The 105,076-nt window shown below is 46.2% G+C and overlaps 1 protein-coding gene across 2 annotated transcripts; it reads right to left on the reverse strand.

The window, feature by feature from the left end:
- Nucleotides 1-4,785: 4,785 nt before the first annotated feature.
- Nucleotides 4,786-70,941, reverse strand: LOC143766938 (uncharacterized). Of its 2 annotated transcripts, none has more exons than XM_077254954.1 (7): nucleotides 70,803-70,941; nucleotides 45,108-45,257; nucleotides 44,799-44,978; nucleotides 44,593-44,716; nucleotides 44,412-44,509; nucleotides 44,123-44,213; nucleotides 4,786-6,572 (listed from the first exon to the last, which is right to left on the reverse strand). In XM_077254954.1, exons 2-7 carry the CDS (start codon nucleotides 45,183-45,185, stop codon nucleotides 4,882-4,884), a joined length of 2,262 nt encoding a protein of 753 aa, XP_077111069.1. In that variant the 5' UTR covers nucleotides 45,186-45,257; nucleotides 70,803-70,941; the 3' UTR covers nucleotides 4,786-4,881. The 2 variants fall into 2 exon arrangements, with proteins under 2 accessions (XP_077111069.1, XP_077111068.1); XM_077254953.1 differs by having other exon boundaries at nucleotides 4,786-6,575.
- Nucleotides 70,942-105,076: the final 34,135 nt, after the last annotated feature.

The raw sequence follows: 105,076 nt of genomic DNA on the forward strand, positions 1-105,076 counted from the left end.
TTTGCAATTCTGACCAGTGTCCCTTTATGAGGTAATAACTCAGGAACGCTTCAACGGATCCTAGCGATTCTCAGATTGTTTTTTCGTGACATATTGGGCTTCATGTTAGTGGTAAATTTAGGTCGATAATTTCTGAGTTTATTTGTGAAAAAAACGGAAATTTGGCAAAAATTTTGAAAATTTCGCAATTTTCACATTTTGAATTTTTATTCGGTTAAACCAGAGAGTTATGTGACACAAAATAGTTAATAAATAACATTTCCCACATGTCTACTTTACATCAGCACAAATTTGGAAACAAATTTTTTTTTTGCTAGGAAGTTATAAGGGTTAAAATTTGACCAGTGATTTCTCATTTTTACAACAAAATTTACAAAACCATTTTTTTTAGGGACCACCTCACATTTGAAGTCAGTTTGAGGGTTCTATATGGCTGAAAATACCCAAAAGTGACACCATTCTAAAAACTGCACCCCTCAAGGTGCTCAAAACCACATTCAAGAAGTTTATTAACCCTTCAGGTGTTTCACAGCAGCAGAAGCAACATGGAAGTAAAAAATGAACATTTAACTTTTTAGTCACAAAAATGATATTTTAGCGAAATTTTTTTTATTTTCCCAAGGGTAAAAGGAGAAACTGGACCACGGACGTTGTTGTCCAATTTGTCCTGAGTACGCTGATACCTCATATGTGGGGGTAAACCACTGTTTGGGCGCACGGCAGGGCTCGGAAGGGAAGGAGCGCCATTTGACTTTTTCAATGAAAAATTGGCTCCAATCTTTAGCGGACACCATGTCGCGTTTGGAGAGCCCCCGTGTGCCTAAACATTGGAGCTCTCCCACAAGTGACCCCATTTTGGAAACTAGACCCCCCAAGGAACTTATCTAGAAGCATAGTGAGCACTTTAAACCCCCAGGTGCTTCACAAATTGATCCGTAAAAATGAAAAAGTACTTTTTTTTCACAAAAAAATTATTTTAGCCTCAATTTTTTCATTTTCACATGGGCAACAGGATAAAATGGATCCTAAATTTTGTTGGGCAATTTCTCCTGAGTACACCAATACCTCACATGTGGGGGTAAACCACTGTTTGGGCACATGGTAAGGCTCGGAAGGGGAGGCGTGCCATTTGACTTTTTGAACGGAAAATTAGCTCCAATCGTTAGCGGACACCATGTCGCGTTTGGAGAGCCCCTGTGTGCCTAAACATTGGAGCTCCCCTACAAGTGACCCCATTTTGGAAACTAGACCCCCCAAGGAACTTATCTAGATGCATAGTGAGCACTTATAACCCCCAGGTGCTTCACAGAAGTTTATAACGCAGAGCCGTGAAAATAAAAAAATAATTTTTCTTTCCTCAAAAATGAATTTTAGCCCAGAATTTTTTATTTTCCCAAGGGTAATAGGAGAAATTGGACCACAAATGTTGTTGTCCAGTTTGTCCTGAGTACGATGATACCCCATATGTGGGGGTAAACCACTGTTTGGGCGCACGGCAGGGCTCGGAAGGGAAGGCACGCCATTTGGCTTTTTGAATGGAAAATTAGCTCCAATCATTAGCGGACACCATGTCGCGTTTGGAGAGCCCCTGTGTGCCTAAACATTGGAGCTCCCGCACAAGTGACCCCATTTTGGAAACTAGACCTCCCAAGGAACTAATCTAGATGTGTGGTGAGCACTTTGAACCCCGAAGTGCTTCACAGAAGTTTATAACGCAGAGCCATGAAAATAAAAAATAATTTTTCTTTTCTCAAAAATGATTTTTTAGCCCACAATTTTTTATTTTCCCAAGGGTAATAGGAGAAATTGGACCCCAAAAGTTGTTTTCCAGTTTCTCCTGAGTACGATGATACCCCATATGTGGGGGTAAACCACTGTTTTGGCACACGTCGGGGTTCGGAAGGGAAGTAGTGACGTTTTGAAATGCAGACTTTGATGGAATGCTCTGCGGGCGTCATGTTGCGTTTGCAGAGCCCCTGATGTGCCTAAACAGTAGGAACTCCCCACAATTGACTCCATTTTGGAAACTAGACCCCCAAGGGAACTTATCTAGATGTGTAGTGAGCACTTTGAACCCCCAAGTGCTTCACATAAGTTTATAACGCAGAGCCGTGAAAATAATAAATGTGTTTCCTTTCCTCAAAAATATTTTTTTAGCCCAGAATTTTTTATTTTTGCAAGAGTAACAGGAGAAATTGGACCCCAAAAGTTGTTGTCCAGTTTCTCCTGAGTACGCTGATACCCCATATGTGGGGGTAAACCACTGTTTGGGTACATGCCGGGGCTCGGAAGGGAAGTAGTGACGTTTTGGAATGCAGACTTTGATGGAATGGTCTGCGGGCATCATGTTACGTTTGCAGAGCCCCTGATATGCCTAAACAGTAGAAACCCCCCACAAGTGACCCCATTTTGGAAACTAGACCCCCCAAGGAACTTATCTAGATGTGTGGTGAGCACGTTCAACCCCCAAGTGCTTCACAGAAGTTTACAACGCAGAGCCGTGAAAATAAAAAATCATTTTTCTTTCCTCAAAAAAGATGTTTTAGCAAGCAATTTTTTATTTTCACAAGGGTAACAGGAGAATTTGAACCCCAATATTTGTTGCCCAGTTTGTTGTGAGTACGCTGATACCCCATATGTGGGGGTAAACCACTGTTTGGGCACACGTCAGGGCTCGGAAGGGAAGTAGTGACATTTGAAATGCAGACTTTGATGGAATGGTCTGCGGGCGTCACATTGCATTTGCAGAGCCCCTGATGTGCCTAAACAGTAGAAACACCCCACAAGTGACCCCATTTTGGAAACTAGACCCCCGAAGGAACTTATCTAGATGTGTGGTGAGCACTTTCAACCCCCAAGTGCTTCACAGAAGTTTATAACGCAGAGCCGTGAAAATAAAAAATAATTGTTCTTTCCTCAAAAATTATGTTTTAGCAAGTAATTTTTTATTTTTTCAAGGGTAACAGGAGAAATTGGACCCCAACAGTTGTTGCCCAGTTTGTCCTGATTACGCTGGTACCCCAAATGTGGGGGTAAACCACTGTTTGGGCGCACGTCGGGGCTTGGAAGGGCGGGAGCACCATTTGACTTTTTGAACGCAAGATTGGCTGGAATCAATGGTGGCGCCATGTTGCGTTTGGAGACCCCTGATGTGCCTAAACAGTGGAAACCCCTCAATTCTAACTTCAACACTAACCCCAACACACCCCTAATCCTAATCCCAACTGTAGCCATAACCCTAATCACAACCCTAACCCCAACACACCCCTAACCACAACCCTAACCGCAACACAACCGTAACCCTAATCCTAACCCTAATCCCAACCGTAACCCTAATCCCAACCCTAACCACAACTGTAACCCCAACACACCCCTAACCCTATCCGTAACCCTAACCACAAGCCTAATCTTAACCCTATTTCAAACCCTAGCCCTAATTCCAACCCTAACTCTAATTCCAACCCTAACCCTAAGGCTATGTGCCCACGTTGCGGATTCGTGTGAGATTTTTCCACACGATTTTTGAAAAATCTGCAGGTAAAAGGCACTGCGTTTTGCCTGCGGATTTACAGCAGATTTCCAGTGTTTTTTTGTGCGGATTTCACCTGCGGATTTCTATTGAGGAACAGGTGTAAAACGCTGCGGAATCCGCACAAAGAATTGACATGCTGCGGAAAATACAATGCAGCGTTTCTGCACGGAATTTTCCGCACCATGGGCACAGCGGATTTGGTTTTCCTTAGGTGTACATGGTACTGTAAACCTGATGGAAAACTGCTTCGAATTCGCAGTGGCCAATCCGCTGCGGATCCGCTGCGGATCCGCGGCCAATCCGCTGCAGATCCGCGGCCAATCCGCTGCGGATCCGCTGCCGATTCGCTGCGGATCCGCGGCCAATCCGCTGCCAATCCGCTGCGGATCCGCGGCCGATCCGCTGCGGATCCGCGGCCGATCCGCTCTGTGTGCACATGCCATAACCCTACCCCTAACCCTACCCGTAACCCTACCCCTAACCCTACCCCTAGTTCTAACCCTAGTTCTAACCCTAACCCTAGTGGAAAAAGAAAAAAAAATATTTTCTTTATTTTATTATTGTCCCTACCTATGGGGGTGATAAAGGGGGGGGTTTATTTATTATTTTTTTATTTTGATCGCTGTGGTAGAACCTACCACAGCGATCAAAATGTACTTGTAACGAATCTGCCAGCCTGCAGATTCGGCGGGCGTACTGAGCATGCGCCCGCCATCTTGGAAGATGGCGGCGCCCAGGGAGAAGACGGACCGACTTCGGGAGGATCGGTAAGTATGAGGGGGTGGTGGGGGGGGGGGGTGGATCGGAGCACAGGGGGGGGGATCGGAGGACGGGGGGAGCGGACAGGAGCACGGGGGAGCGGACAGGAGCACGGGGGAGCGAACAGGGGGACGGAGGGGGGTACCGGACAGAACGGAGGACTGGGGAGGAGATCGGGGGCGGTGGGGGGGGCCAGAACATGATTTCCAGCCATGGCAGATGCTATTGCAGCATCGGCCATGGCTGGATTGCAATATTTCACCATTTTCATAGGTGAAATATTGCAAATTGCTCCGATTGGCTGTTGCACTTTCAACAGCCAATCAGAGCGATCGTAGCCACGTGGGGGCAAAGCCACCCCCCCTAGGCTGAAGTACAACTCCCCCTCTCCCTGCAGATCGGGTAAAATAGGAATTAACCCTTTCACCCGATCTGCAGGGATGCGATCATTCCATGACGCCGCATAGGCGTCATGGGTCGGGAAGGGGTTAAGATTCCATTTCTTGTTAAAACATTTCCCACATTCTGAACAGGAAAAAGGCTTCTCCACTGTTTGGATTCTCTGATGGCGATCAAGATTTATTTTCCATTTAACATGAAAAGGGTTTCTCCCCTGTGTGGGTTCTTTGGTGCCTAACACAATTTGATTTATTGCTAAAACATTTTCCACATTCTGAACATGAAAAAGGCTTCTCCCCTGTGTGAGCCCTCTGGTGCTTAACACAATCTGATTTATTGCTAAAACATTTTCCACATTCTGAACATGAAAAAGGCTTCTCCCCTGTGTGAGCCCTTTGGTGCTTAACACAATCTGATTTATTGCTAAAACATTTTCCACATTCTGAACAGGAAAAGGGTTTTTCCCCTGTGTGCGCCCTCTGGTGCTTAACACAATCTGATTTATTGCTAAAACATTTTCCACATTCTGAACAGGAAAAGGGCTTTTCCCCTGTGTGAGTTCTCTGGTGAGTAACAAGCTCTGATTTCTGTTTAAAACATTTCCCACATTCTGAACAGGAATAAGGCTTCTCCCCTGTGTGAATTTTCTGGTGAGGAATTAAATTTGATTTATGTGCAAAACATTTCCCACATTCTGAACAGGAAAAAGGCTTCTCCTCTGTGTGAGTTCTCTGGTGGCTATGAAAACATGATTTACGTGCAAAACATTTCCCACATTCTGAACAGGAAAAAGGCTTCTTCCCTGTGTGAGTTCTCTGGTGGCTATCAAAATGTGATTTACGTGCAAAACATTTCCCACATTCTGAACAGGAAAAAGGCTTCTCCCCTGTGTGAGTTTTTTGGTGACAAACAAAATTTTTTTTCTGGATAAAACATTTCCCACATTCTGAACATGAAAAAGGCTTCTCCCCTGTGTGAGTTCTCTGGTGAATAACAAGCTCTGATTTCAGGTTAAAACATTTCCCACATTCTGAACAGGAAAAAGGCTTCTCCCCGGTATGTGTTCTCTGGTGCTCAACACAATGTGATTTATTGCTAAAACATTTCCCACATTCTGAACAGGAATAAGGCTTCTCCCCTGTGTGAATTCTCTGGTGAGTAACAAAATTTGATTTGCGTGCAAAACATTTCCCACATTCTGAACATGAAAAAGGCTTTTCCCCTGTGTGAGCTCTCTGGTGAATAACAAGCTCTGATTTCAGGCTAAAACATTTCCCACATTCTGAACAGGAATAAGGTTTCTCCCCTGTGTGAATTCTCTGGTGAGTAACAAAATATGATTCATGTGCAAAACATTTCCCACATTCTGAACAGGAATAAGGCTTCTCCCCTGTGTGAATTCTCTGGTGAGTAACAAAATGTGATTTACGTGCAAAACATTTCCCACATTCTGAACAGGAAAAAGGCTTCTCCCCTGTGTGAGTTATTTGGTGACTAACAACATTTTTTTTCTGGTTAAAACATTTCCCACATTCTGAACAGGAAAAAGGCTTCTCCCCTGTATGGGTTCTTTGGTGTGTAACAAAATGTGATTTCTTGTTAAAACATTTCCCACATTCTGAACATGAAAATGACTTCTTTGCTTTAGGAGCAGTTTGTTTTTTAATGCCTGTTTTGTGACTTTGATTTCCCTTAGTAGTCAGTAATGAATTAGAAGATGGGACCTGTTTCATAGGATCAGATGACAGATTTTTGCTGTGAATGGATGCTGATCTATCTGGAATGACAGCAATCACTTCAGTTGTATATTGTAGGATCTCAAGATCATCAGATTTAAAAATTGAAGACATCAGCTGTCCCTCTGATTTCCTGGTACAGTCATCTGCTAAGATAAAAAAAAATTTTTTTAATAAAATATCCTTTTATATTTTTTGAACATTTCTACTTAAACTGTCAATAAAAATGGCAAGCTATGTAAATAAAACTTTAATTATTTACCAAGAAAGTGACAGTTCACAGTCCAATAGAAAACCTTGTTGGATGAACCAGTAGTGCGTGGTATTCAACTGTTTGTTTATTCTGCCTCCCAAATATTGAATAAAAAGAAACCAATTAATGTTATGTAGGCAAAAATAATACTAATTCTCATCTCACAAAACCAAGTCCCCATTCAGGTCCATCATCTGTCAATGGAAAAACAGAGGTTTCCACACTACTAGTGGCTCAAAGGCTGTTGAAAAGCCACAGAGTTTCTATAAACCAATCCAGCAAAATCCGCTCTCACTTCTGAGTTCTGCAGTGTGCTCAAACAACATTTAGGATCCCTGTATTTAGCAATATTATAGTGAGAAGAATCCACTTAATCTGTGGTGTGTCTCCTGGAGCACAATCTGGGCATTATGTGCTGGGTAATAAAATGGCAAATGTGTAATTTTCACATCCACTTCGTGCTAATTTCCAGAATGTGTCTGTGTAGTCAAAATATTCATTCGTCCTACACACTTGGTCAAAATTGTTGATACCCCTCGTTTAATGACCAAAAAGCCCACAATTATGACAGAAATAACTGACAATAATCTGACAAAAGTACGGTAATAATAAATCAAAAATCTATGAAAATGAACAAATGAAAGTCAGACATTGCTTTTCAACCATGCTTACACAGAATTAATAAAAGAAAACTCATGAAGTAGGCCTGGACAGAAATGATGGAACCCTTAACTTAACCTCTTCATGACCGCCAATGGTAGAAAAGCATCGGCGCTGCACAAAGCCCTGCTAGTGTCTACGTTTATCTACCGTTTTGTCTACAGTCGGCGGTTTTGTGCTCATCAGGACCCCCACATACCTCATAACGAAGGGATTCCAGTGCACAACGCTGTGACCCCCGACCTCATCGAGCCCTGATTGGTTCAGGTCCTGATGACGCCAGCGTTACACCAGCCAATAAGAGAAATCACTAGGAAAGTGTGTTGCAGCAAAAAACTGTCCCAGGCGACCTGCCTTATAAACGCTGTTTCTCCTCAGATCTCCTGTCTGTGAGAGATTAAAGGAGAAACAGTGTTACAGGTGCTGCTGGCAACAGCTGTATCAGTCAGCAATTTTGCTCTAAAGTTAAAAAACAGGTAAGGCAGGTTAGGGTTAGTGCTATAGGTAGGGATAGGGTTGGGGCTAAAGTTAGGGTTACTGTTAGGGTTTGGGTTACTGTTAGGTTAAAGCTAGGGTTAGGGTTTATTCTAAAGTTAGAGTCAGGCTAAAGAATTAGGCTTTTCTCAATTGTCTCGCCAATAATTTGGTCACGTTAGAGTTTTCTATTAGCTTGCTAGAGCATATTGTCCTACAAACAAATGTATATGTGTCTCAATTCATCAGCCAGAATCCATGATCCTATTATGCTAGGTCAAATTTATGAACACCAACTAATGTCCTAGAAAGCATTAAGTTATTTACCGGTAAAGGCATTTTTGGACGCCCATGACAGCACCACGAGAGAGGAGATCCGCCCTTCAGCAACATGAAACCTACAGATACTAAAGGTCGGCACCTCTCCCACGCATCAGTTGGATTACAGAGCTTGAGAGGACCTCCATGGTTAATGGCACAAAAAAATATATATACAACTTTAAAAATTCACTCTATGTGAAAACTTATAAGTGAAAGAAGTTCGCACCCGTACTTCAAGGGAGGGTACTAAGGGTGCTGTCATGGGCCTCTGAAAAATGCCGTTACCGGTAAGCAACTTAATGCTTTATTCGGGCTCCCATGACAGCACCACGAGAGAATTACAGAGATATAAAACTAGTTTAGGGAGGGACTACAGCTTGCAGCACCCTTAACCCGAAGGTGAGCTCAGAGAAAGCACCCATGTTTAGCCTATAGTGGTTAAAAAAGGTGCAAGGGGATGACCACATAGCCGCCTTACATATCTGGTCGATGGAAACTCCAGATCTCTCTGCCCAAGAGGTTACCATGGCTCGGGTAGAATGTGCCTTTAAGTTCTGTGGAGCTGGACCGCCACCTGCTGTGTAAGCTAGAGAGATAGCTTCCCTAATTCATCTTGTTAACGTACATTTTGAGACCCTAAAACCTTTCCTAGAACCCTGGAAAGAGATGAATAAGGCGTTGTCTTTTTTCCAAGGATTAGTGACAGAAAGGTATTCTAAAAGACACCTTCTAACATCTAAAATATGCAATTTTTCCTCTTTTTGGTTAGTGGGGTTTGAGAGAAAGGGAGAACTATCTCTGTGTCCTGAGGCAAGTAGGCCTAGTCTGGGGTAAGTACTACCCTGTCGTACAAAATCTGTGTGTGTAAGGGGGAATTCTAGAGCCGATGTGATAGCCACTAAGGCTGGTTTCACACTAGCATTTATCCGGGCTGCGGAGGGATGAGAACTACCTCCGTGAAGCCCCGCCCACTGCCGCACCTCTTCATTCAGCTCCGCCAACGGTTGCATGCGGCGTTCGCACCCTATCTTTAACATTGGGTACGCAGGCCATGCCGCTGTATGCAGATGCCGCTGCATGCGTCGTTTTGACTGTGCGACAACCTGCGCCGAGCACAACATGTTGCATTTTCGTGCATATGCCGCACCGTCTAAACGATGCATGCGGCGGCATCCGCATACAGCGGCATGGCCTGTGTACCCAATGTAAAGATAGGGTGCGCATGCCGCATACAGCCGTAGGCGGAGCTGAACGAAGAGGCGTGGCAGTGGTTGGGGCTTCACAGAGGAAGCCCGCATCCCTCCGCAGCCCAGATAAACGCTAGTGTGAAGCTAGCCTAAAAAAGCTACCTTGAGGGATAGTATTTTGATTGAGGTAGATACCATAGGTTCAAATGGAGCCGTAAGGACTAAGTTCAAGTCCCATGGGACACATGTAACCCTGTGTTTGGGCCTAGATCTGCCAGCCGCTTTAATAAATCAGGATATCCAGTAATTATTTGCCATGTTATAATTAAATAATGCACTAAGGGCCTGTACTTTCAGGGTACTAGTAGCCAGACCTAATTCAAGGCCTTTCTGCAAAAATTCGAGAATCTGCCCTATAGGTACCCCTTCTTTGGCTTTAAGGTCGTTAATGGCTAGAAATCATCTCCAAGTTTTTGCATAGATTTTGTTTGTGACTGATTTTCTACTTGTTAGAAGTGTATCTATGAGATTGGGGGAGAATCCTTTACACTTTAATAATGTCCTTTCAAACTCCACGCTGTCAGGTGGAGCCCTGCTACCCGTGGGTGATTGACTGGACCCTGGACAAGAAGATCTGGAAGATCGGGAATTACCCAGGGATCGCAGACTGACATTGTCCTCAGCCATGAAAACCAAGCCCTCCAGGGCCAGAATGGGGCAATTAATATAATCCTCGCCCAATCTTCCCTGATCTTTCTTACTACCAAAGGTAACAGGTTTTTTCCCTCGGATTCAGAGAACAGAATTGTTTTACTTTTCTGTTTTTTTCTGGTGGCAAAAAGGTCTATATCTGGTTGACCCCACATGCGGACTATCTGACTGAAGATAGCTCCATTCAGACACCACTCTCCCCTGCCTCAGCGTGTTGCGGCTTAGAAAATCTGCTGTGATGTTGTCTTTTCCTCTTATGTGAAGCACTGTCAAAGATAGAAAATGTCTTTCTGCTGTCTGGAAAAGGCATTCCGCTACTTCCATCAGAGCCTCGGATCGGGTTCCACCTTGGTGGTTGATATAGGCCACTGCCACTTGATTGTCCGAGAGTATTCTGACATGATGACCCTGCAGGTATACAAGGAGTTTTTAAACTGACAGGTCTACCGCCGATAGTTCCTTCAGGTTAGATGAGCTTTCTACGTCGGAATCCCATTGTCCCTGAACCACCATATCTCCCATATGGGCCCCCCATCCCGAGGGACCAGCGTCAGTAGTTACTATACGAGATATATTATTCTCCAAAGGAACCCCTGAAGACAAATTATCCTTGTTAAGCCACCATTTTAAGGAGCTTAAGGAAGATGGACGTAATGTTATTTTCCCTTGTGGGACTCCTGCAGGGCTCTATCATAAAATAAAACATCCTTCTGAAGGCCTCGTGTGAACCTGAGCCCATTTGACGGCCAGAATACAAGATGTAGGGACATGGCCTGCCAGAGGGTTATGGAGGGTCTATTTACTACCTGCAAAACCTGATGACGGATGTAAATAATCTTTTCAGTTGGCAGACGACATTCTTGATTTTCTGAGTCTAAAATGAGGCCGAGAAATTGCTGGACCCTCAAGTGTTGAAACCAGGATTTTTCAGAGTTAATCAACCAACCCAAGTGTTCTAGAGTGGATATAGACCTTTTTAAGTGGGAAAGACAATGATCTGCCGAATTGCCTAAAATTAAGAAGTCGTCTAAATAAGGGATGATTAAGATGTCGGACTATGCCATCTATGGAAACGGCTACGCTCAAGAAATGTTAATAATCTGAATGAAGGAATGGGTACATGGTATTCCTCTTCTTTTAAATCTAAAAACACCGTAAAACAGGTTCGAAACATTTTTATTGCTGAGTAGTGTTGAGCGATACCGTCCGATACTTGAAAGTATCGGTATCGGATAGTATCGGCCGATACCCGAAAAGTATCGGATATCGCCGATACCAATACAAGACACCAAGTATCGGAAGGTATCCTGATGGTTCCCAGGGTCTGAAGGAGAGGAAACTCTCCTTCAGGCCCTGGGATCCATATTACTGTATAAAATAAAGAATTAAAATAAAAAATATTGATATACTCACCTCTCCGGAGGCCCCTGGACATCACCGCTGGTAACCGGCAGCCTTCTTTGCTCAAAATGAGCGCGTTTAGGGCCTTCCATGACGTCACGGCTTCTGATTGGTCGCGTGCCGCTCATGTGACCGCCATGCGACCAATCACAAGCCGCGACGTCATTCTCAGGTCCTAAATTCCTAGAATGAGGAGTTTAGAGTCTGAGAATGACGTCACGGCTTGTGATTGGTCGCGTGGCGGTCACATGAGCGGCACGTGACCAATCAGAAGCCGTGACGTCATGGAAGGCCCTAAACGCGCTCATTTTAAGCAAAGAAGGCTGCCGGTTACCAGCGGTGATGTCCAGGGGCTTCCGGAGAGGTGAGTATATCAATATTTTTTATTTTAATTCTTTATTTTACACAGTAATATGGATCCGATACCAATTCCCGATACCACAAAAGTATCGGATCTCGGTATCGGAATTCTGATACCGCAAGTATCGGCCGATACCCGATACTTGCGGTATCGGAATGCTCAACACTATTGCTGAGCCAACGGTTTCCATTTTAAAAGGTTGAGCGACCAGAAATCCATTGAGGGATCGAAGATTAATGATGGTCCTGTAAGAGTAAAAACCTCTTCCCTCCTCAGAAGCCGGAACCTCAACCAGGACCCTTTTTTGGCACAATTTGACAACCTCAGACTCTAAGGCAGACTGTTCTATCTGGGAGGGATGGACAGGAGTCATCTTGAATTTATCGCCTGGGGCCGAAAGGAACTCAAGTTTAAGTCCTGCGGAAATCACGCCTTGCACCAAACTGCTGTTGGTGATAAGTGACCAGGCTGGATAAAAGGCCGACAATCTAGCTCCCACGGGAGCCACTAGTAATTGCGATTTTTTTTTCCGTTCCTGTGATGAACGACTGTACATGAAGTAAGTACCTCTCTTCCTCTTGTCATCCCATTTTGAGCGGTCCCCTGTCTTTTCTGACTGAATGTTCTCCAGGTGAAAGGATGTCAGAAGGAGGATGATGGGTTGGGAAATCTCTTTTTCTCATCCCCTGCTTTATCCAGTAATTCATCCAGGACTGAACCAAAAAGGTATTCCCCTTCACACGGGAGGGCCCAGAGCTTACACCTTGCTTGCATATCGCCTGGCCAGCATTTTAACCACAGGGCTCTGCAGGCTGCATTGGAAAGACCCGCTGCTCTTGCCACCATCCTGACTGAATCAATTGAGGCATCCGACAGAAAAGCCGCGGTCTCCTAAATTATTGGAAGGGTGTTATGATCCGGTGACCCTGGAGCCGCATGAGACGTTCTCTGGAGTAAGTGGAACCTATACTGACCGCAACCCTAAACTAACACTAAAAGGATAGGACAGAGTACTAAGCGGTCAGCATTAAAACCCTACAAAAATCCACAGCAGAGAATACAAACACCACATCTAACTAAAGACATGGGATGTACATCTGCATCTCCTGAGAATCCAACATGACATAAAATATCCAAACACAGTCAAGCTGGACAAAAACACAATAAATTGAACTGAACTGTAAAGCACACCGCATGTGTGCAGCAGAGACAAAAATCAGAACTTATCTTTAGCTGGATTGGCAACAGAGCAGGAGGAACCAGACAGAGATGTAACACCTCCAAGTACAATGGACAACTGGCAGGGAATCATGGATCCTGCACACCTAAATACCTAACAGAGCTGCAATCAGCAGAAACACCTGCCCTAGATTACAACCCAGAGACAACTGCACTACCACCAACAACCACCGGAGGGAGCCCAAGAGCAGAATTCACAACAGTACCCCCCCCTTGAAGAGGGGTCACCGAACCCTCACCAGAGCCCCCAGGCCGATCAGGACGAGCCAGATGAAAGGCACGGACCAAATCAGCAGCATGGACATCAGAGGCAAAAACCCAAGAATTATCCTCCTGGCCATAACCCTTCCATTTGACCAGATACTGAAGCTTCCGCCTCAAAAAACGAGAATCCAAAATCTTCTCCACCACATACTCCAACTCCCCATCAACCAACACAGGGGCAGGAGGATCAACAGAGGGAACAACGGGCACCACATATTTCCGCAATAAAGATCTATGGAAAACATTATGGATGGCAAAAGAGGCCGGAAGGGCCAAACGAAAAGACACCGGATTGATAATCTCAGAAATCCTATAAGGACCAATAAACCGAGGCTTAAACTTAGGGGAAGAAACCTTCATAGGAACATGACGGGAAGAAAACCAGACCAAATCCCCAACCCGAGGCTGGGAACCAACACGCCGATGACGGTTAGCAAAACGTTGAGCCTCCTCCTGAAACAACACCAAATTGTCCACCACATGAGCCTATATCTGCTGCAACCTGTCAACAACAGAATCCACACCAGGACAATCAGAAGGCTCAACCTGCCCTGAAGAAAAACGAGGATGAAAACCAAAATTACAAAAAAAGGGCGAAACCAAGGTAGCTGAACTAGCCCGATTATTAAGGGCAAACTCGGCCAATGGCAAGAAAGCCACCCAATCATCCTGATCAGCAGACACAAAGCATCTCAAATAAGTTTCCAAAGTCTGATTAGTTCGCTCGGTTTGGCCATTTGTCTGAGGATGAAATGCGGAAGAAAAAGACAAATCAATGCCCAACCTAGCGCAAAAGGCCTGCCAAAACCTAGAAACAAACTGGGAACCTCTATTGGGCACAATATTCTCCGGAATACCATGCAAACGAACCACATTCTGAAAAAACAACGGAACCAAATCAGAAGAGGAAGGCAATTTAGGCAAAGGCACCAAATGAACCATCTTGGAGAACCGGTCACAAACCACCCAGATAACCGACATACTCTGGGAAACTGGAAGATCTGAAATAAAATCCATAGAAATATGCGTCCAGGGCCTCTCAGGGACCGGCAAAGGCAAAAGCAACCCACCAGCACGGGAACAACAAGGCTTGGCCCGCGCACAAGTCCCACAGGACTGCACAAAAGAACGCACATCACGCGACAAAGAAGGCCACCAAAAGGACCTACCAACCAAATCTCTGGTACCAAAAATACCAGGATGGCCAGCCAACACAGAACAATGAACCTCAGAAATCACTCTACTAGTCCATCTATCAGGAACAAACAGTTTCCCCAGTGGACAGCGGTCAGGTTTGTCAGCCTGAAATTCCTGAAGAACCCGTCGTAAATCAGGGGAAATGGCAGAAAGGACCACCCCTTCCTTCAGAACGCCGACCGGTTCAAGGACCTCAGGAGAATCAGGCAAAAAACTCCTAGAGAGGGCATCAGCCTTAACATTCTTAGAACCAGGAAGATACGAGACCACGAAATCAAAACGGGAGAAAAACAGGGACCATCGAGCCTGTCTAGGATTCAGCCGTTTGGCAGACTCAAGGTAAATCAGATTTTTATGATCGGTCAAGACCACAATACGGTGCTTGGCTCCCTCAAGCCAATGTCGCCATTCCTCAAACGCCCACTTCATAGCCAATAACTCCCGATTGCCGACATCATAATTGCGTTCAGCAGGCGAAAACTTACGGGAAAAGAAGGCACAAGGTTTCATCACGGAACCATCAGAATTCCTCTGAGACAAAACGGCCCCTGCCCCAATCTCAGAAGCGTCAACCTCAACCTGAAATGGAAGAGAAACATCCGGCTGGCACAACACCTGGGCAGAAGTAAATCGGCGTTTAAGCTCCTGAAAGGCAGAGACAGCCGCAGAGGACCAATTCGTCACATCAGCGCCCTTCTTCGTCAAATCGGTCAGGGGTTTAACCACACTGGAGAAGTTAGCAATGAAACGGCGATAAAAATTAGCAAAGCCCAAAAATTTCTGAAGGCTCTTCACGGAAGTGGGCTGAATCCAATCATGAATGGCCTGAACCTTAACCGGATCCATCTCTATAGATGAGGGAGAAAAAATAAAGCCCAAAAAAGAAACTTTCTGCACTCCAAAGAGACACTTAGACCCCTTCACAAATAAAGCATTATCACGAAGGATCTGAAATACCATCCTGACCTGTTGCACATGAGACTTGCAATCATCGGAAAAAAATCAAAATGTCATCCAAATATACAATCATGAATTTATCAAGATAACTCCGGAAGATATCATGCATGAACGACTGAAAAACAGATGGAGCATTAGAGAGCCCGAATGGCATCACAAGGTATTCAAAATGGCCTTCAGGCGTATTAAACGCAGTTTTCCATTCATCACCCTGCTTAATACGAACCAGATTATATGCCCCTCGAAGGGCAAACAAATCGGAAAGCAAAGGCAAGGGGTATTGAAACTTGACCGTGATCTTATTCAAGAGGCGATAATCAATACAGGGTCTCAAGGAGCCATCCTTCTTAGCAACAAAAAAAAAATCCCGCTCCCAATGGTGAAGAAGATGGCCGAATATGCCCTTTCTCCAAAGACTCCTTAACATAACTCCGCATGGCGGTATGTTCAGGCACAGACAGGTTGAAAAGTCGGCCCTTAGGAAACTTACAGCCTGGAATCAAGTCAATAGCACAATCACAGTCCCTATGCGGTGGAAGGGAACTGGACTTGGGCTCGTCAAATACATCCTGAAAATCAGACAAAAACTCTGGAACTTCAGAAGAAGAGGAAGAGGAGATTGACATCAAAGGAACGTCATTATGAATCCCCTGACAACCCCAACTAGTCACAGACATAGATTTCCAATCCAACACCGGATTATGTACCTGCAACCATGGAAAACCCAGCACAATAGAATCATGCAAATTATGCAACACCAGAAAACGACAATATTCCTGATGGGCCGGCGCCATGCACATGGTCACCTGTGTCCAAAACTGAGGTTTATTTTTAGCCAAAGGTGTAGCATCAATGCCCCTTAAAGGAATAGGGTTCTGCAAAGACTGCAAGGGGAAACCACAACGCTTGGCAAATTCAAAGTCCATTAAGTTCAAAGCGGCGCCTGAATCCACAAACGCCATGACAGAAAATGACGACAATGAGCAGATCAAGGTCACAGATAACAGAAATTTAGTCTGTACAGTACCGATGGTAACTGAACTAGCGATTCTCTTTGTACGCTTAGGGCAGACTGAAATGACATGAGAAGGATTATTCTGACGTCTGAATCCTTGTTGTTCTGCTCTAGACAAAATCCTATCACACTGCTTAGGTTCAGGTATCTGCTCAGAGGACAACGCCACAGTGCGCACAGTCCTGCGCTCCCGCAAGCGCCGATCAATCTGAATGGCCAGAGACATAGAATCACTAAGACCAACAGGCGTGGGAAACCCCACCATAACATCTTTAACGGATTCAAAAAGACCCTTTCTGAAAATTGCCGCCAAAGCATCCTCATTCCATTTAGTCAGCACAGACCATTTTCTAAATTTCTGACAAAACAATTCTGCCGCTTTTTGACCCTGTGACAGGGCCAACAAGGTATTCTCTGCATGATCCACAGAATTTGGTTCATCATATAATAACCCTAGAGCCTGGAAAAAGGCATCTACATTAAGCAAGGCCGGATTCCCAGCTTCCAGGGAAAATGCCCAATCCTGAGGATCGCCACGCAGCAGGGAGATGACAATTTTAACCTGCTGAATGGAATCACCAGAGGAACGAGGTTTCAGAGCAAAAAACAGTTTACAGTTGTTTTTAAAACTCAAAAATTTGGACCTGTCCCCAAAAAACAAATCAGGCGTAGGAATCCTAGGCTCTAAAACCGGAGTTTGAACAATATAATCTGAAATACCTTGTACCCTAGCAGCAAGCTGATCTACACGAAAAACTAATCCCTGAACATCCATGCTAGCACAGAACTCCTCAGTCACCCAGAGGAAAAGAGGGAAGAAAAGACAAAACAGACTACAGAAAAAAAAATAGCTCCACACCTTTCTTCCCTTCTTCTGAGATGCATTTAACTCATTGTTGGCCAGTTGTACTGTTATGATCCGGTGACCCTGGAGCCACATGAGATGTTCTCTGGAGTAAGTGAAACCTATACTGACCGCAACCCTAGACTAACACCGCAACTAGAAGTAGCCGTGGGGTGTACCTAACACATCCTAGACACCTCGACACAGCCGGAGGACTAAATACCCCTAAAGATGGAAATGGGAATTCTATCTTGCCTCAGAGCAGAAACCCCAAAGGATAGGCAGCCCCCCACAAATATTGACTGTGAATATAAGATTAAAGACACACAGAGGCAGAAGACAGGATTTAGCAAAAGAGGCACCTCTAGCTAAATAGAATAGGATAGGACAGAGTACTAAGCGGTCAGCATTAAAACCCTACAAAAATCCACAGCAGAGAATACAAACACCACATCTAACTAAAGACATGGGATGTACATCTGCATCTCCTGAGAATCCAACATGACAGAAAATATCCAAACACAGTCAAGCTGGACAAAAACACAATAAATTGAACTGAACTGTAAAGCACACCGCATGTGTGCAGCAGAGACAAAAATCAGAACTTATCTTTAGCTGGATTGGCAACAGAGCAGGAGGAACCAGACAGAGATGTAACACCTCCAAGTACAATGGACAACTGGCAGGGAATCATGGATCCTGCACACCTAAGTACCTAACAGAGCTGCAATCAGCAGAAACACCTGCCCTAGATTACAACCCAGAGACAACTGCACTACCACAACAACCACCGGAGGGAGCCCAAGAGCAGAATTCACAACAGAAGGGCTCCCAAAATCATCTCCCGAGGTGTTCCTTCTTTTAGCTGAGACTCAAGTTGGTCCACCCAGACCATCATAGATCTGGCTGCACAAGTGGACGCCACTGCTGGTCTCAGAGATCCGGCCGCCATCTCCCAGGTTTCTTTAAGGAAGATGTCCGCCTTTCTATCTAGGGGGTCTTTAAAGGGAGCCCATATCCTCAAAGGGCAGGGAAGATTTTTTTGATGTCTGAGATTGCTGCATCTAATTTAGGGGCTTTATCCCAGAGATTAACCGCCGGGTCATCAAAGCGGTATCTCCGCTTGAGGGCTAGAGGTAAGGAGCCCCTCTTTTCCAGCCTTTTCCATTCGCAGAGAATCAGACCCTGAATCTTCACATTCAAGGGAAAGGATCTACGTCTCCTTTGATCTAAACCCTTAAACATGACACCCTGTATGGACATTTCAGGTCTGGGTTCTATTATCCCCATTGTTCCCCTGACCGCTTTTACAAGTTTATCCACATGATCTAGGGGCAGACAGGAGTGGCCCGAATCCTCTTCAGATGAAGAGGCCAAAAGGGATGATTCAGGTGAAACTTCATCCCTCCCCCAGTCTACTGATGAGTCTGATTCTGGGAGCTAGAACTTTCTCCATGGGACAGGGGTTTTATAGACTCCCTTACTTCTGTCCTGATAATTTTTTTCTGACTTGAGGTGAAGTTAGGAGTCTCCTCTGCCACCTGATTGGAACATTCATGGGGAATAAGAGCTATCTAGGAGCTACGTTGTCTCCCCCTCTCCCTTCCTGAGCCTCACCATCTGTTGGATATAGGGGGCATAATCTTTTTGGACAAGAGTCCAGTGGGGGCATTCCCTGTGTCTTGCCTTATCAGCGCATTTCTTCCCCTAGGAATAAAAACAATAGGGGGAGGCTACATCACTGTGTGAACATTCCCAAAGATCACTTACCAGTGTCTGTAGAGATAGGTACCGGAATGCGAGGGGGGAATTTCTCAGCTGATGTCGTCGTTTGCCGCCTGAAAGAACTCCTGAGGCTGGATCGGTCACTCAGCTGGCCACCTCCATCCTGACTTTTCCATGGGGCCTGAGGATTGTCTGTAGTCTGCTGAACTGCAGCTTCCACTGGCTGCAAAGGGTGCAGATGCTCATCCTCCATTGTGAGGAAAATGGGCCAGAAGCAGGGATCCCACAGCTTGTTGGCCATATATACCCCCTCTGGTTTCGGGTCGGCAGGTGAAGCCGTGCCTCTCCCTGGCATCCCCCACCCCCACGAATGCTTATTCAGTTCAAATGGAACTGAATCAAGGCTCTGGTCCCTCTGGAAGGCGGACGCCATTTTCCGGCACCAGAAATCCCCCACGCTTGCGCAGAAGGGAGCCTGTGCCGGTGAACCCAGAACACACACCAGCCCCGCCCCCTGACACCACCCGGTGACCTCCGATGGCATTAAGCGTGCCAGAGGCTGCTCCGGGACGCCTGGAGAGAGCCTCCGCACCAAAGCCACCGCCAGACCCAGGTCACATGGAGACACCGCACCACTGGAGCTGCAGGAAGCCTAGGAGGATACTTACCTCGGTGCTGGCTGCTTCTGGAGACAGCAATCCTCCGGACCCTGCTCACTGCCGTCCATCGAGGGCCACCATGGCTCTTCCAGGACCCCCGCAGCGGTCGAGGTAGATGACCCCCCGCTACCCGAGTCGACCAGCCGAGCCTGGGATCCTAAATCCTGTAGGCATCTGTAGGAATGTATAAGCAGGGTTCAGAGAGGGAATATCCATGTGGACATCTCTGAACCCTGCTTATACAGGTACTATACAGATGTTCAGGTTTTTAAATACATCAGATAGGGATTACATACATCAGTTAGGACTGCTCTATATGGGTATACCTTGACGTTTGGTGGAGCAGCTTAGTATACTTTTTTGCAAAAAAAATCAACTTAATACCCTGTTTTTTCCATCTTTTTACTAGCACTTGCTTATTACTGTGATTTTTTTTTACAACAGAGTATTTTTGGCCTCACTGTGCTCTTTTGTTTCCAGGCTGGCTGGACTCCTTCTGTACCTGTTGCTGGTACCCTGGACTGAGGCCTGTTACCATCAGTAAACCAGGTAAAGACTGCAACCCTGTGTCTTCCGTTATTACGGGCAACCCACCATCCTTGCCATACACCTTGGGAACCCTGGGGTCCCCGCTTCACCTGCGGGAAGCGTCACCATCTTGGTGCAACAATATCACCCCAGAGGACCCATTTAAGCAGCGTTGGTCCCTCTGACTGAGAACCACAGGTGGCGTCACAAACAGACTTTGTTACCAATGATCCTTAAACCTTTCCCCTTTTATTGAGTGCCCAGTGCCACGGACCGGGTCGCAGCCACTGTGACATCCCCTTTAAGAGTGACCGAACCCGGTACCGAGTATCCCCATTGCCCTGGTGGGCGACTGATTTCCACTGTTTAGGCACATCAGGGTCTCTCCAAATGCAACATGGTAACCGCTAATTATTCCAACATATTTTACATTAAAAAAATCAAATGGCGCGCCTTCCCTTCCGAGCCCTGCTGTGCGCCCAAACAGTAGACTTCCCCCTCATATGGGCTATCTGCATGTTCAGGACAAATTACAAAACAAAATTTATAGTCCATTTTCTTCTGTTACCCTTGCAAAAGTAAAAAAAATTAGGTCTAAAGGAAATTTTTTGTGAAAGAAAAGTAATTGTTTATTTTTTCCCTTCCACATAAACTTCTTGAATGTGGTTTTGAGCACCTTGAGGGGTGCAGATTTTAGAACGGTGTCACGTTTGGATATTTTTCATATTGACCCCCCCAAACTCACTTCAAATGTGATGTGGTCCCTAAAAAATGGTTTTGTAAATTTTGTAGTAAAATGAGAAATCGCTGGTCAACTTTTAACCCTTATAACTTCCTAGCTAAAAAAAAAATTGTCTAAAATTGTGCTGATTTAAAGTAGACATGTGGGAAATGTTATTTATTAACTATTTTGTGCGATAGGACTCTCTGATTTAAGACATTTTCGCCAAATTTCCATTTTTTTAACAAATAAACCCAAGTTATATCAAAGAAATTTTACCACTATAATAAAGTACAATATGTCACAAGAAAATCTCAGAATCACCAGGACTCCTTAAAGCGTTTTAGAGTTATGACCTTATAAAGTGACACTGGTCAGAATTGAAAAAATTCACCAGGTCATGAAGGCAAGACAGGGTCTGGCACGAAAGGGTTAATATTTTGCTGCACAACCTATTGAGGCAATCACTGCAAGCAAACGATTCCTGTAACTGTCAATAAGACTTCTGCACCTCTCGACAGGTATTTTGGCCCACTCCTCAAGAGCAAACTGCTCGTTGTCTCGTGTGTGAAGGTTGTCTTTTCCAGACAGCATGTTTCAGCTCTTTCCAAAGATGCTCAATAGGATTTATGTCAGGGCTCATAGAAGGCCACTTCAGAATAGTCCAATGTTTTCCTCTTAGCCATTCTTGGGTGCTTTTAGCTGTGTGTTTTGGGTCATTATCCTGTTGCAAGACCCAAGTCCTGCGACTGAGACCAAGCTTTCTGACACTGGGCAGCATATTTCTCTCTAGAATCCCTTGATAGTCTTGAGATTTCATTGTACCCTGCACAGATTCTAGACACCCTGTGCCAGATGCAGCAAAGCAGCCCCAGAACATAACAGAGCCTCCTCCATGTTTCACAGTAGGGACACTGTTCTTTTCTTGATATGCTTAATTTTTCCGTCTGTGAACATAGACCTGATTGCCAAAAAGTTCCATTTTTGTCTCCTCTGTCCATAGGACATTCTCCCCGAAGCTTTGTGGCTTGTCAACATGTAGTTTGGCAAATTCCAGACTGGCTTTTTCCATGATTTGTTTTATTTTCAACAATGGTGTCCTCCTTGGTTGTCTACCATGAAGTCTACTTTGGCTCAAACAACGACGGATGGTGCGATCTGACACCGATATTCCTTGAGCTTGAAGTTCATCTTTAATCTGTTTTTTGGGGGGGCTTCTTTGTTACCATTCATATTATCCGTCTCTTTGATTTGCCATCAATTTTCCTCCTGTGGCCCCGTCCAGGGAGGTTGGCTACAGTTCCATGGAGCTTAAATTTCTGAATAATATGTGCGACTGTAGTCACAGGAACATCAAGCTGCTTGGAGATGGTCTTATAACTTTGACCTTTAACATGTTTGTCTATAATTTTCTTTCTAATCTGCTGAGACAACTCTTTCCTTCCTTCCTCTGGTCCATGTTGAGTGTGATACACACCATGTCACCAAACAGCACAGTGAGTATCTGTAGCCCTATATACCGGCCACTCACTGATTCCAAGATTGTAGACACCCATGATGCTAGTTAGTGGACACACAGCGAATTTAACATGTCCCTTTCGTCATATTATTTTTAGTGGTACCATCATTTCTGTCCAGGCCTATTTCATGTGTTTTTTTTTTGTTTTTTTATTCTGTGGAAGCTTGGTTGAAAAGCAATGTCTGACTTTCATTTGTTCATTTTCATAGATCTTTTATTTATTATTACTTTTGTCAGATTCAAGTTATTTCTGTGACCATTGTGGGTTTTTCTGTCATTAAATGAGGGGCACCAACAATTTTGACCACATGTGTATAGATTATAACCCTCAGTGAATTAATTTATAAAATGGAATCACTTTATGGGGATTTCGACTTTTCTGGTTTTCTGTCATTTAATCATATCATGGCTTCTGCATATGGTGTGTCCAATCTCATCTGGGATCTGTTCCTGCTGTCCAGCTGGAGTGATCTGCTCCCTACTTCAGCCAACTGGACAGTACCACAGCCTACTAATGCTCAAAGCACATGGCTGGACCCTGCCAGAAAAATATAGTTACTTACCGATAACGGTATTTCTCTTACCCCATGACGGCACCATGGAGAGAGGGGATTCGCCCCGTCGGGACAGGAAACCTACAGATAAAAATGCGGTACCCCTCTTCCGCATCAGTTGTTTACAGAGCACAAAAGGGACTATCAGGTTAAAGACATCACTTATTACATTAACCATTCATATTATTACTGAACATAAGCACCGCGTGACAAATTTTCTAACTGATTAACTAAACAATTATATTGGATTGTGTGAAGGGAGGGAATATACGAGTGCCATCATGGGGTCAGAGAAATACCGTTATCGGTAAGTAACTATATTTTTCTCTCTCACCCCATGACGGCACCACGGAGAGAATTGAAGAGACATGCAGACTAGGGTGAGACCACCGCCTCCAGAACCCTTTTGCCAAAAGTAAGATCTGAAGAGGAGGCTAGATCCAGCTGATAGTGGTTGAAGAATGTAGAGGAAGAGGACCAAGTAGCAAGTCTACATATCTGTTCTATCGAGGCTCTGGCTCTTTCCGCCCAGGAAGTTGCCACTGATCTTGTTGAGTGAGCCTTTATTTCTCCCGGACTGGCCGCTCCGTGAGCGGAGTATGACAATGCGATAGCATCCCTTATCCACCTTGCAAGTGTACTCTTGGATGCTTTCCGCCCTTTCCGTGGTCCCTGAAAGCAGATAAAAAGAGATACTGGACTATGCATCTCCTCATGTCTAGGGAGTGTAAAGCTTCATCCCTATTATTTTTGGGGTTAGGACACAAAGCAGGGAGAGTTATCTCCTGGGCCCTGTGGAAACGAGATGCTACTTTAGGAATGTAGGCCAGGTCAATCTTAAGGACCACTCTATCCTCTAGAATCTGGGTGAAGGGCGGATATGCCGAAAGGGCCTGAATATCACGGACCCTGCGAGCTGAGGTTAATGCTACTAGCAAGGAGGTTTTAAGGGGCAATAGTTTCAGCGAGGTCTCTGACAGGGGTTCAAAAGGGTGCTTCGTTAAGGCTGAGAGGACCAAATTCAAGTCCCAGGGGGAACTCCTCGAGATAAGACAGGTTTGGATCTACTTGCTGCTTTTATAAATCTAGATATCCACTGGTCCCCTGCTAAGTTATAATTATACAGGGCACCCAGTGCTGCAACCTGAACTTTTAAAGTATTTTTGGCTAGTAGTGTTGAGCGATACCTTCCGATATACATTGGTATCGGTATCGGATAGTATCGGCCAATACCGGCAAAATATCGGATCTCGCCGATACCGATACCCGATACCAATGCATTTCAATGGGATGCAAAGTATCGGAATGGTTCCCAGGGTCTGAAGGAGAGGAAACTCTCCTTCAGGCCCTGGGATCAATATTCATGTGTAAAATGACGGACACTTACCCACTAACACTCACATTCCACCATGTGCTCCACACACCTCCTTTACATAGGTGTAACCACACCCAGGTACCTGTCACATGGCTAGTCAGGTGAGCGTGACATCACCACAGGTCCTTGCACACCATATATATGCCTCAATGCATATCTCAAGGAGCACACACAGTGCCCCCTAGCTGCTACAGGGGTCGCTATACCAATATATATATATATATATATATATATATATATATATATATATATATATATATATATATACATATATACACACACACACATACTCACCTCTCCGGCGGCCCCTGGACCTTACCGCCGTAACCGGCAGCCTCCGTTCCTAAGAATGAGCGCCTGAAGGACCTGTGATGACGTCGCGGCTTGTGATTGGTCGCGTGAGCGGTCACATGAGCGCTCACGCGACCAATCAGAAGCCGCAACGTCATCGAAGGCCCTTCACGCGCTCATTCTTAGGAACGGAGGCTCCCAGTTACATCGGTAAAGTCCAGGGGCCGCCGGAGAGGTGAGTATATCCATATTTTTTATTTTAATTCTTTATTTTACACATGAATATGGTTCCGATACCGATTCCCGATATCACAAAAGTATCGGAACTCGGTATCGGAATTCCGATACCGCAAGTATCGTCCGATACCCGATACTTGCGGTATCGGAATGCTCAACACTAGTGGCTAGCCCTTTCTCTAGACCCTTTTGTAAGAACTCTAATATAGATGTTATTGTAACCTCCCCACCCCAGGAGGCACCTGACTCCGAGATGATTTTTTTCCAGATTCTACCATATGTTTTGCTAGTTACCTGTTTTCTGCTTTTTTTGGAGGGTGGCAATTAAGTTTGAGGAAAACCCTTTCTTGCTTAAAAGTTACCTTTCAAATTCCATGCTGATAAGTGTAAGTTCTTTTCTTGTGGATGGATCACAGGCCCTTGAGAAAGGAGGTCCGGAAGATCCGGAAGCACCCAAGGGTCTGAGATGGACAGCATCTTTAACCATGTGAACCAAGGCCTCTTTGGCCAGAATGGGGCTATTAGAATCACTCTCGCCTTCCCCTCCCGAATTTTCCTCAGGACTGCTGATAACAGGACTATGGGTGGAAAGGAGTAGGATAGGTGGTAATCCCAAGGTATCATGAGAGCATCGAGAGCAACCGGGTTCCCCTGGGGATCTATGGAGCAGAATGTGTTGACTTTCCGGTTCTCGTGATTTGCAAATAATCTATGTCTATGTCTGGATAACCCCATTCCCTCGTGATTTGGTCGAACACCGATTGTTTCAGCTCCCATTCGCCCTGTCTTAGCTGAATTCGACTCAGGTAGTCTGCTGTTTGATTTTTTGACCCCTTTATGTGTAGAGCCAATAGGCAACTCAGGTTGTTTTCGGCAATTTGAAAGATCGATCTTGTTACCTCCATCAGGGAGTGAGATCTTGTGCCCCCTGGTGGTTTAAATATGCCACCACAGCCTGATTGTCTGAAAATATTCTTACATGGTGGGATTGTAGAGAACTTAGAAAATGGACCAGGGCAAATTTTACGGCTAGGAGCTCTTTCATGTTTGAGGATGCTAGACTCACCCCTCCTTCCCAAACCCCTTGGGCTAACTGTACGGATAGGTGAACCCCCCACCCTCTGGGACTTGCATCGGTTGTCAAGACTCTTGAAATTGGTAGTGACCAGGGAACCCCCCCGATTTAGATTGTCTATATTTGTCCACCATTGTAGCAAAAGGACTGTTTCTGGTGAAACGTCTAACCGTCCTTCTAAATTCCCTTTTAGGGAATCTTCTGCCGCCAATATTTCCCACTGCAGTTTTCTGGAATGACTCTGAGCCCACTGGACAGCCGGGATGCAAGAAGTCATAGTACCTAGGAGTGACATAGCCTTTCACAGAGTAGTGGAGGGAAAAGCTATTGCTCGGGATGCTAGTTCCATCATACTCTGGACTTTGTGATCTGTGAGACGGCATTGCTGGGTGTTTGAGTCCAGCAATATGCCCAAATACTCCTGTACCTGGCATGGCACAGTCTTAGATTTTGACAAATTTAACATCCAGCCTAGGTTTGTCAGACCCGACATAACTTTGTTTAGTTGCCTATTATAAGGAGGTCTTCCAGGTACGGTACAATTAAAATATTTTGTTCTCTTAAATGAGCCATCACCTCTGCCATCAGTTTGGTGAAGACTCTCGGGGATAGCTAACCCGAATGGAAGTGCCGCAAATTGGAAGTATCTTATCTCCCCCTGGATTATGACTGCTATCCTGAGGAATTTCCGATAATCTTTGTGGATAAAACAGGAGGGAAACAGCATTTTTACTGTAGATTTTATTGTTTCCATCTTGAATTACTCTATGTGTAAACATTTGTTTAATTTTTTGAGATTTATAATTGTCCTTAGAGTCCCATCTGTTTTTTTCCTTAGAAAAATCGGAGAGTAAAATCCCTCGCCTTCTTCTTGAGGAGGAGAACATTTTTTTCTACTAGTCCTAGGAGTTCTTGTTGAAAGGCCAGCTGTTCTTCTCTTGCCGGTCTTTGGGGGGTCACCATGAGAGTTGGGGGGGATGGTGAAGGAATTTTAGATTTGGTCCAGAACCTATTATGTTTATAATCCAAGCGCTGTTGGATATCTTTCCCCAGGCTGGGAGAAAAAAGGCTAACCTTCCCCCCTACCTGGGGAACACCCTCATTGGGATTCAGTTTTGGGGGTGTTGGGTTTGTTAAACATGAACCCCTTGGTTTTGTTTCTTTTATCCCCTCACCCTTCCCGGGAACCTTCTCCCCATTTTTCGGAGGGCATCCTGTTCCCAAATTTCCTACCTCAAAAGGGCCGTTTGTAGGAGTACCCAAATAAATTAGGGAAGGACTTATTTTTATCCGTTGCTTTATCTAATATATCATCTAGGGTAGGCCCAAACAGAAATTCGCCTTCGCAGGGGATAGAACACAATTTTGACTTAGTTTAAAGGTCTCCTGGCCAGGTTTTAAGCCATAAGGCCCGCCTAGCTGCATTTGAGAAGGAACTTGTTCTGGCGGCCAATCTTACGGAATCTGCGGAAGCGTCTGCTAAAAAGGCTGCCGCCCCCCTCATCATAGGGACCGTATTTAAGATTGCATCTCTAGGGGACTTCTCCTTCAATTGTTTCCAGTTGGTCCAGCCATATCATTAAAGCCCAAGCTGTACAAGTGGCTGCGACAGCGGGCTTCAGACCACTCCCCGCAACTTCCCAGGCACCTTTCTTAAAAAAAAAATCTGCTTTTTTGTCAATGGGGTCTTTTAATGTTCTCATGTCTTCAAATGGGAGAGCACATTTTTTGGAGGCTTTAGCGATAGCCACATCTAATTTAGGAGCTTTCCCCCAGAAGGAGCACATAGGATCCTCAAAGGGCTATTTTCTTTTGGGATGAGAAGGCCCTTTTTCTCTTGCTTTTTCCATTCCTTTTTGATTAAGTCTTGAACTTTATCGGTCAATGGGAAAGATCTTCTGGATTTTTGTTCAAGCCTGCTAAACATTATATCCTGAATAGATGTATTTGGTCGGGAATCCACTAAACCCATAGTGGACCGAATTATTTTGATTAAGCTATCCGTTTCCGATATTGGGAAACAACCCCGACCATCCTCAGAAGATAACGAGAAAGTAGAAGATTTAGAATCATCAGAGTCTGACTCGCTCCTACTCTCTGAACTGTTAGACACAGAAACGGGGTTTTTTCGTTGTTTTTTTTATGGCTTTAAGTGAATCTTCCACCTGGTTTTTAATAAGGGATCTGAGACTTTCAGCAAAATTTGGTACTTCTTCTGAAACTGTTTGCTGGTTGCAAGATTTACATAGTCTCTTCACTAGTGTTGAGCGATACCGTCCGATACTTGAAAGTATCGGTATCGGAAAGTATTGGCCGATACCAGCAAAGTATCGGATCTGATCCGATACCGATACCCGATACCAATACAAGTGAATGGGACTCAAGTATTGGAAGGTATCCCTGATGGTTCCCAGGGTCTGAAGGAGAGGAAACTCTCCTTCAGGCCCTGGGATCCATATTAATGTGTAAAATAAAGAATTAAAATAAAAAATATTGATATACTCACCTCTCCGACGCAGCCTGGACCTTACCGCTGTGAACCGGCGCCTTCTTTGCTTAAAATGAGCGCGTTTATGGCCTTCCATGACGTCACGGCTTCTGATTGGTCGCGTGCCGCTCATGTGACTGCCACGCGACCAATCACAAGCCGTGACGTCATTCTCAGACCCTAATTCTCAGGTCCTAAATTCCTAGAATTAGGAATTAGGGATTAGGAATTAGGAATTTAGGACCTGAGAATTACGTCACGGCTTGTGATTGGTCGCGTGGTGGTCACATGAGCGGCACGCGACCAATCAGAAACCGTGACGTCATGGAAGGCCATAAACGCGCTCATTTTAAGCAAAGAAGGCTGCCGGTTACCAGCGGTGATGTCCAGGGGCCTCCAGACAGGTGAGTATATCAATATTTTTTATTTTAATTCTTTATTTTACACATTAATGTTGTTTCGATACCGATTCCCGATACCACAAAAGTATCGGATCTCGGTATTGGAATTCCGATACTTGCGGTATCGGAATGCTCAACACTACTCTTCACCCAAGTAGAGGGTAGATACTCTGCGCATAGCGCGCATACACTGTGTTTGGTTTTGGAGCCACATTTCTTCCCCTATAAATGGGAATGGGCCCTAATTATAAAAAGTGATTTTCACAAAGTCCACTTACAACCCAGCAGAGAACGGAAGGGTACCTGATGTGAATACTCTTTATACGGATCTTCTTTCATGCTGACAACCGTGCCAGGGCTCTTACTATGCTGAGAGCCCGAATGGTTGCTGCTGCTGTGTCTGTGGGAAGTATCCTTCATCGTCCATCTCTTCTGCTGTGGTGGCTGCTGCAGCTGCTGAAGGCTTGGCCGCGTGAAATCCTGGCTGGGAGAGGTACCCAAAGGGGCCTGCTCATCTGGGAGCTCCTGATCGCTCATGCCTGCTTGGGGATGGCGACTTACTGAGAAGCAACACCCCAGGCTGAATTTGGCTTAAAAAAGCCTTTTCCGGACCTCCCCCAGCCTCTATTTCACCAAGGGAATGCTGTAGGCCTTCATTACAGCATTCCCAGCAATGCACTGCGTGCTTAAAGTCATCGGGATCCCGCGCATGCGCAGTATTGGCCTCCCAGAGATGCATTGCGGCCAAGATCTCGCGCGTGCACCCTCTAGTTCCGGCGCTCCGAAACACACGCAGCCATGAGGGTCGTCGCGCGAACAGTAGGAGAGGTGTTCTTTTGCTCCATCTTCTGCCGCCTCTCCCCGCACACCCTCAAGGGCCTGCTGACCCCGGTGGTAGTGCTTCGGGAACCGTGCCAGCCGAGGCAGGGAGCCCCCCACCTGAACCAGACTGACTGTCCCCGGACCATGCGGATGAAAGATACGCTGCTGTATGGTTCCCTCGGGACAGGAAACCAACTGATGTGGAAGAGGGGTACCGCCTTTTTATCTGTAGGTTTCCTGTCCCTACGGGTGGATCCCCTCTCTCCGTGGTCCCATGGGGGAGAGAGAAACAGCGTTGTTCTACTCTGGTTCAGTCCTCTGTGCTCAGCTTGCAGCTTGTGTATTTGTTCCCTGTTGTCACTGTGGCTTGTTTACTGACTACTCTTGTGTCTTCTGATTCTGTATTCTGTCCTTCTGGTTCTGACAAAGCTACCTGACTACTCTTCTTGCCATCTAATAACACAGAATAGCAGGTAACACCATGGTCCAAGCCTAGGGGTCCCAGTGTAAGTCCAGATCCATGTAATGGTGTTAAAGGGCGATGAGCAAGGCAATCCTTGGGATATGGAAAGCAGAGAAGATAGTGCCAAGCATGTTCATGGTGGAGATCTTTTGAGCTGCCAGTTGACCACGAACAGTGCTCCCAATACATTGTATCTGCAAACTATTCCAGCTAGATCTGCAGTCAAACAACTAAATGGCGCTCCTTCCCTTCTGAACACTGCCATTTGCCCAGAGAGTAGTGTACAGTCGTAAGTAGGGTATTGTGAGAAGTTGGAAAATAATTTGTAAGATCCATTTGTTTTCTATTATCCTTTGTGAATAATTCCAAAGTTATCACCACATAAAGTGACCACGTCAGATTGTAAAAATGGGACCTGATTAAGAACACAAAACTGGCTGCAGGAAGAGGATAAATCAGAGGATTTTGGACACTACTGTAATCAAAAACTGACTATAGACAATAACATCTACTGAAATGCTCAAACTGAACAGTCTCCATCAGTAATAAATGAGGAGCTAGTGGTGAAACCTCTCTGGGGGAATTAGAGCACGGGGCTCGGTGACTTCACAATCTAAACTATCAGAAGCTCCAATATTTTCTTTCAGATGAGTTTCAAGAAGAAATATTACACATTTAACGAGAACTGTGTATAACAGTGCAGAGCTGAGATGTCTTAAAGGGAACCTGTCAGCAGGATTGTGCTCAGTGACTACAGACACTGTCAGGTCAGTGCCGTTATACTGATTACACTGATACCTGGTGTTAGGGCTAGCGGAACGCACCGAGTAAATAGAGATGTTTTTATTGATATAGGTGCGTTCGCAGCCTGGGGTCCACCGTGCAGGAGTACCTGCTGCTAGCAAATGGCGGCACTATATGGCAGTATGGACTAACTCAGTTAATTCACCGAGTAGCCGTTAAAGCAAAGCACTGTGCCCTGTTAGACTTCACAGAGGCACAGGCTAACTGCCCAAACAGAGAGCAGTCAGTGGTCATGCATGCACACAAAACTCCTCGCCGGAGGTGCCAGCATTCTAGGGGCTTATTTCAGCCGTGGTACGGAACCAGGATCCAGATAGGACACTTTGCTAGACGTGGGTAATTAGTTTGCTTACTTTTGTCATTTTAGTTCATATGTTTTGATCTGTATAGATATGGTGCATGGTGGCGTTATAGGTCTAGTTTGTACAACTATGTGACTATGCCATTTGTTCTATGTGCCATATATCGGACTTACTACTATTCATGTGCACGTATTAGGCACCCTTCTGTTATGATTGGATTTACTAGTGTCCTTTTTTGTATACCTGGAACATTGGTTGCACCTATGGATTAGTCACCTTATACAATCTTGTGAATTATTATCTATTATACATTATGTGTATATTTTAGGTGGTTATTACTAAATTTCAATAAATGATATTTTTATATTCTTTTTGGGCTAATTTTGACTCTTGTTTCTCCGGTTTAAATAACTTATGATTGAGTCGCTGCATGTAATTTACTAATCTGACGTTTGCTTCTATACAAAGTTGAGAAGTGCGGAATGAACTGGCGATAATAATTAATGAACCCCATAAAGCGCTGCACCGCTTTAAGAGAATGGGGTTCCTGCCAGTTCATCACAGCCTGTAGTTTGGCAGGATCCTTAGCCAATCCCTGGGCGGAGATGATATAGCCTAGGAAAGGTAAGGACTCCTGCTCGAACATACACTTCTCCAACTTGGCATAGAGGGAGTTTGCCCTTAGGAGGTCGAAGACTGTCAAACATCTCTCCGGTGGGAGTCAATATCTGGAGAGTAGATGAGAATATCATCCAGATAGACTACGACTGAGGTGGAGAGCATATCCCGGAAGATGTCGTTCACAAAGTCTTGGAAAACGGCTGGGGCATTACAGAGTCCGAAGGGCATCACCAGATATTCATAGTGCCCATCCCTGGTGTTAAAAGCTGTCTTCCATTCGTCCCCCTCACGGATGCAAATCAGGTTGTAAGCACCCCGCAGATCTAGTTTAGTAAACACCCTTGCTCCCCGAAGCCTATCGAAGAGCTCAGATATCAAGGGCAAAGGATACTTATTCTTAACGGTGATGGTGTTAAGACCCCTGTAGTCTATGCATGGACATAGTTCTCCATTCTTCTGCACGAAGAAGAACCCAGCCCCAGCAGGTGACACTGACTTCCTGATGACCCCTCTTGCCAGATTCTCTTGAATGTACTGAGACATTGCCTCCGTCTCCGGGAGAGATAACGGATAAACTCAAGCCCGGGAGGCTCAACACCAGGCTAGAGATCAATAGGACAGTCATAGGGGCGATGGGGCAGAAGGGTCTCCACCGCCTTTTTGGAGAACACGTCTGCATAAGACCATTATTGCTTGAGGAGAGAGGATAGATCTGCGGGTACCTCTGTAGTAGTAACCTGAACGCACTCCCTCTGACACCTACCCCCACAAGATTCACCCCATCCCAGAATTCTGCCTGAGGACCACTCGATATGAGGAGAGTGGTACCGTAGCCAAGGTATCCCCAACAGGACCTCATCAATTCCCTCAGGAATGACGAGCAGAGATATAATCTCCTGATGGGATGGCGACATGGACAGAGTAAGAGGGATGGTCTGGTGTGTTATCTGTGAGGGCAGTGTCGACCAATTAACCACTTGTACCGTTACTGGTTGAGCTAGCACAACCAGGGGTATTGAGTGACGTTGGGCGAAGGCAGAAGACATAAAACTGCCCTCCGCCCCAGAATCCACGCAGAGCTCTACCGAGTGAGAGGATGAGCCTATAATAATTGTCCCCTTAAAGGACAATTTGGAGGCAAACGTCGCCGTGTCTAGTGTACCTCCACCTACTACCACTAGACGCTGACATTTCCTCGACCGCTGGGGACATCTGGTAGCAAGATGTCCTGACTGCTGGCAAACATGACAGACCTTGAGTGCACAAGCGGTCCGGGACTTAGATCCCACTCGTGACACTTCCATGGCCTCATGTGACTCAGGAACCAGGACCGCAGATTCCAGAGGTTTGGCGAAGGTGGGAGCCAACCGAAACCTCTGCCTACACTGGGCTCGCTCTAACCTCCGCTCATTAAAACGGAGGTCAATTCGAGTAGAGACAGTTATTAACTCCTCCAGTGTAGCAGGAATCTCCCTAGTGGTCAGAGCATCCTTAACGTGATCAGCCAGGCCCCTCCAAAATATGGGGATAAGGGCTTTATCCGACCACTCCAGCTAAGAAGCTAAAGTACGAAAGCGGACGGAAAAATGGCTGACCAAGGACTCACCCTGAGTTAATGCCAGCAGTTGGAGCGCCGTGTCATGGGTGACTTGAGGTCCTAAAAAGACCTGTTTCAAAGTGCTCAGGAACAGTGGAGCACTCTGCATCACATGATCACCACGCTCCCACAACGGCGTAGCCCATTCCAACGCCCTGTCCGACAAGAGAGACACAATAAATCCCACCTTAGCCCGCTCTGTGGAAAAACGTGCAGCCAGGAGCTCGAGGTGAATAAAGCACTGACTCACGAATCCCCTACAAGATTTGCTATCTCCAGAAAAATTTTCTGACAGTGGGAGGCAAAATAATGTCGGAACAGGGGTGTGTTGTGAATTCTGTTCTCGAACTCCCTCCGGTGGTTATGAATGGTACTTCGGCGAGTTCTGTCCATGGACTCCCTCTGGTGGCTGTGAGTGGAGCTGCTGGTTCTGAGGTTCTGTCCTCAGCTGACCTCGTTTAGTCCTAGGCTGGCTGCTCTATTTAACTCCACTTAGATCGTTACTTGATGCCAGCTGTCAATATCCTAGTACTGGTTCAGTTTGCTCTTGGATCTTTCAGATGACCTGTCTACTCCAGCAAAAGCTAAGTCCCTGCTAGCTTATTTGTTTACCACTGTTTTCTTTTCCAGCTTGCTATCATGATTCTGCCTGGCTAGCTGGAAGCTCTGGGATGCAGAGTGGCACCTCCACGCCGTGAGTCGGTGTGGGGTCTCTTTTGCACACTCTGCGTGTTTTTTTGGTAGTTTTTTATGCTGACCGCAAAGATAACTAAACAGATTTGAGGATAGAAAAGGTAAGTCTGGCCTCCTTTGCTGAAACCTATTTCATTCCTGTGTTTGTGACTTCCATCTTAACTCACAGTCAATACGTGTGGGGGGCTGCCTATTTCTTTGGGGAATTTCTCTGAAGCAAGTTAGGCCTTATTTTCTATCTTTAGGGGTAGTTAGCTCTTAGGCTGTGAAGAGGCATCTAGGCAGAGTCAGGTACGCTCCAAGGCTATTTCTAGTTGTTGTGATAGGTTTAGGGGTTGCGGTCAGCAAAGCTCCCACTTCCCAGAGCTTGTCCTGTATTACTAGTTTGCTCATCAGATCATTCCTAGTGCTCCTAACCACCAGGTCATCATAACCGTACAGCTGGCCCGTAAAGTGTTAATGCATCTCAATAGAGGGATAAAGGAAGTTCTGAGACCATTTTTTTTTTCTCCTCTGCAGCGTGCTTTGTTTTTCTTTTCCCCTAAATCTCTGGGAGGTTCAGGACACAGGTGTAGATATGGACATTCAAGGTCTGTCCTCTTGTGTGGATCATCTCACTGCAAGAGTACAAAGCATTCAAGATTATGTAGTTCAGAACCCGATGTTAGAACCCAGAATTCAAATTCCTGATTTGTTTTCTGGGGATAGATCCAAGTTCCTGAATTTCAAAAATAATTGTAGACTGTTTTTTGCTTTGAAACCCCGCTCCTCTGGTGACCCCATTCAGCAAGTAAAAATCATTATTTCTTTGCTACGTGGCGACCCTCAAGACTGGGCATTTTCCCTTGCGCCAGGAGATCCTGCATTGCGTAATGTAGATGCGTTTTTTCTGGCGCTTGGGTTGCTTTATGATGAACCAGATTCAGTGGATCAGGCAGAGAAAATCTTGCTGGCTTTGTGTCAGGGTCAGGATGAAGCGGAGGTATATTGTCAGAAGTTTAGAAAGTGGTCTGTGCTTACTCAGTGGAATGAGTGTGTCCTGGCGGCAATTTTCAGAAAGGGTCTTTCTGAAGCCCTTAAGGATGTTATGGTGGGATTCCCCATGCCTGCTGGTCTGAATGAGTCTATGTCCTTGGCCATTCAGATCGATCGACGCTTACGTGAGCGCAAAACTGTGCACCATTTGGCGGTATCTTCTGAGCAGAGGCCTGAGCCTATGCAATGTGATAGGACCTTGACCAGAGCTGAACGGCAAGAATACAGACGTCAGAAGGGGCTGTGTTTTTACTGTGGTGACTCCACTCATGCTATCTCTGATTGTCCTAAACGCACTAAGCGGTTCGCTAGGTCTGCCACCATTGGTACGGTACAGCCAAAATTTCTTTTGTCCGTTACTCTGATTTGCTCTTTGTCATCCTATTCGGTTATGGCATTTGTGGATTCAGGCGCTGCCCTGAATTTGATGGACTTGGAGTTTGCCAGGCGCTGTGGTTTTTTCTTGGAGCCCTTACAGTATCCTATTCCATTGAGAGGAATTGATGCTACGCCTTTGGCCAAGAATAAGCCTCAGTACTGGACTCAATTGACCATGTGCATGGCTCCTGCACATCAGGAGGATATTCTCTTTTTGGTGTTGCATAATCTGCATGATGTGGTCGTTTTGGGTTTGCCATGGCTACAGGTCCATAATCCAGTATTGGATTGGAAATCAATGTCTGTATCTAGTTGGGGTTGTCAAGGGGTACATGGGGATGTCCCATTGTTGTCAATTTCGTCTTCTCATCCTTCTGAAGTCCCTGAGTTCTTGTCAGATTACCGGGATGTATTTGATGAGCCCAAATCCAGTGCCCTACCTCCTCATAGGGATTGTGATTGTGCTATTAATTTGATTCCTGGTAGTAAGTTTCCGAAGGGCCGACTGTTCAATTTATCTGTTCCAGAACACGCCGCTATGCGGAGTTATGTAAAGGAGTCCTTGGAGAAAGGGCATATTCGCCCGTCATCGTCACCGTTGGGAGCAGGGTTCTTTTTTGTGGTCAAGAAGGATGGTTCTCTGAGACCTTGTATAGATTACCGCCTTCTCAATAAAATCACTGTTAAATTTCAGTACCCTTTGCCGCTACTGTCTGATTTGTTTGCTCGGATTAAGGGGGCTAGCTGGTTCACCAAGATAGATCTTCGAGGGGCGTATAATCTTGTGCGTATTAAACAGGGCGACGAATGGAAAACAGCATTGAATACGCCTGAGGGCCATTTTGAGTACCTGGTGATGCCATTCGGGCTTTCTAATGCTCCATCTGTGTTTCAGTCCTTTATGCATGACATCTTCCGAAAGTACCTGGATAGATTCAGGATTGTATATTTGGATGATATTTTGGTCTTTTCGGACGATTGGGAATCTCATGTGAAGCAGGTCAGAATGGTGTTCCAGGTCCTTCGTGCTAATTCCTTGTTTGTGAAGGGGTCTAAATGTCTCTTTGGAGTTCAGAAGGTTTCATTTTTGGGCTTCATTTTTTCCCCTTCTACTATCGAGATGGACCCTGTTAAAGTTCAGGCCATTTATGATTGGACTCAGCCTACTTCTGTGAAGAGCCTTCAGAAATTCCTGGGCTTTGCTAATTTTTACCGTCGCTTCATCGCTAATTTTTCTAGTGTTGTTAAACCATTGACTGATTTGACCAAGAAAGGAGCTGATGTGGTGAATTGGTCCTCTACGGCCGTTGAGGCTTTTCAGGAGTTGAAGCGTCGTTTTTCTTCTGCCCCTGTGTTGTGTCAGCCAGATGTTTCGCTCCCGTTTCAGGTCGAGGTGGATGCTTCTGAGATTGGAGCAGGGGCGGTTCTATCTCAAAGAAGTTCTGATGGCTCGGTGATGAAACCATGTGCTTTCTTTTCTAGAAAGTTTTCGCCTGCTGAGCAATTATGATGTGGGCAATCGAGAGTTGTTGGCTATGAAGTGGGCGAGGAGTGGGGACATTGGCTTGAAGGAGCCAAGCATCGCGTGGTGGTCTTGACGGATCACAAGAATCTGACTTATCTCGAGTCTGCCAAGCGGTTGAATCTTAGACAGGCTCAATGGTCGCTGTTTTTCTCCCGCTTCGATTTTGTGGTTTCGTACCTTCCGGGTTCTAAAAATGTGAAGGCTGATGCCCTTTCAAGGAGTTTTGTGCCTGATTCTCCGGGAGTTCCTGAGACGGCTGGTATTCTCAAAGAGGGGGTGATTTTGTCTGCCATCTCCCCTGATTTGCGGCGGGTGCTGCAGGAGTTTCAGGCTGATAGACCTGACCGTTGCCCAGCGGAGAAGCTGTTTGTCCCTGATAGATGGACTAGTAGAGTTATCTCTGAGGTTCATTGTTCGGTGTTGGCTGGTCATCCTGGAATCTTTGGTACCAGGGATTTGGTGGCTAGATCCTTTTGGTGGCCTACCTTGTCACGGGATGTGCGTTCTTTTGTGCAGTCTTGTGGGACTTGTGCTCGGGCTAAGCCCTGCTGTTCTCGTGCCAGTGGGTTGCTTTTGCCCTTGCCGGTCCCGAAAAGGCCCTGGACGCATATTTCCATGGATTTTATTTCAGATCTCCCTGTCTCTCAAAGGATGTCGGTTATCTGGGTGGTTTGTGATCGCTTCTCTAAGATGGTCCATTTGGTGCCTTTGCCTAAGTTGCCTTCCTCCTCTGATTTGGTTCCGTTGTTTTTCTAGCACGTGGTTCGTTTACATGGCATTCCGGAGAGCATCGTGTCGGACAGAGGTTCCCAGTTTGTTTCGAGGTTTTGGCGGTCCTTTTGTGCTAAGATGGGCATTGATTTGTCTTTTTCTTCGGCTTTCCATCCTCAGACAAATGGCCAAACCGAACGAACCAATCAGACTTTGGAGACATATCTGAGATGCTTTGTTTCTGCTGATCAGGATGATTGGGTGTCCTTCTTGCCTTTGGCTGAGTTCGCCCTTAATAATCGGGCCAGCTCGGCCACTTTGGTTTCGCCTTTTTTCTGTAATTCTGGTTTCCACCCTCGTTTTTCTTCAGGACAGGTTGAGTCTTCGGACTGCCCTGGTGTGGATTCTGTGGTGGACAGGTTGCAGCAGATTTGGACTCACGTGGTGGACAATTTGACATTGTCCCAGGAGAAGGCTCAACGTTTCGCTAACCGCCGTCGCTGTGTTGGTCCCCGACTTCGTGTTGGGGATTTGGTTTGGTTATTGTCTCGTTATGTTCCTATGAAGGTTTCGTCTCCTAAGTTTAAGCCTCGTTTCATTGGTCCTTATAAGATTTCTGAAATTCTTAATCCTGTGTCGTTTCGTTTGGACCTTCCAGCTTCTTTCGCCATCCATAATGTGTTCCATAGGTCGTTATTGCGGAGATATGTGGCTCCTATGGTTCCCTCCGTCGACCCTCCTGCCCCGGTGTTGGTTGAGGGGGAGTTGGAGTATGTGGTGGAGAAGATTTTGGATTCTCGTATTTCGAGACGGAAACTTCAGTACCTGGTCAAGTGGAAAGGTTATGGTCAGGAGGATAATTCTTGGGTGGTTGCCTCTGATGTTCATGCTGCCGATCTTGTTCGTGCCTTTCATTTGGCTCCTCCTGATCGGCCTGGGGGCTCTGGTGAGGGATCGGTGACCCCTCCTCAAGGGGGGGGGTACTGTTGTGAATTCTGTTCTCGAACTCCCTCCGGTGGTTATGAATGGTACTTCGGCGAGTTCTGTCCATGGACTCCCTCTGGTGGCTGTGAGTGGAGCTGCTGGTTCTGAGGTTCTGTCCTCAGCTGACCTCGTTTAGTCCTAGGCTGGCTGCTCTATTTAACTCCACTTAGATCGTTACTTGATGCCAGCTGTCAGTGTCCTAGTACTGGTTCAGTTTGCTCTTGGATCTTTCAGATGACCTGTCTACTCAAGCAAAAGCCAAGTCCCTGCTAGCTTGTTTACCACTGTTTTCTTTTCCAGCTTGCTATCATGATTCTGCCTGGCTAGCTGGAAGCTCTGGGATGCAGAGTGGCACCTCCACGCCGTGAGTCGGTGTGGGGTCTCTTTTGCGCACACTGCGTGTTTTTTTGGTAGTTTTTTATGCTGACCGCAAAGATACTTTTTCTATCCTCAAGTCTGTTTAGTTAAGTCTGGCCTCCTTTGCTGAAACCTATTTCATTCCTGTGTTTGTGACTTCCATCTTAACTCACAGTCAATACGTGTGGGGGGCTGCCTATTTCTTTGGGGAATTTCTCTGAGGCAAGTTAGGCCTTATTTTCTATCTTTAGGGGTAGTTAGCTCTTAGGCTGTGAAGAGGCATCTAGGCAGACTCAGGTACGCTCCACGGCTATTTCTAGTTGTGATAGGTTTAGGGGTTGCGGTCAGCAAAGCTCCCACTTCCCAGAGCTTGTCCTGTATTACTAGTTTGCTCATCAGGTCATTCCTAGTGCTCCTAACCACCAGGTCATCATAACAGGGGTGGCAGTGGACAAGGTTGCTGCAGCCACGCTAGCAGCCTGTACAGCGACTGCAATAACATCCACAGCTGAGGTTGAGCTCTCGAGAGCCGCCAACCTACCCTCCAGCTGCTGGATATACCGCAAGGATTGCTGAATGTCCGCCATTTACTAGCCAGACCCTGGCGCTAGTATACTGTTAGGGCTAACGGAACGCACTGAGTAAATATAGATGTTTTTATTGATATTGGTGCGTTCTCAGCCCGGGGTCCACCGTGCAGGAGAACCTGCTGCTAGCAAACGGCGGCACTATATGGCGGTATGGACTAACTCAGTTAATTCACCGAGTAGCCGTGAAAGCAAATCACTGTGCCCTGTTAGACTTCACAGAGGCACAGGCTAGCTGCCCAAACAGAGAGCAGTCAGTGGTCACGCATGCACACAAAACTCCTCGCCGGAGGTGCCAGCATTCTAGGGGCTTATTTCAGCCAGGTCCCTGAATACATACAAACACAAACTCCTCGCCGGAGGTGCCAGCATTCTAGGGGCTTATTTCAGCCGGTTCCCTGAACACACTCTCACGTGACCACACTGGCGCAAAGCACATAACAAAGAACAATACTAGCGCATGGCCCTGCGAGCCTTAAATAGTTGCAGCACGTACAGGACCTTCCTACAAGGACCAATGAGAGGCTGCCACAGAGCATGAGCACCTACAGGACCTTCCTGAAGGACGAATGGCCTTAGCTGCAGTATCTGATCATGTGACCCACGATCTCCACTGAGAGATCTTACTCTGGGCATGCTCAGAACGAGAAAAGCAGGACTTAGTCCCAGAAGCATCTGCTCGCCGCTGCCCAGCACTGACTTCAATGGCAGAAGCAGGAAAAGCAGCAGTAACTCTTTGTACAGAGTCAGACTGAGCAAGACACTGGGACCGACGTCTCCGCTGAGCAGGCTCCACTGCGGCAGGAGAAGAATAGGAGACCGCAGCGGAGATTGCCCGAGATTCCCTCTGTGCAGAGGCGGGAACTCGACCCCTAACACCTGGTGATGAAATCTGTCTTGTGGTTGTTGTTTATTCTGTATTTGCAGATTTCAGCTAATGAGATTCTTGTGCTCTGGGGCGGGGCTGTGGGCGGGGCTTTATGTGGTGCTCTGGGGCGTGAGCGGGGCTTTATGTGGTGCTCTGAGGCGGGGGTGTGGGCGGGGCTTTATGTGTTCCTCTGATTACATATTCATCTGTATTGGCTTATGACAGGGCGCTGATCCCTCTGACCTTCCCCCATTTTTATATAATCCATATAATAGTGTTGATATTATTGTTGATAGTGCCTATAATGTTGTGGCTATTGTGAGGCTTAGAAAAAAAAATTACATCCAGCAATATGTCACCCGTGATGGCGGCTCCTGCCGAGATAGATGCTACTGGACAGGCGCCGCTGGTGTCATTTTGCTGGATGTAATTCTTTTTTTCTAAGCCTCCCAATAGCCACAATATTATAGGCATTATCAACAATAATATCAACACTATTATATGGATTATATAAAAATGGGGGCAGGTCAGAGGGATCAGCGCCCTGTCATAAGCCAATACAGATGAATATGTAATCAGAGGAACACATAAAGCCCCACCCACAGCCCCACCCCAGAGCACCACATAAAGCCCACCCACACCCAGCCCCAGAGCACCACATAAAGCCCAGCCCCAAAGCATGAGAATCTCATTAGCTGAAAACTACAAATACAGATTAAACAGCAGTAAACCAGAGTTGCATTCATTTATGGTGGAACATTGGAGCTACTATGAGTCCTGACCAGAAGATTAGAGAAAATAATATTGCTCCCCATTTCAGGAGAGATTGTGCAGTAATCTGAATTTCTTAGGATCAAAAACAATGTAATTTATGAGGTGGAGTGAATCCATAAAACCAGGGCTGGAGCCAACACATCTCCTGCAGGCGGGAATAAATGTATATTACAGCCATCAGCCACGCACAGCTCAGAGATATATCATGGCACCGGTGTGATGGGTTTATGGAGATTATCACAATCCTCCTGGAAGTTAGTCGGTACTAATACAAATTGAAAAGTCAGGATAAAGGGAAACTCTGTTATTGTCCAGAAATTCACACTTGGCCTCACTGCACATTTAATGTTGTCGATCATAAAAGTGAAGTTTGGCCAGAAAGACGGGACCTGGTCTTGTAGGGACCATATGATCACATTCAGCAGCACAGAAGGGAGAGAAGGGAGATTCATCCGATAAGATCTCAGGGTCCTAGGAAGCCAACAGCATCATTACCCTCCGCTTTCTCTTACAGGACCATCATAATATTTTTCTTCAAGTGATTTTCTATCTTGTCAGCACATTCTACGTACGCTGTCATTTGGCTTTATACAACCCCTGGCAAAAATTATGGAATCAGCAGCCTTGGAGGATGTTCATTCAGTTGTTTAATTTTGTAGAAAAAAAGCAGATCACAGACATGGCACAAACCTAAAGTTATTTCAAATGGCAACTTTCTGGCTTTAAGAAGCACTAAAAGAAACCAAGAACAAAAAATGTGGTAGTCAGTAATGGTTACTTTCTTTAACCAAGTATAGGGGAAAAATTATGGAATCACTCAATTCTGAGGAAGAAATTATGGCATCACCCTGTAAATTTTTATACCCAAAAATAACACCTGCAACAAAATAGATCTGCTCGTTAGTCTGCATCTAAAGCGGAGTGATCACACCTTGGAGAGCTGTTGCACCAAGTGGACTGACATGAATCATGGCTCCAACACAAGAGATGTCAATTGAAACAAAGGAGAGGATTATCAAACTCTTAAAAGAGGGTAAATCATCACATAATGTTGCAAAAGATATTGGTTGTTCACAGTCAGCTGTGTCTAAAATCTGGACCAAATACAAACAACATAGGAAGGTTGTTAAAGGCAAACATACTGGTAGACCAAGGAAGAAATCAAAGCGTCAAGACCGGAAACTTAAAGCAATATGTCTCCAAAACAGGAAATGCACAACAAAACAAATGTGGAAGGAATGGGTGGAAACTGGAGTCAACGTCTGTGACCGAACTGTAACAAACCGCCTAAAGGAAATTGGATCTGTCACGATTAGTGTTGAGCATTCCGATACCGCAAGTATCGGGTATCGGCCGATATTTGCGGTATCGGAATTCTGATACCGAGATCCGATACTTTGGTGATATCGGGAATCGGTATCGGGATCGATATTAATGTGTAAAATAAAGAATAAAAATAAAAAATATTGATATACTCACCTCTCCGACGCAGCCTGGACCTTACCGATGTAACCGGCACCTTCCGTTCCTAAGAATGAGCGCTTGAAAGACCTTAGATGACGTCGCGGCTTGTGATTGGTCGCGTGAGCGGTCACATGGGCGGTCGCGACCAATCACAAGCCGCGACGTCATCTAAGGTCCTTCATGCGCTCATTCTTAGGAAGGAAGGCTGCCGGAAAGAAGCAGGGCGCGTCCGAGGGTGAGTATATTCCTATTAGGTATATACTCACCCTCGGACGCGCCCTGCTTCTTTCCGGCAGCCTTCCTTCCTAAGAATGAGCGCGTGAATGACCTGCGGTGACGTCGCGGCTTGTGATTGGTCACGACCGCCCATGTGACCGCTCATGCGACCAATCACAAGCCGCGACGTCACCGCAGGTCATTCACGCGCTCATTCTTAGGAAGGAAGGCTGCCAGTTAGTACCAGGGCGCGTCCGAGGGTGAGTATATCAATATTTTTTATTTTGATTCTTTATTTTACACTTAAATATGGATTCCGATACCGATTCCCGATATCGCAAACATATCAAAACTCGGTATCGGAATTCCGATACCAGATTCAGAAGATCGCCGACCTCATGGCAGACCCCACACAGGGGTCGGGTCGGGTTTCATGAAATCCGACTTTGCCAAAAGTCGGCGACTTCTGAAAATGGCCGACCCGTTTCGCTCAACCCTACTAGTGATGTGTTGGAGGGTTTTTTGTTCGTTTTTCATGATTCCATAATTTTTTCTTCACAATTGAGTGACTCCATAATTTTTCCCCTATGCTTGGTTAAAAAAGAAACCATTACTGACTACCACATTTTTTGTTCTTGATTTCTTTTAGTGTTTCTTAAAGCCAGAAAGTTGTCATTTGAAGTGACTTTAGTTTTGTGCCATGTCTGTGATCTGCTTTTATTCTACAAGATTAAACAACTGAATGAACATCCTGCAAGGCCGGTGGTTCCATAATTTTTGCCAGGGGTTGTAGTTTACAGATCTGGGCAGGTAACGGTCAGCATCTTCTAATACCAGGGTTGGATCTACCAGGTTGTAAGTTCTATAGAAAAGGGCTTTCAATGCCCAAAGTCATTTGAACAGTTTTGAGTGGAGGAGAATGTTGTTGTCTAGACGGTGATCATGGTAATACGGCCGGACTACACCACCGATAAAGCAGCCACAGCCGGTGACTGAGAAGAATCTGTGACTTCTCTGCATTTAGTGGTTACTACTCACCTGGGTAGCCATATGTAGGAATCTCCTCTTTACACTGCTCATCATCTCTCACATATGTCTCTGTAGTATTAATATGGGTCAGATCTTCACCCTGAAACAAATATTGTAAAAGTCACCGACAGATGGAGAAGTCCCATCTATGATCAGCTCTAATCCTGCCATCTCCACCGTTCTCATTACACAAGTATAAAACATAGAATACTGGTGGATAAAACAAGACTGAGCACAAGACCTTCACCGGCGTCTACACATCATAGGGGAGATCTCCTGACACCTTCTCTCCATCTACCTGATGATCCTGAGGAGCACTGGGATTTTCTTGCTTACAGTCTTGTGGAAGAAGAGGACGGGGACATCTCTCGGGTGTTGTCCTCTTACTGGATAGGTCTGGGGGAAACACATACAGGGAGTGAATTCATTCTTTACATACAGATAATTATAGGCCGTGTGTATTTAGTCCTGTCTATTACCTGGAGATGTGAGGGGCTGGGGAACCTCCATTATGACGTTCTTGTACAGATCTCTGTGTCCTTCTAAATACTCCCACTCCTCCATGGAGAAATAGACAGCGACATCCTGACACCTTATAGGAACCTGACACATACAATGATACCGTCATCCCCCGATCCCTTCATAGTGTTACTGTATAATGTCCCAGCATTCCCAGCAGTGTCACCTCTCCAGTCAGCAGCTCAATCATCTTGTAGAGGATTTCTAGGATCTTCTGGTCATTGATTTCCTCATGGATCAGGAGGTGAGGTGGAGGCCCCGTGATTGGGCTCAGGGGTCTTCCCCATCCCTCAGACACAGGGTCCTGACAGCGATCACTAGAGGTCTTCTTTACCACTGTGTAATCCTGGTAATGGAGAGACACATTAATAAATCTTACTACAGACATTTCCAGAGTCCTCACCTCTCCAGTTCTGTCCATCTGTTATTCCCATAGAGAAGAATGATGTAATGTGACGTCATCAGAATCTCTCACCTCTCCAGTAAGCCGGAAGAGGATCTCTAGGGTGAGGTGTAATATCCTCTCCGCCATCTTGTCTCTGTCCATATCCATCTGTGATGGGTAAATCAGGAAAATTCTCTTCTATAGAAGATCTTCACTGAGAGGATCCGATATTGTAGAGACCTGAATGAGAAGATGAGCCGATGTAACATCATAAGAATCCTGTGTAATAATATAATTACTGGAGATAATAAGGGAAACATATGAGGAGATTTATTATTTTACAGTATTTAGTTTCCTTCTTTCCATCTACTAATAAATCCTATATATTTAGACCACAGACAACAAGCAGTTTCTTCCTCGGAGTCGGCAGCTGAATACGTTCCTCATAGACTCATCTTCCATAACGCTAATTCTCGTCTCATTTACCGACCCTGGAATCGGCATTAGCAATACTGCAGGAGATATTCACTACACGCGACATGAGAAATAACTACTTCATGATGAGGACGACATCTTCATCTTCTACTACGGCTCTAGAGACATATTTGGCCAGAGTCGGTCACTGACTCCATCACCACCGGCCGTCTATATGAAGGTTTCCCGTCTTCCCCGCACTGTAATCTTCTACCATGTTAGATCTCAGCTCTGATTCACACACAGAAGTATGAGGCTTTTGGAAAAGTTTGTTTGTAAGAACATCAAGACAGAAAATATTTGATCCCAAAGTCTCCATGTACAGTGATTTATGGGGATTATTTCTGGCTTTAGGCTTTCCTATATTACAGGAAAAACACCAGAAAAAAACAGATATTGAAATGTTTCTAAAGAAAATTGTCTCCAACAATTCTTGGAAAAAGAAAAAACATGGAAAAGGGAGAAGACACATTTTATAATTTTCAACACGTTAAACATTTATTAAACAGAAATTTATCTTTTTGTGCTCCAGAACATAGATGTGCACCGCAGGGACGGCACAGATGAGGCTTCAACAAAAACCCTGGCAGTTTAACCACTTGCTGCTGTGAAAAGCAAACATGACATCTGAGAAGGTGTGACGGAGTTTGGCTGAATGCCCCCCGCCCCCAAGTACTGGATAGTATGGGGCGGCCTAGTTATTACGATACTTACATGCCTAACAATGGGGTCTGGGCTGCAATGTATGAAGGTCTATTAGGCCGGGCCAGAGGCAGAGTCCAATAAGTTACCTTTTACCGCCCCCATACACATTAGACTAAAGTTCCATGAAATCACTGATTTCGGGGGTTTGGGCGACTATATAATGTATTTGGGGGCCTCCCGACAGATGATGTCAGGGCAGAGAAGGCTCTGACATCCTGAATTTCAGAGGATAATCCGTTTGTTCTTCCTGTAGATAATCCTCCGCTAGAGGAGTCTGGAGGTGACTCTCTCAGGCTGGTTTCACATTTGCGGTTGTGTCCGCAGCGTTTGTACCGCATATATCCGCATGCGTTGTGTATTCCTATATATAACATTAGGGACGCATGCGTTTTTGTTTGTTCGCGTTTTGCCACGTTTGACGACGCATGCGTCGTTTCATCGTTTGCGGTTTGGAGTGGAAATGCAACATGTAGTAATTTTTAGAGGCGTCAATTTGCCGCCTGGAAACGCATGCGGTCGATTGCGCAAGGATTGCGACAAAAAAACGCATTGCTGTCTATATGAAGTCATGCATTCACAAGCACATGCGTTTGGTTGCGTTCGTGAACGCATGCGTTTTACAAGAGAAAAACATGTCTGGACACTGATAAGCCGCCCCCCACACACAAGGAGATAAAGGGAGGGTGTGGACAGTTGCAGGTCACTTCTCAGCAGACAGCCAAGCAGAGCAGACAGACCACAGCACCTTGGAGAAAACAAGCCTCTGAACAATGTGAGTATATCCTAGCCAATGCCTTTATTTTCTATTTTCTGTCTCTACATGTCCTAATTTCTGCCATTTCTTTCTTTCTACATGCATCAGAATGTCTTTTTTGGATTCTTCTCATGAGGAGTTTCTTCCTGGGCCGTCTGAAGTGGAGCATTTCAGTGAGGTGAGTACTTGCCTTGTCAGATTGGTAAGTATTCACTGTCACATCTACACATGTGACAATTTGAATTTTTCTTTTTTTTTAGAGCTCTTCTTCTACTGCGGCAGAGACAGGGCAGGAGCAGTGGAGTCAAGGTCCGGTGGATAGACGGCAGCGGGTACGTATACAAGGCTGACTGTTTTATGTATCCTCAGTGTAATATTCTTGAATCTTCCTTTCTTTCCATTCGTATTTCTTAACTTTTTTCTTCTGGAATCCTTTTGTATGTTGACTTTCCTATTCATGCCATTTCTCAGCATCTTTTTTCTTTCTTTTCCTTATGTTAATTGACCAAACTTTAATGACTTTATTTAATTTTTAGGTTTCACAACGGGAGGATGATCTAATTGAGAATGACCTCCTTATCTACTTGGTCCAGGAGCGAGTCCTGTTGTGGGACACCCGGGATCCACTGCACTCAAACAACGTCATGATCTGGCGCTTATGGAATGAGGTGGCCATAGAGATGTGGGATGGCTGGGACAACGCCCCGACTCGGGTCCGAGCTGCATTTGATAAGTATTGCACTGCAGTGTGAAGCAGCAGAGACCTTGGCCGTGCTCACTCGACTGTGTGTGATGAAAGAAACTCTCAGGAGTTTCTGTCATCACACACAGTTGTGTGAGCACGGCCAAAAGTCCTTTTTCTGACCACAATTTTTTTTTTTTTTTTTTTAACAGTGGCCAAAGTCAAAACAAAGATAAAACAAAAATAAAGGGCGCTGCACAACAAATATATTAAATAGACCTGCTGCAGCAAATATTAAGACCTAACTACCAAATAGGCCAATATCAGGCAAAAAAGCCAAAATAAATCTTCTATATGTGAAAATACTTGCGCTGCAGGTACATTAAGAATTCCACTTAGAGTTACAAATAATAACAATAATGATCCAGGATAGCGCAGAAAGAATTTTGTACCGGAGAGTACCTAATAGTATTCCTTTCACACACTTTTACCTTGCTCTAGTGTGGTGGTTACAAATTTCCATAAAGCCTTGTCGAAGGTCCTTGACGTCTTCAGATTGCCATGTTGATATCTCCAGACTTTGCTTGAATAGATCCGCAAACCTTCCAAGATGTAGATAATGAGGTGTAAACCTGTCCCGGCCGGTGACAGGCACCTCTATTCTGTTGTGAATAGTTACCCGCTCACTGACCAGTGATGCGCGCTTCCAATAGCAGCTTGCCGGCGAGGTGCAGTGAAGCTGCAGGACCTCGCGTGACGTCACAAACACGTGATGCCTCACGTGATCGGCTAGAGGGTGAATACGGACTGCACCATAGACCAAAATTCATCCGACGCGTTTCGGAGTCAACAGACTCCTTCCTCAGGGATGGTATGGTGCATGATAGAAGGATTTAAATAGTCTTACAGATGGAAGAGCTATATTCATTGGTTGAACGCAAAGAGTTCGATTTCACTGTTCAAACCATTTGGAATTAACGTGTTCATCTCAAATATCCATCTACTTTCTTCTCTTGACATCTGATGTACAAAATTTCCTTTCCGCCAGCTTTTCTTCACCACTTTAATACCCGTAACAATGGTATCTTTTATTGATCCCCCATGACATTTCAAGAAGTGCTGTGACAGGGGGTGACCTTCAAATTTATTATTAATGTTGCGCAGATGTTCCCCGATGCGCACACTCATAGCTCTTATGGTCCTCCCCACATACCATTTCCTGCATGGGCACTGGATACCATATATTACCCCCTGGGTCGAGCAACTTATGAAGTCTTTAATTATTATTGTTCCTCCATCTGGATTAATAATGTTCAATTGTTTTTTTATATGTAATTTCCTACACGGTAAACATTTACCGCAGGGATAGAAACCAGACAAAGTGTTTAGTTTGTATGGCAGTCTAGGCGAGGGTGGTTTACGGATTGTAGGAGCAATAATGTTCCCCAGATTGTTTGCTCTTTGATAAACAAACCTGGGGTGCTCAGCTAGTGATTCCCCAATTATTTTGTCCTCTCTCAATATATTCCAGTGTTTTTTCACAATCTTTTTTAAAATATGACTATTGGAATTATATGGTGTTATGATGGGAATATCCTCTGCTGCCAAACTTTTATCTTTTTTCTTATTTTCTTTAAGTAATTTTTTCCTTGGTTTCTTTCCAACCTGTTCTTTAGTAGATACTAAGACTTCTTTGTTGTATCCTTTCTGACTAAATTTTTCTATTAAAATATCCGTTTCTTTATCATAATCCTCAGGTTTGGAGCAATTCCTGTGAGTCCTTATGAACTGACTTTTGGGGACATTTAAAAGCCAGCTAGGTGAGTGGCAACTATTAAGTGCAATATAATTCTTGGAATCTGTAGGCTTGTGGAATAAACTCGTCTGGATGCTGCTATGTTCAATAAAAATTCTCAAATCTAAAAAATTTATTTCTTTATTGCTTACATTCGCCGTAAATTTTAAAAAATAAATATTTTTATTCAATTCCTCAATAAAATCATTTAATAAAATAGGACCCCCAGACCATATAAAAACAATATCATCAATAAAACGCTGCCATAGGACCAGGCCCGCCCGTGGGAGTCCACCTTGGTATATATATTCCTCCTCCCACTTACCAACATATAGGTTGGCATAACTGGGGGCGAACCTGGTACCCATGGCAGTGCCCCACTGCTGGGAGTAGTAGTCCCTGCCAAAACGAAAATAGTTGTGGGTAAGTATAAAATATATACAGTCTGTAATAAAAGAAATTTGATCAGCTGGTATAATTCCATCTTTAGATAAAAAATGTTTTGCCGCTTCGCATCCTTTCTGATGTTGAATCACAGTATATAGGGAGGTAATGTCAAGAGTACCCATTATATAATGCTCCTTCCACTGAATAGTTTGTAATTTACGTAGAATATGAGAGCTGTCCTTTAGATAAGATGGAAGTTTAGGGCACAGTTTCTGTAAATGGCAATCCACATATCTCGACATATTAGTAGTAAGGCCTCCCACTGCTGAGATTATAGGTCTCCCTGGTGGGTGTATCAAATCTTTATGCACCTTAGGTAGGTAGTAAAAATGTGGGACTCTCGGGGATTTGATGTTTATAAAATCATATTCATTTTTACTAATAAAACCCTTTGACAATCCCCCTTTTATCAATCTCTGCATTTTATTAATGTAACTCTCTGTTGGATCACTCTTCAGTATTTTATAGGTGCACGTGTCTCCTAATAGCCGTAAGGATTCTGCGTTATAGTCTTTAGTATTCAAAATTACTATTCCACCACCCTTATCGGCAGGTCTTATTGTTATTTCTTTGTTATCCTGGAGTTGTCTAATTGCCTTCCTTTCTTCATTTGACAAATTGTACTTAAATCTGGAGCAGTTTTTATGGGAAATTTTCCTAATATCACTGATAACATTATTTTGGAATGCATTAAAGGCCTCAGAATATTCCTGAATTGGATGGAAGTTAGATTTTTTCTTTAAAGAAGTGTGCTGGTATGGATCCACACTGACCACTGAGCCATCGTTATCGATACTGGTCACTTTCCTCTTAGCATAGTATTTCTTAATGGCCAGCTTCCTCATAAATAGCTTAACTCCCACAAAAGCTTCGAATTTATTGAATTTAGTACTCGGGGCATATTTCAAACCCTTATCTAACAGGGCCATCTCATTAGTGCTCAGGATGTGGTCACTAAGATTAAAGATCTTTTGTTCTAGCGTGCCCTCTGAGTTTTTTTGTTGTTTTTGTTGTTGTCGTTGATGTTTACTCTTTTTTTTGGTAAGTTTCCCGGCCCTACATCCCCTTTTCCGTGATTTTTTTGAACTACCCGAAAAAAAGGAAGATTGCTCTGTTTGGTTTTCTGTGGTTTCTTTTGTTGATTTCTCTGTTCTTGAGCCCTAGTTGGTACCATACTACTTGTTGATGGTTGTGGACTACATACCCCTTGAGTAATTTCGGGGGAGTCCATGGTGTTTTCAAGTGAAACGTACCTATTATGGGTCACTATAGAAGGTATAGGAGTAGAAATTTCTGGTATATTATTATGGATGTTCACATCAATACCCACTTCTGTATTTGAATCACCACAAGTCATATCATTATTGGGATGATTTATCAAAGGACTTTCTATCTCCGAGGTGAGATGAATGGAAAATCTCTCACTCAAGGACAATGAGAGGTCACCCTCTTCATGTATTTCATCCAATGTAACTAATTGACTACTTCCTCCCATGGTGTGACTCTTCTCATGGTTACAGACAATTCGCCTACTTTCTAGGCGGTTCTCAACTTGATTCATTTGATTTAATGTGTTTCTTTGAGAGACATCTATATTGTCAAACATAGAGTCCCTATGGAACTTTCTTTGTTTTTTTTCCATGATTTCTTTCTCCTTTATTTTAATCCTTCTCCTTATGCTATTTGAGAGATGTTTGATTTCGTAAACTGCTTCAAATGGTTTAATTTCCTCAAACAAGTTTGAGATTTCATTCCTAATCCTAATCAGTTCATTCTTCCTTTTATTAATGATGAATAGTACCACACTTTTAGAAAAATCATGGAACATGGCATCCCATTCGGCCATGGTATTAGAATCACCTATATCTCCTGATAGGGGTTTATAAACTACCAGACCCTTGGGAATATGATTAAATGCCAAATACCTCTCAAGAGTGGCTATCTCCCATAGGTCTCTCATTTCTTTAATTAGGTACTGCTCTAATATTGGAAGCGCGCATCACTGGTCAGTGAGCGGGTAACTATTCACAACAGAATAGAGGTGCCTGTCACCGGCCGGGACAGGTTTACACCTCATTATCTACATCTTGGAAGGTTTGCGGATCTATTCAAGCAAAGTCTGGAGATATCAACATGGCAATCTGAAGACGTCAAGGACCTTCGACAAGGCTTTATGGAAATTTGTAACCACCACACTAGAGCAAGGTAAAAGTGTGTGAAAGGAATACTATTAGGTACTCTCCGGTACAAAATTCTTTCTGCGCTATCCTGGATCATTATTGCAAAGTCAAAACAAGTTGGCGTTCGATGAAGGACCGCTTCAACAAGGACCTGCGTCAAGAGAGCCGTGTTCCCAGTGGTTCAGGAGCAAGGATCAGAAGATACAAATACCATCGAGTTCTGGCATTTTTAAGACCGGTCCTTGCCCAGAGAACGTAATTATTTATCACGTGCATTAGGTTGTATTGTATTGCCATAATCTGTATTTTTATATTCCACAGGATTTTGCGTCTGGTTAATTTTTGGTGTTAATTTTCTTTTTCCTTTTTTCACAGCACATACAGCACTACTGTTGGCCCAGGTTCTGGAGCGGTCCTTCATCCGACAGCCACGGACCCGTCCCAGCCATCCAGCAGCGCAGCAGCAAGTGGGCCTTCCACACTGCACATCTGGAGACCAGGGAGCTGGTCCATCAGGTCTTCCCGTTTCGCAGTTCTCTTCCACTGCTCCTTTTTTTTGGGCTGTTCCCGGCAGCGGCAGAGGGCTTCGGACAGGTCACTCATGCCCGAGTTTTTGCACTTGAGCTCGGTTTTACACTCAGCAATCAAGGCTTTGGGTGACTGAATGGATGTTTCACATAGCCTCTTGAATGCACATATCCAGGAGGTCAGCAAAAGCCTTGACCAAGTAAAAGCCGACCTCCAGAGGCCAGCACATCAGTTTTTTAACCAAACTGAGCAGGGCATGTCGGAACACCTTACTCCTGATCTCCAGCTGAGTGTCATGCAGGCCTGCAATGCTGCTTACATGCAGGCTATGCAGCAGAGTCGGTATTTTCAGCAGACCGTGTCGACATATCCACCTGTGCCTTCACTGTCACGATTGACCTCAATGCCGACCTCTGCTGCATACCACTGCACGGCCACCTCAATTCCTTCCACATCCGGACACCACTACAGCACCACCACCATGCCGAGTGCAATTGGACATCCCACCGCCACCACCACGACAACCGCTGCTCCTGCTTGGACCTCCTCCACTGACACCACGATGCAGCAGGACCCTGGCATGGCCTTCCGTACCGCCAACACCACGATGCAGCAGGACCCTGGCATGGCCTTCCTTACCGCCACCACCACGATGCAGCAGAACCCTGGCATGGCCTTCCGTACCGCCACCACGATGCAGCAGGACCCTGGCATGGCCTTCCGTACCGCGACCACCACGATGCAGCAGGACCCTGGCATGGCCTTCCGCTCTACAAGCGCTATGGACTCTGGCATGGCTGCACACTCTACGAGCACTATGGATTCTGGCATGGCTGCACGCTCTACTAGCACTATGGACTCTGGCATGGCTGCACGTTCTACGAGCACTATGGACTCTGACACAGTGCAGCCGGACCCTGACAGGTTACCCACCACCACGCCACGCCATATGAGCCCACCAAGACCTCCCACAACCAGGCAAACAAAAAAAAACAAAAAAAAACAGAGGACTCTTAGCATTCCTCCCCCTTCACCTCCCAATGTGTCTGTAATGTTAGGTTTGTCTCACCCTTCCAGTGCGTCTCAAGCCTCTCATGTGTCAAGCCCCATCCCCGAACTACCAGACCCCAGTAGTTTCATTGCCCCTTCTCCTGTCACCTCTGCGTCATCCACGGTTAGCCAGGCCTCAGTGCTTCACACCCCCTGTTTACATCACTCTACCCCAAGCCGGCGCAGTTAAATAAATTTTTTTGGTTGTTAAAAAATAAATACAATTTGATTTGCCTCAATTAGGTTTGGTTTATTGTGCCTATCGCCGCCGGCAACACACACCGTGCGCCAACTAAGAAACTTCGCCACACACTTACTTTTTGGGCCACATCATATCTCCAGTAGTTATTAAAAAAAAAGACTGTAGCTTTGTGTGTCTTTAGTATATAGATATGAGGTGGGCCCAAAAATATTAGATGTATTATCTCCATAATCTCTTCTTTCTGCTTAAGGTACCTTCACACTAAACGATTTACCAACGATCACGGCCAGCGATACGACCTGGCCGTGATCGTTGTTAAGTCGTTGTGTGGTCGCTGGGGAGCTGTCACACGGACAGCTCTCTCCAGCGACCAACGATCATGGGAACGACTTCGGCATCGTTGAAACTGTCTTCAATGATGCCGAAGTCCCCCTGCAGCACCCGGGTAACCAGGGTAAACATCGGGTTACTAAGTGCAGGGCCGCGCTTGGTAACCCGATATTTACCCTGGTTACCATTGTAAAAGTAAAAAAAAAATAAAACAAAACACTATATACTCACATTCTGATGTCTGTCACGTTCCCCGTCGGCGTCCACAGGGTTAAAACTGCTTTCGGCAGGAGCGCTGCTAATGCTGCGCTGCTGCCGAGAGCTTCCCTGCACTGAATGTGTCAGCGCCGGCAGTAACAGCGGTGACGTCACCGCTGTGCTCTGCTTTACGGCCGGCGCTGACAGTCAGTGCAGGAAGCTCTCGGCAGCTGCGCAGCATTAGCAGCGCTCCTGCCGAAAGCAGTTTTAACCCTGTGGACGCTGGCGGGGGACGTGACAGACATCAGAATGTGAGTATGTACTGTTTTTTTTTTTACTTTTTTTAACTTTTACAATGGAACCCAGGGTAAATATCGGGTTACTAAGTGCGGCCCTGCACTTAGTAACCCGATGTTTACCCTGGTTACAAGTGAACACATCGCTGGATCGCTACACACAAATTGAAGGGACGATGGTGATCACACACTGCATATCTATGCTCACCTGCACAGGTGTCAGAAATAGTGAATTCATGAGCCTGTATATGTGCATCATGAATTCATTATTTCTGACACCTGACTTGATGACTATAGATCTCTTTAGTGTGACAGTGATTGTCTCTTCAGTTTGTGTCCAATGGATACAGCAGAACAGAATCAGGACGCAATGACATCAACAAGCTTACCAATAAAGCAACATGGCTGCCATTACTAGCAGTATGTGGCCAGTGTTTCATATCAGTATTTGTAAGCCAAAACAAGGAGTGGAACAATTAGAGGTAAATTATGATATTAACATAATAACTAGCACCTCTGCCTTTATCACACACTCCTGGTTTTGGATTACAAATACTGATATTAAATACAGACCAAATACTGCCACTTTTAGGACAGCCTTGGTTTGGAGAGGAAAAAGATAGGAGACACGGTCAACACAACCAAAAGTAAAGTTTATTAATGAGAAATATTATTAACATTTAAGAAAATTACTGGTACAGATGTAATTACAACAGGACATTTACACAACATTGTCCTGCCATGACACATGTCCAATACCTGAATCAAAAAAGGCAGCAAATTGGTCCCACATGTGACCAACGGCTGCAGTTGACCGCAGCGGGTGATGCTGGAAATCGGGCAGTGGGTGTGCAACTGGTTCATCCAGTTCAATGTTGGGTTGCTCCTTAACCATTATATAATTGTGCAGAACCACACAGGCTTTGACCACCTCGTCGACTGTTTCCACTTTTAGATTTATGGATGATGCAAGAATGCGCCATTTAGAGACCAGAATGCCAAAGGTACACTCTACTGTTCTTCGGGCCCTGGTCAGTCTGTAGTTAAAGATCCTTCTAGTGTGGTTCAAGTCCCGACTGGAATAGGGCTTCAGTAGGTTTTCACACATCTGAAAGGCCTCATCCCCAACCATAACAAATGGCATCGGTGGACCTTGAGTGTTGGGGAGAGGTTGTGGCGGGGGAAAATTTAAATTGTTGCCATACACATGGCGGCCCATATCCGAGTTCTTGAAAGTCTGGGAATCATTGCCACGGCCAAGAGCTCCGATGTCCACGGCGATGAAAAGACAGTTCGCATCAGCTATTGCCATGAGCACAACAGAAAAATATTTTTTGTAATTGAAGTACTTCGATCCTGTTATGGCTGGTTTGATAATGCGAATGCGCTTTCCATCCACCGCTCCTAAACAGTTGGGGAAATCACACACACTCCAGAATTTTTCTGCAATTTCAAGCCACATGTCCAAGGTGGGTAGGGGTATAAAATCATCCCGGAGTACATTCCACAAAGCCCGGCAGGTGTCCGCAACTATTCCGGACAAGGTGGATATTCCAAGCCGGTATTGGAAGTGGAGGGATGATAAACTCTCTCCGGTTGCCAGAAATCTGTAAAACAAACACAAAAAACATTACAATCTATTCTACTTATGGTGTGGTTGTGCTAAAGACAGAAAGGAAAATACCCAAAAAATACATGTCAGAAAACACAAAATTTGGACTATCATTGGTTTAGATTTGGAACGTACCTTAATGTAACCAGCAGACGTTCCTCGGGTGGAATCGCTCTACGGAGCTGGGTGTCCTGTCGCCGTATGGTTCCTTGGACACGAGGAAGAAAATCCCAGAACGAGTCTTGCGACATCCTTGTATATTCATGGAATTTCTCGGGGTTGGCATTAAGCTCGCCATACAGTGTGTGATAGGCACCACGGCTCTCACATAGTTCGATAATGGGGTGCCTCCAAAAACGCCTACGTTGTCTCCTTCTCCATCTTTCGCGATTTCTGTCTTGCTCCCAAGCAAAAGCACAGGCAAGAAACAGCTTGATGCTTAAATCCAGGTTGAAATAAAAGCCCTCAATGTGAAGATCCATCATGACACAGGATACAGGAGCAAAATCTGAAGATTCCAGCTGTTCAGGGGTCTATATAAAGAAATCCCATAATACACGCCCTCTGTAGTCCCATTGGCGGTGTCTGGATGTCTAGATTTTTCTCTTGCGAAATTTCACATCATGCGCACCAAAAACGCAAACGCAGGAAAAAACGCATGTAAATGCGTAAAAACGCGGCGTTTTTTTAACCGCATGCGACACCGCATACGTCTAAAAACCGCCGCGTTTGTACGCATTTATATGAGTTTTTTCCACCACTTGCGGATGCAGATTAAACGCTGCGGATTTAACGCAAATGTGAAACTAGCCTCATACAGACCACAGGAAAGCTGGAATATTTGTGTGTATGGGGAGTCGGGAGAGATGGCCGTCTGCCAAATGACCGTTCAGCCAACTCTTATCTCATGTGTATGGGGCCGTTAGTATAAGGGTATGTGCACACGTCAGGATTTCTTGCAGAAATTTTCCTAACAAAAAACGGACGTTTCTGCCAGAAATCCGCATGCGTTTTTTTCGCGTTTTTTCCCAAATGCATAGAATAGCGGAAAAAAACGCAGAAAATCCGCAAAATGAATGAACATGCTGCTTTTTTTACCGCGATGCGTTTTTTTCATGTGCACAAAACATGCAGAATGCATTCTAAATGATAGGATGCATAATGTATGCGTTTTTAATGAGTTTTTATAGCGTTTTTACCACGAAAAAACACGAAAAAACCTGAACGTGTGCACATAGCCTTACACTGACAGCAGTGATGATACACGGCACTACAGTAGTACAGGGCATCACCGGAGCCATCAGAGGCTTGTATGTTGGATGATCGCACTGATCAGAGGGGTTTAACAAAGGGTTAAAGTGAAAAACATCATAGCTTCAGCAACAAGAAATATCCATCACTATATGGAAAGCAGAGTCACTGCACAATGTTAGTTACGTCTCGTCCATAACTACTTTATTATACTCTATTATCCTGTACACAGTGGAGGAGACAGAAATCACAGGTCCGACAGCAACAGCTGGAATTGGGCCTCCAACGTAAGGAAAAAAATATCTATATATATAAAGCTGAGTGTGTGTGTATGTGTATGTATGTGTGTGTGTGTGTTTATAGTATGTATGAATGGATGGATGTGTGTATGAGTGTGTGTGTCTCAAGCCACGCTCATTCCACATAGCAACCAATCACTAAGCATCTTTCATTTCACCAGAGCTGTTTATAAGAAGCTGAGCTGTGATTGGTTGCTATGAGCAGCAGTTTTCCTGCTCCACAACACCTCAGCAGACACTGACCGGGTGGGAGAAATCTCGCATCCCTGGAAACATAAGCTCCAGCCATTGTCTGCCCCCAGAAAGGAGCAGAGAGCACATGACAGAAATGAATCCCCCTCCTCTATTACTGCCGCGCTCTATTGTTACCGGTGTAGAAAATCGCATCATCAGCGGCCGCACACAGAGCCGCACTGCCAGGTTACATAACAGCACATCTCCAGGAACTCCCTGCTCAGCGCCACCCAGCTCGGGACTATGGGATGGGGGATGTGTGATGGGTATATGGGCACGGGACTATGGGATGGAGGATGTGTGATGGGTATATGGGCACGGGACTATGGGATGGAGGATATGTATGATGGGTATATGGGCACTGGACTATGGGATGGAGGATGTGTGATGGGTATATGGGCACAGGACTATGGGATGGAGGATGTGTGATGGGTATATGGGCACGGGACTATGGGATGGAGGATGTGTGATGGGTATATGGGCACTGGACTATGGGATGGAGGATGTGTGATGGGTATATGGGCACAGGACTATGGGATGGAGGATGTGTGATGGGTATATGGGCACGGGACTATGGGATGGAGGATGTGTGATGGGTATATGGGCACTGGACTATGGGATGGAGGATGTGTGATGGGTATATGGGCACGGGACTATGGGATGGAGGATGTGTGATGGGTATATGGGCACAGGACTATGGGATGGAGGATGTGTGATGGGTATATGGGCACGGGACTATGGGATGGAGGATGTGTGATGGGTATATGGGCACTGGACTATGGGATGGAGGATGTGTGATGGGTATATGGGCACTGGACTATGGGATGGAGGATGTGTGATGGGTATATGGGCACTGGACTATGGGATGGAGGATGTATGATGGGTATATGGGCACTGGACTATGGGATGGAGGATGTGTGATGGGTATATGGGCACTGGACTATGGGATGGAGGATGTATGATGGGTATATGGGCACTGGACTATGGGATGGAGGATGTGTGATGGGTATATGGGCACGGGACTATGGGATGGAGGATAGGTATGATGGGTATATGGGCACTGGACTATGGGATGGAGGATGTGTGATGGGTATATGGGCACTGGACTATGGGATGGAGGATGTGTGATGGGTATATGGGCACGGGACTATGGGATGGAGGATGTGTGATGGGTATATGGGCACTGGACTATGGGATGGAGGATGTGTGATGGGTATATGGGCACGGGAATATGGGATGGAGGATGTGTGATGGGTATATGGGCACTGGACTATGGGATGGAGGATGTATGATGGGTATATGGGCACTGGACTATGGGATGGAGGATGTGTGATGGGTATATGGGCACTGGACTATGGGATGGAGGATGTATGATGGGTATATGGGCACTGGACTATGGGATGGAGGATGTGTGATGGGTATATGGGCACGGGACTATGGGATGGAGGATAGGTATGATGGGTATATGGGCACTGGACTATGGGATGGAGGATGTGTGATGGGTATATGGGCACTGGACTATGGGATGGAGGATGTGTGATGGGTATATGGGCACGGGACTATGGGATGGAGGATGTGTGATGGGTATATGGGCACTGGACTATGGGATGGAGGATGTGTGATGGGTATATGGGCACGGGAATATGGGATGGAGGATATGTATGATGGGTATATGGGCACTGGACTATGGGATGGAGGATAGGTATGATGGGTTTATGGGCACGGGACTATGGGATGGAGGATATGTGATGGGTATATGGGCACGGGACTATGGGATGGAGGATGTGTGATGGGTATATGGGCACTGGACTATGGGATGGAGGATGTGTGATGGGTATATGGGCACTGGACTATGGGATGGAGGATATGTATGATGGGTATATGGCATTGGACAATGGGATGGAGGATGTGTGATGAGTATATGGGCACGGGACTATGGGATGGAGGATGTGTGATGGGTATATGTACACTGGACTATGGGATGGGGGATATGTTACCTGCTACCTGCCACCATCGCACTCTAACAAGCATCTCTATTCTTCCAACAGGTATGTTCATCCAGCTCTCCTACTATGAAGTGCACATAATACATCACCCAGCTTTGCACATAGACTTCCCTGCTCTTTGCTTTCATATGGTATGCCTTTCAGCTAACCCCAGCTTGCCCTGTGTTATTTATGACCTTGTTTACTTAGGCTTGATTGTATGCATCTGGTCCACTCTTGATTCTCTGACCAAGATGAGCAGAGACCACTCCTCTCTGCTTCACACCTGAACGCACTTAGTTTTCCATATATTGCATAGCACAAGTCTGCTAGACTTTCTAGAAGTGTGTTCTAAAAGTGTGGATTACATTAGAATTAAAACCTGAATTGAACCAGAAGGGAACTGAAGGTAACTGGCCAGTCACTGTAAACAATGTTTCTGTTTGTTGTCACTTTTACCCCTATAATCCTTCACTTTCTGCTACCTCCCCCAATCCCCACACCAAGTAAGGAACTGTTCATCTCCTCTTCAATCCTCCCCATCCATCTCACCTCCTCCTCTGAACTGTTCCTTAACATACAATCCTCTGTCTCAAAGCACAGGCAGCCACCTCATGCCCTCTCCTGCTCCCACCTGCTAACACTATCTCTGCTCCTTCTCACTGCTGGTGATATCTCTCCAAATCCTGGTCCTCCTCACCATATTCCCACAGTCATTTCTACCTCCCACCCACGCTCCATCACAAACTTCCGTAACCTCTCTAACCATATACCCATTCGCCCAGCCCCCGCTTCCCCAGTCCCACTAACAGGAGCTCTGTGGAACGCTCGCTCTGTCTGTAACAAGCTTTCCTACATCCATGATCTTTTTGTTACTACCAAACTTTCCTTCCTCGCCATCACCGAAACCTGGCTCACCCCTTCTGACACAGCCTCTCCTGCTGCACTCTCTTACGGTGGCTTCCACCTTTCTCACACACCCCGCCCCAGCAGCAAGCATGGCGGAGGAGTTGGTTTTCTCCTGTCAGATAACTGCTCCTTCACCCCAATCCCACTGCCACCCTCTGTTACCCTCCCTTCCTTTGAGGTGCACTCTATGCGCATCTACTCCCCCTCCAACCTCCAACTGGCTGTCATTTACCGCCCCCCAGGGCCAGCCACCATCTTCTTTGACCACTTCACCACCTGGCTACTTCATTTCCTTTCTGCAGACATCCCCACTATCATCATGGGCGATTTCAACATCCTCATTGACACTTCCCTCTCAGCTGCCACTAAACTTCTATCTCTCTCTTCCTCCTTCGGCCTCACTCAATGGTCTTCTGCAGCCACTCACAAAGATGGTCACACACTGGACCTCATCTTCACCCGCCTCTGCTCCCTATCTAACCTCTCTAACTCACCTCTTCCTCTCTCTGACCACAACCTTCTCACATTCTCATCTCTCTCCACTCCATGTCTAGAGTCCCCACCCCACAAACTTTCACACCCTCGCAGAAATCTTAAACATCTTGACCTATATTCATTCTCTGAATCCCTCCTCCCTCTCACAGACATAAGTTCCATACACAATGCGGATGACGCTGTCGCTCTATATAACACCACAATAGCTGTAGCTTTGGAATCTGCTGCCCCACTTACACATACCAAAGCTCGCAAAATCAACAGACAGCCCTGGCACAGCAGCCTGACCAAAGAACTGAGGCGAGCTTCCAGGGCTGCTGAGCGCAGATGGAAAAGATCCCACTCCAACGACCACTTAATCGCATTCAAACAGTCCCTCACTACTTTCAAGGCCACACTCGCCACAGCTAAACAAACCTACTTCTCATCTCTCATATCCTCCCTGTCTCACAACCCTAAACAGTTATTCAACACCTTCAATTCTCTCCTCCGTCCCCCAGCACCTCCTCCCTCCCCACTTATCTCTGCTGAAGACTTTGCCTCATTCTTCAAGCAGAAGATTGATAACATCAGAGACAGTTTTGGTCAACAAGCCCCAGAGCCCTTCCTCCCAACTTCCCTACCCTCCACCTCCAAAACCAACTTCTCCACCATTACAGAAGATCAACTCGCCACTCTACTCTCAAAATCACATCTCACCACCTGTGCACTTGACCCGCTCCCATCCCACCTCATCCCAAACCTCACCACAATCTTCATCCCAACCCTAACCCATCTCTTCAACCTATCACTAACAACTGGTGTTTTCCCCTCAAGCTTTAAACATGCCTCCATCACACCTATCCTCAAAAAGCCCTCTCTTGACCCATCCTCTGTATCTAGCTATCGCCCTATATCACTTCTCCCCTATGCCTCAAAACTACTGGAACAACACGTCTACCTTGAACTGTCCTCCCATCTGTCTTCTTGCTCCCTCTTTGACCGCTTACAATCTGGCTTCCGGTCACACCATTCCACTGAAACTGCCCTAACTAAGGTCACCAACGACCTCTTAACCGCCAAGAGCAAGCGACACTACTCTGTCCTCCTCCTCCTCGACCTGTCGGCTGCCTTTGACACAGTGGACCATTCCCTATTATTACAGACCCTCTCATCGCTTGGCATCACAGACTTGGCCCTATCCTGGATCTCATAATACCTAACAGACCGGACATTCAGCGTCTCCCACTCACACACCACCTCCTCACCTCGCCCCCTATCTGTCGGAGTTCCTCAAGGTTCAGTCCTTGGGCCCCTGCTCTTCTCCATTTACACCTTTGGCCTGGGACAGCTCATAGAATCTCATGGCTTTCAGTATCACCTCTATGCTGATGACACACAGATCTACATCTCTGGACCAGATATCACCTCCCTTCTAACCAGAATCCCTCAATGTCTGTCCACTATTTCATCCTTCTTCTCTGCTAGATTTCTGAAACTTAACATGGACAAAACAGAATTTATCATCTTTCCCCCATCTCACGTGACCCCCCCCCAACGAACCTATCCATTACAGTAAATGGCTGCCCACTCTCCCCAGTCCCACAAGCTCGCTGCCTCGGGGTAATCCTTGACGCTGATCTCTCCTTCAAACCACATATCCAAGCCCTTTCCACTTCCTGCCGACTTCAACTCAAAAATATTGCACAAATCCGTTCATTCCTCAACCAAGAATCTGCAAAAACCCTAGTCCATGCCCTCATCATCTCTCGCCTTGACTACTGCAACCTCCTGCTCTGTGGCCTCCCCTCAAACACTCTCGCACCTCTACAATCTATTCTAAACTCTGCTGCCCGACTAATCCACCTGTCCCCCCGCTATTCTCCGGCCTCTCCCCTCTGTCAATCCCTTCACTGGCTCCCCATTGCCCAGAGACTCCAGTACAAAACCCTAACCATGACGTACAAAGCCATCCACAACCTGTCGCCTCCATACATCTGTGACCTCATCTCCAGGTACTTTCCTACACGCAACCTCCGATCCTCACAAGATCTCCTTCTCTACTCCCCTCTTATCTCCTCTTCCCACAATCGTATACAAGATTTCTCTCGCGTATCACCCCTACTCTGGAACCCTCTACCACAACACATCAGACTCTCGCCCACCATCGAAACCTTCAAAAAGAATCTGAAGACCCACCTCTTCCGACAAGCCTCCAACCTGCAGTAACCACCGATCAACCAACCGCTGCATGACCAGCTCTATCCTCGCCTACTGTATTCTCACCCATCCCTTGTAGATTGTGAGCCTTCGCGGGCAAGGTCCTCTCTCCTCCTGTACCAGTTATGACTTGTATTGTTTAAGATTATTGTACTTGTTTTTATTTTTGTTTTTATTATGTATACCCCTCCTCACTTGTAAAGCGCCATGGAATAAATGGCGCTATAACAATAAATAATAATAATAATAATAATATGTATGCTTGGTATATGGACACGGGACTATGGGATGGAGGATATGTATGATGGGTATATGGGCAGTGGACTATGGGATGGAGGATGTGTGATGGGTATATGGGCACTGGGCTATGGGATGGAGGATATGTATGATGGGTATATGGGCACAGGACTATGGGATGGAGGATATGTATGATGGGTATATGGCATTGGACAATGGGATGGAGGATGTTTGATGGGTATATGGGCACTGGACTATGGGATGGAGGATGTGTGATGGGTATATGGGCACTGGACTATAGGATGGAAGATATGTATGATGGGTATATGGAAACTGGACTATGGGATGGAGGATATGTATGATGGGTATATGGGCACGGGACTATGGGATGGAGGATGTGTGATGGGTATATGGGAACTGGACTATGGGATGGAAGATATGTATGATGGGTATATGGACAAGGGACTATGGGATGGAGGAATTTCCTGATGAAGGGGGCATGAGACCCCTGAAACGCGTTGAATAAAACCACTGTGAATCAACTATACTCTCCTGAAATTCATCTTAGCGGCAGCGCAGAATTTTAACTACAAATCTCCCTTTGAAGACATTATTTTCTCTGGTCGGTGAAGACCTGTGGATCTGCAGCAGCCGCTATCTACATGCTCTAATCTCATCCTAACCAGGTGAGCAAATTTGGTATATATTCTCCTCTGTGTAATGTGGATAAGATCCTATTGCGCTCTTTGTCTCCCCACTGTTTTACAATAGTTCCCCACCACATTACCACACACAATCCCGCCCCCCACCACATTACCACACACAATCCCGCCCCCCCACATTACCACACAATCCCGCCCCCCCACCACATTACCACACGAGACTCCTTCCAAACACATTACCACACGAGGCTCCGTCCACTCACATTAGCACACGAGGCTCCGTCCCCTCACATTAGCACACGAGGCTCCGTCCCCACACATTACCACACGAGGCTCCGTCCACTCACATTAGCACACGAGGCTCCGTCCCCACATATTACCACATGAGGCTCCGTCCTCACACATTACCACACAAGGCTCCTTCCCCACACATTACCACACAAGGCTCCGTCCCCACACATTACCACACGAGGCTCCATCCCCACACATTACCACACGAGGCTCTATAGTTACATAGTTATTAAGGTTGAAGGAAGACTTTAAGTCCATCTAGTTCAACTCATAGCCTAACCTAACATGCCCTAACATGTTGATCCAGGGGAAGGCAAAAAAAACCCATGTGGTAAGAGTAAGCTCCACCATAGGGAAAAAAATTCCTTCCCGACCCCACATACGGCAATCAGACTAGTTCCCTGGATCAACGCCCTATTTGGAATCTAGTGTATATACCCTGTAACATTATACTTTTCCAGAAAGGCATCCAGTCCCCTCTTAAATTTAAGTAATGACTCACTCATTACAACATCATACGGCAGAGAGTTCCATAGTCTCACTGCTCTTACAGTAAAGAATCTGTGTCTGTTATTATGCTTAAACCTTTTTTCCTCCAGACGTAGAGGATGCCCCCTTGTCCCTGTCTCAGGTCTATGATTAAAAAGATCATCAGAAAGGTCTTTGTACTGTCCCCTCATATATTTATACATTAACATAAGATCACCCCTTAGCCTTCGTTTTTCCAAACTAAATAGCCCCAAGTGTAATAACCTATCTTGGTATTGCAGACCCCCCAGTCCTCTAATAACCTTGGTCGCTCTTCTCTGCACCCGCTCCAGTTCAGCTATGTCTTTCTTATACACCGGAGACCAGAACTGTGCACAGTATTCTAAGTGTGGTCGCACTAGTGACTTGTATAGAGGTAAAATTATGTTCTCCTCATGAGCATCTATGCCTCTTTTAATGCATCCCATTATTTTATTTGCCTTTGTAGCAGCTGCCTGACACTGGCCACTGAATATGAGTTTGTCATCCACCCATACACCCAGGTCTTTTTCATTGACGGTTTTGCCCAGAGTTTTAGAATTAAGCACATAGTTATACATCTTATTACTTCTACCCAAGTGCATGACCTTACATTTATCCCCATTAAAGCTCATTTGCCATTTATCAGCCCAAGCTTCTAGTTTACATAAATCATCCTGTAATATAAAATTGTCCTCCCCTGTATTGATTACCCTGCAGAGTTTAGTGTCATCTGCAAATATTGAAATTCTACTCTGAATGCCCCCTACAAGGTCATTAATAAATATGTTAAAAAGAACCACTCCGTCCACTCACATTAGCACACGAGGCTCCGTCCCCACATATTACCATATGAGGCTCCGTCCACACACATTACCACACGAGGCTCCGCCCCCTCACATTACCACATGAGGCTCCGCCCCCTCACATTACCACACGAGGCTCCCTCCCTCCACATTACCACACGAGGCTCCGTCCTCACACATTACCACACGAGGCTCCGTCCTCACACATTACCACACGAGGCTCCTTCCCCACACATTACCACACGAGGCTCCGTCCACATACATTACCACACGAGGCTCCGCCCCCTCACATTACCACATGAGGCTCCGCCCCCTCACATTACCACACGAGGCTCCGTCCCCACACATTACCACACGAGGCTCCGTCCCCACACATTACCACACGAGGCTCCGTCCCCACACATTACCACACGAGGCTCCGCCCCCTCACATTACCACACGAGGCTCCGTCCCCACACATTACCACACGAGGCTCCGTCCCCACACATTACCACACGAGGCTCCGTCCCCACACATTACCACACGAGGCTCCGTCCCCACACTGTTATTAACTTAATTTTAAGATAATTTACCACCTGTGTAAGCGCTATTGAATGTTGTCATTATTTACTTTACACCAGCAGCGTTAATTAGGTAGCAATGAGCGTGCCGAGCGTTAGCTGGCTGGAAAAAGCTAGTCTAATATATAAAACTGAATGTGTGTGTGTATGTAATTGTGTGTATGTCCGGGATTGGCATCTGCACCGTCACAGCTAAAGCCACAAAATTTTGCACAGTCACAAGTCTGGACCCCGAGAGCGTCATAGGCTATGTTGAGAGGTGAAATTTTAACCCCGCACTTTCCAATTCACCAAACAATTTTGCCCCTATCTACATAATGGGGAAAAAGTGAAAAGAAAAGTGTTGGAGGCAAATTGACAGCCAGGAGGAGATGGCATACAGGTATATACTATATACAGGGGAGATGACATACAGGTATATACTATATACAGGGGAGATGACTTACAGGTATATCTAATATATAAAGCTGAATGTGTGTGTGTATGTCCGGGATTGGCATCTGCACCGTCGCAGCTACAGCCACAAAATTTTGCACAGTCACACGTCTGGACCCCGAGAGTGTCGTAGGCTATGTTGTGAGGCGAAATTTTAATCCCGCGCATTCCAGTTCACCAAACAATTTTGCCCCTATCTACATAATGGGGAAAAAGTGAAAGGAAAAGTGTTGGAGGCAAATTGACAGCTGCCAGATGTGAACAAGGGGGACTTAAAGAGTGAGCGCGATGGCGCCAAAGAGTATATACCGCACAGTTGCTAAGGTGGGGCCCCGACATGGGATACTCACCACACACGGGGATATGAACACACACACAAAATGCGCCACACACTACCACGTGCTAGAACACATATACCACCCTCAGCACACATTTCACCACACATACACCAACCTCACCACATAAAAGTCGAAACACAAAAGTCGCTGCTCAAAACTCGCCACGCGCAAAACACGCCACGTGCAAAACTAAGCTCACGCAAAACTAGCCACACGTGCAAAACTCACCTCATGGAAAACTCGCCACACGCGGAAAAATTGCCACATGCACAAAAGTTGCAACACATGCAAAAGTTGCCTCACACAAAACTTGCACATACTCAAAACGCACCACACATAAAACTCGCCATGCGCAAAACTTGCTGCACACAACTTGCTACACTAACCTGTCACATGCAACTCGACACACAAAAAGTTGCTACACGCATGTCGCCACACAAAACTCAACACACACAATGTGACACACAAAACTCGCCCTAAAACACACACAAGTCTGGTATTATCGTTCAAAAATAAAAATCTGATTAATAAGCAGACAAACTACAAGAGCAACAAATGTTCCATATAGGAATCCGGCAGCTGTCAGTCACATGACCTGTCTATTATGTGTATGTGTGAGCTAATATACACTGCCAGGGGGGAGGGCTTCCTGTTGGCTGGGGATTTATCAGGCTGCCAATTTAGATTACAAATACTGAGGTAAAAATACTGAGCAAATAACGTGTGAACGAGGGCTAATACAGGAGGAGATGACACACAGATATATACTATATACAGGAGATGACACACAGGTATATACTATATACAGGGGAGATGACACACACATATAAACTATATACAGGGGAGATGACACAGGTATATACTATATACAGGAGGAGATGACACACTGGTATATACTATATACAGGGGAGATGACATACAGGTATATACTATATACAGGGGAGATGACACACAGGTATATACTATATACAGGAGGAGATGACACACAGGTATATACTATATACAGGGGAGATGACACACGTATATACTATATACAGGGGAGATGACACACAGGTATATACTATATACAGGAGGAGATGACTTACAGGTATATACTATATACAGGAGGAGATGACACACGTATATACTATATACAGGAGGAGATGACATACAGGTATATACTATATACAGGAGGAGATGACACACGTATATACTATATACAGGAGGAGATGACATACAGGTATATACTATATAAAAGAGAAGACACATAGGTATATAGAGGAGATGACATAAAGCAGGTATATACTATATACAGGGGTGATGACATACAGGTATATACTATATACAGGAGATGACATACAGGTATATACTATATATAGGAGGAGATGACATACAGGTATATAGTATATACAGAAGAGATGACATACAGGTATATACTATATACAGGAGATGACACATAGGTATATACAATATACAGAAGGAGATGACATACAGCAGGTATATACTATTTACAGGGGAGATGACATACAGGTATATACTATATACAGGAGATGACATACAGGTGTTTACTAGATATAAAGGAGACTAGATGGTGGCCCGATTCTAACGCATCGGGTATTCTAGAATATGCATGTCCACGTAGTATATTGCCCAGCCCACGTAATATATTGCCCAGCCACATAGTATATTGTCCAGCCACAGTGACGTAGTATATTGCCCAGTTACGTAGTATACAGCACAGAGCCACGTAGTATATTGCACAGCGACGTAGTATACAGCACAGAGCCACGTAGTATATTGCCCAGTGACATAGTATATTGCCCAGCCACGTAGTATATTGCCCTGCTACGTAGTTTATTACCCAGCCACGTATGTCACAGGTTAAAAAATAAAAAATAAACATACTCACATAACGATCCGAGGGCCCCTTGTAGTTTAACATACTCACCATTCTGGTCGCTGCTCCTCAGCGTCCCGTCTCTCCGCCTTCTGGGATCCAATGGCGCTGTGCCAATGAGTGCGCGGCTGCCGCCATCTTGCGTTCCCAGGATGCATTGCGAAATTACCCAGATGACTTAGCGGTCTCGCGAGACCGCTAGGTCTTCTGGGTAATTTCGTAATGCATCGCTGGGAAAGGAAGATGGCGGCAGCCGTGAGCGGCTCGTCGGACAACGGAGGGTGAGTATAGCTGTTTTTTTGTTTGTTTTTTTACTATTTTTAACATTACTTTTTTTTACTATTGATGCCGCATAGGCAGCATCAATAGTAAAAGGTTGGGGACACACAGGGTTAATAGCGGCGGAAACGGAGAGCATTACCCGCGGCATAACACGGTCCGTTACCGCTGGCGTTAACCCTGTGTTAGCGGTGACCAGAGGGGAGTATGGAGCGGGCGCCGGCCACTGACTGAGGGGAGTAAGGAGCGGCCATTTTCTTCCGGACTGTGCCCGTCGCTGATTGGTCGCGGCAGCCATGACAGGCAGCTGGCGAGACCAATCAGCGAATGAATAACCGTGACAGACAGACAGACAGACGGAAGTGACTCTTAGACAATTATATAGTAGATGACAAACATGTATATACTGAGGGGAAAATGAGAGGTGTGAGGGAAAATAGTGGAGTGATCGGAAAATGACAGATGTGAGGTCGAAATGAGAAGTGTTAGGGGGGAAAATGAGAGGCGTGATGGGACAATAAGAGAAGTGAGGTGCTATAACTAACCACAGATATTTACTATGCCCAGGCAACGCCGGGCTCTTCAGCTAGTAAATAAATAATAGTACTATATGGGCACTGGACTGTGGGATGGAGGATATGTGAAGGGGTGTAAAAAGGAGAGTCATAAAAAGCCTCCTCAGGGCTGTGCTGCATTTGTACAGACTGCTATCTGCCGTCCAGACGGGACCATGTGACACCAATGGGAAGAGGGAGGTTTCCGGAGGGAAGAGTCTAGAGGGTGCACCTGGTCAGGAGACCTTGATGGCGCAGTTACTGATATTATAAAGGCCGGAGCCCCAAAGGCAGAACAGATTTGGCGCCAACAAAGGAAAGGGGTGCGGGGAAGAATCTGAGGTACCAGCTCCTGGTAAAGTGCCCGAGGCAGCTGGGTGTGGGGCAGAACCCTGCTTACAGGGCATAATGGGGGCATTACACTGTGTGGGGCCAAGAAAGGGGCCCTGTACTAGGAGAACACTCCGCTCCTCACTTCCTGTCCTCCATAGTTGGCTCGTATGTATCTATTACAGGAAACAGAACAACAACGTTATGGTTCTTATAAAGAGTCTCCTCCGTGCAGAAGGGGTTAATGTCCCCGGCTGCGCTCAGTACTGGGGAATCTCCACATACCTCCACCTGCAGAGCCGCACTCCACAGATATGGCTGCTCTGTGCGCACAGGACCTGTGATGAGGTCACAGGGGAGGAGTCAGGGGTCACGTGATCCGCAGTGAAGACGCTACATGGAGACTTCTCCTCAGTCAGTGACATTCCCGCCATTATTCGCCCTCACTACTGGCACAATCACCTCGCGCCGCCTTTTCTACACAATGTTCTGTGTGGAATGTAACGTGTGATTTCTCTGGAGACAAATAGACCCCACACATGAGGGGATTATCACCGGTTACCGGACGTCTAGTATATGGCGGCATATGATTGTGCTATCGCCTCCACACCGGGGGCTAAAAGGCCGAGATCTCGCTTATTTAACCCCTTCCAGTGTCCGGCTAAGGCCGGGGTCACACATGCGAGTTTTACGGACATAAGAGCGCAGAAACTACGTCCGTAACACTCGCATTACATACGGCACAATTATTCTCAATGGGGCTGCTCCTATTAGCCGTATATTACGGTTCAGTATTATACGGCTTTCTACGGCCGTACAAAATCGCAGCATGCTGCGTTTGTCAGCGTATTGCGCAAATAATACGCCAATGAAAGTCTATGGGGGCGAGAAAAATACGGATTCCACACGGACCAGCAGTGTGACTTGTGAGAAATACGCAGCGGTGTTAGTGAAAAGTCGGTAATTCAATTGCCGGCTTTTTCCTTCTCCTTCACAAACCCGACAGGATATGAGACATGGTTACATACAGTAAACCATCTCATATCCCCATTTTTTTTGCATATTCCACACTACTAATGTTAGTAGTGTGTATGTGCAAAATTTGTGCACTGTAGCTGCTATAATAAAGGGTTAAATGGCGGAAAAAATTGGCGTGGGCTCCCGCGCAATTTTCTCCGCCAGAATGGTAAAGCCAGTGACTGAGGGCAGATATTAATAGCCAGGAGAGGGTCCATGGTTATTGGCCCCCCTGGCTACAAACATCTGCCCCCAGCCACCCAGAAAAGGCACATCTGGAAGATGCGCCTATTCTGGCACTTGGCCACTCTCTTCCCACTCCCTGTAGCTGTGGGATATGGGGTAATGAAGGGTTAATGCCACCTTGCTATTGTAAGGTGACATTAAGCCAGATTAATAATGGAGAGGCGTCAATTATGTCACCTATCCATTACTAATCCAATTGTAGGAAAGGGTTAAAAAACACACACACACACACATGATTAAAAAGGATTTTAATGAAATAAACACAGCGGTTGTTGTAATAATTTATTGTTCTCGCAATCCATTTGCAAACCCTCGCTTGGCAGAATAATAAACGCACAAGATACATACCTTCTGATGTCAGATCACGTCCCACAATGTAATCCATCTGAAGGGGTTAACTAATATTACAGGCAGGAGCCCTGCTAAATGCAGCGGTGCTCGTGTCTGTAATTCCCCGGCGAATGAATGAAATGTAGGTCATTGACCTACATTTCCTTCAGTCGCGGTGATGCGCCCCCTGGTGGATGTCCTCATATGACCTGGAGCGTGGGAAAAAGTTCCCAGGCTGCAGTTCATGAGAACATCCACCAGGGGGCGCATCACCGCGACTGAAGGAAATGTAGGTCAATGACCTACATTTCATTCATTCGCCGGGGATTACAGGCACGGAGCACAGCTGCATTTAGCAGGGCTCCTGCCTGTAATATTAGTTAACCCCTTCAGATGGATTACTTCGTGGGACGAGACGGTTCACCAGAAGGTATGTATCTTGTGCGTTTATTATTTTTCCAAGCGAGGGTGTTCCTGATGGATTGAGAGAACAATAAATTATTACAACAACCGCTGTGTTTATTTCATTAAAATACTTTTAAATCATGTGTGTGTGTTTTTTAACCCTTTCCAACAATTGGATTAATAATGGATAGGTGTCATAATTGACGCCTCTCCATTATTAATCTGGCTTAATGTCACCTTCCAATAGCAAGGTGGCATTAACCCTTCATTACCCCATATCCCACCGCTACAGGGAGTGGGAAGAGAGTGGCCAAGTGCCAGAATAGGCGCATCTTCCAGATGTGCCTTTTCTGGGGTGGCTGGGGGCAGATGTTTGTAGCCACGGGGGGGCCAATAACCATGGACCCTCTCCTGGCTATTAATATCTGCCCTCAGTCACTGGCTTTACCGCTCTGGCGGAGAAAATTGCGCGGGAGCCCACGCCAATTTTTTCCGCCATTTAAGCCTTTATTTCAGCAGCTACAGCGCTGAAATTTTGCACATACACACTACTAACATTAGTAGTGTGGAATATGCAAAAAAAAAGGGGATATGAGATGGTTTACTGTATGTAATCATGTCTCATATCCTGTCGGGTTTGTGCAGGAGAAATGAGAAGCCGGTAATTGAATTACCGGCTTTTAACACATATCGCGCTGAATGAAATCTAAATACAGAATATATATATATGTGTCTCAATGACATATATATATATATATATATATATACTGTATATATGTTTTCCCGAACATTTGAGCACATAAATCCATTAGATGTCGGTTTTGCAAGCCTGCGCGAAAATCTCGCAGTACGGATGACATACGGATTACATACGGAGGATGCCATGCGCAAAATACGCTGCCACACCCTGACTACGGATCAATATTTTGGGAACATTTCTCCGTATTACGGCCGTAGTACGGACGTATAATACGTGGCGTATTGTCTTACGCCCAGTGTGAGGCCGGCCTAAGGCTGAGGTCAAACTTGTGAGAAACTCGCACAAGTCTCACACCATACCTCCCAACTTTTGATAATATACATATACAATAATTATAAACAAACAAATATGGCCACACAGTGCTCCATACTGTATAATGACCACACATGATGCTCCATATTGTATAATGACTGCACATGATGCTCCATACTGTATAATGACCGCACATGATGCCCCATACTGTATAATGACAGCACATCATGCTCCATACTGTATAATGACCGCACATGATGCCCCATACTGTATAATGACAGCACATAATGCCCCATACTGTATAATGACCACACATGATGCTCCATATTGTATAATGACCGCACATGATGCTCCATACTGTATATTGGCTGCACATGATGCTCCATATTGTATATTGGCTGCACATGATACTCCATACTGTATAATGACCCCACATGATGCTCCATACTGTATAATGACCCCACATGATGCTCCATACTGTATAATGACCGCACATGATGCTCCATACTGTATAATGGCCCCACATGATGCTCCATACTGTATAATGACCACACATGATGCTCCATACTATATATTGGCCGCACATGACACTTCGTACTGCATAATGGCCACACATAGCTACTCCTACACACGCAGCTTCGCTCTGTACACTTTGCACACACGGCTCTGCTCTGTACACACGCGCTCCGCTCCATGCACCTCGTACATACACAGCTCCGCTCCGTACACCTCGTACACATTCAGCTCCGCTCCATACACCTCGTACACATTCAGCTCCGCTCAGTACACCTCATACATACACGGCTCTGCTCCGTACACCTCGTACACATTTAGCTCCGCTCCATACACCTTATACACACACGGCTCTGCTCCATACACCTCATACACACACGGCTCCGCTCCATACACCTCGTACACATTCAGCTCCGCTCCATACACCTCATACACACACGGCTCCACTCAATACACCTCATACACACACGACTCCGCTCCATACACCTCGTACACATTCAGCTCCATACACCTCATACACACACGCACACACGGCTCCGCTCCATACAACTCATACACACACGGCTCCTCTCCATACACCTCGCACACACGGCACCGCTCCATACACCTCATACACACACGGCTCCGCTCCATACACCTCGTACACACACGGCTCCGCTCCATTCACCTCGTACACACACGGCTCCGCTCCATACACCTCGTACACACATGGCTCTGCTCCATACACCTCATACACACAAGTCTCCGCTCCATACACCTCGTACACACATGGCTCTGCTCCATACACCTCGTACACACAAGTCTCCGCTCCATAAACCTCGTACACACACGGCTCCGCTCCATACAACTTGTACACCCACGGCTCCGCTCCGTACACCTCATACACACACGGCTCCGCTCCATATACTTCATACACATTCAGCTCCACTCCGTACACCTCATACACACACGGCTCTGCTCCACACACCTCATACACACGGTTCCGCTCCATACACCTCATACACACACAGCTCCGCTCCATACACCTCGTACACACACAGCTCCGCTCCATACACCTCGCACACACAGCTCCGCTCTATACACCTCGTATACACATGGCTCTGCTACATCCACACTGTACACCTCCTGACCCCACACAAGGCATTACTTACCTCATCCAGCAGCACCATGTGGCAAGTTGGCAACCAGCACAGCCGAGTCCTGCAATCCACGGAGGTCCCGATCATGTGACCCCTGACTCCTCCCCTCCTGTGACCTCATCACAGGTCCTGTGCGCACAAAGCAGGCAGCCAATATATGGTGTAAGGCTCTGTGGTGCAGGGATGACCGGCTGATACATACTGCACTGCATACGGAAGGGTAAGGGGCGTGGCTTTACACAAGGGGGCATGTTGGCTGGTTCTCCTGCTGTCTGCGGGAAGCAGAGCGTCCCGTGCTGGACAGCGGGGAAAAGGCTCAAAACCGGGACAGTCCCGCACAATGAGGGATGGTTGGGAGCTATGCTCACACCTCAATACCCTGCACTCGGACCGGAGCGCTCAGCTACATAGAAATACATGCAGCCGCACACTCTGGTTCCGAGTGCCGGCGACAGTGCGAGTTTCTCACAAGTGTGACCGCGGCCTAAGGCCGGAGACAGATCTAACGTATAAAAATACAGTCCGTTTTTTTATGGCCGAGATACTCAGAAAAGTTCCTGAACAGTGATCCGTATTCAATGCAAGGATGCAATTTTTTCCGTACAATAATGGATCCATGTGCTGAAATATTCGTGAAAACATATACTGTATACAGTTTATATATATATACATATATGTCAGTGAGACACACACATACACACACACACATATATATATATATATATATATATATATATATATACATATATATATTTACCATATATTTCATACAGAGCTAGATAGCATAAAAGCTGGTAATTCAATTGCCGGCTTTTGCTAAGTCCAAACCCGACAGGATATTCCATATCAGTTAGTTTTTTTTACATATCCCTCACTAATAATGTTAGTAGTGTGTGTGTGTAAAATTTGGGTGCTCTAGGTGCTAAAATATAGGGTTAAATCACGGAATAAAACTGGTGTGGGCTCCCGCGCAATTTTCTCCGCCAGAGTGAGAAAGCCAGTGACTGAGGGCAGATATAAAAATAATAATTTTATTTATATAGCGCCAACATATTCTGCAGCGCTTTTCAACTTATAGAGGGGACTTGTACAGACAATAGACATTACAGCATAACAGAAATCACAGTTCAAAATAGATACCAGGAGGAATGAGGGCCCTGCTGCTCGCAAGCTACAGACTATGAGGAAAAGGGGAGACACGAAAGGTGGATGGTAACAATTGCTTTAGTTATTCAGACCAGCCATAGTGTAAGGCTCGGGTGTTCATGTAAAGCTGCATGAACCAGTTAACTGCCCAAGTATGTAGCAGTACAGACACAGAGGGCTATTAACTGCATAAAGTGTATGAGAACATGATACGAGGAACCTGATTATGTTTTTTTTTTTTTTTTTGATAGGGGCCACACAGGGATAGTTAGGTTAATGCATTGAGGCGGTAGGCCAGTCTGAACAAATGCATTTTTAGGGCACGCTTAAAACTGTGGGGATTGGGGATTAATCGTATTAACCTAGGTAGTGCATGCCAAAGAATCGGCGCAGCACGTGTAAAGTCTTGGAGACGGGAGTGGGAGGTTCTGATTATTGGGGATGCTAACCTGAGGTCATTAGTGGATGGGCACGGGTAGGGTGGTAGACTGAGACCAGAGAGGAGATGTAGGGTGGTGCTGAGCCATGGAGTGCTTTGTGGATGAGGGTAGTAGTTTTGTACTGGATTCTGGAGTGGATGGGTAGCCAGTGTAATGACTGGCACAAGGTAGAGGCATCGGTGTAACGGTTGGTGAGGAATATGATCCTGGCAGCAGCATTCAGGACAGATTGGAGCGGGGAGAGTTTGGTAAGAGGGAGGCCGATTAGTAGAGAGTTACAATAGTTCAGACGAGAATGAATAAGTGAGACAGTAAGAGTTTTTGCAGAGTCAAAAGTAAGAAAAGGGTGAATTCTAGAAATGTTTTTGAGATGCAGATAAGAAGAGCGAGCCAGTGATCGGATGTGGGGGGTGAATGAAAGCTCGGAATCAAGTATGACCCCAAGGCAGCGGGCATGTTGCTTTGGAGTAATGGTGGAACTGCACACGGAGATGGCAATGTCAGGCAAAGAGGTTAATAGAGGGAGAAAACACGAGGAGTTCAGTTTTTGACAGGTTCAGTTTCAGATAGAGGGAGGACATGATGTTAGAGACAGCGGTAAGACAATCACTGGTGTTTACTAAAAAGGTCGGCGTGATAACAGGAGAAGAAGTGTATAATTGGGTGTCGTCAGCATAGAGATGGTACTGGAAACCAAATCTACTGATTGTTTGTCCAATAGGGGCAGTATACAAAGAGAAGAGGAGGGGCCTAGGACTGATCCTTGAGGAACCCCAACAGTAAGGGGAAGGTGAGAGGAGGAGGAACCAGCAAAAGATACAGTGAAGGAGCGGTCAGAGGTAGGAGGAGAACCAGGAGAGGGCTGTGTCCTTGAGGCCGATGGAGAGGAGCATAGTGAGGAGGAGCTGATGATCCACAGTGTCAAATGCTGCGGAGAGATCCAAGAGAATTAGCATGGAGTAGTGACCATTAGATTTAGCTGTTAGTAGGTCATTAGAGACTTTAGTGAGGGCAGTTTCAGTAGAGTGTAAAGAGCGGAAACCAGATTGAAGAGGGTCCAGAAGAGAGTTATCTGAGAGATAGCGGGTAAGACGGGAGTGGACCAGGCGTTCAAGGAATTTAGAGATGAAGGGAAGATTAGAGACAGGTCTATAATTAGCGGCACAGTTTTGATCGAGGGATGGTTTTTTAAGTAATGGATGTATGATGGCATGCTTAAATGAGGATGGAAAAATACCGGAAGTGAGAGAAAGGTTGAATGTTTTTGTTAGGTGAGAGGTGACAGCCGGGGAAAGGGACTGGAGGAGATGTGACGGAATGGGGTCACTGGTGCAAATGGTTGGGCGAGAAGATGCAAGGAGCCTGATTACTTCTTCTGTAACTGGTTCAAAGTCAGAAAGTGAACTAGATGCAGTGGGGGAGGGAGGACAGTGCATGGTATGAAGAGATTGGGAGATGATTTCCTGTCGAATGTGGTCAATTTTTTCTTTTAAGTAATTGGCCAGATCGTCAGCACGGAGATCCGTGGTTGGGGCCTGCACTCTTGGGTTGAGTAGGGACTGGAAAGTGTCAAAGAGACGTTTAGGGTTATTGGACAGCGAGGTGACGAGGGTGTTGAAATAGGTTTGTTTGGAGAGATGAAGGGCAGAGTTGTATGTTTTTAGCATGATGGATGAAATCTTCGGGTAGATTAGATTTTCTCCACAGACGTTCGGCGCACCTGGAGCACCGCTGCAGGAAACGTGTTTGCAGCGTGTGCCACGGTTGTCGCCGTCTGTGCTGAGTTTTTTATGTATAGGAGGTGCAGCTTCATCCAGGGCACTTTGCAGGGTTTCATTGCAATGCTTCAGAGCAGAATCAGGACATGAGATGGAGGAGATTGGGGCCAATGAGGACTTCAAGTTCTTCATAAGTTTCTGGGTGTTAATGGCCTGTATGTTTCTATAAGTGTGGAAAGTGGGGGTGACCTGAGCGGGATGGCAATTCTTGATAGAGAATGAAAGAAGTTTGTTGTCAGAGAGCGGGAGAGGGGAGTTTGTGAAATCATCCACTGAGCAAAGCTGGGAGAAGACCAAGTCGAGGGAGTTTCCATCTTCATGCGTTGGAGAGTTAGTATGCTGCGAGAGGCCGAAAGAGGAGGTTAGAGATAAAAGGTGAGAAGCAGATGGGGAGAGGGGAGAAGCAATGGGGATGTTGAAATCACCCATGATGAGGGTGGGGGTGTCACAGGAGAGAAAGTGTGGAAGCCAGGTGGCAAAGTGATCCAGGAACTGATGAGAGGGGCCGGGAGGACGATACACCACCGCCACTCGCATGGAGAAGGGGATGTAGAGTCTGACAGCATGGACTTCAAAGGAAGGGAAGACAAGTGAGGGTACTTGGGGGATAACTTGGAAGGTACATTTGGGTGAAAGGAGCAGACCAACGCCTCCACCTGCTCTGTTGTCCGATCTTGGGGTATGAGAAAAGTGTAGTCCACCATATGAAAGAGCAGCAGCAGCGGTGGTGTCTGACTGCTGGATCCAGGTTTCCGTAAGAGCCAGGAGATTAAGAGAATTAGAAAGGAAGAAGTCATGGATGAAGGAGAGTTTATTACACACTGAGCGAGAATTCCAAAGGGCATAATTGAAAAAGACAGAAGGCATGCATGGAATATTAAAAAGGTTAGAGGGGTTTCTGAGTGTAGCAGTTGGGAGGTTTGACTGGCTGTAACATGGGGGGCCGGGGTTGGGAGAGATGTCTCCTGTGACAAGGAGGATAGGAAGAGTGAGCAGATGGTTTAGTGATTTGTGAGAGCGTCTCTTGTGTTGAATAATGGGACTGAATGGAACTGTGCTGTTGAGCAATGTGAACAGAGCATGAGTGCTATACATAGGAGAGGAAAGGACAGAGGGGCCGATATGGATGGAGTGTAAAGAGTTAATGCAAGGGCGGTGAATGTGGGTGAATGCAGCAGCCAGGATATAGAATATACAAATACATATGGTGTGTATTTGTTCTGTTCCAAATGAACAGGGAATAGATTTAGATTGTCTAAGGCCGGTTTCACATTGGCGTTTGGAGCAGCAGCGGAGGGCTGCGGACTTCCTCCATGAAGCCCCGCCCTCTACCGATAGCTCCGCTTACTTCTGCATGCGGCCGACATGCGGCCTGTGTACCTATATTTAATATTAGGTACGCAGGTCGTGCGGCTGTATGCGGAGGCTGCCGCATGCGTCGTTTTGACGCTGCGGCGACCAGCGTAGGACGCAGCCTGTAGCATTTTTTTTTAATCTGCAGTGTCAAAACGATGCATGCGGCAGCCTCCGCATACAGCCGCATGACCTGCGTACCTAATGTTAACAGCGGAAAATATTCCCCATAGAGGAGATTCCCCCACAGGCTCAGAATCGCATTGGACAACTACATCGGAGAGAAATCTTGTGGATTTATAAACTAAACACCTTACTCCAAATGGACTCAGGGAAATCACAGATGTATTTTTGTGACTTCATAAATTGTATTATTTATTATAACAGTTTGTAGTCACTCATAATACATTGTATTGCTCTGTTCATTGGGGATCTTAATTATTTTAATATTTTTACCATACTTCTAATACTTTCATAAATGTCATTGTCATATTTATCACTCTTATTTATAGTACAGTTTTCATATATTTCTACTATAATCAGGTTCGGACTGGCCCATAGCGGAACAGGGGAATCCCACGGTGGGCCCTTCTGCAGATCTGGTGCCCAAACCCCACTCTGTGGGCAGCACTTGGCATAATTCACTTGTTTCACTCTGTACAGAAAAAGCAACATCTCATCATTCATTAATCAAACTACCCAGTTTATTATTAAATAGAGATATATGTAAATTTGTTAACGAGGGTAGTGTAATATTTGTATGCAAGTGAAAAGTGGGCCCCCAAAGTCAATGTTACTGGTGGGCCCTTGTCACCCCAGTCTGACACTGACTATAATAACACAGTTTATTTATATCAAATCGGGTAACTATTCTTTTCCTATCCCGATATATACTATATCATATACTGCACACTTGTCACCAATTCCTGTGTGTGTAGTTTAGTGATGGGCGAGCACTAAAATACTCAGGTGCTCGTTGCTCGGGGGGAGCAAATTGGAATACTCGGGTACTCGACCCGAGCAACTGGAGTGCCCCCAAGGGCTAGGGAAACTCGGTACCGGGCCCTTTGGTTCTCAAGGGGGATGTCACGGTGGCTGACCCGGTCCGTGACCCTCGGGAGGTCCGTTGTAAAAGGGGGAAAGGTCTTTAAAGGGATAATGTTCTTGACGCCACCTGTGGTATTTGGTCAGGGTGACCGACGCTGCTTAGGGGTCCTCTGGGTTGATGTTATGGCAGCCGGATGGTATACGTTCCCATAGGTGAAGTGTTTCCCCAGGGCTTCCCAGAGATGGTGGATGATTGATGATGTAAGGCGCAGTGAATAACGAGGACACAAGGTTGCAGTCTCTTTACCTTTACTGAAGGCTTCTGCATCCACAGTCCAGGGTACGGACCACAGGGCAGGTAGAGTCCGGCCGGTCTGAAGGCAATTCCAGAGTCCCCTTATCCAGGTGGAAATCAGTAGCCTTCCTACTAGCGCCTGTGTGTTGTAGTACCTCCCTGCTGAGCAACTCGGTAAGGTCCTCACAACTATTGTAGATGTTAAGTCTCTTCCTCTCTGTCCCCCTGATGGATAGGATAGGACAAAACCTGTATGACTGATTGCCTGAGGCTTTTTGTTGGGACCCTATGACGCCCCGGCCTCCACAAGTTGCCACCGTGCCTCCTGGGTTTATGGTCGGGCAGCCAACGTAGAATTAACTGTCCTGCCAGTCTCTGAAGTAATGCATAGAGATCCTTACTCCCTCGGTATGCTGGCTACCGGCTTCTGCGCTTCAGAAGGAAGCAGCTTGCTCCTGGCTGATCTCCCTCTGATATTACTCTCATGTGCTCTGCTTTCCGGCACACTCTCTGCAATATGTTCACTTAGTGTCTTCCTTCAGGAGCTGCAGCACTTCAGGCTCCAGGACTCCGTCCTGTCCCTCTGTCTTCCTGACAGGAACTGCACTCTGAATTCCTTTTCCCTCCAGATCAGGATCTTATAAAGGGGAGTTCACCTTAAACAGGCTTAGAGCTCCCCTTTCTGGTCTGGAGTGTGAACATGTTGCATGCATTGTGTTACCTGATGAGAAGATCTCCTTTATTGCCTTCAGACGTAATATCCCTCCCCCTGGTGGAAGAATAACATTACTGCAACAACCAGAACTCTGGGGCGCTGCACAACGAGCCCTATGTAAGTCTATGGGAAACCTGAGCATTTTCCCATGATCCCCTCAGGGATCTTTTTAGGGTCTAAAAACATCAAAAATCGATGGGAACAGTGCTCAAATGACACAGGAACATCATGGAGAAGACCCCTGGAAACATTTCTGACTCCTAGGTCACAGCTGTGACCAATGTTGTCAGAGTGTGACGCCACTATTACAGGCGCACAATAAAACATACAAAAACAAAACCAAAATGGATTTTCCAGGGAAATATGTTAAGGTACATCCTTTCCAGGGTAATAATTTGCATGTAAGGCAAAATAAAGAACCTAAAAAAATGTGCCTCCACCTCTTGGGCTATGTTCACACGTAGCGTTCTTGATGCGTTTTTCAACTTTAACATTGCTTTCAATTAATACAAATGCATTCACTGGGAAATGTCATTGTAACATGTAACCCCCCTAGCTGGCCATGTGGTGTGTGACACATAAGCAGACCCATCTTGTTTCATTTATGAAGGAGGGACTCTTAAAGTCACAGAGCCTATTTTTATAAGGGAATCAGGCGGCATTAATATTCTCAAAAAGCCATTATTATGCAGTGGGTCTCCTATACTGTTACTGCCTATACAGTGAGTGGCTGGGCTGCCAAAAATTAGGACTCACCCCAATAACCCCTTCACGAGATGTACAGCATGGCCTCCTAAAAAAATGTTCCCCTTATAAGAAAGTGGGTCTCCCACAGTGTTTGCCTATGTACTGAATGCAAGGCCTTCCCTGCCCCAAAGTTACATGCACTCCAATAACCCTTGGAACAGACATCCTGGATGGCCACATGAAACCAAAGTTCCATTATTATTAATTTTGTGTTTGACCATGAAGTGAATACAAGGCCTGCCCCAAATTTGTGGATCGCCCACACGTAAGGGCAATGGGGTACTCGGTACCGGGTCCTTTGGTTCTTCAGCGGGGATGTCACGGTGGCCCGATGTGGCCCTATGACGGGCGCCCAATAAAAGGCAGTGTTTAGACAAATTGATAGTATTCGTGATTAGTGTTGAGCGATACCGTCCGATACTTGAAAGTATCGGTATCGGAAAGTATCGGCCGATACCGGCAAAGTATCGGATCTAATCCGATACCGATACCCGATACCAATACAAGTCAATGGGACTCATGTATCGGACGGTATTCCTGATGGTTCCCAGGGTCTGAAGGAGAGGAAACTCTCCTTCAGGCCCTGGGAACCATATTAATGTGTAAAAGAAAGAATTAAAATAAAAAATATTGCTATACTCACCTCTCCGACGCAGCCTGGACTTCAGCGAGGGAACCGGCAGCGTTGTTTGCTTAAAATTCGCGCTTTAACTTCCTTACTTGAAGTCCCGGCTTGTGATTGGTCGCGCGCCGCCCATGTGACCGCGACGCGACCAATCACAGCAAGCCGTGACGTAATTTTAGGTCCTTCAGGATTTTAAAATTACGTTCCGGCGTTGTGATTGGTTGCGTCGCGGTCACATGGGCGACGCGACCAATCACAAGCCGTGACGTCACGGGAGGCAGGAGACGCGCGCATTTTAAAATGCGCGCGTGTCCTGCCTCCCGTGACGTCACGGCTTGTGATTGGTCGCGTCGCCCATGATGTGACCGCGACGCAACCAATCACAACGCCGGAACGTAATTTTAAAATCCTGAAGGACCTAAAATTACGTCACGGCTTGCTGTGATTGGTCGCGTCGCGGTCACTTGGGCGGCGCGCGACCAATCACAAGCCGGGACTTCAAGTAAGGAAGTTAAAGCGCGAATTTTAAGCAAACAACGCTGCCGGTTCCCTCGGTAAGGTGCAGGCTGCGTCGGAGAGGTGAGTATAGCAATATTTTTTATTTTAATTCTTTATTTTACACATTAATGTTGTTTCGATACCGATACCCGATACCACAAAAGTATCGGATCTCGGTATCGGAATTCCGATACAGCAAATATCGGCCGATACCCGATACTTGCGGTATCGGAATGCTCAACACTATTCGTGATGCCACCTGTGGTATTTGGTCAGGGTGACCGACGCTGCTTGGGGGTCCACTGAGGTGATGTGATGGCAGCTAGATGGTATACCTTCCCACAGGTGAAGTGTATCCCCAGGGCTTCCCAGAAGAGTAGATGTTGGATAGTGGATGGTGTAAGGCGCGGTGAATAACGAGGACACAAAGGGTGCAGTCTCTTTACCTTTACTGAAGGCTTCAGCATCCACAGTCCAGAGTACCGGATCACAGGGTAGGCAGAGTCCGGCCGGTCTGAAGGCAAGTCCAGAGTTCCCTTATCCAGGTGGAATTCAATAGCCTTCCTATAGCGCTCATGCGTTGTAGTACCTCCCTGCTGAGCAACTCAGTAAGGTTCTCACAACTGTTGTAGATGTTATGTCTTCCTCTCTGTCCCCCTGTTGGTATGGAAAGGACAAAGCCGTATGACTGATGGCCTGAGGCTTGTTTATAGGGACCCTACAGACGCCCCGTCCCCCACAATTGCCACCGTGCCTCCTGGGTGTATGGTCGGGCAGCCAACTTGGAATTGACTGTCCTGCCAGTCTCGGAAGTAAAGTGTAGAGTCTATTACTCCCTCGGTGTTCTGGCTACCGGTCTGCACTCCAGAAGGAGGCAGCCTCTCACAGGACAGGACTCCTTCTGGTTTTCTTCTCCTTGTGCTATGACTTCGTTTCTCACTCCCTACAATACAATTCTCTTTGTGTCCTTTCTTAGGATGCTGCCGCACGTGGGGCAGGCGCAGCTCCGTGTCTTTCTGTCTTGCTAGACCTCTGTCAGGATCCCACCCCTGACAGGGACCCTCTGTCTGCAGCTCTGATGTTCCTCCTTTTCCCTCTATCTGCCTGACAGGTGTTGCCTGGGCAAAGCCCAGTCAGCTTCTCTCTAACTTCCTATCCAATCCACCAGTTTTACCCTAATGTGAGGAGTGCCCTAGTAGATAGGAGCAATTCTCCCCCTGGTGGACTGGAGTGTGAAGTGTGCTTTGTGGCACCTGGTAGGGTGAACTCCTTTTGTGCCATCAGACGTAACATCACTACCCCTGGTGGAAGAATAACATTACTGCAACGACCAGGACTCTGGGGCGCTGCATTTGCACACACTCCAATCACCCAAGGAAGAAATATGGAGGATGGCCTCCGAAAAATGTTTTCCCAGTTAAAGGAGCGGGTCTCCTATACTTGTAATGCCCATAAACTAAGTGTATGGGCTAACAAACATTTCACTCTGAGGGGTACGCATCAACCTACTGTGTCAACATTTTTTATAATGGCATCATAAACACCCTTGCCAACAGTAATGTGGCTGTTGCATCATGGATCATGTTCACCCTGGTGATCTAGTGGTGGTGGATGATGAGGAGAAGGAGGAGGATAACAGCAAATAGCCAAATTCAGGAAGCGTGTACCCATGTGTGGATGTGAAGACGTGCATGGGAATATACTTCCCCCCCAAAAAAATTAGGATTTGAGGTTAGGCTTCACTGTTATCATGCGCTGGTGTACAGAAGTCTGGCCCAATCTAGCCCTTGTTCATTTTTATAAGAGTCAGCCTGTCAGCATTTTCAGTTGTCAGGCGGATGCGCTTATCACCCATCTCAGCTGAAGACTTTGTCTCATTTTTCAAGCAGAAGATTGAGAACATCAGAGACAGTTTTAGTCGACAACCCCCAGTACTCTTCCTCCCAACTACCCAGCCCTCCACCTCGAAAACCAACTTCTCCACCATTACAGAAGATCGACTCTCCACTCTACTCTCAAGATCGCATCTCACCACCTGTGCACTTGACCCGATCCCTTCCCACTTCATCCAAAACCTCGCCACAGTCTTCATCCCAACTCTAACCCATCTCTTCAACCTATCACAACTCGTGTTTTCCCCTCAAGCTTTAAACATGCCTCAATCACACCTATCCTCAAAAAGCCCTCTCTTGACCCATCCTCTGTATCTAGCTATCGCCCTATATCACTTCTGCCCTATGCCTCAAAACTAATGGAACAACACGTCTATCTTGAACTGTCCTCCCATCTATATTCCTGCTCCCTTTTCGACTGCTTACAGTCAGGCTTCCGGTCACACCACTCCACTGATACTGCCCTAACTAAGGTCACCAATGACCTATTAACCACCAAGAGCAAGCGACACTACTCTATCCTCCTCCTGGACCTGTCCTCTGCCTTTGACACAGTGGACCATTCCCTATTACTACAGACCCTCTCATACCTTAGCATCACAGACTTGGCCCTATCCTGGATCTCGTCATACCTAACTGACCGCACATTCAGCGTCTCCCATTCACACACCACCTCCTCACCTCGCCCCCCTATCTGTCGGAGTCCCGCAAGGTTCAGTTCTAGGGCCCCTGCTCTTCTCCATTTACACTTTTGGTCTGGGACAGCTCATAGAATCTCATGGCTTTCAGTATCACCTCTATGCTGATGACACACAGATCTACATCTCTGGACCAGATATCACCTCCCTACTAACCAGAATCCCTCAATGTTGTCCACTATTTCATCCTTTTTCTCCGCTAGATTTCTAAACCATAACATGGACAAAACAGAATTCATTGTCTTTCCTCCATTTCACGTGACCCCCCCAATGAACCTATCCATTACAGTAAACAGCTGCCCACTATCCCCAGTCCCACAAGCTCGCTGTCTCGGGGTAATCCTTGACACTGATCTCTCCTTCAAACCGCATATCCAAGCCCTTTCCACTTCCTGCCGCCTTCAACTCAAAAATATTTCACGGATCCATCCGTACATTCCTAAACCAAGAATCTGCAAAAACCCTAGTCCCTGCCCTCATCATCTCCCGCCTCGACTACTGTAACCTCCTGCTCTGTGGCCTCCCCTCTAACACTCTCGCACCCCTCCAATCTATTCTAAACTCTTCTGCCCAACTAATCCACCTGCCCCCCGCTATTCCCTGGCCTCTCCCCTCTGTCAATCCCTTCAATGGCTCCCCATTACACAGAGACTCCAGTACAAAAGCCTAACCATGACATACAAAGCCATCCACAACCTGTCTCCTCCATATATCTGTGACCTCGTCTCCCGGTACTTTCCTGCACGTAACCGCCGATCCTCACAAGATCTCCTTCTCTACTCCCCTCTTATCTCTTCTTCCCACAATCGCATACAAGATACAAGATTTCTCTCGCGCATCACCCCTACTCTGGAACTCTCTACCACAACATATCAGACTCTCACCTACCATCGAAACCTTCAAAAAGAACCTGAAGACCTACCTCTTCCGGCAAGCCTGCAACCTGCAGTAACCACCGATTGACCAAACCACTGCACGACCAGCTCTATCCTCACCTACTGTATCCTCACTCATCCCTTGTAGATTGTGAGCCCTCGCGGGCAGGGTCCTCTCTCCTCCTGTACCAGTTGTGACTTGTATTGTTCAAGATTATTGTACCTGATTTTATTATGTATACCCCTCCTCACATGTAAAGCGCCATGGAATAAATGGTGCTATAAAAATAAATAATAATAATAATAATCAGTTATAATTCCACCAGCGGCACTAAAAACATGGTCTGACATAACGGTAGCGGCAGGACAGGCCAGGACCTCCAAGGCATAGAGTGCCAGTTCATGCCAGGTATCCAGAATTGAGACCCAATAATTATAAGGTACAGAGGAATCATGGAGGACGTTGGTAATGGAGGACGTTGGTACGGTCAGCAAGGTACTCACTCAGCATCTTCCAAAACTTTGCACTCCTTTTGACAGTACCCCGTGCCTCATGGCCACTGAGATGGGAGGGTGTGAGAAAACTCTCCCAGAACTTTGCCAGTGTTCCCCTGCTGAATGGGAGTTGTGTCTCTCTTGCCTGTACTCCTTGGTTGTCCAACAAACTGTGACCTCTGCAGCCAGTGTTTAGGCTACGTTCACATTTGTGTTGTGCGCCGCAGCATCGGCGCCGCAACGCACAACGCAAACAAAAATGCAGCAAAACGCATGCACAACGCTGCGTTTTGCGCCGCATGCGTCCTTTTTTTCATTGATTTTGGACGCAGCAAAAATGCAACTTGCTGTGTCCTCTGCGCCCGGACGCGGGCGCCGCAGGGACACATGCGGCGCAAAACGCAAGTGCGACGCATGTCCATGCGCCCCCATGTTAAATATAGGGGCGCATGACGCATGCGGCAACGCTGCGGCGCCGACCGCAAATGTGAACGTAGCCTTACAGATAGGAATTTTTTTAATGATTCCTGAACAAGGGCTTTCTGGTACTGCACCATTTTAGTAGACCTGTCTGCCTCTGGAAGAAGAGATTGAATGTTCTCCTTGTAGTGTGGGTCTAAAAGTGTCACTAACCAGTAATATAATAATAATAATCTTTATTTTTTTATAGCGCTAACATATTCCGCAGCGCTTTACAGTTTGCACACATTATCATCGCTGTCCCCGATGGGGCTCACAATCTAAATTCTCTATCAGTATGTCTTTGGAATGTGGGAGGAAACCGGAGTGCCCGGAGGAAACCCACGCAAACACAGAGAGAACATACAAACTCTTTGCAGATGTTGTCCAAGGTGGGATTATAACCCAGGACTCCAGCGCTGCAAGGCTGCTGTGCTAACCACTGCGCCACCGTGTTGCCCTCAATGATTGTCACCCAAAATTTTGAGAATACGAGGGTCACGGGAAAGGCAGTGCAACATAATGTCAGCCAGGCGTGCCAGACTGGTAAAAGGCAAGACGTCTGTTTCCTCACTAAGAGTATGAATGACCATGTTTTCCTCCTCCTCCCTGTCCTCAGGCCATCCACGCTGAACAGACGATATGACAGTAGTGCTTGTAGTACCGTCTATAGCGCATTAAAATAGCTCCTGTTCTTCCTCCTCCTCTTCCTCATTATCACCCAAGCCACATTTGGATGAGATGAGGCTGGGCTGTGTGTAATCACCCTGTATGGTTCCTTCATTCATCTAATCATGCTCCTCCTCCAATGCATCCTGTTTGATTGTGAGCAAAGAGCGGTTCAGAACCCAGAGAAGCGGGATGGTGAAGCTAAAGATGGCATCATCGCTGCTAACCATCTTGGTGAAGTCCTTAAAGTTTTGGAGGATGGTATATATGTCTGAAATCCATGTCCACTCATGAGGTCTTATGTATGGAGTTTAAACTGAATATCGACAGCCTTGTTGATGCTGGTAGTCAACAACAGCCTCCTTCTGCTTGCAAATCCTTTCCAACATATGCAGTTTAGAGTTACAATGTGAGGGGACATCACACAACAGTCGGTGAGCCGGAAGCTGCAAACACTGATGAAGCATGGAAAGGGCGGCTGAACTGTAGCTTTCTAAAATGGGCACACAGGCTGCATACTTTGACAAGCAGATCCGGCAGCTCCAGGTACGTTTTGAGAAACCGCTGAACCACGAGGTTCAGGCATGGCACGTGTGTGAGCTCCCCTGGCCTCAGAGCCACCACCAGGTTCTGGCCATTGTCACACATGACCATGCCTGGATGTAGTTTCAGCAGTGTCAGCCACAGATCTGCCTGCTCTTTCAGAGCTTTCCACAACTCTTCAGCATTGTGCAATTTGTCACCTAAGCATATTAGCTTCAGCACAGCTTGTTGCCACTTGGCTGAGGCAGTGCTGCATTGCTTCCAGCTTGTGACTGATGTGGTCATTTCGGAGATGGAGTCTGAGGAGGAGGAAGTGCAGGAGTTGTAGACTGTGGGGGCAACCCTGATTGATGTAGGGCCCGCAATCCTCAGCATCGGGAGGATGTGTCCCATCCCAAGGTCCACCTGCGTCCCGACTTCCACTATGTTAACCCAGTGTGTTGTCAGTGAGATGTACCATCTCTGCCTACAACCACTTGTCCACATGTCCGTGGTTAGGTGGACTTTCCCAGTAACAGCATTGTTTAGGGCATGGGTAAGATTGAGGAACACAGGAAGAAGTAGTGGCGGCTGGGGACCGAATACCTTGGGACAGCCTCTGCCATCAGGTTGAGCAAAGCTTCCATCTCCATGAGCCTAAAAGGCAACATTTCAAGAGCAAGCAGATGAAAAATGTGTGAATTTAGTACTTTGGCCTGTGGGGAGCTGGCTGCGTATTTCCTCTTGCGTTCCAATGACTCCTCAGTATGGACAACTGAAGGATGCGCTGGGACAAGGACATGGACGTGCTTGATGATGGTGATAGTTGAGTGTGGGCAAAGTCAGATGCAGGGCAGGAGGCATCTTCGCATGCACCATGGACAGGGGATTAGCTTGCATGCACAACAGTGGAAGAAGCAGTGGTGTCATCTGCAGATACTGTTCCTGGAGTCTGTGGTTCGACCCACAAAGTCGAGTGCTTTGCTACCTTGTGCCTGATCATGCAGGTGGTGGTCAGGCTAGTAGTTTTGCTACCCCTCCTGATGAGGGCATGGCAGGTGGTGAAAATGGCCTGTTTGGAGTTATCAGCAGAGTCTTTAAAAAACAACCAGACTCGGGAAAACCTAACACGGCTGGACTGGCAACTTCCGTCATGTTGGTGTTACTGGGAACGTTTGCCCGCCTTCTGTTTGCAGCCACCACACAGCTTCTTCCTGCATGTTGGGGTGCTATGCCTCCCTCCCCCTGTGTGCTGCTGTCCTCACTCTGCATGTCCTCCTACCAGGTTGGGTCAGTTACTAAATCATCCACCACCCCATCTTCCAATTCCTCACCCTGGTCCTCCTCCTGACTTCCTGGCAATTGAGTCTCTTCATCATCCACCTCTTGTGACACGTTCCCACCTTCCCATGTCGCCTTCGTGTGACCATGGCTGCTCAAATATTTGGGCATCACTACATGGAATTTCATCTTGTCCGGCTTCAAGTGGACCGGACGAGAGACCTGAATCTACAAATGGAAAAGTGAACAGCTCTTCGGAGTGTCCAAGTGTGGAATCAGTTGTCTCTGGGCACTCAGCATGGTGAGAGGAAGGAGGATCAGGGTGAGGAATATGCGGTCCAGACTCACGGCTACTCAGACTTGACCGTGTGAAGGACAGGGTGCTGGTGGTGGTGTGAAACAGACTGGAAGTATTATCTGCTATCCAACCAACAACCTTTTCCCACAGCTCTGGCTTCAATACTGCTGTCCTGCTGTTGTCCCCTAGTAATTGGGACAGGAAGGTCGAGCCAGCAAATGTGGGTGTTTGTTGCGGCCCACTTTCAGCTTGCCCACGGCCTCGACCTCTGCATGCACCATCACGCCCACTTCCCAAACCCTTGCCACGAGCCTTGTCCATTTTAAATGGACTACAATATTTTCCACGCTCACTATAAGTGGCTGAATTTGGAGCGAACTTATATGTGATCAGTGTGAGGGAAAACCACAGTTTAAAATATCTTCCCTGTAGGTAACAATTTTTTTTTTTAGCAAACTGGTTTCAATATCTAGGGTAACACACAGCAGAAAAAGTTCAATGGAGGCCTCAAATGCCACAATTTGTAGCCTACAGATAGATGAGGCGTGTCACGGAGATACCACACTGTAATATATGTGGCCTGTATTCTTATTTTTTGCAGCAAAATAGTGTATAGAAATAGGGTAAGACACAGCAAAAAAAGGTGAATGGAGGCCTCAAATGCCACAATTTATAGCCCACAGATAAATGAGGCGTGTCACCGAGATACCACACTTTCACATATCAGGTCTGTATTTTTGGGGGGGCCAGCAAAATTGTGTCAATAAGTAGGCAATAGCACAGCAAATTAAAAAAATCTATGGAGCCCTGAAATGGCACAATTTTGAGAGCAGTGATATGTGATCCGTGTGGCGTACAAAACTCAGTTTAAAATATCTGCCCTGTTGTTAAATATTTTTTGGGCAGCAAAATGGTGTCAATAAATTGGATAAGACACTCCAAAAAAAATCATTCAGTACCACAAAAAATGGCAGAATTTTCTGTGCACTCAGATGTGATCGCTGGGATGGGCAAACCCGTGTAAAATAGCTGGATTTTTACGCTGAACTATGAAAAGGATCTGGCTGTAGTCTGCAGTGTCAACAATCAAATGGAGAAAAAAGGGGGTTCTAAATTGCTTTCGAATAAAATAATCAGGATTAAGATGCAAAAAAAATTATTCCTGGCCACTGACACCTGGGGCTAGGTATATATGTAATAGGCAGCAGCAGACAGTAATGGAATGGACCCTCTTGATGTATGCAATGATATCTATATACCCACATACAGTGCCTGCAGGCCTTGTACTGATATGTATAGAGCCACATACACTCCCCTGCCTACCTAGCACTGCAATCTATATACTCTGTAATTAGTCCTTAGAAGGACTGTTGGCTTAGCGGGATTTGTGGATTCTATGATGGTAGACCCTCACTAACTGAAAACCCCCCACATCTGACCCTATCTCTGCAGAAACTCTCCCTACACTGTCTGAATTGGACTTGATGATGCTGTGCGGCCAGAAAATCACTATATTATTATTATTATTTATATAGCACCATTAGTTCCATGGTGCTGTACATGAGAAAGGGGTTACGTACAGAGTTATAGATATCGTTTACAGTAAACAAATTTACAATGACAGACTGGTACAGAGGGGAGAGGACCCTGTCCTTGCAGACTTACATTCTATGGGGTAATAGGGAAGAAACAGAAGTTCGGGGGTGCGGCAGATCTGTGGTGGTGAGGTGACAGCTCTGGTGGTGGTGGTGATGCGGCAGCTCGGGTGGTGGTGAGGCGCAGAATGGTTATTGCATGCTGAAGGCTTTCCTGAAGAGATGGGTTTCCAGGTTCCATCTGAAGGATCCAAGGGTGGTGGATAGTTGGATGTGTTGTGGCGTGGAATTCCAGAGGATGGGGGATATTCGGGAGAAATCTTGGAGGCGGTTGTGTGAGGAAGGAATAAGTGTGGAGGAGAAAAGAAGGTCGATATGCAGTGATATGGGGCGATAGCTGGGCATAGCAGTTGGGTCAAGGTTAGTTTTTTGAGGATGGGTGTGATGGTGGTATGTTTGAAGGCAGAGGGGAAAGTATCAGAAGATAGGATAGGATGTAGGATAAGAAAGATACAAGGTTTGTGAAATAGGTCTGTTTAGCAGAGGTGAGGGATGATTTGAAAGCAAGTGTAGCTTGTTTGAAAGCAGTGAAGTCATCTGGCAGACGTGTTTTCTTCCATCGCCGCTCCGCGACTCTGGACGCTTGTCAAAGTTTTTTGGTGAGATTGTTATGCCAGGGTTGCCTATTGATTTGTCACACTTTGGCATGCATGAGAGGGGCGACTGAGTCTATGGCTGATGTGAGGGTGGAGTTATAGAAAGCAGTGGCGCTGTCTGTGTTGTGGAGTGAAGATATGGAGGACAGTGGTAAAAGAGAGTCTGAGAGTCTGTGACTGTCTAGGTCTGCAAGGTTTCTGCGAGGATGTGGTAGTGGCTGGACATGGGGTGCGGATGAGGAAGACAAGGATGTGAGTAGATGGTGGTCAGATAGGGGAAAGGGAGAGGTTGTGAGATTAGATAAGGAACAGAGGCTGGTGAAGATGAGGTCTAGTGTATGTCCATCTGTGTGGGTGGCTGTGGAGGACCACTGAGTAAGTCCAAAGGATGAAGTAAGGGCCAGTAGCTTGGAGGCTGCTTGCTGGCGGGTGTCAGTGGGGATATTAAAGTCAACCATTATGATTGTGGGGATGTCAGCAGAGAGAAAGTGAAGAAGCCAGGTGGAGAATTGTTCAATGAAGGCAGTGGCTGAGCCTGGTGGTCGGTATATGACAGCCATTTGAAGATTAGAGGGAGAGTAGAAACTGACAGAGTGAACCTCGAAAGAAGGGAGGATAAGGGAGGGAAAGGGTTGGATAGGGTTAAAGGAGCAGTTTTTAGAAAGAAGGAAACCCAGTCCTCCGCCATGTCTGTTGCCAGAGCGAGGAGTGTGGGTAAACTGGAGGCCACCGTAACTCAGTGCAGGAGGTGATGCCTGTTGTGAATTCTGCTCTTGGGTTCCCTCCGGTGGTTGTTGGTGGTAGTGCAGTCGTCTCTGGGTTGCAATCCTGCGCAGGTGTTTCTGCTGATTGCAGCTCTGATTGGGGTATTTAGGTCTGCAGGATCCATTAGCCCTTGCCAGTTGTCCATTGTTCTTGGAGGTTTTGCATCTCTGTTTGGTTCCTCCTGCCCTGCTGCCAATTCAGACAAGACAAGTGTCTGGTTTTTGTCTCTTCAGCACACATGCTGTGTGCTTTACAATTCAGTGCAATTCATTGTGTTTTTTGTCCAGCTTAGACTGTGTTTGGATTTTTTCAGTCATGTTGGATTCTCAGGAGATGCAGATATACATTCCATGTCTTTAGTTAGATGTGGGATTTTTGTATTATCTACTGTGGATATTTTTAGGATTTTAATACTGACCGCTTAGTACTCCGTCCTATCCTTTCTATTTAGCTAGAGGTGCCTCTTTTGCTAAATTCTGTTTTCTGCCTGCGTGTGTCTTTCCTCTTATACTCAGTCAATATTTGTGGGGGGCTGCCTATCCTTTGGGGGTCTGCTCTGAGGCAAGATAGAATTCCCATTTCCATCTATAGGGGTATTTAGTCCTCTGGCTGTATCGAGGTGTCTAGGGTTTGTTAGGTACACCCCACGGCTACTTCTAGTTGCGGTGTCAGTTTAGGGTTTGCAGTCAGTACAGGTTCCACCTACTCCAGAGTAAGTCTCATGCGGCTCCAAGGTCACCGGATCAGAACAGATGCCGTGTTAGGGGGCGTCAGCCAGGTCTCAGTGAGGGCCAGGAAGGAAAGGTTTTGGGAAGTAAAGAGACCGTGGATAACATGGAGCTTCTTGCAGATGGAGCAGGCATTCCAAAGTGCCCCAGAGAGAGGAAGCAGGGGGGTGGGGGTCAGTGCCACAGATTTTAAGTGTGAAGGATTGCGGTAGTTACTCTTAGTGCGAGAATGATAGGGGTGAGGATTAGTGGGATGAATGAGGTGGGGGAGGCCAGGATTGGGGGATATGTCGCCAGCAATGAGAATGAGCAGAGAGAAAGCAGGTGGGTGAAGGAGAGTGATTGGCTTATGTTATATTTTAGTCGGAGAGGTCTGAGGTTAAGGAGCCAGTCTGCAGATGAAGCGAGGTGGGGGGAAAGAGAGAGGGGGAGATAGTTATGTGGTTCAAGGGTGCAGAGGTTTGGGGTTAGTGAAGGAGAGTGAGAATTAGTGGAGCAAAAACAGTGGGGGCAAATGTGAGCATGGTTAAAGAGCAAAGGAAGAAAAGAAAGGCTAATTAAATTAGAAGACAGTGATTAGTCTTACCGTCTGGCCGATTTCTAGTATATTTCTGATGCTACACTTAAAAAGATGTCACTTGAAATTATGTCACATCTGACAACCAACATGGCCACGGCATTACAGTGCATGGCAGACAATACCTGCATGTTTATTGGCTCTCTATAGAGAGCCAAACATGCAGCGTGGGGACCCAAACTCCCACCGAGCAAACCCAGAAATGTTCGGTGCTCGCCGAGTACAGCGATGCTCGGGCCAGTAACGACCATTACCGAGTATGCTCGCTCATCACTAGTGTAGTTCGTTCCCCCAGTTTTTCGTTGTCTCTGGCATCCAGAGTGCTCCTCCAATGGATCCTCCATTCTGTAGCCTGAGTGATCAGCCGACGCTCTTTGTATCGCATTATTCACCTCATCATCAACACCTCCCTCATTTTCCCTTACTCCCATTCACTACACATTCTATCAGCTTCCACCATAGTAGCTGACCCCGATACATGCTCACTAGGTTTATGTCTCCTGTTACCAGAACAGCCGCGATCAGGAACCAACACGCGCTCTTCGAATAGACAGCCGTCACATACAAGATTCAGTCACATTCTTGTGTTGTCAGCACTTCCATTTCTCACTATGTAACACCCCAGGCTGACATTCATTCTTATTACTTATTAACCATTGGGTTACGGATTTGTCTTCTGCTTCAGTGGATTGTTTTCCAATAATCCTATTTTTTCAGTCCAATGCTGATCCATCCAGTTCACTAGTGGTGCCCAGCTTTACACCACTATACCTGTGACTTCAGAACCTTCCAGAACACCAGGTCACAGCTCATATAGGAAACTACTGACACAACTCAATAACACCATTTATAAATGATTTATTTACTGGCAAGAACTTTCTCATTCACATCACACACATGTTTATTCATTCTTTTAGGTGACCTCACTTCATTCATAAGTACTTTTTAATATAATTAATGTATGTAAATTTTTGGGTTTTTTCATGAACCATAATTTATCTTTGACGGACTTTCTCATGAACTTTGACATTTCGTGCTTTGTTTGGCTTTTTTATTTCCAAAAGACTGCATAAGGGGTACACGTGACTCATGACCGCCTTTACTGACTTAAATGCCTAACATTAATTACTTGCTGCATCGGATCTCTCGTAAACTGCCTTATCGTAAGATCCCCTCCTGAATAACGACATTACACCAGATTTGGATTAAATGGCCACAGCAGCCTTTTATTAAACATAAATACAACATGTAAACAATATCTGCGCTAGGTTCCCTGAAGAAGGAATACGTGTTGTGATATTGGATTCTGGGCTCCCCCGGTGGCCACTTGTGGAATTGTACTTGTGTGCATCATCCCCTCTGTTCACCTGCTCCTATCAGGATGTGGGAGTCGCTATATAACCTTGCTCCTCTGTCAGTTTCATGCCGGTCAACAATGTAATCAGAAGCCTTCTGTGCATGTTCCTGCTACTAGACAACTCCTCGCTAAGTTGGACTTTTGTCCTTGTGTGTTTTTGCATTTTGTTCCTGTTCACAGCTGCTGTTTCGTTACTGTGTCTGGAAAGCTCTTGTGAGCAGAAATTGCCACTCTGGTGTTATGAGTTAATGCTAGAGTCTTAAAGTAATTTCTGGATGGTGTTTTGATAGGGTTTTCTGCTGACCATGAAAGTGCCCTTTCTGTCTTCATGCTATCTAGTAAGCGGACCTCGATTTTGCTAAACCTATTTTCATACTACGTTTGTCATTTCATCTGAAATCACCGCCAATATATGTGGGGGCCTCTGTCTGCCTTTTGGGAAAATTTCTCTAGAGGTGAGCCAGGACTGTCTTTTCCTCTGCTAGGATTAGGTAGTTCTCCGGCTGGCGCTGGGCATCTAGGGATAAAAAACGTAGGCATGCTACCCGGCCACTTCTAGTTGTGCGGCAGGTTTAGTTCATGGTCAGTATAGTTTCCATCTTCCAAGAGCTAGTTTCATATATGCTGGGCTACGTTCTCTCGCCATTGAGAATCATGACAGTTTGACCGGCCCAAAAAAGGGTTAAATTACTGGCTGAGAAAGGAGAGAAAAAAGAAGTCTGCTACAATTTTTTTTTTTTTTTCCTCTAGTTCTGAGTGTGCTCTTAATTGAATCACTTGCTAGTTTGCCTATGCTGCAGCCTTCCTCTCTTTCTCTCCTTCTAATCCTTGAATGGCTCTGTGTTCACCTGTTTCAAATGGATCTTCAGAGTGTAGCTACAGGTTTGAATAATCTCGCCACAAAGGTACAAAATTTGCAAGATTTTGTTGTTCATGCACCTATGTCTGAGCCTAGAATTCCTTTGCCTGAATTCTTCTCGGGGAATAGATCTCACTTTCAAAATTTTAAAAATAATTGCAAATTGTTTTTGTCCCTGAAGTCTCGCTCTGCCGGAGACCCTGCACAGCAGGTCAGGATTGTAATTTCCTTGCTCCGGGGCGACCCTCAGGACTGGGCTTTTGCATTGGCACCAGGGGATCCTGCGTTGCTCAATGTGGATGCGTTTTTTCTGGCCTTGGGGTTGCTTTATGAGGAACCTCATTTAGAGCTTCAGGCGGAAAAGGCCTTGATGTCCTTGTCTCAGGGGCAAGATGAAGCTGAAATATACTGCCAAAAATTCCGCAAATGGTCTGTGCTTACTCAGTGGAATGAGTGCGCCCTGGCGGCGATTTTCAGAGAAGGTCTCTCTGATGCCATTAAGGATGTTATGGTGGGGTTCCCTGTGCCTGCGAGTCTGAATGAGTCCATGACGATGGCTATTCAGATCGATAGGCGTCTGCGGGAGCGCAAACCTGTGCACCATTTGGCGGTGTCTACTGAGAAAACGCCAGAAAATATGCAATGTGATAGAATTCTGTCCAGAAGCGAGCGGCAGAATTTTAGACGAAAAAATGGGTTGTGCTTCTATTGTGGTGATTCAACTCATGTTATATCAGCATGCTTTAAGCGTACTAAGAAGCCTGACAAGTCTGTTTCAATTAGCACTTTACAGTCTAAGTTTATTCTATCTGTGACCCTGATTTGTTCTTTGTCATCTATTACCGCGGACGCCTATGTTGACTCTGGCGCTGCTTTGAGTCTTATGGATTGGTCCTTTGCCAAACGCTGTGGGTATGATTTGGAGCCATTGGAGGCTCCGATACCTCTGAAAGGGATTGACTCCACCCCATTGGCTAGTAATAAACCACAATACTGGACACAAGTGACTATGCGTGTTAATCCGGATCACCAGGAGGTTATTCACTTTCTGGTGCTGTATAATCTACATGATGTTTTGGTGCTGGGATTGCCATGGCTGCAATCTCATAACCCAGTCCTCGACTGGAGAGCTATGTCTGTGTTAAGCTGGGGATGTAAAGGAACTCATGGGGATGTACCTTTGGTTTCCATTTCATCATCTATTCCCTCTGAGATTCCTGAATTTTTGTCTGACTTTCGTGACGTTTTTGAAGAACCCAAGGTTGGTTCACTACCTCCGCACCGGGAGTGCGATTGTGCCATAGACTTGATCCCGGGTAGTAAATACCCTAAGGGTCGTTTATTTAATCTGTCTGTGCCTGAACACGCGGCTATGCGAGAATATATAAAGGAGTCCTTGGAAAAGGGACATATTCGTCCTTCGTCATCTCCCTTAGGAGCCGGTTTTTTCTTTGTGTCTAAGAAAGACGGCTCTTTGAGGCCGTGTATTGATTATCGACTTTTGAATAAAATCACGGTTAAATATCAATATCCGTTACCACTGCTTACTGATTTGTTTGCTCGTATAAAGGGGGCCAAGTGGTTCTCTAAGATAGATCTCCGTGGGGCGTATAATTTGGTGCGAATCAAGCAGGGGGATGAGTGGAAAACCGCATTTAATACGCCCGAGGGCCATTTTGAGTACCGTATTTTCCGGCGTATAAGACGACTTTTTAACCCCCGAAAATCTTCTTAAAAGTCGGGGGTCGTCTTATACGCCGGGAATCGACTTGTACGCCGGTGTATATGGTGGGTGGGGAGGGGGAGTGATCCTGATGACGAGGGGGCGTCTCACAGGAAAGTGAGTAATCCCCATTACCTTATCCTAGCGGTGCAGCGTGGGGGTGTCAGTGCTGGGAGCGGCGGCAGCTGCTGTGTTCTGGTGCGGCGGCTCCTCTTCTGTGTGGGGCCTCTGTGCTGTGAGGTGGCGGCGGCAGCGGCGTATCTTTATCCAGTTGGGGCTCCTCCGGCATCTCCTTAGCCCTGGAGGCCCCGCCGCAACTCCATCGGTGCAATGTGGTGGCCTCCGGGAAAATGGCCGCTGCTCAGATTCAGATCTCGTGTCCCGAGATTTCGGGACGAGATCTGAATCTGAGCAGCGGCCATTTTCCCGGAGGCCACCGCATCGCACCTATTGAGCTGCCTCCGGGAAAATGGCCGCTGCATTGCACTCATGGAGTTGCGGCGGGGCCTCCAGGGCTAAGGAGATGCCGGAGGAGCCCCAACTGGATAAAGATATGCCGCCGCCACCGCCACCGCACAGCACAGAGGCCCCGCACAGCAGCCGCCGCACCAGAGCACAGCAGCCGCCGCACCAGAGCACAGCAGCCGCCGCCGCCACTCCCAGCACTGAGACCCCCACGCTGCACCGCTACGATAAGGTAATGGGGGATACTCACTTTCCTGTGAGACGCCCCCTCGTCATCAGGATCACTCCCCCCCCCCCAAAAAGGCACATATTCACCGGCCCTATAAGACGACATAGGGTGTATAAGAAGACCCCCGACTTTTAAGAAGATTTTATATTTTAACTGGTAAAGTTGGGGGGTCGTCTTATACGCCCAGTCGTCTTATACGCCGGAAAATACGGTATTTGGTGATGCCTTTTGGTCTTTCAAATGCCCCTTCAGTCTTCCAGTCCTTTATGCATGACATTTTCCGCGATTATTTGGATAAATTTATGATTGTGTATCTGGATGATATTCTGATTTTTTCGGATGACTGGGACTCTCATGTCCAGCAGGTCAGGAGGGTTTTTCAGGTTTTGCGGTCTAATTCCTTGTGTGTGAAGGGTTCTAAGTGTGTTTTTGGGGTTCAAAAGATTTCCTTCTTGGGATACATTTTTTCCCCCTCTTCCATCGAGATGGATCCTGTCAAGGTTCAGGCTATTGGTGATTGGACGCAACCCTCTTCTCTTAAGAGTCTTCAGAAATTTTTGGGCTTTGCTAACTTTTATCGTCGATTTATTGCTGGTTTTTCTGATGTTGTAAAACCATTGACTGATTTGACTAAGAAGGGTGCTGATGTTGCTGATTGGTCCCCTGATGCTGTGGAGGCCTTTCGGGAGCTCAAGCGCCGCTTTTCTTCCGCCCCAGTGTTGCGTCAGCCTGATGTTGCTCTTCCTTTTCAGGTTGAGGTCGACGCTTCTGAAATCGGAGCTGGGGCGGTGTTGTCGCAGAGAAGTTCCGACTGCTCCGTGATGAGACCTTGTGCTTTTTTTTCCCGTAAATTTTCGCCCGCCGAGCGGAATTATGATATTGGGAATCGGGAGCTTTTGGCCATGAAGTGGGCTTTTGAGGAGTGGCGTCACTGGCTTGAGGGGGCCAGACATCAGGTGGTGGTATTGACTGACCACAAAAATTTAATTTACCTTGAGTCTGCCAGGCGCCTGAATCCTAGACAGGCGCGCTGGTCGTTGTTTTTCTCTCGGTTTAATTTTGTGGTGTCTTACCTACCGGGTTCTAAGAATGTTAAGGCGGATGCCCTTTCTAGGAGTTTTGAGCCTGACTCCCCTGGTAATTCTGAGCCCACAGGTATCCTTAAAGATGGAGTGATATTGTCTGCCGTTTCTCCAGACCTGCGGCGGGCCTTGCAGGAGTTTCAGGCGGATAGACCTGATCGTTGCCCACCTGGTAGACTGTTTGTTCCTGATGATTGGACCAGTAGAGTCATCTCTGAGGTTCATTCTTCTGCGTTGGCAGGTCATCCTGGAATCTTTGGTACCAGGGATTTGGTGGCAAGGTCCTTCTGGTGGCCTTCCCTGTCACGAGATGTGCGAGGCTTTGTGCAGTCTTGTGACGTTTGTGCTTGGGCCAAGCCTTGTTGTTCTCGGGCTAGTGGATTGTTGTTACCCTTGCCTATCCCGAAGAGGCCTTGGACGCACATCTCGATGGATTTTATTTCGGATCTGCCTGTTTCTCAGAAGATGTCTGTCATCTGGGTGGTGTGTGACCGTTTCTCTAAGATGGTCCATCTGGTTCCCTTGCCTAAGTTGCCTTCTTCTTCCGAGTTGGTTCCTCTGTTTTTTCAAAATGTTTTTCATCGGTCATTGTTGCGCAGGTATGAGGTACCGGCTGTGCCTTCCGTTGAGCCTCCTGCTCCGGTGTTGGTTGAGGGTGAGTTGGAGTACGTTGTGGAAAAGATCTTAGTCTCTCGTGTTTCCAGACGGAAACTCCAGTATCTGGTCAAATGGAAGGGATACGGTCAGGAGGATAATTCTTGGGTCACTGCCTCTGATGTTCATGCCTCCGATCTTGTCCGTGCCTTTCATAGGGCTCATCCTGATCGCCCTGGTGGTTCTGGTGAGGGTTCGGTGCCCCCTCCTTGAGGGGGGGGTACTGTTGTGATATTGGATTCTGGGCTCCCCCGGTGGCCACTTGTGGAATTGTACTTGTGTGCATCATCCCCTCTGTTCACCTGCTCCTATCAGGATGTGGGAGTCGCTATATAACCTTGCTCCTCTGTCAGTTTCATGCCGGTCAACAATGTAATCAGAAGCCTTCTGTGCATGTTCCTGCTACTAGACAACTCCTCGCTAAGTTGGACTTTTGTCCTTGTGTGTTTTTGCATTTTGTTCCTGTTCACAGCTGCTGTTTCGTTACTGTGTCTGGAAAGCTCTTGTGAGCAGAAATTGCCACTCTGGTGTTATGAGTTAATGCTAGAGTCTTAAAGTAATTTCTGGATGGTGTTTTGATAGGGTTTTCTGCTGACCATGAAAGTGCCCTTTCTGTCTTCATGCTATCTAGTAAGCGGACCTCGATTTTGCTAAACCTATTTTCATACTACGTTTGTCATTTCATCTGAAATCACCGCCAATATATGTGGGGGCCTCTGTCTGCCTTTTGGGAAAATTTCTCTAGAGGTGAGCCAGGACTGTCTTTTCCTCTGCTAGGATTAGGTAGTTCTCCGGCTGGCGCTGGGCATCTAGGGATAAAAAACGTAGGCATGCTACCCGGCCACTTCTAGTTGTGCGGCAGGTTTAGTTCATGGTCAGTATAGTTTCCATCTTCCAAGAGCTAGTTTCATATATGCTGGGCTACGTTCTCTCGCCATTGAGAATCATGACAAATACGTCTATTCCGAAACGCGTCGGTCTTTTTGGTCCATCGCACTATCCATAGCCAGTCACGTGTGTTAACACGTGACTGTGACGTCACACTAGGTCCTGCATTGCCAGGAGACCGAGCGGCTAATACCTACAGCGCGCAGCCACCCCACGCTACTGACTGTAAGTAACGGGTGTGTTGGAGCACTGCTACCGGCCGGGGCAGCGCTCACCACCCGCAACAGTGTTGTAATATACTTACCTGGACATCAGGATATACTACAAGGAGTTTTTTACAGCCACAAAAGAGCAGGGGAACAAACAGGAATACAGGAGGTAACCTCTTCTCTGGCAAAAACCTCAAAAAAACTCGAGTAATTTGTTTTTATGTATTTTTTAAGTGTGTTTTTTAGGTGTTTTTATTTTATACATTTTTCTGGGAAAATTAGTGCGCCCCTATAATACTAAGGAATATTCTATGCGTTAATTTTATAGTATCCAAATTTGGATGAGAATTACATTGAAAAGAGCCTAGTGGGTACGGAGAGAGAGGAAGGAAAGAAACTGAAGGTCTTTTTCTGCGTCTAAAAAGGTAAAATCCTAGATATAATTGGGACTAGTTGGTAACTGAAACAAGAGAGGCCGCTCTCTGACTTATTGTTCTATATAAATAAAAAGGGGATTATTCCTAGCGCAGATATATCATTATTTATATTATTTTTAGTATACGACACAGATAAGTGGTACTGTGACAATATCTGCTGCAAGGAAGCAGTTTAGCAAGCGCCACTGATATCTCATATACGAAATTATGTAAACAATATCCCCCAGGGAGTGGTGGTTCTCAAAGCCTCAAAAATAACCTTGCAGAAATTTAAATTGTGTACCTTGGCCTCCAGGCTTAGCCTTGCCTCCAGCCGCTAACCAGCAGCTCGCAGGCAGATAATGACCAACCCGGCCAAACCAACCGATTACCAAATCCTTTAATCAGCTCCTCCACGGGCTGATCTACCACATCCACTCGCAATCCACTCCGGGGGAGTCCAGGACCACTAGAGGTCCCCCCCCTAGAATCCCCCATTCCCCTCTTTCCACCAACTTCGAGGACCTCCCTCCCCCGCCTAACTGCTATAACAAAAATTTATCCTTTCCCTTAAACAAAAACATAACCTTAAAATAAACGCGATTAAACAAAATCAAAACAAGAAAAAGGGAGGGTGGGTGGGGATTTCAGCCACCGCCGAACCAGCAGGTGAGCGTGGCAGTTGCTGAGGTGAAATTGTCGGTTTCTTATCAAAATCACCCCCTCAGTAAGCTCCCCCTGCTTGCTCCTCCCTGCATCATCCAATCCCCGCCCCCCCCTCTGTCCAAATTCAGAAGTACACAGCCCAAGCAAACTATTTAACCCCGACTTGCCCTTGCCCACCCTGAGGCTCTGCCATTCCCGGTGACCCCATCATGCTGGCCTCCCTTGAGGGCCTGGGGCCCAGTATGGCCTTTCCTTGACGTAAGGGGGTACACATGACTCATGACCGCCTTTACTGAGTTAAATGCCTAACCTTAATTACTTACTGCATTGGATCTCTCGTAAACTGCCTTATCGTAAGATCCCCTCCTGAATAACGACATTACACCAGATTTGGATTAAATGGCCACAGCAGCTTTTTATTAAACATAAATACAACATGTAAACAATATCCCCCCAGGGAGTGGTGGTCCTCGAAGCCTCAAAAATAACCTTGAAGAAATTCAAATTGTGTACCTTGGCATCCAGGTTCAGCCTTGCCTCCAGCCGCTAAGCACCAGCTTGGAGGCAGATAATGACCAACCCGGCCAAACCAACCGATTACCAAATCCTTTAATCAGCCCCTCCACGGGCTGATCTACCACATACACTCGCAATCCACTCCAGGGGAGTCCAGGACCACTAGAGGTCCCCCCCCTAGAATCCGCCATTCCCCTCTTTCCACCAACTTCGAGGACCTCCCTCCTCCGACACCAACATAAATGTTTTGACACCTCAAACATTTGTGTCCCTCCAAACCTGTCTCAATTCCTTCCTGAACAGCGAGACACCACATGTCAACCCCGATTACATTTAAATGCACGCCATCTGCCCTCCAATATTCACCCTTTCCGGATTCCAAATTTACATGACGCACTACCAATGCCCCATTCCGCACCATGAACCGAGATACCGCCCTATTTACTTTTATTCTGGCCTTATTTATCCCCTTAATTGAGTGAGCACCTCGCCACACCTTCCTCGGTATAATATCTGACCAGACAACTAACAACTTCGGAAACGCCGCCCAAAGTCTTAAAATGTCGAACTTTATGTCCTTCATCAATTCCCTACACGGCCTTTTGCCCAAGTCATTCCCGCCCAAATTAATTACTACCACATCCGGAGCTCGATCCAAACGAACAAACTGGTGGATCTC

This window comes from Ranitomeya variabilis, chromosome 4 (assembly GCF_051348905.1).
Source record: "Ranitomeya variabilis isolate aRanVar5 chromosome 4, aRanVar5.hap1, whole genome shotgun sequence".
In the NCBI taxonomy this organism is placed as follows: Eukaryota; Metazoa; Chordata; class Amphibia; order Anura; family Dendrobatidae; genus Ranitomeya; species Ranitomeya variabilis.

What these genes read in the sequence shown, in the direction of transcription:
- LOC143766938 (XM_077254953.1), bottom strand. Translation starts at nt 45,185, where the DNA reads ATGGATATGGACAGAGACAAGATGGCGGAGAGGATATTACACCTCACC. An exon ending in TTGAGCTGCTGACTGGAGAG is followed by an intron (nt 44,717 to 44,798) that starts GTGACACTGCTG and finishes TGTATGTGTCAG; the next exon opens with GTTCCTATAAGGTGTCAGGA. An exon ending in GTGCTCCTCAGGATCATCAG is followed by an intron (nt 44,214 to 44,411) that starts GTAGATGGAGAG and finishes TATTTGTTTCAG; the next exon opens with GGTGAAGATCTGACCCATAT.